Consider the following 127242-nt stretch of genomic DNA (forward strand, 5'->3'; position numbering starts at 1 on the left):
TAGGAGAGTGCTTCAAACGTTGAACGTTGAACGCGCCACTATTGAATCCTATTAAAAAAATTAGTGGTAACATTTGCGCAGAACAAACTGATTTAAAAGTAGATCTTATGTGTTTTAGGATTAAAATATCTCCAGCCGCGGACATGAAATCTTAGACGTCATTTTTCTGAAGTTTCAAAAAATTGAGTATTGGAAAAATTGGCGAAGGGTGCGACATCTATTGTCGTTCGTCTGAAACGCCGAAACGGTGAACAACAAAAACGGCCTGTCTTTGAAAAGTTTTTTGAACCGTTTTCGTTGTTGAATTTTGCAAATTAACACTTTGAAATACTTTTACTTTGTGTCTAGGCCCTTTTCTACGTATGACAAAAGTGATTTGTCGTTTTGTTTAGTATTTCAATTGTCAAATGTGTCATTGTTCAATAGTAAAATTGCAAGAAATGTTAACATAACTAAACAAATCAGGCTCATTGACGCTGTTAAATGTTGGAAGAAGTATTGTAGTAACAATTTGTTTCATGAGATATTGAAAATTGGCAGAAAACGCAGGCACTAAAAATATAAAATTGAAAAAAGCCAAATACAGCTACGTTGATGTTAGTTTATGGATTTTACTTGCAAAAAAATTGTTGGAAAACAATAAATTGCCATAGGTCTATCATTTCCGTGACCATTATATAAATATGTAACTTTCTTTTAAAACCAGAGCCGAATTACAGAATAAAATCGTCAATAACTATTAATCTGAACCAGCATAAGTCCACAACAACCTTGAACAACCTCATCTGCATCGTAGGGCATATTAAATAAACAAAAATGCAAATTTTTGTTGCTTGTTAGATACTGTTGTTCACCCTTAAAACCGCTATTTTGTAGTTTAGTAGCGCCATCTATTGACACCCGAATAGCCCCCAATAGTCTGGGCATTACTGTCATTACTGACATGATCTAAAACCCAGTTCCGTCAAACTCGAAAAACCACAAACTTAAAAAAAACAAAATGACCAAAAATCGTGACTGTCTGAAGGCGGATGTTCGTTAGATACAAAGCAGTGCATCGTCTTTTGGGAAGGGCGTACCAACGCAAAGAAATAAAAATACACTAGACAAGACAGAGTTTAAATTATTTAAATCAAATCTTAGGAATTTTGAATATTTTCAATTGAAAAGTACATGCATTTGAATAAGCGATTTGTTTATGCTCCAAAATATTTAACCATTTCAGTGTGAGTGGAAGTCACTTTCCAAATTGATGTTTCGGTAACCAATGGCATACACTGGAGAAGTTTAATTAAGTTTAACATTAAGTTGAAATTTATTAAAGAAAAGTTAAATAGATTGTTTAAAAAGGAAAAATGCAACTTTTAAGAAAAACAATGTTATTTGAAAATATTGGTGACTTATAACTCTTCTGAAATGGGATCCTGCTATTTAAAAAATCAAAACTTGTATCCATAGCTCTAATAAATTTAATAGTGGCGCTGCAGCCAGGCTTTCTCTAAAAATTTAAGTCCATCTGCAGTGGAGAAACTCAATGTCTAAAAAATGTTTAAAAAATTTCTAAAGTTTTTTTCGTTTCGCATTCAAAAAGTAAAAAAAAAGAACTATAGACTTTTTTTTAACAAAAAATACAAAAAAATTTGCTTATACAGGGTGCGTAAAGTAGTATGCAGTATATGTACAGAGTGTCAAAGAATATATAAAATGTATAAGATGCAGCTTCTGCCCAAATGGAACAAAAAATTCCGAATAATATTTTTACCAAAACCGAAAAATATAATTGAAATTTGGATTCAAAAACTTGTCACAGATAATCATAATTTTGGATTTTTTAAGCTGTCTGTTAATTATCAAGACGCAAAGAATGACCAATCAATGCTGTACAAAACAGTTTTCAAAGCGATTTTTTGAATAAACTAAGCAGTTAAGAAAAAGGCCATTTAAAATTTCGATTACATTTGTTGAGACTAATAAATTCTGAAAGTCATATATTCTTTTTAGCATATTGTATACACAGACAATGTTGTAGCATTTCAAGAATTTTCTTCGTGAGTCTAGTAGTACCTACACTTTCAGCAAATGCATGAAGCATTAGCATTTACTTCGACTTTATTTATATGAGCCATTGTGACGTCACCATGATTGGACCTTGTTTTTTTTGTTTGAGAACCCCTGGATTGGCGCCAGTTACGCTGTAGCGCTTGCTGCAACTAGTTGCCAGCTAACTTCACACAATAATTGAGAACAGCTGTTCGAGAAAACCACGCGCCACGAGGGACGCAGTTTTTAGAATTAGTGCAACATAAACGCTTTAAGAATATTTTGCACAGTAATTTTGTGTTTAGTGTTTCTGAACGGAACATTTTTATTGTTCTAAACTGACAAACTGGCGTGTAAAGTGTAAAATCCGAATAGAATAGTAAGAAATTTGCAGTTCTGTAATCGGTAAGTACCTATGTAATAGTTTTTTCGTTTTGTTTAGCTGTACCGGGACAACACGTCAAAAATACAGAAATGCGGGGATTCAATAAATGTCATACATAACTCACTGAATAAGTTTTTGTTATATGGACCTAGAGTGTGTTCAGAATGATCTGTCGGGTAAAGGGAAAAATTTCACCGGGAAATCTTTAATCTGAACTATTCTTGTCAGTCAACCTGTCAAATTCGCCATTTGACAGTTTGACATTTCGTTTGAATTGAAGCAATTTTACGTGTTTGTGTTTAACAAATAGTAAATGGGTCATTCTACGTTAAATGAGCATCTGATATTAAGAAAGATGGCGTGATGTAAATATTTAAAATAATGCCTTTTTCCGATATAAACCTATGTAAGCAGGTATTTTGTGTACCGTTTTAAGTTGGCCAGTTAATTAATCTATTTTTACAAAAGTTTTTATGGACCATAGTAGGGGAGCCCACGATGCTAAATCGGGATTTACTCGAGCGTCATAGAGCTTTCTGGGCTGCGAAGCTTGGATGATAAGAAAAAAAAAAAGTCATATAATATATACCTTTTGATCGGTGGGGGGAGCGGCTATAGATTTTCAAAAATGTAAAAAAAAACTGTTGCATGGACATACTCGAGCGCGTCAGATATTGATATCATCCAGTCCTACATATTTTTAAAAACGTATGTATGTTAATCTGATTGTTTCCATGATGGCGGTGATCGTCTGTAAGGGTTAAAAATGAAAAAAAAAAAAATTTGATCGAGCGCGTCAGATTTTCTAAGGAGATGTTAAGTGAACCTAAAAAAAAGCTCTTATATGATAATCTGACGATTTGTATGTGACGCAAACTCTCAGCCATTATTAGGATGTGCAAAAAAAAATCGCTACTTTGAAATACTCAAGCGCGTCAGATTAAGATATATATCGTTTATCTTTATACCCTAGACATGCTATTACATAATCTGACGATTATCTGAAGGGATTCGCCTAATCTGATAATTAAACAAATTTTTTTTTAATTTTTTTAAATCGTTGAACTTAATTAATTGAAAAGCACAAGAAATAGCATGCAAATAAAAAAGTGTAGGTTTTTTTAAATAGAATACTTGTATTTATAAGAAAATAATTATAAGAAATTAAATTTTTTGGAGTATTTTTTTTCAATTATCATCTTCATCGGTAGAGTCATCTTCCTCCTCTGACTCGATTTCATCCTCAGATTGCGTATCTGTAACAAAAATCATTAAAATATTTAATAATATTTTTTTTAATGAATAATGTGTTTTTTAATTATTGGAGAAAAAATATACCTAATTCTGGAGTATCCTCAAAAATATCAGGTGTTATGACTACATCTTCATATGCTTTCGGCAATTGATCACCTGCAAACCAGACCATTTCGTACTTTCCATCGACTTCTTTCCATCCATACTCCGTTGGTAAAAGATCAATAATGTTTGCATTATGGGCATTACTCCATAAGCATGCAATGAATCTTGTGCGTAACACTTGTTGGAGTAACTCTGATTGACAGGGTGGCAAGTTGCACGCGTCGTAATTCCGAATACTTAAGGAGAAGGGTTGAGATTTATCTTTTACCTTGTATGTCTTATTGAAAATGACAATCCTGGCTTGATTGACATCGTCTAATTTTTTTAGCCCATACAAGTGGCAAGTAAAAGACTGTATGATGTTAAAAGAATCCTGGACATTATGCTCCTTTGATCCTAAATCCAGGAATGCTGTCTGGAAAATTTCGGAATCCATCAGAAATTGCAAAGGTTTCTTTTTCCCTCGTCGGTACAAAGCTGGGTTAAAATCACAGCCAGTAAAGGCATGTAAAGCTGGAAGCGCCTTTGAAATTTTTGGGCCTAATTTTTTGTAGAGTGGATACGTCGATGTATCGACGCGCATTACCAACACCAAGATCTATCCAGACTTCTACTGTTGCTTGCAGATGTTCCATATTCGCCAACATGATAACTACAATATCGGTATCAGAAGTTCTGATAGTAATAGTTGAGTTTTCTTTTTGTTGACAAGCAAAATATATTATCTTTGTATCTGCTTCTTCGTGATCAGAGCATGACAACTCATAATTGATGTTGCGTGTTATTTTATTATCAGTAACAGAATATTCATAACACAAATCATGTATTATGTAAATTACCTTATTACCAATAATCGCTGCCATCTCCTGCTTCGCCCAATGATCGATCAAAAACTTGACAATAGCTTCCTTAAACTTTATATTTTTCAAATCTTTTGTAAAATCTGCTGTTCTCATTTGTTGAGGACCGGAGATGTGGAATTCTTTATCATTTAGACTGCCTCGAAGAGAATGCTCATAATCTTTGATGGAGGGTGTGAAGTAGCGATCAAATACAATGGCAATTCTACTTGCAGCGTTATTTATAAGGCATTGCAATATTTTCTTTGAAAACTACCTCCAAAACTACGGGGTATTTCTTTAAAGGTATTTAAAAAAAAGAAGCCATCAACAATTACAAGGCCAACTTGGGAGGGCGGTTGCTCCACATCTTCAACTTGTTTCTCTAACTCATGAATTAGTGTTGATTTATCAGTCTTGTTTATAGACCCATCTATATGGCACAGTGATAACGGCATCGGAGTTATAGGAAAACAAAGTATTTTTTCCAGATCTATACTCGTGTCAAGAGATAAAGCTAATAATCGACCAAATAAATCCCTCTGCAATTTTACTTCGTGCACTTTACCACCGATTTTCACTTTTCTTTTCTTCTTAAGGCTTGCAAAAGTCAGCACCGTATTTTTTTTTAGTGGCTGGTGAAACCTGTCTGAATTTAAATTGCATTCTATTATAAATTGATCTCGCTGAAATGTTCCGCCAGACATTGTCTTTAGCAAATAGTTGGTAATTTCTAAAGGGGCAGCTTGCCCTGTTGAAATGTTAAACAACTGATCTTTATCCATTGAAGAAGAAAATGGATTAATAGTCTGCAGGACACTGTTCGAAAAAGCTTCAGTTTGGATGTGTTGTTTTTTCATTCTATCTGGATGTAGATCAGCAGCAATATCATGGTAGTCTTTGTCAAGTCCTGCACGCGTAAGTACATGGGATATGATTCTTGTTCGCGCCCCATGATTTTTAGCCCAACGTTGTCTAGCAGCAATGGAATTTGTAAGGTTAACTATTCCAGTAAGACGACGAGCAGCATCACCATTTATCGTTTGCTCTAACGTTAAATCCACACGAATTCGTGAAAAAGGCTTGACAGTTCTTCTGATTCCAAACGAACCCTTAGCCATTTCAGTTCGGAGACCTGGGTGAGTGTTATCTACGTGTTGCAGCAAATTAATGTAGTACACTAGCCATCGACTATAGTTGGGTTGATTGAAATAGAAAAATAAGCTGACGATTTTTGCCATGGTATATAAGTACAAATCTATATCTCCAATTCTAATACTTTTAATGAATAAGTGGTAAAGATTTACGAAATCGATGTACATAGCGTAAAATTGTGCTGTTTTACCGTGTTTGCCATCTAATGTGTCTTCTGTATATTCCTCATAAGATTGAATGAGAAGTTGTGTTTCTGCATGCTGAACTTGTGGAGAGACATCTTTATGAGCCAAAAATGTGGTGAGATATTCTAACACTGATTCCTCAACTGCCAATTGTTTGTTTTCCAAAAATGCCTCGAAATGTAATTGTTGTAATGCTAATGCCACGAGAGAATGTAACCGTTTACATCTGTTGTAATTTTTTCCGCTAATAAAACCTGAAACTGAACCACTAGCGATTAATTCACATTCAGTCATGATATTGCTCAGTCCACAGTCTTCAATAAAAGTGCCAACTGCCTTGAAAAAAGCCATTTCAATATGGAAGGCCCCTAAATGAATAAAAATGTTGTTAAATCTTGGAGATTCTTGAGCTTGAATACAATAACTAGCGCGAGCAATAGCGAGATCATAGGTGATCTGAATGTAGGGAGCTTGACATTCATTTGCGATATCCTGGCTCAATTCTAAAGTTTTCAAGACAGTTGAATTGTTGGTGGGAGATTCATTTATGGGAGTAAGATATGACACTTTTTGAACTCGTGAATCGTCTATCAAAATCTTGCTGTGAAATCCGACCCACATTGGAACATCCGATATTTTATACTTATGTAATAACATCCACGTAACGTCTAGCTGTTTCGACATACTCAAACTGTCTGGAGCTTTATTAAGCTCAGAGAGTTCTAGCTGACTCCAGGTGGTAATTTTTAATTTCTTGGTGAATGGATGCATTTCAAAAGTTACTTCTTCAAAAGCCCTGCGTTTCCGGCTTTTTGTTTTAGCGATGGTAACAGACGATTCAGAAAAACTACCACGCACAATTCCATCGATTGTTGAATTTTCATGTTCACTAGGGCTAGAAGATTCTACAGACACCGGATCCGGATTTTGCACGAGATCCTGAAAAATTATTCCCACCGTATCATGCAGAGTATCTTTGCCATTAAGGGTTTCAACGAAGCGGTCAAAATTGTCGAATGCGACACCAGTATTTAAGTCCGGGCGACGCAGAATATCTTCAGGACATACGTGAGCACTATTTACCGTTGAAAATGTCAGCTCAGTCTCCAGCTCTTCTAAAGTTGTGTACGAACAACAGTGTCCATATTTTGAAAGTATGTTCACAACTTTCTTACTGTTACATAAGCTTTTTACAGCCAGACCTAGGGTAACGTGCTTAGATGTTTTAATTTTGTGACCAAAAGCTGCGTAAATCAGATCTTGTCCAATGGAAAAAATAGAAAGATCGTTCTTGTTTTTTCTGTTTTCACGTGCTTTTTCTGATATATGAGAAACATCACCCCAAATGAATGATTCCAAAATACAAGTAAGGGGAGCTCTGGCACGTAATCGCATTCTCCCATTATTAAATCTTCAGCCGTACAATTCTCAGACAGTTCTCTTCTGGTTGAGTTAAGGATTTCTTCGCGAAGTTGTGTTGCGACTGAACGAATTGTTTCTTTTTCTGCCATCGTTTTAAATAAATCCTTGTAGGTCAAAAGAGTGGCGGAAAATGGAGCAAGAAATTTTTTCTTCTCGGCGTAAATTATCTTAATCTTCTTGTCAAAAGTTTCCATTAATTTTCTTTCCAAGTGACGGTCCGAGAACGAAGAAATAGTAATAGAATCGGACAATGAACTGCATTGCTGTTCTAGCAATTTTTGATATTCATTTTTTATGTAATCAAAAAACATGCATTCATTATTTTTAACCACTCTTTCTTCAAGCATATCACAAAGAATAGTATACGCAGTATTGCAAATCTTTTTTTTCCTTAGGAATTCGCTATTTTCATTTTTATAAATGTCTCGTAAGTATTGATCCTTGCAACATTTATGATAAGGAATTTTGGAATTATCAGAGAAAGAACTAAGCTTTTCCAACATCGATATATCATTTTGTTCCGTGGCCGCGTCTTTTAAACTCTCTATAGTTTTTAATCTATTGATAGCTAAGCGAACTTCACGACCATGATGCCGCTTACGCTGTTTTTCGCAAATGAAGCACGTTTGGGATGCTGAATCGTTATGAGCGACAGGCTCATCTGTGTTGTATGAATCATTGACATTCTCAAAGTCTTCTTGAATGTATTTTCCCACTCTGCAAATTTTTTAATAATATAAGAAAGGTGATGATTATAACATGATATTAAAATAATAGATCCTTTAATATCTAATAATAATTTATATCTAATATCATAAGTTTTATGAATGCAAGAAATCATCAATATTGTTTTTTTAAAATAATTTTTTTTTGTCTACAAATTTAATAAATAAATGTTTTAAAAAAAAAAATTTATTGAAATATTTACTACATTAAATCATATTAGCACTTACTCGTCTGTCGATGTACCAACGGTCTCAGTAGATGTGGATGAATCAACAGTAGCATGTGATTTAGAGCACTCTCCAGAAACAGAAGCATGTGAGTCGGAGCTATTTCCGGTAACTTCCGATGCCTTGGCATTTTCTACCACACTTTGCGTTTTTTGTAAATACTGAAAGTCAGGCGGTATTTTTATTGCTGAAAATAATTTATAACACTGTGCGTGATAAACTTTATCTAATGAAGATTCAATGAAAAGTTCATGATTATCGTATGTTGTTCGGGATTTTCGGAGAACCGGTTTGCTCCGACGATATTCTAAAATCTTTATACATTTTTGTAATGTTTCTAATGTAAATTTAATTGTTTTTTGTAAAGTAGTTTCACCACAAAATACACACTTTATATTAATATCACTCATAGTGAATATTTATCAACTTTAATTCACATAACTTTGATAAAAATCACAAAATCAGCAAAAATGTTGGAAATACGTTGTAAACAATAACATGCCACGAACGAGTCTGCGTGATCAGCTGTCATGGCGTCATGGCAACAGAAACCAGAGTGGGGACAGAGTGAAAGAGTAAGTGATAGAGAAAGAGTGAGAGAGGAATAGAAATACGGAGAGGGGAATATAGGCATCACGTATCTGCACGCATTAAACTTTATCGGTGAATTTTTATTACTTCGGCTTGTGGAAATCGTCAGATTATATGTTTTTCGTAATCCTTGAATTATTCCCTTCAAAATAAAAAAAAGTTCAGCCACGCTCGAGAATGTCACGATGACGTTTTTTTTTTACAACTTTGTAGCTCTCCCCCTTTTTTATGTCACTCTCAAATTGTCAGATTAGTGGAATATATGCATTTTATTATGTAACTAACTCGTCCTACCTTAATCTGTCGAGCTCGAGAATTTTAGATGATCAATTTTTTTTTACTAATCTGATCCTTTATCCTTGACGAGCGGCTATATATATGGAGCTCATGTTTGGTGGAAGTACTTAACCGGGTACAAGGATTCTCCCTGTATATTAATCTGCCACGCTTTAGTAAATCCCGAAATCCCCGCTTGGGCTCCCCTACTACCAGGAGAGATACAGGGTCCAGTGTAGAGACATGAAGGCCAGGGTAGGATACTTTACCTGACAGGGGAAATATACATTGAAAAAGAAAACAATATTATTCACAAAAAACAACTTTACTTATTAAAGTTTTTGTCATACTTTACAAGTATCAGTTCAGACTTTAATTAACAGTCAATTAACTTTTTGATTTAAGTGAAAGTCTTTAAAAAAACACTTTTATTGAGTTAATAACAATAATTTCACAAACACAAGGCTAAGTTTATAGAATTATAAATTATTAACTGAGTTTACACTTAAGATGAATACATTAGATCAACTAAGATCAATTAAGAGCAACTAGGAGCAAACTGAAATCTTATTGGAAGGGGTTCCTATTTATAATCTAAAATATTGCAAGAGATTGCGAAATAATAATTAATAATAAAAATAATAAAAAGAATAATGATGAATAATACAATTCTGGGTAAACAAGTGGGTAAACAAGTTATAAATAGAATACAAGGGGTCTATTGTCTTAGGGTGCATAACTCCTCCCTGCCGAAGTCGAAGAAACGGGGTTTCGGAGTTAGATGTCTTCGTCGGGGTTGTAATTTAGAGAATAATAGACTTCTTACGTCTTGAATTCTGACTCCAAATTGAATAGGTGTTTCGGATTTTTGTCGTTTTAGGGAAATTAGATCTTGGACAATGCAATCAATACTTCTTTGATCTGAGAAGGTGTTAATTAGAGCTTCGTTTATTAAGTCAAAAGTATTTAGTTCTGATCGTGAGGCGATGAGATCTGCTGCTCTTCCAGAAAGTTTTGAAAGTATTGTGTCAATTAGTCATACATTGATGGCTGCTTGTGGATTTTGAACATCTCTAAATGCTGTGTAGAAGTTTCTACATGAATTCAGAAATCTTTGTAGTTGACGAGGATTTCCATCAAAATTAGGAATGTTATCAGGTTGGTATTTAAGTAATTGAATGTTTTGCGCCATTTCAATATTATTTCGGAATTGTTCGTTATCACTATCGCTAGAGCTAAAACTATCACTATCGTTTGAATCTTGAAGATTAAAATTTTCTAAATTATTAACTAAATCGTCAATATCATTCATGAATTTTAATTGTCGAAATTACTGTTTGCTTATGACTAAAAGGTTGAAAAGGACTTACATTAAGGAAGGTTTCATTTCTTTGAATTGATTTCTTTGTTTCTTGGTTTCTTTGATTCTTGATTCTTGATTTGATTTCTTAAAAACTAGGTTGCCAATAGGTGATTTCGGACCCTGGACTTGATTTTCCAATAGGTAGTTGAAGACCCTGGAGTTGTTGGATGATGTTTTCTCGATGTTTGAAGAGACACTTCCAAGCGAGTTTTTGGATTCTTTTGTCGATTAATCGTTGAAACGAAAAGAGAACACTTTCGATGCTTGAAAGACAAAGCGATTTTTGCAAAGTTCACTTTCGACGGATCCTACCGACTGCGCCAATTAACTTTTTGATTTAAGTGAAAGTCTTTAAAAAAACACTTTTATTGAGTTAATAACAATAATTTCACAAACACAAGGCTAAGTTTATAGAATTATAAATTATTAACTGAGTTTACATTTAAGATGAATACATTAGATCAACTAAGATCAATTAAGATCAACTAATATCAATTAAGAGCAACTAGGAGCAAACTGAAATCTTATTGGAAGGGGTTCCTATTTATAATCTAAAATATTGCAAGAGATTGCGAAATAATAATTAATAATAAAAATAATAAAAAGAATAATGATGAATAATACAATTCTGGGTAAACAAGTGGGTAAACAAGTTATAAATAGAATACAAGGGGTCTATTGTCTTAGGGTGCATAACTCCTCCCTGCCGAAGTCGAAGAAACGGGGTTTCGGAGTTAGATGTCTTCGTCGGGGTTGTAATTTAGAGAATAATAGACTTCTTACGTCTTGAATTCTGACTCCAAATTGAATAGGTGTTTCGGATTTTTGTCGTTTTAGGGAAATTAGATCTTGGACAATGCAATCAATACTTCTTTGATCTGAGAAGGTGTTAATTAGAGCTTCGTTTATTAAGTCAAAAGTATTTAGTTCTGATCGTGAGGCGATGAGATCTGCTGCTCTTCCAGAAAGTTTTGAAAGTATTGTGTCAATTAGTCATACATTGATGGCTGCTTGTGGATTTTGAACATCTCTAAATGCTGTGTAGAAGTTTCTACATGAATTCAGAAATCTTTGTAGTTGACGAGGATTTCCATCAAAATTAGGAATGTTATCAGGTTGGTATTTAAGTAATTGAATGTTTTGCGCCATTTCAATATTATTTCGGAATTGTTCGTTATCACTATCGCTAGAGCTAAAACTATCACTATCGTTTGAATCTTGAAGATTAAAATTTTCTAAATTATTAACTAAATCGTCAATATCATTCATGAATTTTAATTGTCGAAATTACTGTTTGCTTATGACTAAAAGGTTGAAAAGGACTTACATTAAGGAAGGTTTCATTTCTTTGAATTGATTTCTTTGTTTCTTGGTTTCTTTGATTCTTGATTCTTGATTTGATTTCTTAAAAACTAGGTTGCCAATAGGTGATTTCGGACCCTGGACTTGATTTTCCAATAGGTAGTTGAAGACCCTGGAGTTGTTGGATGATGTTTTCTCGATGTTTGAAGAGACACTTCCAAGCGAGTTTTTGGATTCTTTTGTCGATTAATCGTTGAAACGAAAAGAGAACACTTTCGATGCTTGAAAGACAAAGCGATTTTTGCAAAGTTCACTTTCGACGGATCCTACCGACTGCGCCAATTAACTTTTTGATTTAAGTGAAAGTCTTTAAAAAAACACTTTTATTGAGTTAATAACAATAATTTCACAAACACAAGGCTAAGTTTATAGAATTATAAATTATTAACTGAGTTTACATTTAAGATGAATACATTAGATCAACTAAGATCAATTAAGAGCAACTAGGAGCAAACTGAAATCTTATTGGAAGGGGTTCCTATTTATAATCTAAAATATTGCAAGAGATTGCGAAATAATAATTAATAATAAAAATAATAAAAAGAATAATGATGAATAATACAATTCTGGGTAAACAAGTGGGTAAACAAGTTATAAATAGAATACAAGGGGTCTATTGTCTTAGGGTGCATAACTAGTCTTTCAACATAACTCCAATTTATTATAATATAAACAAAATTACTTAGTATCTATTCAGAAAAATCACAATATTTTTTCCTATTGACAAGTAGTTATATAAAAATATAGAGCATGAATGCTCTGTTAAAACATAAGAAATAATTAACATAAATTAGAACTTCCATTTAAAGAAATAAAATATTTTAAAAAGGAACAAATGAGATCACGCCCGTTCAAAGACGTTAATTCTTTGGTCAAATGCATAATAAATACGCTGCTCTTTCATTTTTGAGTTGGGGGATGGTATGTCTTATATGATCTGATCCCATGCGACGAAAGAAATGTCGTTGCCATTAATCCTAAAATTTTTACCAGTGTTGTCCGAGATTTTGCAGAAAATTACTTGAACTTCATTATCTTCTTCAATCCCTGTGCACATAGCTACGTAACGATATTCTGTGGCTTTATGCATAAGTCTCACCAAGACAAAATCGCCATTGTTAAATTTATTTTTTAACCCAGATGTTGAAGGTTGTTGTGTGTCTTCAAGTGTGCGTGTCTTTTCGCAAACTTCGGCAAAAGGTAGAGATGATGTTAGTAGCTGGTTTGAGTTTTTATAGTTTATTAGTGGTTCATCGTCAGTTTCAGTTTCAGACCCCATACACATTATCAACATGAAGGCGCGGTCATTTTAATAAATAATCAAATATATATAATAATTTATAATTGAAGTAGATACATGTAAAGAAATATTTAGATTTTAAAATAGAAAACAAAAAATTGTCTCGTGATTTTTATTAATTTTTGATTTTTATATGAGTTAAAAGTTTGTTAATGAAAGTTGCTTTAATGTTCAAAATATTTTTAATATTACCTTTATTCATAAAAACCAATGCATGATCTGCAAACGCTGCCCTTCTATTTCCACCACCAAAGTCTACAAATCCCAGAACAGAATTTGTTTTGCTGTCATACGATAATCCTTCCTGCAGTTTCATTTCATCAAACATAAGTACACAATGTTTGTCCATGTCCTTCATTTTTTCCACCGACAATTTCAATTGCTAAAAATATGAGAATTAATTCCACAGGAAAACGGCAATCGGTTCAAAACTCTTTGGAGAGTTCTTCGTGAAGGCAAACTAAACACTTTAGCTAAATACCGGTAAGCTTTGCCACTGTGTTTCATAATAGACACAGCAAATACTTTATCTTCATCAGAAAATCTTCTTCCTCTAGATCTCAGAGGTTGGTTTCTGACTTGGCTCTCTATAAAATTTAGAGTAGTGGAATTGAGTCTACTCAGTCCTTTCAAGAGTTGAGGATTATCGTTGAGATTACGAAGAGTGCTTTGCAACTTCTTCTTGCCAGCCTTTAATCTTTGAACACGTTTTTTGGCAGCTCTTATTGTTTGTAACAATGTTTTCTCCCTTGCCGATACCCTCACTTTCGATTTCCAGATGACTTCTAAAATAAAAAATAAATATTTCATTAAATATGTTTTAAATTTCACTTGTAACGCAATTTTGACTTTTGTTGTTTAAACATTCGGCATTTATGAAATAAAGAAGCTTACTTTTTGGTGATGAGGCAAATGGGACCTGCTCATCTGTGGGAATTGTTGATGAAAATCTGGAGGACTCATCAAAAGTCGACGTTGAAGGCATTGGCATTGTTACTTCTTCACTTGAAAATAGCTGAACTTCGTATCGTCGATATACTCTTTTTGTAGGTTCCCTTACAAGTTTGTATTTTGTTGGACTTTCAGCTAATGTCAATTGTGGCTGTTGCACATTTTTAATTGCTTCTGAAATAAAATTATTTACAATATGAAATAATTCAATAGGGTATGTGTAATGCAAATTTACCACGCAATTTTTCAGGAGTGATGAAAGTTGGCGCATCTTCTCTAGGACGAGAAAAGCAAGTCTCATCTGTAGACTCCAATGTAAATTCTAAAAACAAGACATATAAACTCTCATTGAAGAATTCTGATTTAATTTACCGGGAAGGTGCAGGGTTGGTAATGAAAACCGCTTGAGTTTGTTATTATCAAAACACAACTCATAAAAATGTCGAGCACAAACTCGATAACTGTTCACTAAGTCGTCGTCCATCTTTTCCAACTTTTGGTTTTTAATGCGATGCAGCCAAATTTTTCGAATATTCTCATTTGTGGGAATACTAAATCTAAAAACAATATAAGTAATTAACACAATGAAATTGATATTAACATGTTTTTCTATTTTTATTCGTGTCCCGCGCGCCGCCATTATAAAAACGACCACGAAGGTTCGTTTCAATTAAACAACATTAAATAAATACACACCTACGTTTAATAATATGGAGACAGTAAATTATCGACAGTCAAGTTTACACAATAAATTAATTATACATACCTTGGAAGATCCTTATTATCACAATCAGGAACACAACATGGTCGTAATCGTTGTCTTGAATTCATTTTTCAATTGTGTAATTCGACCAAAAAAACAATATATCTTAATAACTATATCAAGCAATGACCTAGAATTAGTACAAATTTTATACCAAAGCACTAAAATAGCAAAGAATTGACTAAAGCACTGTTATTTTGTAGCAGACAAGAAATTGCGCAACTAAAAGAACTTTGCGAAACACGCTTTAAATTTTCTGCTGACTATTGCAAATATTTTCCTGGAATATAGCGTGATTGGACGCGGAAAAGGCGCTTTATTAGAAGAGCATTACTGACTTTGAGTACCACTTTTAATTAATTATGATGATTTTAGATTTTTAATTTAATTTAATTTAATTTTTATAAATTTAAAGTTTGTTTCAGCCAATATTGATAAGAATTTATTATTACAAAAATCATGGTTTAATTTTTAAAAGGTTATAGAAACTGATACAGAAAAGTTTTGTAGACAGGGTTTTTAGGTATAAGTTTAATCAATTCAAAAATACATCAATTTAAGCTTAGTCGTAAACTTACATTTAATTTTGAAGTTTAGCATGCTGATTTATTGTTGAATCTGAACAAAATCATTTTTTTATTTGTTTTATTCATCAATCAATGTGATTACAAATATTTCAAAATGCAAAAAATAAGATTTCCTTACCTACAGCATAAAACTGTAGAGTTCCTATTTTTTTCACATGGTAGTTGATTAAAAATAGTTGACGATTAAAGGGGCATTAAAAGAATTATTATATTTTATTAATTTATTAAAAAATACCAGAAAATACATAAAAAAATAAACCTAAAAATACTCAAAAGAAACAAAACAAAAAACTAAAACTAAAAACAAAAATATAATTTATTCTAGTCCTAATATATTTACATATATCAAAAATACAAATGGAGTGTGCCGCCACCGTGAATCACAACTTGGCTGCGGCCACCCCCTCCGCTGCCACCACCGTGACGGTCGTCACCGCCTTCATGACCGCCATTTTCTTCGCTGCCTTCGCGGCCTCCACGGCCCCCACGACCGCCACGGTCGCCTCGGCCCCCACGGTCCCCGCGACCGCCACGAGCCCCACGGCCTCCACGGCCTCCGCGGCCGCCACGACTGCTACCACGGTGTTGGTATAAAAGTCGTCTGTAAAATAAAAATGTGTAACAAAAAAAATATCATTTATTTTTTCAATAATTACATTAACGGTGACTTTTTTATTCATTCTTTCAAAATTATGTTTATGTACTGTATACTAACCTTTACATATTATTTGAAACTTCGTACCACCATAGCAGATTTATGGCGTTCGTGTCTCGGGCTGCCTGCAAATGAGAAAAAAAAATATTTAAATTTTTATGAATTACTTATTCTTCAATTCATGAATACATATAGTATATAAAACTATTGTTGTTTTTGTTTTTTGAATAGCAATTTTTTACCCTTTTTATTATGATTCAAAAATTCTTAATTAAAATTACTCACTATTTCTCTTCTTCCTGCTTCTTCTTCGTCTTCGCTCTGCTGCCGCAGACGAAGACGTTCGCGTTCTTCTTCGCTGTCCGGTGGCGGTCTTTCGGCATCGGATTCGCTGTAACATATTCTATGAATTATAAAAAAACATATTATATGAATTATAAAATATTTTTTCCTAATACATATTTACTTACCTTTCTTCGTGTATGCTTGGATTTGACATGCTGCCAAAAAAATATAAATATAAGAATTTAAACATACTTGCAAAAATAATTTGTACTTACACTTCTTTCTCTGCGGTCAGACAAGTTGAAACTGAAAATTAAAACGACAAAAGAGGCAAAAGAGTCGGATGGTAACGAGAGTTCTTAGAATACGAGATGATCACAAAAAATGGGTACCGCTGAAAACTAAAGTTAGAAACACTTGAGAGTGATATAAAATTGAATGGACAGTCCCTTTGTTGTGACACTGCTTGATGAGGGTCCAGCTTAGGCTGGAGCACTAAATATTAGGGATGTAGAAAATATTGACAAAAAATGTATACCTACTTACCACTTCGTTGGAAAAGTGCCTTTTTTTAAATTCTTAGTATGCGAAAAGAATGAACTCTTTTTCCGTAATGCTTGTTAAACTGAAAGACATCAATGATTCTGCGAGTGAGATAAAAATTCCAAATCTCAATTATATATACAGTATGTCCCCGGATTGAGTTCACAAGAGGGAAAAAAAGTTTATTTGGCTGTGGCTTCACAAAATCAAGTGCGTTAAAGATTAAAGAAAAATTTACCTCTAATAATGTGTAAATATTAAAAAATTGGAAAAAAATGCAATTGCATCCTTAACAATAATTGAGAAAATTCGAAACAGTCGAAAGAATTACGTTAGAATTGAACTAGGTGCTAAAACAGGTAATGGGTCAATCAAATAGTAGAAATTGGTTTGAGTTAAGGAACAAATTTCATTCCTTTGACATTTTTTGCTAAATTAAAATAAAAAAAGTTCTTCGTTATTTTTTGTTTTTTTTCGATTTCCAGAACACAGCTTGATAATATTAAAGTTTTAATTAAAGATTTATTTATTTTAAATTAAGCAAAAAATATTATTCCTTTGTCATTTTTCTGTAAAATGAAAAATAACGTTTTTTTTCCTCTTGTGAACTCAATCCGGGGACATACAGTAGATATACAGGATGGCCCATCTAAGACTTTCGGGCTCAATATCTTTGTCATTTATGTACGGATTTTTCCAAAATTTAAAATTAATTTCTTGAATAGGTAAGGATGATGTGACATTACCAGCGTCACTCTCGTCTTAAAAATGTTAATTTTACTTGTCTTATTTTAATTTTTAATTAGTTAAGAATTATGTCATTTTATAAAACATCAATAATTATTCGAGTGTGCCAAAACTCAACCGTCTAGCTAGTCAAGTTGCCGAGAAAAAGAGAAAAAAGTCCCTCAACATTTCCAAAAGATGCAAAATCATAGTCGGCTATGAAAAAAATAATTTCCCACGCCCAATTTTGGACATCCTGTGTTCGGTCTGGCCATAATCGCTGACGTCAGTGACGTTCTTGACATTTGTAATATTTCTCATTTGAGGTTATGTTTACTTTTGAGCATGATAATGAAAATCATTGATTTAAACTTGCGCAGAACGATTTTTCATGATCTTTTGAAATTGGAAACTAATCACAATGCATCAGGCAGCGTTTTGGTGCAAAAAATTCGTAGGCACAAGGAAATGTGAGTAAAAAACTTGTTGAAAGTTGGTTCTTACCAGAAAAATTATTGCAGAATGGTTCGCTATGAGGTGCATCTAGAATTCACGACTTCTTTAGAAATGTCACTGGTTTCTTGGAAATGGAAATTCAGTGACACGTATGCAGTGAAGCGATTTGACTCATTTATGATTGCATTTGCGTTAAAACAGTAATCTCACTTATGATAAAGACAGAATTAGATGATCACAAGATTTAATCCTTTTTCAGGAAACTGCTTTACTTTGATTGACAAATAATATGTCACAAAGTATTTTATTGTAGGGTACAAAGTTTTAACAGTGAATAAACTATACCAGTGACAATTATAGCACTGTAACACCATATTTTCTGCAATAGTAATGAACGAATGTACAAAAATTTACAAATGTATCAAATATTTACACTGTTACAACATGTCTCTGTACTTTGAAGATTTATAACAAGTGCAAATGATGTTGGAATATTCCGTTTGGTCAAAGTTGGTCAAGTTTAATTAATCGTCTATTGAATTGGACTTCGCGTTTCATAGAAAGGGTTTGTTCATATAAGGTACTACTGAACTCTAAGTCTGTTGAAGATCAAGAATTAAAGTGGCTACTTTGATCCGGTTAAAATTGCATGCACGTTGCTAATTGTTAACAACAATAGTAGTATTTCTTTATGTTATTAAACATTCGGTTAATTCCTGCATGTCCTCCAGAAGGAAGCATGTGAAAATCATTTAAGATTAATTGTCTTGTCGGTAAATCGTCAATTATTTGAATATTTCGCAAAATTGATACTTTAATATTTGGTTTCTTAAAATCTTTGGAAAGTTTAATTATTTCTTTGATAGCTATCACATTTTCATTATTTCTTATAATTACTAAATGAAAAATATTATGTTGTGCACAAAACTTATTGAGATCTTTCAACGACGACCTAAGTTCTGACGTTGAACAAGAATTTCTCAATTTCAAATAAATCATTTGCAGTACTGCATCATAAATAATAAAGTTTTTATATATTTCAAATTTCTTTCCATCTTTATTTGTTTTAGTAAATTGTTCATAGTCGACTATTTTAAGTTCAATTGCATTTTTTGGTTTTTTTCAGTAATTCAACGATCCAAGGTTGATCAGTCCTTTTCTCGTCACCCGAAATATTGTTATTACCGTTTTTTGACGTATTATTATTTTCTTTAATTTTCCTAGAACGACTTCTAGTAATTACATGTATTGTTTCGTCTTTGTTTTTTACCATTTCGCGTAAATCTGATACTGGAATTTCAATACGAGATAAAGCATCAGCTGTTACATTAGTTTTTCCTTTTATGTACTGAATTGTAAAGTCATATTCCTCTAATACAAGTCTAAATTTCGTTAAACGACTTGACGGATTTGTCATGCCAAATAAATAAATTAAAGGACGGTGATCTGTTTGAATGATAAATTTTCGCCCGTACAGATAGGGTCTGAAATGTTTAACACCCCAAACTATTCCTAATAACTCTTTTTCTATAATACAATAGTTGATTTAAGCTTTGTTTAAAGTGCGAGATGCATATGCTATAGGTTTATCATCATTATTACACAAAACAACTCCGATTGCTTTTCCTGAAGCGTCAGTTTTCAAAATAAAAGTATTAGTTTCAGAAAAATCTGGTTGTTTTAAAATCGGTGGCTTCGATAAATGTGATTTTAGATCTTCAAATGCTTTTTGACATTCTAGTATCCAGTTAAACGAGATATTTTTTCTAGTTAATTGATTCAAAGGATTAGCAATATGTGCAAAATTTTTGATAAATGAACGATAGTAGTTGGCAAATGCCACAAATCTTTTTACAGATTGTGCATCATGTGGTACTGGAAATTGTTGAATAGCACGCGTTTTTTCTGGATCGGGAAGAACTCCTTCTCCTGCTACTATCTAATGTCCTAAATATAAGATTTCTTTTCTTAAAAAGTTACATTTACTCTTACTTACTCTTACTTACATTTACAATAATTGAACTCTACGTAATCTTTCAAATACTTTTATTAAATTTCGATTGTGATTAATTAAATTATTTCCAAATACGATCAAGTCATCTAAATAGACAAAACAACTTTCATTATTTAATCCCGACATTGCTATTGTCATAGCTCTTGAAAAAGCACTGGGACTGACTTATAATCCCATTGGGAGTCTAGTCATTTGAAATTGACCTTGATTTGTCGTAAAAGCTGTGAATGGTCTACTGTTTGGATCTAAATCTATTTGGTAATATCCTTGAGATAAATCTAGATGTGAGAAATACATTGCCCCCGATAATGAATCTAATATTTCCTGAATGTTTGGCAAAGGAAATTTGTCATCTTTAATTTTTTGATTTAGCAACCTATAGTCAATTACAACTCTCCACTTTCGAACACCGTCTTTGTCTGGTTTCTTCGGAACTATTAACAATGGTGCTGACCATGCTGACTGAGCTGGTTCTATGATCTTATTTTTCAGCATTTTTTGAATTTCGTTTTGAATTTCTTTTTTCTGTGCTTCTGGTAAGCGATATGGTTTTGTATATGAAGGTGTAACGTTATCTTCCAGCTGGATTGTATGTTTATAAACATTAGTGACCGTAAAGGGTCATCGCTCAAATGAAACACATCAGCATATTTAGCACAAATGTGTTCCATTGACACAATTTCTTCTTCATTTAACCCGTCAAAGTTTATTAATTTAAGCACTTCTTCAACTCTATTAACTGATGATGTATTTGAATCTCTAAAAGAAATGATTTGATAATTATTTGCATTTGAAAGTTTTGGTTCAAAATTTCTAAGTTTTACGTTTCGATCTAAAGTATTTAAAAATTGAACTGGAATTAAATTATTTGAATTAGAACGAGTAAGACTTCCTGCAATGAAAACTCCATTTTGTAATTCTTCTGGTAAAATTACGTAGTCATTTGGTTTACTTACACTGAAATATTTAATTACTTCACACCGTGGAGGTAAAGTTATACTTTTATCAAATTTTGATTTCATAGGCAAGGTAATGCGAGTATTATCAATTTAAATTGAAAGCGAAAAATTTTCATAATCAATGAAAGCTAAATATTCTTCGAAAAAATCTGCACCTAATATTCCATTTATTTCATCGTCAAAAGAGTTTATTATTACAAAGTTATGAGAAAAATTTAATGTGTCAACATTTAAAGAAATATCTGCTGATCCATGTGATTCGGTCGCACCTGAGATACCATTTATTTTAATCTTATTGGAATAATCTATGTTTTGTAAAGCTGTATTTATACTGTTTAAAAATATTGCCGAAATTGATGCTCCAGTATCTAATAATAATCGAATATTTTTGTTGCCATATCTTAATTCAATATAATTTAGACTGTCTATATTAAAAATAGAAGATTTTGAATTTGTTACATTTTTATTTTTATTGTGAGACTCTAAAAAACTGTTGTCTCATATGATTGTTTGACGTTGCTCCTTGAGATTGATTCTGTTGCGGTTGTTCAACTGCCGTATTTATTCTTTGCTGTCTTTGTTGTGAGTTAAAATTTTGATTTGGTTTAAAATTTGAATTGTGATTGTTATAATGATTTCCTCTATAAGATCCCCGCTTACTCTCATTTTTGAAATTTTGATGAAAATTATTATTTGGATTGTTATTTCTTGTGTTGTAATGAAACCAATTGTGCTGACAGGGTCTACTACTATTACTGTGGTAATGACCTCTGTTTGCACTGCGATTAAAGTGTGAATTTCTTTGATTATTATTGTAAGAATTTTTCGCGTGAAATAAATTTTGATCTTGTACATTTTCTTCTTTTGCTCCAACAATTGCTTCCGCTAAGGATTTATACTGCCTAGATTTAATAATAGTTCTAAGCTCACCATTACGAATTCCCCTTGTAAAAACGTCAATCGCAATTTTCTCATTCTCACTACGAAATACATCCATATTCTCCGGTTTATCCCTACATTGAGACAAAGTCAAATCAGCCATCAAAGACTCTATAGATCTTCCATACTCCTCGATGGATTTTCCACTTTGTTTTGAATTTTGAAGTTGCGCTGCTAAAGCCGCGGACGAATGTTTAGGTAAAAATTTAATTTTTAAATCTTTGATTAAAGTTTTGGTGTCATTATAAGTTTGGGCTAGACGAATTTTATGATGACGCGAGATACAAGCTTTTAGTACATAATTAATCAATGCCGGTTTAGCTTCTGCATTTAATGTAGGCTTATACAATTCGATTCCTTCGATTAAATTATGTACTGAGTTTTCGTCATCAGTAACTTTTCCAAGCAAATTTGCTGCAATTTTGAAATCAAAATCCTTTCCCATATTGGTAAGTGTATTGTTGACCAAAATAACCTCTATAGCCTCTAAACGCGATTTTACGATACTTTCGGATTCTCTTAATGTATCCTTAATTAAAACTAAAGATTTTTCTAACTTTTCTACTTGTTCTTTCTTTATCTTTCCGCTCTCTACGCTTTTCTTTAATTCGTTACAAAATTTATCATAATATTTTTTCAATGTCTCTAAATCTACCCACTTACGTTTATTAACTTCCTTATCACTTCTTCTCTGAAGATTGTCTTTCGTTAAATTTTCTCTAAAGTTCTGTACCTTGTTGTAGAGATCCAACAACGTTTCCTCTTCGGTCATTGCACATTTTTCAACACTTTGAACCCTTTTGTTACTCTAAAAACCTCACTGCACACACTTCACTTCAAGATTTCTTCTTCCTTTGGCCGTTGATCCGCTCCTAAGCGTCTTGAATACCATCGTCCCTTGATCCGTTGATCCGCTGATCCGTCGATCTTCTCAGTGCCGCCATTTCCATTGTTAGTCGGATTCTCTTGCTCTCTGACCTCTTCCAGTTTTTCACCAGATACCACAGCCCACAAACTAGTACCAAGCAGAACAGCCCGACCATCATCCATTCGCTTCTGTTTAGTGATGAACTTTGGGAGGCATCATTTCTCCCCATGCCTGCAGCTTCCACTATTATTTCTTCTTGTTTCGACTGCCGATTTCCACACATTTTTCTTACTTTTCTTGGCCTCCTTGACTAGAGGTTTCTTGCAAGAATCTTCTTTAACAGGATCTTGTTTAGCAGGATCGCCATGTGATGTTGGGAGAAGGGAAAACTCACTCTTTCTGTCACCATTAATTTATTGAGTAGAACTTAATAAAAATCACATGATGCACGTACGTTCATTACATTGGACTCTTAATAATAATTAGGCCCCTCTCTACAATCGTCAGCTTATATTTATAACCTTTCAATAGTGCTATAACATCAAAATACTTATTACCATAAATGGGCATAGAATCGAACGATGGGCTTTGCGGAATAAGCAATTGATTACATCATATCCGACCACATCGTTCGATCTACGTTAACATAAAATAGTGCGTTGACACTTTTGCAATAATAGTTCAACGACTTAATTTATTACATTACTACACTTCGACTGGGGTGGCGTTTTCGCAAATCCGCGGTTCGCGACACGCTAACGACTTTCGGTGTTCAGTTGGTACCCGTAGTTGATTATTTCGCGAATTAGAAGCGTTAACGTGACGATTAATTCCGTTTCTCCGAATTACATAACTGTGACGACCAGCGACGCGGTCCCCACATCTGGAACCCATTGGCCGCGCTCCGGGTGAGCCATCAAGCCCGTTCCGCTTGTCACAGTATCGATGACTTAATCGAGAAAAATCTACTTACTCGACAGCTTCCTCAATAAACTAGTCAAGTTTATCGCTAATAGACCAACTAACGGAGTTCCGATTTGAAAAGAAATGTCCACCCCGTCGAAGTAATGTCTTCCTGTATTTAGGGAAAGTCGAACCATCACAATAAGAACAATAAACATCAACACTGAAAAAAAACTTAATGCATTACGTAATTGAGAGTTAATAAAGTCTTTTGTAATATCATTTAAATCCTCATCAATTAATTCAAATTTGCCATTATCGTAAAGTTTACATAATCTTTTTGCCTTATTCCTTTCTTTTTCTTAAAATGTCGTGACTTTACATAATTTTGCCTGAATATTTCTATGAATTCTGTACATCCTGGTCTTTCTTAATTAGATCCTTAGAAGCAATTATGCCACGCTTTCCTGTTTTCTTATTTAAAAAATTGAAATTACTGAAGTTCATTCTGAGAAAAATCAGCATAATTATGATCCTGAAAAATCACATCAAAGTTAGAATTACTTGGAATATCATCAACAAAGTGATCTTTGCTTGGTACGATATTGACAAAATCATAATTATTATCATCTACTTCTTCACTGTTATTTTGCAAACAAGAGAAATGCGATTGACAAACGTGAGAAGACGTTAATGGATGGTTGCAAGTGCAAACTACCCTCTCAGTTGGAATTGGCATTGCGTTGTAGTTCAAGTGCTCTTTTCTCTCATTTGCATAATCAGTGTCAACAAAATGATCCTGACAAATGTAGCAGTTCTTGGTGTCCCGTTCTAAATCTATTTGGCAAGCCTTTTTCCAACTTTGGAGGCGCTGATTTCTCGTAAATTGAAAGAAATGTTTGTTTGGAGCAGAAGGATTGGTGTAATAGATACCAATTGTTGCATCCTGGATACTTGCAACAATATTTCTTTCGATCCAAGACTAACCATTTAAAAACTTGGTTAATAAATAAAGCTGTAGTTTTATTTTTTTTTTCGAATTCATTAGTTATGCATTGGCAGTTTCTAAATTCATCTTTTGGAAATGGTTGGGCTATAACTTATAGTATCTTAGTGCCACTTTCTGTTCCCTATTGTGGTCCTTGTTCTACACATTTTATGGCTTGTCTGTAAATGCAATTTGAGGGCAACTTTTACATTCCACAAGTGGCTTGTGAATGTAAATTGTCCTAAGCTTCAATAAACTTCCTACTAAATACATACCGAATCGATATGATTTGGACACCTAATATTTGTCCTTCATACATACTAGTGGTTCAGTATGTATGAAGGACCGAAGGCACTCTTAAATTGCGATCAGGCGAAGCGAGAGAAAAATTAAGCAAAGGCTATTTCTTTGCGATACAGACTTTCCGAAGAAACTGTTAACATAACTAGCTTGAATATATTTTAAACTAAAAACAAAATAATAATTCGATAATGCTGCAACATGAAAACCTTTCCGGTTGTTCTCCGTCCGAGCCATAAGGCTAGCAATGCACTATTTGCATTGTTACAAGGACCTTGCTCTTTATGTGTTTCAGTTCCAGATTTGCCAAAAGCCTTTTAAATGCTGCTGTGAATTGTGTTGTTAAATGCCCAGCGACTTCTTACTGATAAAAAAAATAGCTCCACATGGTCTTGACTTTGCTTATATGTCAAAGGATGACTAAAAGAAATAAATCAATCTTAAAAATGATTTCGAGTATATTGCAGTCTATACTTTCTAAAATCCGTATTCCTGCTTCCTTCTGCTTCCTCTGAAAGCTGACCTATAGGTAGTACAGCTGAGGCAATGATAACCACCATGAATCAAAATTCGGTGGACACTCAGGGGCATGTAATACCAGTCATACTCTTGCACAAAGAGCTTAGCAGTGTTGACTGAATATGTATGGAGAGCCTTATTGTCAATTCTTTGCATTACAAAAAAGTGTTTTCAAAATTACAGTAAAACGAAATATTAGGTCTTCAGAGATGCTTGTGATTTCGGGTGATATTTTGGGATTACTAAAAATTATTCGTGTTGTATTGCCATCATTAGATCACATTTAACATTTAACATGATGTGTTTAAAGCGCGATTAAATCAGAATTTCTTGATTGTCAGACGTTTTGTATGTAGTAGGCATTAGGACGTCTATTTGTTGTTGAGTATAGTTTTTATCTAGCACGGTAAGTTTAGTAGTTTCTTTGGCCAACTGGATCCTTATTGGGCGACAATATCTTGTTGATGAAGGGTTCGGATTTTGCCAAATAATTTGCTTGTTATCAGCAGTATCTTCTGTTGGGCAGAATAATGCACAGGTTAATGTTTGATTGAGTACAATTGCATTACATTGATTGATTGCAATTTGGCTAATTCGTTCAATTCCTCCATTTTCTTGTTTTATGCACAGGAGTATGTTAATCTTAGTCGAAGTCACTCACGCACTTACACAATTTCGATTCACGACGTCGCGCGTCGGCGTTTCGTCGGTACCACGCGATGCGTCGCGGGTGATAGAGATGCAAAGATTCGCGATTTTGTTACCGATTTTTGGCAAACAAATTGCGGTACGATCGGCGTCGTCGTCTCTTGATCCGGCGCGTTTGATCGGTACCATTTGCTGAGATGCTAGATTTGCGAGCTTACTTCCGTCGCGAGTTTATTACCGATTTTGGTAACGAATTACGCTATTATGTGGATTAGGATTAAGATTAGGATGTGTCGCCGGAGTGCAGCCTCACACTCCAAAAAAATGGCTTGGAAAACGACACAGGATTGTGCTACCGGGATGCAGCCTCACACCCCAAAAAAATGGCTTGGTCCGTAGCACTGGTTAAAAGGTTCGAAGGACCATGTTCAGATGGGGAATGGGTAGGTGGTGGGGCAGAGTGACAGCGTAACGACTTGATTATTAATACTGTCTATTTTTCTAAATTTACACAAATATATACATAATAATAATTAATAACTAACCAGTGACTCTAAAAATTGGTGAACCTAAAGCTAAAGCTAACGCGCTATTGACGATTGCTGACGGTTTTATGGTTTGGTTGTCGCTGACGGCTTTGGAGAATTTGCCGATTATTTTCCTGTTGACGCCTTTGATTCTTGATAACTTGCAATTTCATTGAGTGATTGAACTTCTTAACAGGAAATGTCGTAATAGAATCTTTTTACATTGTCTTATTTCAGATAAAAAATAAATTTACGTTAACATTGACTTTCAGAAAAAATTTAATTATTGAAAAAATATAAATTATACTATTGTTCATCGAAGATTGAACACAGGTGTTCCAGAACTCTCAAAGGGTTTTTCACCTCCTCGCGGGGAATCAGTCACTCCGCGCGGAACCACCCTGTCCCTGTGAGGAACAGTTTTGAACAGAACCATCCTGTGTGGAACTGGATGGTTCCACAACTATTATGGAACATGCATTTGCGTGCCATTCCTGGTACTTAGCAGAAAACGTTTTTTTATTTCTACCCGCCTCATGCCAACTTCTACGAAAGTGTGGTAAAAATGTTTTGCTCAAATACCTTTTTGTTTCATCAGTTTGGTTCGAGTTGAATTGCGGATGACAAAATCAAAAATTTTCACAATGCATTTTTCAACATCTCTCTGTGCGAACACGTGAAACTCATCACTGCTGTTAGCTTTAACCAACTGACAGAAGTACCTACTAAATTGATTGTTTTTTTGTAAATTTTCATTTTTGTAGCCTCGCAAAATGATCGATAAATTATTCTAGCAAAAACAACTTTTGGTCGTCTAGCAATTTTGGCGTTTTCTCGGTGTGTTTTTGTTTTCTTGTTTCTTTGTTTAAATCTTAATTTCCAAGTCTCTACGTTCGCCAGCCTCTCTTATCGCGACTGCCGAAAACAGTAATATAAAAATAAATCAAAAATATGCGTTTTTGCATATCACCACTAAAGCCGCAGTTACCGCAGTTAATTTTTGCTTTTGTCGTTAATAGAAGGTTTTAAGAACATTTTAGTGATAAAATGTAAAGATAAAAGTAAAGTAGTAAAATGTAAAGATAAAAGTAAAGTAGTAAAATGTAAAATAATAAATAATTAAATAAATAAAAACACAAAACATTTCATTAAAATTTAACTTTTCCCTAGCTTTAGTTCTAATAAAACCTTGGCGCACGTTGGCGCAAAGAAGTTAAATGCTTTTGCCCCATTTGAATTCAACATTTCAGAATAAAAAAAATAACTTGTTTGAAAACTTTCAATTAAGTACTGAAAAATGTATGAACAATGCCGACTTTCGATGGTTACAGACGCAGACAAATATTCCGGTTTTCAAATTGCAAGTAAATTGCTTCAAATTCAAGTGAAAAAGATTTAAAAAATAAAAATTCAAGATTTCATTAACTTTTTTATTCAACTTACATATACTAGAACTTGTGGTGTTTATTTTTATATAAAGTTTGCATATATTTCTTATACTATATACAAATAGTGCAAGCAGAGCCTTGTTCAGTGGTCTCGCCTAGACATTTTGGACATTTATATTGGATAGATATAGGCATGTTGACTCTAACAATACTTAACAAGTTATGGTTATAAAATTAACACGTTGACTGCCGTGTGTATTAATTTGTATACACGTTAGGTGGGGCTGGTGCGCCGTGTGTATGATTTCTTATACACACCCAACAATTCAGTTTCCGTTTAGTGTATCAGAATAGAGCACACTTTAAAATCCACGCTAACTGACCTAGCTTAGAACTACAAGTTTGCCAGCATAACCAAACTTTTTAAGAAAATGTAAAGTAGTAGTAAAAAAAAAAATTATAATAAAAGTATTAAAATGTAAAAGGAGGATTTTACAATTTTTTTTTCAAATGAAACAACCAAAAAATGTAGTTCTTAGACATGTAAAAAAATTGAAAACAGTCAAAGTTTATTTTATAGATGTTACATGATGGGTTTTAGAAAAACATTCCAAACAAAGCAAAGGTGTTCCAGGGCATTCTGGACATCTTGACAAAATTTGCTCTTTTATTTATTGCGTATTCGCGACCATTACGTTCTTTATTTTTTTGATAGCATATTTTGCAACGTCCTTTTTTCCCTGCTGGAAGGTATGTATGTTCACTAAATATGGTTCTTCCACCTCAGTTTTATTACCCATATTCAGTAATTGCAGGCAAAGGTTCTCTTTGAAACTTGTAATACTCTTGCTCTCTTCTTCATTTTTTTATATCAATAATGTGCATTGACTACGCTTGCACCTATGATAAGCTCTACGGCAATTTTTCTGTACCATTTAATTATTCTTCGTAGAGAATTCGTCTGTGTGTTTCGTTCAGGGCATTAAAACGTCTCTCTTGTCTTTCCATTTGAGTATAACAACTCCGTTTTTCTCTTTGGCAATTATTTCTCCCTTCTTGATCTTGGCTTCGACAACTTCTTTTGGAAGATCTTTTGTATATTTTTTAAGTGTCCCCACCAGGTGAGTTTTTCTGTGTTTTAATTTTTCGGCCAACTCTAAACTCGTGTACCTAAACTCTGAAATTAATGGGTTTAGGAAAATTATCAGTGTAGACTGTAACACCCTTGTCAAGATTTTCCTCCATCAGTTCTAGAACTACTTTAGTACCAACATTCATTCCTTCTACTTTCTCTTTGCCACAGTATATTTTTGCATGATACAAGTATCCACCAGAAATACATAGTGTTACGAGAAGATTCTGGAAGCTTCTAGCACCAGCTAGCGGTGGGCTTCTAGAGTCGTTATTTGATATTAAGTTAAAAAAGTGGTTGTCAAAGTTGGGGTCATTTGGAACTTGGTGATTTTCTTCGAGAAGGTTCGCGAAGCAATTTGCTTTGTCTTGGGAAGAGTGGTAGACGTTTGCTACGTCAATTGGATTATGGTTCGGTCGAGAACGTTGGCCAGAATTTGCTTTGAATTTTGACCAATACTCTTTCCCGTTCCGATAATCCAAAGACTCGCAAGTTTCCTCTTTGTAGCTGTTAATGTCGCGTCTGATTTTGGCGTTAAATTTGTTGATAAGCGTTTTTAGAAAGGGGTTGCGGCTGCGGACGTAATCGCGGTAGATTTTGCGTTTTTCTTTAATGAGTCTGAGGATGCGGTTTGGCAGTGGGGTTTTGTCCTTTAATGACTTTAAGTTTACAGTAATCGATTGCTGAAGTTAATGAGTCTATTTGTCGGTCTATTTCTACCTGGGAATTTACTGGGATAATGACTGGTAGGGCTTGGTCTAATTCTTCGCGGAAAAGGTTCCAATTAGCGTTTTTGTAATTGAAGATTTGAATAAGTGGTGGTTGTGGCTGATGGCCGTCGATAAAAAATTTTGCAATTAAGAGAAAGTGATCTGACGTTACTGTGGTGCCTATTGCTGTTTCATTGTCAAAGTTCGAGCGAAGTTAGGTTGAGAGGCAAGTTATGTTGAGTTGACTGAAAGTCAGTAGAAACTAGAAGCGCGGTTCCGTAGGAGATGTTTGAGGGCGTGTTGTGATAACAAGAAAAGTTTTTGACTTTAATCGCGAGACTTGAGCGCGTTTCGGTAATTGATAAAATTTTTATCGCGTCGGTTTCGATGAAGTTACGGAGGGCATTCAATTTACGCTTGATTCCTGCAATATTGACCATGGCGATATTCACATTAGGGGACAGGAGGCCCCCGCCGGGAGTGGCGGGGGCGGCCACCGTGGTAGCCATGGCGAAAGAGAGTTGGACGAGTTAGGGCTGTCGAATCTACTCAAAAGGGAAGTAGATTCTTTGACCCGCATGATTGATGTGGGTCTTTGTCTTAAGGACAGATTTGGAAGCGCTCTCGACGAGCTCGCTGACCTTTGCTCGTTGGTGAGGGAAAAGATCGTACAGAAGTTTCGTGACGAAGGTGATTGTCTGACGAATAGACACGGGTTGGGGATCGGGGTCTGCAAATTCGGGAGGGGGCTCCAGAATCAGAGTTGGGGCATTGGGGGGTTTCGGACGTGACAACTACGTCCTTGATTTTGGGGCACTGGCGGGGCCAGGCCGGGTGGGTGCCGTTGCACAGAAGGCAGGTGACGTGATTTGATTCACATTTGAAAGCTGGGTGATTTTCTGAGCATTTGGGGCACGCAATTTTGTTGGGGCATTCGGTGGCTGGGTGCCCAAGTTGGAAATACTTGGAACACTGAAGGGGGGTAGGTTTGACGGGGGCTTTGGACAGCTCGCACTGATGGCGCTTGCCGAACTTGATGACGCCTTCCTTGAGGAGGAAGTCGACGGTCTCTGTGCTGTCAGTGATGACACGCATCAGTTTAGTGAAATTTCCTGATTTCATTGAACGGATTCGCCAGACTCTGATGACTGATTTGAGGGCATCGCGAATTACGACTGAGAGATGGGGTTTAGAAGTGGCAGTGGTTGGTTTAGCTGAGATTTTCTTGTGGGTTTCCACAATTGAAATAGATTGATTTAAGGTGGCAACTTGAAGTTTTTTTTTGAAAGTCGTTTGGAAGGGGGTTTTGCGTTACCAGAAGAGCAGTCTTGTTCCAGTTGACAACAAGCTGCTTAATGTTTTTGACCAGAAGAGTGGTCGTTAGAAGGGAGTAGAATTTCTTTTGTGCAGCTCTGTCTGCAGGGATGTTTCTGATTGTGTCCTTGTGGTACACGTTAGGGGTATTTTGGTTGGAATTAGATGAGACGGAATTTCCTCTGGCACGAGGAGGCGAGAGGGCGTGTTGCGACGAAGTCGCAGAGAAAATGGGTGTTAGAGCCCTTGCGGGCGAAGTAGAGCGTGTGATCAACTCACCGATGCCGACTGGCGATCGGAAGTGGAGAAATGCTCCATGTCACTGGCACTTGAGGCCCTTGCACTAGCACCACTGACACTGGAACTTGCACTTTTCACTTTGGAACTCTTTGGAGCACTTGCATATACATTTCCAAAGCAATTTTATGATGCGTGTTTATTTTTGGTATTATCCACGCGCAAGTAAATTCAAAAAGTAAGGTTGGTTTAGACAATGTGACAGCTTTTCAATTTTCAGTTTAATATGTACTCCATTGATGTATGTAAGCGTGTTCATTTATGCTGTATTTGTGTTGTAAACAACTATTTATTTTGAGAGTTGTTTTATTTTAACAATGGAAAAAATTTAATATCGAGCTATTATAAAATTCCTTGCAAGAGAAGAACTAACACGACTGAATTTCAATTCATGGTTTTTAAAAGTTTCCGGGGATTCTTCTCTCTCCTTCATTTTCCACTAAAAAGAAATGGGCTGCTGAATTTAAACGTGGTTGTACCAAAAACGATGAGGATCCGCGTGAAGGACGGCTAAAAACTGCAACAACTCCAGAAATTATTCGTAAAGTACATGACACCATATGTCATCATTTAAAATTTACAATCTGTATTGCAGTCGGCATCCTCTCTTGTTCTCTGGGTGAGTTCCAAGACAGCCTGTATACGCTGTATAAATATGTATTTAAGTTTTATTCTGTGTAAACAGTTTTTTTTTCCCTAAAATCACCGTAATTTTTAGGTCTTTACCAACTTGTTGGTCAAACTTTTATAGAAGACGAATTACTACGGTAATCAGTTACGTTAAATTTATTATTAAAATTACTTTCTAGATCTATGACCTTTTGAAGACGACGCAATTACGATAGGATTTATTAAATGTTTGTCACAAAAAAAGGCATCCATTAAATCGAAAGGTTCAAATTCTATTATGGAGTCCCCCGTACCCTTGTTATACAGAGTGTCCCAGAACTCATGACCCAGAGAGCAAGGGAGGGTGCCGACAGCAATACAGATGGTAAATTTCAAAACAAAAATTGTTAAAGTTTAATAGTATTGGAGTAAGGATAAAAAATTAATAACCAATCCCGGAAACTTATTCTAGAGATGGAGTAAAATTTCCTAGGCAACGAAAGTGTAATGTTTATCTGACCAATGACCGATAGTATGTGTCCATAGTTACCGATTTTCACATTCTGTTCAACCTCCGGATTGGCTACCGTTTTTTCGTCTTAACTCGATTATTTTTTGAGCTAGGAAATTTTGGTTTACAAATTTTGGTTCAGAATTGTTGCCTCTATAAGCCTTTTTTCTCTGGGTCATGAGTTCTGGGACATTCTGTATATTATCTTTTTTTTATATATCGCAGTTTTAGATATTTGTATTTATCATTGCACTGGCTTTCTGTGACATCGAACCTCCGCCTTCCGGGGATTCTATATCGAAACCTCTCTTTCGCTCGATTGCGGCTTGCGTCAATCCGTCGTTTCGTTGGGCCTCGCGGACCCGATCAGCCAACGTTTCGACTTCCGCTGGTTGGATTGTTGGTTCGATTCTAGACGTGGGAGGTAACATTCGGTGGAGGTCTTCGTCTCCGGCTTCGTCGTCACCTGGTGCATCTAATGGATCTCGCGAGAGGTGATCTGGTAGCTCGTTCTGGGTGCCTGGTCAGTGCTGCGAGCCAGGTGAGCGCTTTGCTGTCTGTCCTTACCGTGAAGCCACAAGGCACTCCTGTTCGTTAACATGGTATCGTTGTTCTCGGGCATTAAACTCTTATTTTTTTAGGGTGAGGTATTTGATGATTGCTGGAAGGTTTGTCATGATGTCGGATACTTGCGATAGTGTTTCTATTTCAATTGCGCTTATTGCGTAATTGTACTTTGTTGCATCATTGGTAGCTCTAGCTAGCTCGAATTGCGCTTCGATTTGTATGAACTATAATTGTGGGTCTAGTCGGAAAGATGGGGACAATTTGATTGTTACCCTATCGACTTGTGGTGGTGGATTATCGTCCGGCATTTTGAATTTAGCACGTGGTAGAGTTGGAAATTGAACTATATTAGCTCTATAGCTATATTTTGTCTCATCGACGGTGATGCGACCCAACACGAATTAGCTTTCTAGCTGGGCGAACCATGGTTTGGGATTTTCTGTCCAAAATGGCGGTGGTTTTACTGAAATTGCGGTTATGGCGTCGTTCCGGTCTTCGTCAGCCATCCTAGTGGGTATTATTCGCACTTCGGCGTCACCAATGTCGTAGTCTTAATAATAATAATATTTATTCACTAATTATGTACAAAAACTTTTAGATAACTAAAATGACAACGACCGGTACGTACATACTGTGTACATACTGTACGTATGTATTTTGCCTTAAATATAAATATAACAAAAATGTGAGACATATAGTGATACTAAACTGAAAATGTATAATTTTTCCAACAACAAATCGAAAATGTCGAAATAAAATGATGTAAGTATATACATATTGTCACGTTGGCCGAAAAATCAAAAGTCTCGCTTGTAACAATAACAATTTTATTGTGCACTATGAACACTCTCGTACTTCACAATTATTCACTTTACAGGACTTCCAAATACTAGACTATCTACAATCCTATCACTACTCCCCTATATACAGATATTCCCCTACCACTAGCCTAATGCTGGAGCGCTGCGAGAATATTCGGGAGTTCCGCGTATGAATAAGAATTATTCCACGAACCGCTCGCCCTAGAGCAGAGCGGAACGTTCCAGCGCTGGCGCTCGAAGCTTCCAGAATCTTCTCGTAACACTGCCCCCCTCTTAGTTCTGATCGTCCCGATCAGACCAAACACCTGATTCTCCGTGATATTTACAAAGTCTATTTAGATGAACCACTTTCATCTTTGAACGGGCGCTGCGTTGGATCCGATACACCACGTCGTTGATCCTCTTGATCACCTTATACGGTCCCTCCCATGTAGGTGTCAACTTCGGAGATAGGCCCTTCTTTCGCCGAGGGTTGAATAACCACACCAAGTCTCCTTCGTTAAATCCTTCATGATTAGCCGTCACATTATATCTGGACCGCATTCTGTCACTAGCCATTTTGATCCTCTGCCTCACAAGGTGGTGTGTATCCAGTAGGGTCTCTCTCAGGTTGTCGACGAACTCCGGTACTTCCTTTCGTTCCGCCCCAGGCGAACCAAGCAGAAGATCACAAGGGAGACGCAGCTCTCTTCCAAAGATAATCTTCGCTGGTGTTTCTCCCGTGGTTTCATGAATGGCAGCTCTGTAGGCCATCATAAACAAGGGCAGTCGACGATCCCAATTCCTCTGGTGCTCTTCCACTACCTTGGACAGATGTTCCTCCATCGTCTGATTGAATCTCTCGACCATGCCGTCGGATTGCGGGTGCAAGGGTGTGGTTCGAGTCTTCCTAATTCCCAGCAGCTTACACATCTCTTGAAAAACGCCAGACTCAAAATTCCTGCCTTGATCGGAATGCATTTCGAGTGGAACTCCAAACCTGCTGAAGAAATTATCCTGTAGGACTCGAGCTACTGTTGTGGCTTCTTGGTTGGGAAGGGCATACGCTTCCGGCCATTTACTGAAATAATCCTGCACAACCAAGATGTACTTGTTGCCGTCATCAGTTTTTGGAAATGGCCCGGCCACATCTAGAGCGATTCTCTCGAACGGGGCTCCCACGTTGTATTGTTTCATGCCTCCTTTAGTTCGCGTTCGAGGTCCCTTGCTCGCCCCACAAACTGAACATCTCCTACACCATCGTTCGACATCCTCCCGGCAGCCAACCCAGTAATACCGCTGCCTAATCTTACTTAAGGTTTTGTTCACTCCGAAGTGAGCGCCTGATGTTCCGTCATGGACCTCCTTGAGTACTTGGGGGACTCTATTCTTGGGCACTAGTAACTGGGAGGTTACTTTCTTCCCGTCTGCGCTTTCCCCAGCCCTTTTCAGTACCCCATTTTCTACTCGCAGTGAGTCCCACTGCGCCCACATCGCCTTCAACCCTGGACTCTTTTCCGAGACATCTTCCCAACGCGGCCTTCCATTATCCGTTTCTTTCCACTCCAGCAGTGGTCCAATTTCCTGGTCTGCTTGTTGATCCTTCCGAAGATTCTCCGTAGTCCAGTCATCATCACAACCGATAACCATCCTGTTTATCGGCAATGGCCCTTCAATCTTCGCGCACTGCTTGCAATCCTTGCAAGGTCTTCTAGAGAGAGCGTCAGCGTTATTGTGTTGCTTTCCTGGTCGATGTTTGATTTTGAAGTGGTATTGCTGCAGCCGCTCAATCCACCTAGCCACTTGTCCTTCGGCGTCTTTCGTCTGTAGTAACCACGTGAGGGCAGCATGATCAGTCCTTATCAAGAACTCGTGGCCAAACAAGTATTTGTGGAAATGCTCTACAGATTTTACAACGGCCAGCAATTCCTTTCTTGTAGCGCAGTAATTTCTCTCTTGCTTGCTCAACACTTTGCTGTAGTACTCGATCACTCTCTCTTCTCCATCCTGCACCTGCGATAACACCGCTCCAATGCCGATGTTACTGGCATCTGTGTCCAAGACGAACTTTCCATGAGTCCTGGGGTAGCTCAAAATCGGGCTAGTGCACAAAGCTAACTTCAGTCGCTTGAAACTGCTTTCGCAGTCTGATGTCCAGTTGAATGATGCCTTTGCTTCCGTTAGTTTGTGCAGAGGTGCAGCAATGTTGGCGAAACCTTCTACAAACCGCCGATAATACGTGCAAAGTCCAATAAAACTTCTCACATCGTGCTTGTCCTTAGGTCTGGGCCATTCCTTAATCGCCTGAATCTTATCTTCGCAGGTCTTGATTCCTTCAAATGACACCGTATGCCCCAGAAACTCCACTTTCTTCCGAAATAGATGGCACTTTTTCGGATTAAGTTTCAAATTGGCACCCCTAAACCGGTCTACCACTTCTTGAAGGTTCTTCAGGTGTTCATCGAAGTTTTACCCATGACCATAACGTCGTCTAAATAAACCAGACAAGTTTTCCACGTCAATCCACGCAACACACATTCCATTAGTCTTTCGAATGTAGCGGGTGCGTTGCAAAGCCCAAAAGGCATAACCGTAAAGTGGTACAGGCCACTTCCCGTGGAAAACGCTGTCTTCTCCTTGTCTTCGGGATGAAGTCCCACTTGCCAATATCCACTCTTCAGGTCTAAGGTTGAGAACCACGTCGACCCTGACAGAGTTGTGAGAGTGTCGTCAATCCGGGGTAATGGAAAACTGTCTTTCTTGGTAACATCGTTGAGTTTTCGGTAATCCACACAGAATCTTGTACTACCGTCTTTCTTGGTTACGAGCACAACCGGCGAAGACCAAGGACTGTTGGATTCTTCAATAATCCCTTCTTCTTGCATGGATTTTACCAACTGTTCGGCCTGCTCTTGCTTCGCCCATGGTAACCTTCTCGGTGCCTGTCTGATGGGTTGATGGTCGCCCGTATTGATTCTGTGCTGAACGATGTTCGTTCTTCCTAGTGGCTCCTTCTCAACGGCGAACACATCCTTATTCTTCTTGATGAAAGCCTGTGCTTTAAGAGCCTCTTCTTCAGAAAGGTCACTCGTGTCTACCTCCAGCTTTAACTTTTTCACGGTCTTCACGTTTCTCTTTGATGGCTGTGCGTTACTTATTCTGGAGATCGGAACACACACAGCAACTAGATCGCCCTTCTTGATCGTGACTGGAGTAGGGTTGATATTCGCCACCCGCACAGGTATTTCTTTCGTCACTTTTACTAGTGTCTTTCCAACAAGAATTGGTTTTGTCATGTCTCTGGTCGGTTCAATCATTCCAACGCAGCTCCCAAAGTTACTTCCTAAACGCACACTTATCACTTTCTCGCTGTTCCCATCCACACAAGTTTTTGCACAGGCGAACGCTTTCACTCCATCTTCTTTTACTTCTGGGGTCGATAACACGAAGCTTTCGGTTCCAATCTTGAGGATCTTTTCGTTGTGATTAAAGGAAATCCCATGTCGTCCAATAACATCCATTCCCAGGATCATCTCATCCTCAATTCCTGCCACCAGCACCCGATGCCGAAACTTCATACCTCCCAACTGGACCGTGACCTCTGCCTCGGCACTTACTGTGGCGACATCTCCCGTGACTGTTTTTAAAATAGCACTCGTTGTTTCCAGAGATGACCTGTTGTCCAACATGTCCTTTCTCACAAGGGAAACCATGGCTCCGGTGTCGACCGTCATCTTCACTTTTCTCCCATTCACACTTCCTTCAATTATCAAACTCTCAAAATTTCTCTTCAAACGCATAACGGAAATAACTTTGGGGCTTGTGCTCTCCCCAGCCAGTGTGTGCCCCTTGACACTGCTGGGCTTTAGTTTTCCGACTGCTGAGGACGTGACTGGGGACCGTTCTGGTCGTTCCTAAGAACAACCCTACAGTCACGTTTAAAATGGCCTGGTTTTCCGCAACGATAGCAGGTCTGGCTAGTTCGCTGCTTCAGTGTCATCCGTAGCTCCCTGTTTTCCTTGAGGATGTCGTTTAGCTCGGCTTTCGTGACGAAAGCGGTAGGTGTTGCCTCTTCTTCGTCAATGCCCACACCTCGAATTCGTCGGTAATCGGGGACGTTCACAGAGCTCTTGAAAACGGCTTCCACCTCTAGAGCGCGCACCAGAGCTTCTTTTGCGGAGTGATAGCTGCCCAGTCGGACGGTTCTTTGTATTTCTGGATCTCGAATCCCTTGCAGGAACGTATCCACAGCTAGTTGTTCCACAAAATTCGCCGGAGCCGAAGGGTAGGCGAGCAAAACAAGGCGCTTGACACTTGCCTCAAATTCCTGCAGAGACTCTCCAATTCTCTGCCGCCGCGTCTTGAGCTCTGAGACGTAACACTTCGGTCAAAAAGTCCCGGGACTAACCCACAATTGGTTTCACAATTAAAATTTATAAGTATGCGATGGATAGTTTTAACCTTCAAAAGGCACGTGTCAAAATTTCATGACATTTTGACTATTAATTTTCAAGATATTGAAGTTTTTGTGAAGCTACTTTTGATATTTTCAAAATAATGGAAAAAAGCGAATTTAGAGTGCTTATTAAACATTGTTTTTTGATAGGAAAAAATACCGTTGAAGCTCAGCAATGGGTTGAAAAGTGTTAGGGGGAATCTTCTCCATCGAAAACAACAATTTGTTGGTGGTTTGCTGAGTTCCAACAGGCCCCTACAGACACTGATGACGCTCAACGCGCTGAACGTCCAAAAGAGGTCACAATACCAGAAAACAACGAAAAAATCCTTAAAATTGTTTTGGACAACCGGAAGGTAAAGTTGCAGGAGATAGCTGACACCGTAAAGATTTCGAAAGGCAGTGTCTACAATATTTTGCATAATTATTTAGACATGAAAAAAATATTTTCCAAATGGGTGCCGCGCTTCCTTACCGACGAACAAAAACAACAACGTGTTACTGAATCCGAGCGTGGTTTGGATTTGTTTACCCGAAATAAACGGGAATTTTTGCGTCGGTATGTGACAATGGACGATGCATGGATACACCACTACACTTCAGAATCAAAACGGCAATCAGCTGAGTGGAGAGCAGAAGGTGAAAGTCGTCCAAAACGACCAAAAACGCAACAGTCGGCCGGAAAGGTTATGGCTTCCGGATTTTTGGATGCACATGGTGTAATTTTCATTGATTATCTTGAGAAAGGAAAAACCATTAATGTGAATATTACTCAATGCTATTAAACCGATTAAAAAACAAAATCAAGAAGAAACGGCCCCATATGACGAAAAAGAAGGTGCTGTTTCACCCAGGTAATGCGCTGTGTCACAAGTCAATGGTGACAATGGCGAAACTACAAGAACTGGGCTTCGAACTGCTGCCGCACCCCCCATATTCTCTTGACTTGGCCTCCAGCGACAATTACCTATTCGCAAATTTGAAAAAGATGCTAAAGGGAAAAAAATTTGGAACAAATTGTGAAGTTATATCTCAAACAGAAATTTTTTTTGAAGACCTTGACCAATCATTCTACAAAAAAGGGATCGAAATGTTAGAAACGCGTTGGACGGAATGTATAACTCTCAAAGGAAGCTATGTTGATAAATAAAGTTAAATTTTTCAAAAATTGTACTTTTTTACTAGTTAGTCCCGGGACTAATTGACCGAAGTGTTATACTTGCTGCAGGTGTTGGTTTCCAAATCTGGCCTCTAACGCTGCCATCAGCTGGTCGTACCGCTCTTTGTCTCGACCTGAAATTGTCTCTAGCAGGTCCAGAGCCGCCCCTCTCAAGGAAACTATCAGAAATGACGATTTTTCTTCTTCCGACCATCCATTTTGTTTAGCCGCCACTTCAAATTGCAGCTTGTAATTGTCCAGTGAAGTCGACCCATCGTAAGTCGGGGGTTTCATTTCTTTCGTTGTGGTCAGGCCGGTCCTATTTGGAACTTGACGCCTTACGCGTAGCAACTCATTTTCCACGTGCTGTTTAAATCGCTCCAGATCTTTGACATGTACTTGCACTTCGTCTTTGACGCTTTGCAGTTCTTCTTTAACGCCTCCTATGCACTCTTCCACTTCCTCTCTGACGCCTAGTAGTTCCTCCTTAACGCCTCCTAGGCACTCTTCTACCTCTTTTTGAATTTCATCGACCTTAACCATAATGGTTACGTTCATGTTTTGTTCCATGTCTTTAAGCTGGTTCAGGATTGCTGCATTCTCTGTTTGTCTTCTTTCTTCTTCCTCTAATTTTTCTTTTTGTCTTCTTTCTTCTTCCTCTAATTTTTCTTTTTGTCTTCTTTCTTCTTCCTCTAATTTTTCTTTTTGTCTTCTTTCTTCTTCCTCTAATTTTTCTTTTTGTCTTCTTTCTTCTTCTTTTTGTCTTCTTTCTTCTGCTTCATGTTTTTCATTTTGTCTTCTTTCTTCTTCTTCCAGTTTTTCTCTTTGTCTTCTTTCTTCTAAATTTGTCTCCAATTTTGCCATCATAGTGGTCATCAATTCTTGTAGCCCCTCCATTTCTGCGGCTTGCTGTCTGGTTTGAACAGGCATAAAAATTGTCCACAATCAAGTAACAATGTCACAGTCCGGTAATGTCACGAATTTTCCGATCGAAAATTCCAGAATTTTCTCGATCACAAGACTGGGCGGGATCCCACTTTCTGACACCAGTTGTCACGTTGGCCGAAAAATCAAAAGTCTCGCTTGTAACAATAACAATTTTATTGTGCACTATGAACACTCTCGTACTTCACAATTATTCACTTTACAGGACTTCCAAATACTAGACTATCTACAATCCTATCACTACTCCCCTATATACAGATATTCCCCTACCACTAGCCTAATGCTGGAGCGCTGCGAGAATATTCGGGAGTTCCGCGTATGAATAAGAATTATTCCACGAACCGCTCGCTCTAGAGCAGAGCGGAACGTTCCAGCGCTGGCGCTCGAAGCTTCCAGAATCTTCTCGTAACAATATGTAAATGAAGACTACACAGGTAATCTGTACAAATTTAAGCAAGTATCCAAACTCAACAAATATAATACTATGTAATAAAAAATTAATAAATACTATGTACTATGCCGGCCGAAAAATTTCAAACACCTTCAAAATTTATTGACGTTAAAGTGGAAACTTGGCTTTATGAAAAACTAACCTTACTTTGACATGCCATGCCATGTCATGATAGATAGGTAAGTACAGTTTGTCAAAAATTCAAATAAAATTGATTCGTTTAACCAAAATCTTATTCCATTTACGTTAATTGGCAAAAATCATCATTTGTAATTTGCACATTATGGTTTTGTACCACTGACCTTGTGAAATAATTGTTCACAAAACTTAAAAAAAAGGCGAAAGAGCACCTAGATATCTGATGGGACTGAAGCATATTCAAGGATGAATAGTAATAATAAGGAAATGTTATAGATTAAAGTTTTGCAATTCATATAGTTAGTTCTTACATTCAGTTGGTGTTCTTCACATCTAGATGCTGCTTTCAAAGTTGGAGTTTGGATTTTTTTGTTAAAGAAGTTTTTGTTAAATTTATTTAATAAACGATTATAAAAAGAAGTTTGAAACGGATTAAATTTAAAAAATATTAATATTTTGTCATTGCATCATTTGAGTCAATAACTTGTCCTAGTCTTTTCGACATGGAGAGACATAGATTGCGATAGTAGTTTGCTGGTAATGATTGCCACGCTTCCGTAATACCAGCCAAAAGTTGTTGCCTGCTTTCAAAAATTCTTCTTTGCGCGTTTATGCGTTTAACCATCAAACCCCACATATTTTCTATGGGATTTAAATCGGGACTTCGGCTGGGCCAATCAAGGACGTTTATATTGTGGTCTTGAAACCATGCTGTTACTCTGTGAGCTGTGTGAATGGGACAATTATCTTGTTGAAACACATAGGAATTATCAGGAAAGTGCGGTTTCACCGAAGGCAGCATGACATTGTCGAGAATTCTAAGATAAACGTTACTGTTTAGCCTTTCCTCGACATGAACAATTACTCCAGGACTGTCCACCGAAATCCAGGCCCACATATTTACAGAAAATCGCCCCGTACGTTCTGACAAATCAAGATACCGTTCTTGATAACGGCTATTTCTTGGTCTATAGACCCTGACACGACCATTGGAACACGATTGAAATACCTTTTCATCAGAAAATACTATGCGATTCCAGAATGCATTATCTCGACAAAGGTGTTGTAAAGCAAAACCAACTCGCGCTTCCTTATGATGAGGTCTAAGTCTCGTTTTTTTAGCTGCTGCAAAATTTTTTAAGCCACTGTCCTTTATTCTTTTACGGGCAGTTCTGACAGAACCGGGAAAATTTGTAATTTAGTGGCTTCAACAGCTGTAGTAAAAGGACGATTTGCAATTATATTACTGAGGGCTTCGTCTTGTTCACGACAAGATATTCGGGGCCTCCCAGATCCTGGGAGCCGATCTACGGATCCAGTCAGTGTCCTTTTGCGCACAACTGAATAAATAGTATCTTTTGAGATACCCAATTCTGCCGAAATTTGTCTATAAGACATACCCATTTCGCGAAGGGTCACAATTTTTGCCTTATTAAAATGCGACACAGCTGGCATTTTTGACAATAAAATAAATTGAAATGCCAAAATTTGAAATAATTTATTATCGAAGGCCATCGTCAGTTAGAATGACAATAAAGGGTGATTTATCATTGATAGTTTTTAAAATGACAGAAGCTTGGTGTTTGAAATTTTTCGGTCGGCATAGGACAAACAAAATTATATAAATTTACATGATATTTATTATTGCTATTTTTTTTCTTTCTCCAACATTAATAATCACTTAATGGGTCATGAGTTCTAGGACATTCTGTACGTAGGGCTGGTTTACAGAAGCAAAGTTAAATCTTTGCTCTTTAATTTCGATTAAATACTTAACATCATGTTAAACTGACATGTGATCGTTTATCCGTCAATCAAATTTCAGCAATCGTCAAATTGTCAAATCGTCAAATAGTTGCGAGATTAACTTAATTTTAATTAAATTAATGTGTAAATCGGCTCTATGTTAATAATATAAATATTTCATAAATAATTATTTGCGTTTTTTAGATTTCTCATACTTAACTGCTAATTTTGTGAGGGGGTCGTCGTTCACCCGTCTCAAGTCTTGCTCTTTTAAAATCCTATTTATAACCAATAAATAATAATAAATAATTACATTAAGAACAATATTCATAAATGTGGGAACATTATCTGCATGAGAAGGACAAAACAATGCCAAAGGACGGTATTTCGTCTAAATTCAGCAGTTGTTCCTTTAATTTATACTTTACGACCATATGCGGTAAACGATTCAAAAGAATCCTCGCCGTGTCTCTAACAAATTGAGTAAATTGAGTGCTAGGTTGCACTAGTGTTTTTAAGCCATAATTTCTCAATGCAATTAAAGTATTCTGTGGCAGTTTCTCTTTTGTTTCATGAATTTTAAGGCAATCATGACATTTTGGCAACTGCTTGCGAATTTATTTGCCTATTGCACCTGCGACATAAGCTGTCGCAAAGTCCAAGTCTCTTGCCTCATCCGCTATAGAAGCATGAGAGGCGAAAATGGGAGTAGGCACACGAGGAGCCTCCGCCAAATCGTTTTCTACTTCGACAAAGCTTATTAAAGTGTCTAAGTAGCCAACAGTTTCGTCTGCCTCGCAGTTAGCTGCAACAGAACGAGAAGAAACAAGATTGGTTATGAGAAGAGATTTGACAGTAGAAATGAAAGAAGAACAAGTTGGTTTAGAATTTGGCCCTGCGTAGCCTCCTACGCATGAAAAGAAGCTTTTCAATGGATCTTGGTTGAAAGCTCTTGGCATCATGTAATGGAAACCGCGAGCTTTCAACCGAGACCATAAGTACGAGAAGCCACGTAGGGTAAAAACCCAGTTAGATAAAGAAGGAATTTTAGTTTTCTGTGTAGAAGAAGGTGGAGTAAAGTACATAGACTCAAGAATAGGAATAGGAGAACGCCAGAAAGAAAGGTGCGAAGAACTAGAGCTAACAGCGCACCTCAAAATTTTACCCTTTTGAGGCCTCAATTGGCTACCATTGACACTATCAAAAAGCTTGTCAAAGAATAAAAGAAGGTCCCCCGTTTCTGAAGCTTTAGGATCGATGTAAAATTGCGAATTTGGCGGAAGTTCTGCACTATGCAACGCCCTTACCTTTATTGCGCTTGCTACTCTTTGGCTAAAAACTTGTGTGCAGTGTCTAACACTCATGTTTTTTACTCGGTTAGGAACGACGTGTTCATCGGTCAATTTTAAAAAAGAACTAAAACGACCTAACTTACTATCTACAAGATAAGCATTCAAAATGTGCGACCAGGATGCCACCTTCCCCTGACCGTCTTGGGTGAAATGAAGGTCTTTATTTAACAAGGAATTGCGAACACCTCTCATAAGGTGCGATACATCGTACAAATGCACAACTTCTTCATTGTCAATGATGTACCCCTGAAAAGTGTTCACAATTCCTCGTCGAAGACAATCGGCCTCAGTGCTCCTGAGGAGGTTGTTCACGGCGGCAACGTTTGTGGTGCCCTGGTCGCATATTGATGCCACCACTTCAAGGCCGGTGCGGCGCACATTACGGACCACACTGGTGAGATCCGCTGAAGAAACAGTTCCTTTCGTGAAATAAAATGAAACTGGCTGCTTCCACTTTCGGCGGATACCTTTTAACATGAAAACAAGAGCGTGATCCGCAAATGCAGCCGCCTTATGTTTGCCTCCCACGTCTACAAAACCTAGAACTGAATCCGTACGTCGATCGTACGTCAAAATCCAGGTTGAATGGCAACTTCGTCAAACATCATGACACAAAATTTGTCTAAGGCATCCAGCTTAGCTACAGTTACCTTCAAATGATCAAAAACTCTCGAATTGATTCCACAACTCAGCGGCATCCCCTGCAAAACACTTCGTAAAGTTCTTGCAGAGGGCAAACTAAACATTCGTTGAAGGTATCTGTAACCTCTGCCGCTTTGTTTCATTAGAGATAAGGCAAAAACCTTATCTTCTAAAGAAAATTGCCTGCCCCTGGCCTGAGGTGGCTGATTTCTAATTTGCGACTTAATAAATAATTGCGTCGCAGCGCTCAAATTTTTAAAGCAGCCAAGCAATTCGGGATTTTTGTTGATTAATCACATCTTTAATCTCTGTGAATGCTGGCTGCTTTTACATAGTTTAAGTTGTCGCCGAAGTTTCGACAACTGTTTTCTCAAAACACGTTCCTCTTCTCCCACACGAGTTCCTGAAAAAAAGTCCCATTAGAACATTATAATGAATGAAAATGAATAAAGCCAAGACGTTAATAATAACGAATGTACACAAAAGACAAAGTTAATATAATATCGATAAAACTAGTTTTTCATTTTGATTTATTTTGCGAGTTTGCATTTCGTAGTTTGTAGTTTGAAGGGATGGTGAGTCAGGTAAAGAAAGTTCGAGGAGGGTTTGCCTGATGTTGGGAGCTTTGGGAAGACCGGATGAGATTTATGGGATGACGTAAACGGTTGAGAAGGAAAACTGTGTTGGTAATTATAGGGTAATAAATAACACGGGGGCTGAAGATAAGGAAACAACTCATTGTTCACAGATTTACAGCCCAAGGACTGCTTAGCCGGCTACCTGATCGCAGGACCGAACTCGGCCTAGCATGTGTTTTCTGCATTGTGGGTTGAGTTTCTCCTACTTTACTGGAGCCGTACCGATCTTAAGGGCCCCACAAACCTCGTTCTTGCACGACGGTATCGACGGTTGGAACGAAACGGTCGGAAAAACCGAGGTCTGTGGGTAAAATCGTCGGTTCAACACGTCGTGCAAGAACGAGGTTTCGACTGTTGGAACGAAACGGTCGGAAAAACCGAGGTCTGTGGGCAAAAACCGTCGTGTTGAACCGACGATTTTACCCACAGACCTCGCCTGGTGGGCTTTCGACCGTGGGTGTTTTTTTTGGCTCGCTGTGGCGCGCAGTTTTAAAAGCTGCGCAGTAGCTACCGCGCAGCGGCCCATCAGCTCGCGACGTTTTTTGCCACCAAACTCTGATTCAAGCTCGTTTGATAGATGGAGTCGCCATAAGAACTATTGCAAATGAAGTTGGTGTCAACAAGAATACGATTATACGTGCAAAACGTGAGTTTCGAGAGACGGGAACCATCCGAAGAAGGCAAAGAACTGGTTGAAGAAAAATATCAACGAAGACTTGGCATTAGACAATTTCCTTCACGAAAACCCCTTTTCAACTGCAGTCCGAGCCCAGGCTCAACAAGGACAGCTCGCAAAAGGATTAGACAATCTGAGCTGAGAAATAGGCCAGCTGCCAATAAAATTTTCTTAAGCGACGCCAATAAAGAAGAAAGGCTTCGTTTTTGTCGGGAGTTTATTAACAGTGGTAAGTTAACCACCGATTCCGGGCGGGTAAATCAGTGGCCGGGCTATCACAGATTTTTACGGTGTTACTAACGGTTTTGACAATTTTTTTGACTACCTTCATATTAGGTTCCGATACTACCAACGCATCCACTTCCGTTTCCTGAGCCAACTTCGGGAGTAGGTCATGTGCCCTAGTCATACGGAAGCTATTGGAGACCGGCTACCGGAGTGTTACAGCCCGGTCTGCCAGTTCCTCCTCTACTTTTTCATAAGAGGTGTGTCCCCAATATGGGTCACACCCTTTGTGTCGTTTTTTGCTACGACAGGTGGAAAGTCTATTGTCGTCATTCTCAAGTCTCGCGCCTGTTCGGATTGCCATGTTAATGTGTCATTTCCCCGCTACGTTTTCCTTGTATCGTTGTGTCTTCCCCTGCTATCCTTCAAGCTTTCTCGATGGCTAGGGCTAGCCTAAAAGCTGGACACGCTGTGCTATCTGCCTTATGTCCTTTTGTCTTGCACGCATACCCTTCAGGCTCATTTTTGCATTCCATAGTGCTGTGTCCTTGATTTGTGCATTTTCGACATCTGTCTCTATCATATTCTTTGTTTGTGCATTCCTTTGACAGATGCCCATATTGTTGGCGTCTGTAACACTTTGTAGGGCTAATCATTTCCTCTAAAATGCAGTCACTCCATCCTACCCTAAGAGTGTAAGGAATGCCATCCTTCTTCTTTTCCTTTGTCCACCATCAGATATCCTTCCCTGGACGCATTCTCTGCCAGCTTGGTCAGCAACTGTCTCTTTCAGTTCATCCCAGGTGATCGTACAGTCTACATTCTTGACCAATGTTTTCGTTTTTTGAATCTGTTTGATTTTGGCTGTGTTTTCAAGAGTTTTTTTACCGCTTTGGCGAAGATTTCTCGGTTCTGGCTAGTTCCTGCCACATAAATTTTAATATTTCCCTTTCTAGTCTTTTCTACTCTTCGTATTTGGATACCCAGCTTTTCGACGTCTACAGCTTTTTTGAGTTTCTGCATCGTGGTTTCAAAGCATTTGCTTTCATCATTGTTTATTTTTATTTCTACACTTTCGCTTATTTGGTTCTTTTTGTTTCTCTGCTGTTTATCGTCAATTTCCAGAGGTTGCAATTTCTGCTTGGTGGTGTATATGCTCACCTTCGTCCTTGTTCCATGAAATAATACTTCTACTAGTTTTCTAAAGCTCAAAAGCTCCATTCCCTTGATGTATAACTGGAAAACGTGGAAACTAACAGTGGTCATGTATTTCAAAATCTCGGCATCGTTGTTGTATCCATCCGCCCCGAAAGGACCAGCAGCTTCTAGAATATAACCAGACGTTGTTACCAACATCATTGGTTTTATCAAATGCTTTTTCTTCTGGCCCGAGTAAAAAATCTATTGTGTAGAAAAGTCTGTCGGTTTTTCGATGAAAATGTATGTCCCATCTAAAATTAATTGTGTTATTCTCTAAGCAAAAACAGTGCACTGTAGCTTTGTTACTCTGTACGCTACAGTATGCAAGTGAAAATGATATTCCTTAACAAACATTTTCTCTTTTACGTACATTCTGTAGCTTACAGCTCTGTAAAATTATGGTGAGAGAAATCGCGTCTCTGCAACTGACTGATTTTGTAATAATCTAGTCGTTATTTAAAACTAGACAGGACCAAACGTCAAATATTCATTTTGATTGTTTTATTTATCACAGCAGCAAGTATGGATAACAGAAATCAAATTGTCCCAATCATTCTGTACCTTCTTTTGGATGAAGATGACAGAAGGTAGGACTAGACTGATAGTTCTAGCAGACCTATTTACGTTTTTTTTTTGTTGGGCTGACCTTTTTGTATTGTAGAAATCATATGAGAATTAAACGACGACGTCTTCGTGACCAGATGAATTCAGAAACAATTTCAGGCTATCTAAAGAGCTAACGCAAAATTAATCCAGTGGTTAAATCCTCATTTTCCGGAACGCCTGAGATCTACTGGGTTACCACTTCATTTGCGAGTTCTAGCTACTTTGCACTTTCTGGCTAAAGGTTCTTACCAACAGGCAGTAGGTAACTCTTTTTGGATTTCAGTTAGTCAGTCATCAATAAGTAGATCAGTTAACGAAATTTGTCGTTTGATTGTCGAAGTGCTAATGCCTGACTGGATAAAATTTCCTACAGAAGTCGCAGAAAAGGCGGAAGTCAAACAAAAATTTTACGAGAAGATCGGTTTTAGGGGTGTTTTGAGATGCATTGACGGGTCGTATGTTGCAATAGTTACCCCACGGGTTACTGACGAGGATCACCCCCCACATGTTTACATTAATAGAAACGGCTTTCACAGCATTAATGTAATGGTGATAGGCGATTCTACTGGTCGCATTTTAGCATGTGATGCACGATTTCTTGGCTTTTTACCCCTTTTGCGGTAGCTGCAAATGGCACTCCAGAAGCCCGCTTTAATGAATTTTTAAAATCCACAAGAAACGTGATTGAAAGAATTTTTGGAATATTAAAAGGCCGTTGGCGAGCTTTGCTACAGCACAGGGTTTTGCATTATAGTCCTCCCAATGCAGCATATATTATCTATGCTGCCTGCATTCTGCACAACATTGCCATTCGGGGAAAACTTCCACTTGACGAAAACGATATTGCTTATGATGATAATAATGATGTTGACCATGAAATCTACAATGGCGGAAACGACCAACATTTATTGCATTTAGGAAGAATGTGTAGAGCTAATTATATAAGAAGAAATTTGTAAAAAAAACACTATGTATTTTTGAACCTATAAAAACTATAATTATAACAATGAGTTGTCAAATTCAAACAAAGGATTTTCGTATTTGTATTTAGAGCTACGTCAAGTCAGAATTTTTCCACTTCCAATCTCCATTGTTTTTCTTTTAGTTCTAGCTCCTTGCATTGGATAGTACGGTCTTTGTATTCATTTAATAGTTCTTCTCCAATTGACTTTATACTTCGTTTTTCCAATTTTTTGTTTGGTTTGATCACTTTGTCTAAATTAGGTTTCTTTTTGTTTTTGGGGGGCTCTAAGGCCGATGTACTGTTATTATTTATGTTATCATTTCTGCACTCCTCATCAAAAATTGCTAGTGTTTCGTTAATTTCAGATTGCAAATTATACTCTTTCATCACTGCAGCTAGGACGTGGTGAGGATAAATCTGACGTACTAGCTTGGGTATGTAACTGCAAATCTGCAACGACAGGTACTTTTGGGGAACCTGTCACCACAACTTTTCCCCAAGCGGCAAGGCCCCTATCTTCTAAGGGCGTCAAATAGATTTCTTGCTCTTCACCACCCCCTGTTCGTATTCTACTTTCTGCAATTTTCCAGTATTTCGCACGTACCGTGTTTTTCCAGTCATTGAAGCGCTACGAATTTCATGTATTAGATATGTAAAAATTGTATATAATTAAACTATGTCTTTTTTACCTTTGACCATTCTTTGGGAGATAATACTGGACCAGTATCAAACGCATTTAATTTATGTTTCCCAGCATCTGGTTAAATAATACGGGGAAACCGTGGGATTTAACTTTCGGAATATCTCATCGCAATTCCATTAACCTCAAATACTCCTCATACTGCTGAGAAGTAGTATTTGACGATCTCTTCCATTTTTGATTTAAAAACGACCACACTTCGCGTCGGTATTCCGTTTGTCAAGCAAAAACTTTTAAACGTCATTGCGATCAAAGCCTACTCCACAAAGTTGGAGCACTGTAATTGAAACAATTACAGAAGTATTTAGAGAATATGAATTTCATTCATCTCTGTAAATATTTTTTTATAATGCTCTGTAAGCCACATACTGTAACAATTTACAGACTATAGTAGAATTTTAGAGAATAACACTATAAATCTTACTGCATCATAACTATGAAACTCGAACAAAAATTGTAAAACTTTATGACTTAAGTTTAGTCAAAGCTTGGCCAGGAATAAACCCAACGCTTTTTGCAAAGAAGACTTACATATATTAAGAACATATTCAAAAATTTTCTTCGTAAACCCGGTCTAAAGCTGATAATCGTCATGAGACAATTTGTCAAAATTTTAACCAGTGGTCACTTCAGTGGCTGTCATAATGCTGTGGGTTTTATGGACTAAAAATTAAAATTTCCAACTCGCTGTTTTTCAGGAGTTTGCCATCTAAATCGATTGCCTGGCGGTATTCTAATTTCTCTTTGTCGCCAAACCTGGTACAGTAGAACTTGGTTATAACGACCTCGGTTGTAACGCCAACTCGTCTATAACGTTACAATTTCGAAAGTCCGGACAAATCTCCATAAGAGTTGATGTTTTTAAATTCGGCTATAACGACCTCGCGTACAGCGACAACCCTGCTAAAACAACCGAATTTCTGTATCGATTTGTCGGTTATAACGACAACACAATCTTGCAGTGTAAGCCTCCACTACTAGGAAATGTTTTTTAGTCGACTTACCAGGAATAATTTTATGGGAATAGGATGTAACGACCTGTTTTAGCGCCAATTGCATCAGTTACTGTTTGCTTTTCTGTAGTCATGGCAGCAAAACGAAAACAGTTCACGATTGAAGAAAAAATAAAAGTTATCAATGAAATTGAAGGTGGAATTAAAAAATCCGAAATTTGCCGCAAATTTAACATCCCAAATTCTACTTTGCAAACAATCTGGAAAAATAGGGATGCTATCAAATCTGCTTTCGACAATAATGAGCTAAAGTCGAAACGATTGCATAAACCTCAACACTCGGAGATTGACCAAGCTCTTATTGAATGGTTTAGGCAACAGCGAATTCAAAATGTCCCCATCAGCGGGCCAATATTGAAGACAAAAGCGGAGCAATTTGCGGTACGTTTTGAAATGCAAGATTTTGTTTGTTCCAATGGCTGGATAGATCGTTTTAAAAACCGTCATGGGATAAACGGGGCAAAATGACCGGAGAAGCAAATTCCGCTGATGTCCAAGGAGCTGAAACCTGGATGACAACCATATGGCCAGAGATTCGCAAAGGATATTTGCCTAAAGACATTTTTAATGCCGACGAAACAGGCCTATTTTACAAATTATTGCCCAGTCGAACCCTAAAATTTAGAGGAGAAAAATGTGTGGGCGGAAAATTATCGAAAGAGCGATTGACAGTTCTGTGCTGTGCAAATTTGGATGGCTCTGAAAAAAGAAGACCTTTAGTAATCGGTAAATCTCAGAACCCTCGTTGCTTCAAGAATGTGAGACATTTTACAATGTTCGTTATTGTGCAAATAAGAAGGCATGGATGACAGCCAAACTTTTTGAAGATGAAATTCTCAAATGGGATCGAGAATTAGCGAAACAGAAAAGGAAAATTCTTCTACTAGTCGATAACTGCACTGCCCATTCCCGCCCAAACAACATCAAAAATATTAAGATCGAATATTTACCACCCAATACCACCAGCGTGATTCAGCCTCTAGACCAAGGCATTATCAGTAATTTTAAGACGCACTATCGTCATTCAACTTTGTTGAGATTTTTGGAATGCTTGGAGAAAAAGGACGATTTTGGCATTAATGTGCTAGACGCTATTAAAAATATAGAATTGGCTTGGGACAAAGTAAAATCTACAACTATTCAGAACTGTTTTAGACATGGAGGTTTTAAAATAGTGGATGACGAGTTGAACCAAATCGAAACAGATAGTGAAAATAATGATACGGAATTCGATGAAAGTGACGACATACCTTTGTCAAACTTAAAGCAGTTGTTACAGTTAACTTCCAACTTGTAACCAGTGAATTACTAAGTGACGGCGAGATTGTTGAAAACATTATTCAGAATTCGGATAATGCCGAGGACAATGCCAATAATGAAGATCAAGACGATGACAACGACGACGAGGAAGAAGAACAGTACGTTGCACCACCTAATCTTAAAGAAGCTGTTGTAGCTGCAAAGATTCTGTGAAACATCTAGTACAGACAAGGACTTATTTAACAATGTTTCTCGCATAAAATGTCAGATTGAAGATCTTTATCATGATCGTTTATTGCACCAAACGAAACTCACCTATTTTTTCAATTGAATAACATTTTTTATACAGGGCTAGTCACGAGAAGATTACTTCTGAAAATTATATTTCCGCAACCCAAAATACTAAAATCCTGTACTGCTCGATACTCCCAGAATTAGAAATAAAATGCTGAATCCACGATTGCTTTGGGGTGGTGAATGTCACTTTGACATTGTTAATTTAAATTTCGTCTTTGTTATTAATTTTGCTTCCTTAGAGCCCTATTACTTCAAAGTACCTCTATTAATCTGTCCTATACCGAAGCTGTAATTGTTAGGTTGAGTTGAGAAACCCGTCACAATGTCTTATACAAATGATGAGAAAACTGACATGATTCTCATCTACGGAGAATGCCAAAAAATGCTGTGGCTGCTACGGACCTTTATCGTAAAGATATCCACATCGAAACTGAACTGGGTTGTCCATGGACACTCACGTAACCTTCTTTTCCGTAATTGTCAAAGTGGCACTGTCAAAGCCTAAGCAATCGTGGATTCAGCATTTCATTTCTGATTCGAGTTGTATCAAGTGACTTAAGGGTCTACGCTACGCTATACCCGATATATGGCTTACGATTTTTCGTTTTTGAAGCGCATTTTGGACTTTGAAAAATCGCTCGACCTCTGTATGTATGCGTCTCAGGTAGAGCTATGGAGGTGACATCTTCGAATTTTGAAAAAATGAAAAATTTGACTTTAATTAATTAAAAACTGAAATTCCCATTTTTCGTTTTTAAGGAATATAAAGCAACCTACGAAGTTAAAAAAAATACCAACATGTGGAGAATTAAAACCTCTATGGAGGTGACATTTTTGTTTTTGTCATTATGCTATAATTTTGAAGTTATTAATAAAAAAACAAATCAAAAATAGGCAACCAACAGTACAACTAACGCAAATTATCTTATTCAAATCTCATGATTTACGACCGCTCACTAGGGGGTCACTGACGTTCCGCCCAATTGTAATAAACTGCTGTCGGGTAAAAGTAGGTAAAGACCCAACTAATCGCTCTCGGCAACAAACATCGAAGGTTCTTGTAGCAAGTGTATTGAGAAATAATATTTTTAAACTGTAATATAATTCACTGTTTTCCACATCACCCTTGGTGTACACAGAGACGGCGCGTTTTTTTTTTAAGTGCTCTCCCCAATAGGCCTACTGCACTATTTTGACTCTAACTATAAAACTACTTTATTTTAGAAATGACAATCCGGACATTTGAACGAACATAATTTATAACTCTTTCTTTAAAATTGTTTTTTAAAAATTTATATACAAAAGTATGATCACTATTAAAATTCAATGCTGCCGCATAACATCTCCCTTGGTAAGACCCGGCAAGAGAAAAGTTAATTCGTTTCCCACCTACAAATTTATTAACGACAGAATTGAAACATTCCACTATGTTATTAGCCACGTCGTAATGTAAACTAACTGACAAATTCGCGACTCTATTTAATGCAGGTAAAAATATATCGTAGAGAGAACTATTTTTAAAATTATTATACTCAATCAAATTTGTGGTATTTCCAACTTTATTACAAAAATAAGTTGCGCATTTACTGTGATCACCGAATATATGAGCAGGTCCATTGTGAATGTCTCGTTTTAAATTTTCGATTTTTTCTGAGAATGGCAAATTTTCATTTTTTCTGTATCTAATCGCACTTACTACAGCTGTTCTAAATTTAAGTATATTTGTTCGCAAAAATTTTCTAACTTGAAGGTCTGTTCTGGGAATTTTTGAAATTTTGCGCAATTTTGTACAATAATTTCTTAAAACATGATTTCTACACTCAATTTTTTGAATAAAATATGTTGGTCCATATGGTCCATATGCTTGAATTTTCTTATACACACTACTGTCTCCATCACCGATAATAAATTTAAATCTTAAATTATGCATCTGAACAGACTTTTTAAAAGCCTCTAAAATAACACCTGCCTCCATTGATGTGGATGATTTTTTCCAATTTGCAAAACATTTATGGCGGGGCACTGATTTCTTATCAGTCTTGAATCGTTTACAAAACTTGCATAATTTATTTTTAACAGCCACAAATAAAATTTTTTTGGTTCTCGCACCTATTACACATCCAGCTCCCGATAAAGCATTATAATTAGACTTATAAGAACGCTTGGACCATGCTCCATCAACAATTACAGTAATAAAAGGTACCCCATCAGCATCAGTATCACCTAATTCCACCGCTAATTTACTTTCTTCTTGTCCAGCAGATAGCATTTCATCAATAGCCAATGTTTGCGTTTTTTCAAAAACTTTTCTTTCCGTGTTAACGTATTTTTTAGAACTCATTTGTGGAATATCTAAAGCGGCACAAAATTCAGTTAATTGCGCATGACCCCCACCTACAGCAACATTTCCGCAAACAATAGATTCATTAATTTCACATCTAGCATTTTCTGGTTCTGAACTGAAAGTCTACAATTCTACACATGTTACACTTATACGTAAATATACTTTTTAAACCTATTCGTTTTTCCGCAATTATATCAAAGTTCTGAAAATTGCAATTAAATTGATCGCGTTTTAAATTTTTTATAGTATTAAACAAATGATTTATATCTACAATTCTACGACCACTGAGAGAAAAATTTGTATTATTGGAAACATTTTCTATTTCAAAGACATCGTCCGATAACTCTGACTCAAAACCGCTATTTACATTTTCACTTTTGGAACTCTTTCTAACATTTTTCCATAACCGCTTCGCAATTTGCTTTCTACTTTTTCGTTTAACTGATGTGCTTACATGATTTATTGAACCGTTCGCCATTGTAAAATAAAATAATTAAAAGCAAATAATAATCTAATCTAAAGAACAAAAATTTGCCAGTAACGATAAACACTCTCTATATCTGTAATAAACAGCAATTCTGATACAAGCAACTCACCCACTTTGAACAAAAAAACTCACTAAAGAGATTTAGAAAAGTAAATTGATTCAGAAGTCGAGCACAGTCAAAAACACAAGTGTTCACAGACTGAAAGAATTTAAATATTTTTTTTCAAGATATTTATACATAGGGCTTTCATCCCTTTATTTGTTGTTGTAGTAGGATAAAGAAGTGGGGCTTATCACCCTCTAAATGTCTTTTTCTAAGTAGGTAAGCTAAGAAACTCAAATTCGTTTTTAATTGCTTTTGGATGATTGGAGTTTAGGGATTTGCAATATTTTCTTGAAATGGAAATTATGGTGTTAATCTCGGGATTTTTTAAAGCAAAACATTTTTGAAAGCAAATTGTCTTATTGGTTAAGTGTAAAATCCACCGGTAGCAGGTAGCTTATTAGAGATGAGGATTTTTATGTAAAATTCGTACAATTAAAGACACAAGTGGATACAGGTTTTTAAAAAATAGTTTTTTGCATAATAACAATAAACGACAATTTTGCTTTTCCTGTGTGGTTCTGACTTAAAAAATATTAACCAATATAGAAACTATGATAATTTAAAATGTTAAAATTGTTAAAAATGAATTAGGGAACTATTTTTATTGATTATCGGGATGTATTATTATGAAGAGTTAATTTTTAAATCACAGAAAACAACAAAGTAAAAAAGGCCCAAAAACTCATGTGTCAGGTAAAAGGTTTGGTTAAAAAAAATTAAATGCGTTTTTCTCAAATAAAAATAATAAAATAATAAGTAATTTTAAACTTTCCCCGGCGACCAGTGAGGAAAAATTTCGGTCTACATTTACGAAAATTACATTTTTCAATTAAAAAACATTTTGCCATTACGTACTATGGAAACTGGAAATTTGCGGATTTTATACATACATTTTCCATTAATTGAAAAAAAAAATTACGCCCGTAAAATTTTTACCTACTAGAACCAGAAATTTCACGGGCTCAAAACGCAGAGAAACTCAAATCCTGATATTTAAACTCATCTTTGGTCCAACACGAATTTATTGTTCCAACCGCTGGGTTTCTTAGGAAATGTGCAGGTCAAGCGACCGTTTCCATAAAGTTTATGATCCCCTCATTACCAAATCCTCGGTAATCCCTTTTGGCAGCTGTCAATCAAAGGTGTTGTTAAAGTTGCATACTTTTCAAACAGAAATTTTCGGGCAGGCTCGTAGACCCTTAAGAAATTAGTATTTTGGGTTGCGAAAAAATCATTTTCAGAAGTAATCTTCTCGTGACTAGCCCTGTATATGTATTACAATATGTTATTATTATTATTGTTAATAAAAGTTAAGAAAATGCCCACATTTAATTGAGTTAATAATTTCTATATGTATGTAATAAAATTATCAAAGTTGCGTGAATTTGGTTATAACGTCACCTCGGTTAAAGCGACAGTGTGACAGTGGTCCCTTCGATGTCGTTATAACCGAGTTCTACTGTAAATGCCTTGCTGAGAGACGCGATGGCGCGATTTTTCGTGGCAGATAAAGCAACAAGATTCTATGGATTTGTCAAAATTAACACTTGGTTATGGCACAGCAAGGACGAGGACATTCGACGAATTCTATTTCACAAACCTCAAAATCATCTTCAGTGGAAGAGTCTGAACTTTGATTTGGTCCTACAACTCCATTAAATCACAATTCTACACTTTGGAGAATTATAGTTACGTAAAAATTGCCTTGACTCGGCTAGATTTTCAATTCAATCAGCTTTTGCCAAATCTATTCTGGAATCAGAAAACTGAGAAGAACTTGCAGCTAATTGTATAGGAGTATTTAGCACTATTTATGCAAACGTCTCAGCGTACTATATTAAAGCAACTATTACTACCATTTTTAATAGGCCGCTTATACTCTATCTCGAGTTATACCTAAACTTCTCTCTTGGGAAGCGAAAACTTCCAAAATATGAAATTGTTAAAAAGAAGGAATGACAGCTTTTTGTTTATATACAGGGGTTGTCCGGAAAGTCGCACACCACCGTGACACTGTATCAACGGACAATGCCATAGATTGCCATAGAAACAATTGCCCAAAGTATGCAATATGAGTCAGGATTTTGAACATTGATGACTGCTCGTTTGTTTTGAATAAAATTTGGCATTTTAACAAAAGTAGAATAACCAAATTTATAGTATTATTCTCTAAAATTCTACTATAGGCTGTAAATTGTTACAGTATGTAGCTTACAGAGCATTATAAAATAGTATATTACGCAACGTGTGGGGTAAGAAGCCAATTACCCACGAGGGGAAAAATTGTGCGCGAGGCGGAGCCGAGCGCAATAATTCCACGAGAGGGTAATTGGCCTTACCCCCGAGTCGCGTACTATACTTTTTCTACGACTCCCTTTGCCGCAACCTTCTAATTTTTGTTTCGATAAATTACAACTAAAGTTGAATTTTACATGATTTTTATTAAATAATGGAATAATGGAAATTTTTATTTATTAAAATTAATAGTAAAGTTAGAACAATTTTTGATTATAAATGGTGCAAGAGATTTGGTTAGCTGAGTATTCAACGCGAAACAATTTGTGGAAGTTTCTGCTTCATCCGTGGCAGTTTCTATTTCGCTGAAATTCACAAATGTAGTGCAAGTAGCCATGGATGTAGAAGATAACCCGTCTTGAACTTGCGCCAGTCCTACGGATTCCAGTATTTTTTTGGAAGTTGATGTCTTATTTGCCATTGAATCATCGACGTATCCTTCTGCAACCGCAGAGGATTTCCATCCTCCGTGTCTTTTCAATGCAAACAAGTCACCTCCAGCGTCAACCAAAATTGTAGCAGAAGTTCTTCTAAGGCAGTGGCCAGTATAGAGTTCAGGTGTTAGCAAACCTAAGTATTGGGCTATTTTCTTCGGGACATCAGCCAATTTATTTATTCCTACCACTTGCCTACTCATTGTTCCTTTTTGATAATTTAAGAAGAATTGAGAAATATTATGATCCTGTATTTGTTTCCGAAGATTTATATACTTATTATTTTATATTTTAGTTTTGCTATCAGGTATTTTTACTATAAGGTTTGATTCTGAATCTTCTGTATTTGCGAGTCTCATTTTTTTCAGTTCTTGTGTCCTGCAAGCCCCAGTAATTCCAATAATCAGGACTGTTTTTGTAAACAGGTGTTCTAAATCAGGAGCATCCTTTAGAAAAGTATTAATTTCTTGAGCCGTTAGAATTTTTGATTTTTTACTCTTGAATCCATCTGATTGTCTCTTTAAGAAAGCCCGTAATTTCTGGTAGTTTGCAATATTTACGTTTGATGCTTAACATTCTTAACATTGAATAAAAAAAGCCCACAGGGACGAAGGTTTGAAATCTTGTTTCAACTTGCCAAAATACGCGAGTAAAATATTCTCGGAGAAAGATGCCACTCCGTTGTCCGCACGCCAGGCGATGAATTTGCTGTACACCGACTCGTACCGCTCTTTTGACTTTTTCGGAATCAGATCATCAGTTGCACTACCTGCTTGTGCTGCAATTTCGGGGGGCGTAGCTTGCAATTCACACTCGGAGTCACTCATCATGATGAAATATACAAACACAAATTGCAAATGTCAATTTTGACAAATTTTTATGACATCCACAGCAACTACTATTCCTCTGTACTATTATGTAATTATATATATTACCCACTGGTCATTACATTGCAGTGTGTGTAACCATGGATTTACTTAGAAGGACAATCGTTTGTAATTCATAGATTACTATAACAGGAGTAGAAAAAATATTTACAGAGATATATAAAACTCATATTCTCTAAATACTTCTGTAATTGTTTCAATTACAGTGCTCCAACTTTGTAGAGTAGACTTTGATCGCAATGACGTTTAAAAGTTTTTGCTTGACAAACGGAATACCGACGCGAAGTGTTGTCGTTCTTAAATCAAAAATGGACTCGAAAAAACGAAAGAGATCGTCAAATAGTACTTCTCAACAGTCTGAGGACTATTTGAGGTTAATGGAATGCGATGAGATATTAATTATTAATTTTAGCAGAAAATATCCAACCCATGTTGTTTGCGGTCTAAACGATCAAATGCGCAATCCGTGACTATTTATACTTTTGAAAAAATATCTAAAAAACGTACTATTTGATTATTTTTCAATCTAAACTGTCTTAACGGATGTACTTCTGTTGGAGAAGATATTGACGGTTACTACGCCCAAACTTCAGATTTTAAAATTGGGGTAATATGATTTCTCTGTTGTGAATATTATTGTTAATTATTATAACAATTAATAAATTTCAAACGCGTTAAAAACGTTTTTATTAATTTTGCACAAAAGTCAGGTCAGGTCAAGAAATTCATGTAAAGTGTTAAAAATATCCTTGAAAATAACATAAAGATTTGTTTAGAAAAGTGTCTCAAAGGCAGAGAGAACATTACAGTAAACTTCACTTGTTCATTACTCTTTTATTAAACTTAAAAAATATTTTCAATTCTTTAAGGTCGATTATCTCAAAACTATGTCAATGTGAGTTGGATGTTTTCTGCATAACTCGCTCAAATAAGACACTCAAAATGAATATTTGAAGTTTGGTCCTATCTGGTTTTAAATAACAAGATTATTACAAAATCAGTCAGTTGCAGAGACTTTATGATCTTATAGCGCCGATTTCTTCAGCAAATTCTTCAAGTTTGTTTATAATTTTGTTAACAACATTTGTTTGATACCATTTTTGTAAATTAGTTGATTTGTCAATTAATTCGTTTTTTGTTGGAAACGATTTCATATCAATGTCATCATTTTGCGGCTTAATAAAATTCGCTGAAAATATGACATTTACTTTTAAAAGATGTTTTATTAATTCTTTTTTAACTCTTATAGAGAAACATTTAAAACACTTATTTAAAAAAATTAAAGCATCTTTACATCCATGATTTGATATAAACCCTGTCTGAATTCTGCTGTTAAAAGATGAATCAACATCTTTGTAACGGTACGAATTTGTGCAAGGGATTTTTAGCGTCATTTTAAGTTTAGGGTGGTTAAGCTCTGTTGGCGGGGCTGGAGAATGCGCCGACGCTAAACTCTGGCGGGAGTAGAAGTCTCCCAAAGTAACACTATTTTAGAGGTCCAGCATCATCCAGGAATCCTCCAGCGCTGAAACAATGCGTTTAGTTTGGCTTAGTTGGGGAAGTTGTTTGTTGGGGCCAAGCAACCACCACATTCCTCTTTTACCCGCTCCAGGGGTGGCTGCTTGGACACCAGTCACCTCAGTTTTAGTGTCCATGTTTTGGATGTGTTCTTTTGGTTTCGTTTAGTGTTTATTTCCGGTTATCCCTTAGTTGTGTAGTGTTTTCGCGTTGTAAACAAACCCTATAACCTCACTTTTGACTACTGTCATCTGAGTCAACTAGTTCTTTTGGCTAGAAAAGGTTGGTAGTACCGTCCGTCGTGACGTACTTCCCCTTTTTTATAGAGGTTTTCGGAGGGCGCGAAATGAGTACCGGATCGGCAGTCATCTTGGTTTTGTTACTCTAACAAGTGAGACGGTGGTGATTGTGGGTGGAGAAATCGGTGGTTATGTGAGCCATCCTCGTGGTTTTTGGTAATTGGTAGACGGAGGCTCACTTGCGGCACAAGCCGGTTGTGATTTCTGCGGCCCAATTTTGGGTTTTGTGATTTTGGAAACACCACTTTGAAGCCGCCCTCCATCAAAGGTGAATATTTCTAACTAAAGGAACACAGCGCTTATCGCACTTTTGGTTATCCAGGCTTCTTCTTCTTTTCTTTTCTTCTTGTTCTCCGTCATCGTGGGCGTCCTTGGTGGTTCGTCGCTAGCCTAGGAACAACCGGGACTCCGCCGTCCTAGGAGCGTCATTGCCAGGGACTTCGACACCATTCACTAACTTAACCGATAAGTAGATAGTCGTATGCCCGCACTTTTCGGTCGTAAATTATTTCCTTGTAAGCGTGATCTCGGGAGCGGTACTCCATCTGCTCGGGAATATCTGTTGCGTCCGTTGACAGCTGTCCGCGTGTGTCGCATTCGCCGTAAGTTCGCCCAACGAGATTAGGTCCTTGTGTCTGACTTGTTAGTAGCGTTAATCGCTTGGATATTATTGTTATTTCCCATCACCACCCGCCTACATTTAATACACGTTGTGCGGAGAATAAGTCATTTTATTTTGTTTCCTCGTGTCGTACTACCTTCGGGTTTGGGTAGTTCCCTGGACTCGTGGTCACGCATCAAACTCGTGGCGCTCACCCTTCCAGCTAATCGTACCCCCCCCTTCTTCACTGGGGTAGTCGTGGCCGGGACCGCGAGGGAAGTTCGGGGAAGGTAAGGCTCGAGGAGCGAAGTGGGTTACATCTTCCCATGAAATAGCACAATCTTTTATATTAGATGGCGTTGGTAAACCGTTTCCACGTCTAACATTAAACTGCTTTTTCATGTGTTTCAATTTAAAACGATAACATTTGAGATGAGCTAAGCTTGCTTCTAAAGAACTTGGTTGTTCTAATGGATTGTTTTGAAAGATTTTGTTTAAGATTGCTTTTTTAACTATTCTGATTGTGGTGTTAATATGAGTAATCATACGTTGAGTCTCATTCACAATGTTAACTTTACTAATGTACTGTCGTATAAGTCGTAATGATCGCTTGCACAGAGAAGTCACAGTTTCCATGTTTTTTGATGTTTTTATAGCACCATACATTCACATACAAGCACAAAAACACAGTTTTGTCAAAGCAAAATTCTTGCATCTATAAGTACTAGAGAAATCAACAAGTTTCAACTTGTAAATCAAGGACACTAGCAATTTGAGACATGTCAGTCAGCAAATTGTTCAAATAGTGCTGAATTCGAAATTTTTAATTGCGCTTGCGTATGAATGAAAGAATATTTATATAAATCTACAAAATGTAGTCTTAAAATCAGATTGATTATAATTTATAACTTCATCTTTTAAAAGAAAATGTCTGCAATTATTAAAGAATTAAACGATAATTTGAGAGTTGACGAATTTGTAAGTTCGCGCTCACTGCAACTACATAAACCATATAACGTGTTGAATTTTAGTTTTGCTGATACGTGCTATGGCGAAAAGGTGTGTGTAAAGTGTCCTGGCTTCAAAACGATTCTTCCTCATCGTTTTACAAATAGATTGAAGAAAAACAACAATTTTGAAACTTTAAACGAAGAAATTAAATTTGGAAAAGAAATATTTTTTATCAGCGGAGGAACGGTGTATTTATCCACGGACATAGAATTTGTAGAAAAAGACAATTATGCCAAATTCCTAAACAAGAAGTTTTATGACCATAAGAAGACGCTTGCTATAAAAACTTATCAGATAAAAATTGAACGACATATTCAATCTTTGATTCATTTAAAACAACAAATTGAATTGTTTCAACTACAAAGAAAAATGTATCGATTACAATTAATTGAAAATGTTATTTCAAAATAATAAAATGAAATATGGTATATATCAATCAAAATTTTTTCTGTTATCCTTGTTTTATTTTATGATGGTTCTAATATGTAAAAATTTGAAAAAAAGACAAAACTTGAAGAATTTGGAATAAAAATCAAATGAATTTCAATCTTACAAAATTTAATAGAATAAGTTTAATTAAATGAAATATTCAACGCAGTAAATAGTAGATTTTTTTGTTTATATATAATTTATTAGCTTTAATGAAATAACTGGAATGTAAATAAATTACCAACCAATATTAGTACAAACATGTTTGTTAAATTTGTGGTCCAGTCTACTCAAATGTTTTTAGTAAAAAATAAAATAAAACAATAAAACATATTATAATTATTTATTAGAGTAGCTTATAATTGTTTCGATATATGGTTGATCACGTCTTTACATTTATCAATTTGATTATTTAGGTTTATTGCCTCGTTTGTAAGTTTTCTTCTTTTTTTCTTGTATAACGAGAAGAAACTTATCTTCTTTTTTTTTGAGTTCCTGGAGGGCCCTCTCTATACCCTCCAGATGGTAAAGGTGCTTTTGCTTCTCTACTATCAATCGTTTTCGACAACCTCACAGGGTGGATGTTGTAGAGTTTTCTTCTTCTTCTTCCTCCGTGGAGTCCTGTGATGAACAAGGTGACTCCTCGTTCAACACTTTTTCTTCCAACAAACGTAAATTTTTTCCCCTGGATGGCGTTGGTTTTGGCGATTTTTTCGAATTTAATTTCCTCATCGGAGGTGGCACTGTAGGTACTTGTCCCGCCGTCTTTAAAAAACTATCCAGAGACTCACAACCCTGAAAATTGAACGAAAAGAATTAAAAATTTAAAAATTTTAAATAACCGAAAGTAAGATTGTTAGAGAATTATTTATAATACTCACAGAGAGCAATTCTCCTTCTACCTGGAGAACTTCTAAATCCACTCCACCTGCTTCCTGAAAGCCAAATAAATCATGTTATTTGTAATGTACTAAAAAATTATAAAATTTATTTACCTGCAGCAAAACATTTTGAAGAATTTTAACAGATTTTTCGTCTTTTTCTTCTGAACAGCTTATGACTGAAATCTAAAAAAAAATAGTATTCAAAATAAAATAAATCAATATTGAAATAATTTAACTAACAGCAGGCGATTTTTTCAGGCTTAAATTGAATTTTTTCGCGGGAGTCTTCATTGTTAACTTTGTCAACTGAATGATTTGCAATACAGAAGAGTTCATTTTTATAATAAAGAAAATTGTTGATTATGCAAAAGTGCCCCACTATAGATACGTATGCAGGAGGTGGAAAGTTCATTGATCATTCGGAAAAATCTGCTGAGCTTGCACATTTTGAAGGACAAGTCAATGCTCGAGAGAATTAGACATATATCAGCTTATTACATCAATGTTAAAGACAGGTCATTGTCGCAGTAACTTGTCAATGCATTTTGTAAGTGCAAGCTTGCATTTTTCATGACCGGGGTCATTCAAACAAGAAGCGTGCATTTGGGACATACATCTCCAATAAGACATTCAAAAGTCTAAGTCCGAGCTGGTGTGGGAAAGCTGTAACCAATGAAACGCAATGTCACAATAGCAACATCAGCAACGGTAAGTGTACTAAGTAGGGATTGGTTGAAAAATAGTGTGTGGAGATAAACAAGGCGTAAAACGTATTTTGTCAAGTAGGCGGTGATAAATGACTTTAATATAAATCAAATTGTAACACTTTAGAGCAACAGAAATCAAGAAATCTTGAAGCAACATGAGCGACGGTAAGACATTGCTCTTCTGTTTTTAATTATATACAATAATTTTTTTCAGAATTAGTGCAATGCCCGTTCGTTAAAGACCACTGGGTCAAGCCAACGAGAATGGCGATCCACAAGTTCAAGTGGAGTCGCCGATTTCAACCTGGACTAACTGCATGGGCGCAACCACCCACATCAGCATCTTACCAACCCCAGCAGAATTCTGCAAGCAGTGGTGGAGTAGGAACAGCAGCAACACCTTTAAATAACATTAAAAAAGAAGAATTGTGGGATGATGATGATGATGATGATAGTGATGATTATCTGGGATATCGGCCAGTGTTAAACAGCGACATTATAAGACAGGTCCCACCTTGTCTATCAAGGAGGGAGCGAAAAGAATTCCGCAGACAGGAACGGTTGCGGATGAGTGCATATTCGTGATATCCCGTAAGTAAAGACTTTTGGAGTAAAACAAAAATATTAATTTTAATGCACTTACAGGGATGATCGAAAAATGGTGCAGTCACACCCCTCCCCCGCATTACTACATAATTTAACTTTGTAGCAAACACAATAAAAATTATTGAATATATTTTTAGTTTTTTTTTTAAATAGGGGTAGTTTCTCGAGATAAAGCAAATCTTTGAAAATTTACGTAAGAGAGTTTAGTACAAATAGTATTTCATTGATCAATTCTTATTTAAGCAATAGATCCCAAAAGGTTAAATTTGATGATCAAATTTCAGACACGCTGAAACTGAGCCATGGTGTCCCACAAGGGTCAATATTAGGCCCAATACTATTTCTAATTTACATTAACGATTTTCCAAACTATATTCCGGAAGCCGACTTTCTCCTTTATGAGGATGATACTAACATAGGAAGCTCAGAAAAATCCCTAGAAAAATTAGACTCTAACATTAAGCAATTCTACTCTAAAGCTCAACAATGGCTGGTAACAAATAAATTACACCTAAATACAGATAAAACAGTTAGTATGGTTTTCACCTTAAATAGATCGCAGCGAACAAACAATAACTCCGAATTTGTCAAATTTTTAGGTGTTTGTGTGGAACCATCTTTAAGGTGGCACAAGCATGTTGAGATGATCGCAAACAAACTGTGTAAAACAATATACATGCTACGCCATCTCTCTAAGGTTGTTTCTATACAAACCCTAAAAACAACAGCTTACTTTGCCCTTTTTCAATCACACATTCAATATTGTATCATTATATGGGGACACTCACCGGATGCCAAAAGGATATTCAAATTACAACGCCGAGCGTTAAGAGTTATAGGAAAAATACAATATCGAGCAGACTGTGAAAAACTCTTCCAAGAACTACAAATTTTAACAGTACCATGCATATTTATACTAGAAACATTAAAATATTTTTTTCACAATAAAGAACAATTTAAAAAATTAAAATCCTTTCATAGTTGCAATACAAGGCGAAGTGACGTGAATTTTGAAAATTTGAGACTTACTAGATCCAGATGTGGAAATAACTATTATTGCATAAAATTCTATAACGCTTTGCCACATGCATTTAGATGTCAACAGTATCAAACTGTTTTAAAACAACTAAAAAAATACTTGATTAGCAAATCATTCTACTCAATTGAGGAATTTATTAAAAATAAGTTCGACGATATCTGTAATTAAATAGAAACCCAAATTGACGTGTGTAAAAATACAATGTATTTATAACACCAATAAACATTATTAATATCACTATTATTATTAATTATAATTAAATAATAGATAAGATTAGGTTAATAAATAAAAGTCCCCAAGTTTGACCAATTATTTACACCCTGTAAATGAAGCCACTCAGATGTTTATTATGCTGCAGATTCGAACATGGCACATAAATCCTCGTGACTGAAGATTTACGCTAAATGAAAAACTTTTAGCCCTTTCTCTGCTAACTGAGGACGACTGAGTGTCAAAATTCATTTGATAAAGTGAAAGAAATAATAAAATCGCCTGTAGTATTTAGTAGGGTAACGCAGAGCACGTGCCATGTGGAGATAGGGAAGGAGACCCTATCCGGATTGGCAAAGGGGCAGAGTGCCAGTATTACACTCTACCCACCGAGGAATTTTAGCGAAGGAGAAAAGATATTAAATTAAGGTGAGCAGACAGACACAAAAAAAGGGGGATGAACGAGAAACTTTTTTTTGACAAAAAATAAATGAAGGAACTTTTAAATTTTATTTGGGTTGGAAGATATGGGTAACGCGCTTAATGAAACACCTGATTGAAAGGTGAAGGTCGGCTAGATAACAACAATGTCATGTTCGCATTCTTGTTGTCAGTTTTAGAGTAAGATAATCCATGTAAACGTCAGAGTAATTTGTAATTAGCTTGGAAGGTTAGATTAGTAGTTAAATCTATTAGTTTGTAATTGCTGTCTTTTGTTCGTCCCCATCACCGATGGACCGTCACGACAAGACCTGACTGTCCTAGTGGTAGGCTAGAGGGAACATCAGACTTCCAGGAGTACCACGGAGTACCACCAAAGAACCGGAAGGCAAAGTGGAGGCAGAGTGACCACTCACCGGAACCGACAAGAAACTGCGTCATTTGGAAGGGACGGCTTCAGGTTATTTCTACTTAAGTTCACACATATGGTGCCGAAGGAACGGCGAGAACAACGAGATCGACCATTCTCTTTCCCTGTTTACTTAACCTCACCCTTATTGAGAATCCTGTAACAACGCAACTGAAAACCTAAGCAAGATCCTCCAGAGTAAGAGTTCCTAAATGGTCAAGGAGAACGTACAACCCAAGAGAAACCCAAGAGGCGCAGTTTGCCATCGGGAAGATTACGAAGGAGGATACAAAATTCAACCACCTACTGACCGTTCTTCCCCCTGAAGTCGCTTGTGAGGTGTGTGATGTCATTACGACACCAAATGAGACCACTCCCTATACCACTTTAAAAAAGGCAATCATCCAGAGAATTTCGTTATCAGAAACAACTGTTGCGACAAATGCAAAATCTAGGGCATGACAGTGGCTGTGTGAGCCAAACGGGTCTACGAGAACTATTTTTGCAGCAGATGCTAGCGAATATTCAACCTGTATTAATTTCTCTGGCCGACAACAGTCTTGAAAAGATTGCCGAGGTAGCTGACAAGATTTTGGAATCGACGCCGCCAATGGGGATAGCTGCCGTCAAAGAAGAAAGTGCAAGTTCCGGAAGACAATAGTTGGTTGTATAACTATTTTTTAACTATTAACTTCCTTAACTACAAAATAACAAAAAGAATTTTTTTGAAAATAAACAAAATAAAAGAGCTAAAGAACATTTAATACAGTCCACTTCATCAAATCAACAAAAACGCTTTTGCGCAAAATGTCCTTTAGGTAACAAATTATTGCACAGAAATCGTTAATTTTGGCATTAAACTTTTCCTCTTCAGTCCATCATATCTCGAAAAATTGAATTGACCTATGGCATTGTCCGATGATACAGTTTCACGATGGTGCGCGACTTTCCGAACATACTGTACATATCGTCGCTGTTAAAACATAGGATCGCATCTATATTTTTCATATTTTCGAGGAGAACACCATGTTAGAATCTCTGATCGGGTTGTACCCCCTCCCACACTAGTGCGGGTAGTCACCATCCCCTTGACGGCAGTGGAAAGATTTCAAACAAACAAAACCCTCGTATCTGCGCAGAAAAACTACGCAGAGAGCCTCAGCATGGGTTTAAAGTTGTTACTTCTCAAAAGTTCTGTTAGAACTATTCGTCAAAATAATCTAAAAGACAATAAAATAGTATTTCAAATAGATTTCGCCAAAAATTACTCGTTGGTGTCTCACGACGAAAAACTGTACCCTGTAAAGCTTCATTTGCCATAATTAGCGACGATTTATCGCATAATAAATACTTGGTGTATGCTTTTTTAAAAACAATATGGGACATTGGAATGGGACATTTTTATATTTGTTCGGATGGATGCGCTGCACAGTTTAAAAATAAAGATACGTTGGCCAATTTATGTTTCTTTCAAAAAGATTTCGGAATAACATCCAGTGAATGGAACTTTTTTGCCAGTTTTCATGGTAAAGGAGCCGTGGATGCTATTGGAGGCTTAGTTAAGCGATGAGTTTGGGTTAAAAGCCGATGAGCCTTCATCAGTGGTGAGGAAGTTAAGAAGTATAATCCTACTCTTGACGATAGATGGAAAAATGTGTTACAAATTGAAAAAATTCGACAAAAACATCATTTTCACCATTCACACCTAAATAACACAGAAATATTGACTAAACGTGTTACAGAAAGTGTTAATTTTAATATTTGTCGTGTTTTTAAATAGATCGTTGAAATAAATAAGATAGATTTTTTGTCCCGTCCGTTATAAACATAAGCGTTGAAAAAACGATCCCTTAACAAATATTAAATAAAACATTGTGTTAAATTATTACTCAATCTTGGTTCAATCCAACTATATCACGTTCGTAGGTAATGTTCACAATACTTCGCAGAAAATTTTGTTTAAAATTGTTACAACTTTCAAAGTAGACCTACTACCCTGTCCCGTCCGTTATCATTTTTCAAAAATTTTTTACTCTTGACAGCTGTAGCATGATAATCATTTATAGGTCAATTATGAAAGTGTTGAGGGTCAATTAACATGTGCGTATTTTCTTTTCTTTATTATAAAAATAATACTCCTAAGATGGACAAAATTAACAAATAATTTTTGTCCGAATGTCCCGTCCGTTAACATGGAATGGCTGACGTTGTAAATTGAAGCGTGCACCGGAACAACGATCTATGTTACAATTTTGGCTATGTTGGGCTAACAGTGGAACAACGATATATGGAACGTTCTGCATGCGCAGCTACGACAAATATCATCAAATTTCAAGAGGTGGGGCCATACATTGTTTTTTAAATTGCACTGTTAGGGAACAACGATCTATGTTCTCAATAATGGGGTCAGAGTCAAACGTGATTTTCTCACCTTCTTCGTTAAAAACGGTCAACAAACTGCGCAAAAGAAAAGTTAACGTTCCTGAGTGGCAATGTGTGAAACGAAAAACTCTGAGAGATGCAGGTAAAGAATACATTTCGAAAAGAAAACATATTATCTCAGCAAAACGGCTTCCAACAAAGGTGAGTGGAACAACGATCTATGTTTCATATGTTTTGAAAAAGAGTAGTTCAGCATATACCTAACGCAAATCCATGTATTGTATTTTTATAACTAATATATTACTAATGTTGAGTTTCTTTCAGGATCGTGTATGTAATCCTCAGTCATGCTCCAAAGTTGGATGTCGCAATTTAAACGCTAATAAAAAAATTAGACTGTTTCACGAGTACCATAAATTGAATTATGATGAACAGTCAATTTACTTGCAAAAATGTTTGTCAATAAAAGAACCTGTCAGGAGGCGAAGTGGAAAGAATGATGCCAATTCCAAAAAGCTTGCATCGTTCACTTATCAAATAGAAGGGGAAGACGTGTGCAAGAAAACTTTACTTGACGTTTTCTCCATCACATTTCGTCGTATCCAGACTCTTCAATCGAAACTCAAGAATGGTATTACTATTCCTAGGGACCAAAGGGGAAGACATAGCACCAGACCTCATGCTCTTAAGGACACCGACCGAGAGATGGTGAGGCAACACATCAGGAGTTTTCCAAAACAACCAAGTCATTATTCACGAGCAAAAACTGAAAAAGAATGTCTTAGTCCAGATTTAAATCTATGTAAAATGTATCGCCTCGTTAAAGTACAACATCCAAACGTATTAATAAGTCGTACACTCTATCAGCAAATTTTTAATGACGATTTCCAGCTACGATTTGGTGTTCCAAGGTCAGATACATGCAAGTATTGTGATATGACTTATGTGAAGTTGGTCAACGCAACAACAGAAGAGGAGTGTAACAAGATATCCGCAGAAAGAGAGCTGCACCATCGTAAGGCAGAAGCTGGTTATAAAAATCTAAATGAAGACAAGAACACTGCCATCCAGAATCAGAATATTGTTGTCGTATGTGTTGATTTGCAGCAAGTATTGTTCTGTCCAACACTTATTCATTCCTCCATGTTTTACCAAAGACAGCTTTCTTGTTATAACTTCAACATTCACAATCTTGGAGCAAATAGAGCCACTATGCACTTATGGGATGAAACCATCGCGAAAAGAGGCTCTGCAGATATTGCTTCATGTATTTTCAAATACATAACAAGCAACTACGAGAAGCTCCAAAGAGGTGAACAACGCACCCTCATTGTTTGGTCGGATAGATGTGTAGGCCAAAATAATAATTGGAAGAAGATTGCTTTGTATTTTTACCTAATCCAACTAGGCTATTTCTCAGAAGTCCATCAGAAATTTTTGTGTTCCGGACATAGTTTCCTACCCTGTGACCGTGACTTCGCCCAGATTGAAAGAGTTAAAAAAACAGCAAAAGTAATGGTCCCTCTAGAATGGAAAGATGTGATAGCAGAAGCCTGTATCAATTCTCCCTTTTCAATAGTGTTTATGAAACAAGAGGACTTCAAAAACTTGGATGGGTTGGAAAAACTCATGAATAAAACGATCACCAAAATCACTGATGCCATGTGGATAAAGCTTTCTTGGGATAATCCAACGACGGTAAATATTCGAAAGTCACATAATATCATGCGCCCATGGGAACAATATGATATTATAAGAAAGAAACGTGGACACCAACCTACTAGAATCGCTGTTCCTCCCATCCAGGCTTTGGAGATTTTGTATGATGAGCCCTTGAAAATCAGCAAAGAGAAGAAGGACAATCTCATTGATATGACGCAGTATTTGGACGAAAAATATAGAAATTTTTACCATAACATTGCTTGCGAAGATGCTTAGTAATACAGTTCAATAATATGTTTGTTTAATAAAGTTACAATGACGTTAATGGCATTTCTTTTTCATTAAAAATAAATATATATATATATTTAAATTATATTGCTCTATACTTTAATTTTTTAATGCAACATAGATCATTGTTCCACTGTAAAACAAAACAATTTCGTTTTTGTCACGAATCAGGTCATATTATAATGTAAACGTAACTGAATTTGTGATGTCCAAGCATACTATGATGTGTTGTGACATATCTGAACGTAAAACTGCTAAACATATCATGCTGAAACGTTTTTCGCAGTTTCTGACAAAAAACTGAAATGTAACATAGATCATTGTTCCGGTGCACGCTTCAATTTTGTAATTTTTTACATTTATATGCATTGTAAATATGTAGATTATTATGAGATTCACAATCAGACTAGATTTTCAAGAAAAGACTTGAAAATTTTATGGACTCAATTTACCAAAAATCTTTAATGAGAGAAACGCTCAATTAAATAATTCCCTGACTTCCCAAGTCCCAAGCATACATGAAAATTAAAATTCATGTCGGGTGACTCCGCCCACTCAACACAAATAAATTTTCAAACACGTTGAGACTCGCAAGAAATTTCGCCTATCTTATACACGTGTACTTGTACTACACAATTTTGTTATTTTTTTCTATTTCAGTATGTCTCGACGAAAACGGACTTCAGATCGAAGTCTCTGGTCCATTACCGATCTTGAAAACGCAAGACAGCGTGTTAATGGAGGCGAATCAATAAGGAGCGTAGCCCGTTCGCTAGAATTTAATGAAGCCACTCTTCGTAAGAGACTTAAAAGAGCTACACCAGCTACGTCTCTTGGGAGATATCATCGGAGATGCAGAAAAAACTATGTGACTATATAAAAAATTTGATGAAATGTTTTATGGGCTAACTCCAAAAGGACTTAGGGAACTAGCATTTCAATTTGCAGAAAAAAACAACATACCGCATCGTTTTAATGCAGAGAAAAAAATGTCTGGTAAAGAGTGGCTACAAGGTTTTCGTAAAAGACATCCAGATTTGTCTTCGAGGCAACCTACCTCAACGAGTATTGCTCGAGCCATAAGCCTATTAGCTTATGCTTTAACAAGCCTCAATGCGACCGTTTCTTTAAAAATCAGTCTCACCTCATGGATGTCTACAATTTCCCGCCCCATGCTATATTTAATATGGACGAAACAGGGATATTTACAGTTCCTAATAAACCACCGAAAGTAATATCTACCAAAGGGAAACGATGTGTGAATAAAATTTCAAGCGCTGAAAGAGGAACCAACGTTACTGTAGTGTGTGCGATGAGCGCTAGTGGATATTATGAAAGAATGAAAGCTGAACTTTCGGATGGCGCTCCACCTTCTGCCAGAATTCCAGTTTCATTAACAGTGACATCTTTCCGGACTGGCCCTTCCATTTTAAAGATCATGTAAAACCATCTGCCGAAAACCCTGATCTACTCATTTTGGATAATCATACGTCACATTGCTCTTTAAAGGCTGTGAACTTTTTCCGTGACAATCACATATATGCATGTTTCAATAGCTTAAAAAAATTCTACGCCAGCGAATGTGAAATATGGCACAAAAATCACCCAGGTCTCGCCATTACACCTTATCAACTAGCCTCCACACTTACACCTGACTATTTTAAGGCTGCTGTATTTAGGAAGAAAATTTTTTATGCAATGAAGTGACTGATCGACCACAACCTGACATGGCTTCTACTGCACCACCCACGCCTTTGCCAGCTCCAAATCCTAATGGTGTTACAATCAATGATACAAATGTAGCTGAAAACATCGAAGACGCATCGACAACGTTGCCTCCTATACCAGCTATGCATACTTCGATGAAAAATTTATTTTTTTTTTATTTTTGGCCATAAATTGTAAACTATTTGTCCGATAGATCTCAAATTTAGTCAGTAGCTAGACTTCGAGCTCTTCTTTCGACTGATGTAAATTCAAAGCTATTAAACGTCGCTTTCATTTTGAAAACATTGATTAAAAATCACCCTAAAATGACGTTTCCAAAACAGTTTTTGGTCAATACATCGTTTATTTATTAAGCATACTCAACAAATTTGGGTCTCATTTTACGCTGATTTCAAAAACATGATAATTTTTTAATATTTGTCAATAAGTAACCGAGGCCAAATTTTTGAAGGTTCAAAACAATTCGTGCTCGATATCTCGAAAAACTATTACAGATATTAAGATGCGGTTTGCGCCATCGTTTTTTTTTGCGATTTTTTACCTAAAAAAATGGTTTTTAGATTTTCCAAAAGTCGAAAGTTGCATTTTTTTGCGCAAAAGTTTTGACTAAAACTATGGCCAAACTTCTGATATCGATATCTCGGTTAATTTTTTGAGTAAACTTGAGTTATTATACATCAGTGTACGCAGAATTTTACACAAATCTGGGATTTAAATTCAGATCCGACAACAGATAACATAACCTTTCATATAACATAATAAAAATTAAAGATGTAATAAATGAGGATTTAAAAAGAAAATATGTATTGAAAAAAGAGATCTCAGAAAAGTCTCTTTATCAAAAAATGTTACACCAAAAATGTTTATTGTCTTGTACTCCGCAAGTAAATCAGTGTTAGCGAGAAATAAGAGGAAAAAAAGTCGATTTACAAGATGGTTGCGGAGACAACTGCTATAACTGCTATGATTTATGCGTTTGTTATGTTGTTATGTCAAATGTTATGATTATTTATTAAAATGTATTCTGTGTTTATTACGAAAATATTGTATAAAAAATGTAAATGATATTTATTTATTATTTTAAGCAGAACAAAAATAATAAATGTGGGGAAGTAACTTAAATTTCGCGCCTAATCGATTCAGTCAATGCACGACTGTCGTGAGGAATTCATCATAAAAACCAAACCCCAAAATATTTGGTCCTTACGGATTATCGTTTTTACCAAATACTGGGCCCAAAGCAAGTGTGTGTGAAAAATTACAATTAGCGGTTAGCTGTGGGCCCCCATGTTCCTAGCGTTATTGACTTACCGGTTACAGAACAGGAAATTTCTTGCATCTGCACATAATCTCATTGCACACGACGATAACCGAAACGACTATTTAGGTAATTTGAAATCATAAAAACTAAAACACTAGGAACAAATTAGGTTTGTTCCAACCAACGTGTGAACGGTCCTATGTACGGTCATGCTCATGCGCACTAAAGAAAATACGTTCCAACCGAACGTGGACGATACATGGACGATCGAAAAAACGTTCCAACTTAAATTTGAATTGTTCTGGGACGATTCGTAAACCGTCAATTCGGTGCTTGCTCTGAACCGTGAACTGCTTGAACCGTTCAAGCGGGCATGCGCATTTACACTACTTTCAAATACTGACAATTGTTTCATAACCTAAAACAACAAAATTCAAAATGCTCGATGACGAAGGAGTAATGAGTGATTTTGATAGTGGCATTAGTGACGACGACGACAACGAGCTGCAAGTTGAATACCGAACGAAAAATGAAAATTATTTAGGTAATTTTGATGGGCCATTTTGTATTTTTTTAATTTTTGATACATTTTAGAGGAAACAATCCCACAATATACTGAAAAGGTGTTTTTTGAACATTTTCGAGTATCTCGAGAAGTTGTTAATAGTATATGTGAAAAACATGAAAACAGTCAGTATTTTCACAACCACTCAGGACAATTTGGAATGATACCTGCAACTGATCAAGTAAATACATAATTTTTAGGTTGTATCACCAGTTTTCCAAATTATTTTTAGTTACTCATTTACTTGTGGTACATGGGACACCAGACTGCTAGTTTTCGTGACGTTGCTGATCGTTTTAACATAACTATAAGTTCAGTAAATCGGGTTATTCAACGTCTGACTTATTTTTTGAATAATTTATCACCTGAGATTATAAAGTGGCCCAATGATGTGGAAAAACGCACAATAGAAGAACATTTTAGGGAGAATGGCTTTCCAAATATAATTGGCACAATTGATGGAATTCATTTTAAAATTGACAAAGCAGAAAATGACCCAGAATCTTATATTAATCGTAAGGGATACTACTCCATCCAGGTATACTAAAATATTGAAATCTTAAAAATACTAAAATTTTCAATTCTTCTCAGATGCAAGCTGTTTGCGATCACCAAAGAAAAAATTTGGATGTATTTATTTGTTATCCAGGCTCGGTACACGACAGTCGAGTCTTTAGAATTTCACCTTTGGGAAACAATTTAGAAGAAAAATGCAATCGATATTTTATTTTAGGAGATAGTGGATATCCGCTTCAAAATCATTTGCTGGTACGTTTTAAGGATAGAGGAAATCTCACCCGAAGACAACAAAATTATAATAATAAACTTAGAAAGAACCGATATGTCATAGAACATTGCTTTAGTATATTAAAACAAAAATTTCGGCAAATGTATCATATCAAGTTAAGAAGTATAAGATTTATTGTACATTTTATTAGAGCAGCCTGTGTATTGCATAATATAGCATTGAATGATCATTTTGATGTAGGTGAAGTTCACGTAGTGAACATTCCGGAAGCCAATTATGACGACAATGAAGATGATGAAGTAGAAGACAACATGGAAGCTCGTGAAGTCAGAGAAAGAGTTGTAAATGTTTTACAAATCTGATTTTCTATAAATCGCGTTATTTGCTGAATAAACGTTTTATATAAAAAGACTTTTAAAGAAAAACAATGGTTTTATAAAAAAAAATAATGGGTTAATGGTAATTACATATTAACTTAAAACATATTAAATAAAATCTACAAAAAAAAAAACAAAACTTCTACGAGATCATCTGAACTCACAAAACGTTCACAACTATCACAAAAACTGATAAAAAAAGCATAACAGAAAAAAATATTCTAAAAATATATAATAATATGTAATACTAAATCATAAAAGAAAAAAATACTCTAAAAACATAATATGTAATACTAAATAAAAATAAAACAACTTTAAACTATATCGTTTGAAGTACAATTACAAGCTCGTTTTTCCTTCAATATATCATTGCGTTCCTGGATTAAATTGTTACGTCTTTTCATTTCTACTATTTTTTGCCTTTCAATTTCTAGTCTTTGGTTAAAATACTCCGCTCTCTGTGTGAGCATCCTGTCGTTTAAGGATTTCTTTTCTTTTAAAATTCTACTTTTTCGCCTTTTCTCTATACCTTTGCTGCCCTCTACTTGTTTGTTCTCTTCGCTACAGCTAGCTTTTGCGATAACCTCGTTTTCATTAGTAATTGCTATGGCGGCACCCATATCGTGGTCCACTGTTTCACTTGATAGTAACATTTCCGGATGGAGGTTTTTTTTCTTTCCAAAAATGTCATTCATTTCCGTTTCGTATTCAAAATATTTGCGTCCCTTTCCTAAAATATTAGAATTATTTATAAAAGTTTTTACTTTGAGTGAGAATTTTCAACTTTCCTGTTTTTTTGTTATTGTCCTGAAATTTTTTATAGTTCCTTTCTAAGACCCTCCATCGGTTTGAACAGTTATTTGCTGTAACTTCTATTTGTACTTCTACTAACTTTTGTGCAATTTTTTCAAAAAGCATTTTTGTATTTCTAATCTCCAATGTGCCCATTTTTTTTATATATTGTTTGTAGAAATCCAATAAAAGCTTAGATTCGTTTTCTGTCCACTTATGTTCTGGGACTTTGATATTATTAATGTTTGACTGAGCTGTCAATTGTCTAGGTATTCCATTACTAACACGTATTAGTTCTTGTACTCCTAAAATGGAAATTAAATAAATTAGTAACAAAAGAAACGTTAGTTAAAACATGTATAACAACTTACCAGTGGATGGATCCTCTTCGCTAATTTCATATAAAACATTCATGTTTCCTGATGTATGCAACTAATAATCTACCCACTAGGTGTACCACTCTGTTTACTAGATTTAAACAAAAATAACAACGAACTAACCAAACTTACCAAACTACCCAACTGAATTATTTTTTGGCGCTTGCACGACCGCGTGATACCGTTCCAACACGTGTCCACTTGTGTATGGTTACCAAACCGTGCGCACTAAACGCAGGCGCACTGAGCAATCCACGTACCGTTTTGTGGCGGTACAAAAACATAGAGTTGGAACAAACCTATTGTTTAAACTACACGCTTCTAATAACGTGCGACACGCGTGGTTTTCTTGAACAGCTATGTCAAATGTGTGAAGTTAGCTAGCTTGTAGTTCATGCGGTAAGCGCTGTGGCGCTAGCTGTCAAATTGGTTTAAGGTCACTAGATGAGCAAATTTATTTCTTTGGTTAGCAATTGGTTTGACATAATGAACTCATACACACCAAAACAAACATTGCAAACCAAAAAGCCGTATGGCTTGGATATTGTCATGCAAAACGGAATTTTAAACGAAACATACAAAGTACCCATCAATGAAATGTGTGGGAAAAACATGTTTGTAAATTTTTCAAAAGGGGATATTAATGTCTACAAGATCACTTCAATTACTTTTTAAGGACCTTCAAAACAGTTACGAGATTTCTTATCTCATAACAAGCAGATTAAACCGGGACGCTTTAGAAAATCTTTTTTCACAAGTTCGACAGACTGGAGGGCTACATGATCACCCATCTCTCCTTAATGCAATTCATCGAATTAAATCGATTGTTGTAGGGCGAAACCCAGGAATTTTGAAAGAAGGGACAAACATTGCCTTAACAGAAGACCTATGTCACGAAGAATATCTTCTAGCAAATGTCAAAAAATCGGCGTCAATATTAATATCCCTGCATTTGAAGATACTTCATATTCATTTTTAGAAAATGAATTATCTTTAAGTAGCAGCAGCCTTAGCGATGTTTCCGCAACTAAAGAAGATCCCGAGAAAGACGGATTTGCTTATTTATGTGGGTGGATAGGAAAAAAATGTCGTAATAAATATCCATTTTCATTCTTATGCGGTGCCCACGAGTTGGTTGCAGCATTTATCGTGTGGGGGTCTTACTGAACCAAGTAAGTCTTGGTTTGAGACTGCAAATCATTTTGCAAAATATTTTAAATATTTTCACGGTAAAGCTGTAAACAAAAATAAAAATATTGTTAAATCTATTACTAATAAAATAAAAAGAAAATTAAAGAATTTCCAGAGGAAATTATTGCTACATATATTCCTCATTTCCCCCTAATTTCTTCGGCGTACCTTTGGCTCGAGCCATTTTTTGTTAAATAAAACGATTATTCTCAATAATTCAACAAATGTGAACGTTACTTTTTGTTGATGTTTCTTCTCGAATTTAAACTACTATGCTAGGGAAATGTAGAGACTTGTGTTGGTAGTCTTGCAGACAAAGAGAGACGCAGTTCTGAACAATAATATGGAAGAAAAAGATGGAGATAATGCTGTGAGTCTAGTCTATAAGGCTGTGAGAGAAGGGAATATGGTTATGTTATGTCGCCCTTGCAATGATCTAATAATTTACTACTAGATGCACCCTAAGCCCGTGTTGCTAGCGTTGAAGCGTCCTCAACACTAGAGAGAGAAAGTCTATTTAGGAATTTCATAAGTGAGACAAAGATAGGTAGAGAAAATGTCACGTGATATCAGGAGACGTCATTTTTCTTAGAAACCATAAACAAAAGTGCACACAAGCCTGTCTTTGGTGACGACTGGCAACTGATTGGCTCTAGCGTTTTAAGGTTATGTGTCAAATTCAAATTCGATTTGTAGTAGTTTTATTAAATATAATTTAGAAGATATTAATTTTCTTGATTCAGAAATGTGTAATATGTTCTACTTTTACAAAAAATATTAAAAAAAAAATATCAAAAATGAAAAAAATTAAGCAATAAAAGTTAATAAAATATAGGTGCGTGGTGTCAAATAACACAATATCGTTATTGTAATGTCAAAAAGCAGCAAATAACAGAAAGAACAAGTTTTCTTTCAACAAGATGGGGCTACACCTTACAATGCACAATGCATTTCTCGTAGGTGTCAATTGTGTAATAAAAAAAAACGGGATGGCGTTTCAACAGTATTTTAATGAAATTAGGTAGTAGTTTTTTCTGATTTGTAATTATTATTGTCTTTTGTTATTAATAATTTCAAAAAAAATGCCGATCTTTTCTGTTATTTGCTGCTTTTTGACATTACATTAACGGTATTCTTTTATTTGACACCATGTACCTAGATTTTATTAACTTTTATTGCTTTTTTTTCAATTTTGATAATTTTTTAAAAAATATTTTTGGTAAAAGTAGAACATATTACACATTTCTGAATCAAGAAAATTAATATCTTCCAAATGATGAAAAAAAAATATGGGTGCCAATTTAAAATAAAAAAGTTGAGTATCGCCCAAAAGAAACTAAGACATTTAGAAAATTTTTAAATTTTTGAAATCGGTTCATAAATAAAAATTCTACAACGCCTGCCGTTTTAAAAAAATTACCCTGTAGAAAAGAGGTTGTTTTTGCAGGTTTTATTATATTAACGTATTAAGTCTATTGTAATAAATATTTAAACTATATCAAGAAAAACGAAAATTTTAAAACAATTAAATAAAAGAAATTATGCAGATCATAAATCATAAATTATCTGACCGCCAACTTTGATGCAAACTTTTGCGCTTACAAAAATTCGTTCTTTTTACATTAGTTTTGAGTTAATTGGATTTAAGCAGTGTAAAGTATTTCGTTTGGAATACAAAAAAGTTTAATACTTATAAAGTCATAAGCTACTGGATTTAAAAATTGGTAGCAAAACAAATAAATCGCAACAATTATGATGATACACAGGTCTTCTTAAATTACAAAAAAAAAAAAAAATTTTTTGTATATTGTTTAATTTGTACATGCTGTAGACCAAAACTTTGCATAAAATTTGAACCGCTCTCAATAGAAAGAATAAAAGTGATATCAAATTGATTGAATTTATTATTACTGGTGTTTAAATAAATCAATTTTGGGTAATTTTTGTCTAAAACTTTTCCCAGACAATTTAAAATTAAACTGTCTATTGATGTGGTTGAGCCGTATCTTTAAAAACATGGAAATAAATTGTTTAATCAGTACATTGAACCAAATTTGGTTGCATACATTTCAAAAAAGACTATTTCCAACATGGCGCCCTTGTTAAAACATCCCCACCACCACCTTTTCACCCTCTAGTAATAATAGTCTCAACTCTCTGACGACAACGCAGATGGAAACAAGTGGAAGTGGCACAAGTGTCGCGACCGGCAACATTGATTTGGCTTCATATGTGCCTGAGTAAAAAATTTTGACATATAAGTTGGCAGCATATTATGCAACAAAAAACACTAAAAACTCTACATTCCTACTAAAGCTTGATTGATAGTAACTGGGCTACTACAATTGGTACTTTTATAAAATGGAGCCAAAGAGTTCCACAGAAAATTTTCCATTGTCACTTAGCTTTTTATCTATAAATAGTTGTCGATAAACTTGTATGTATGAATCTTACAACGTTTTGTTAATCATTTACCTACATTTACATAAATAAATAAGTACCTACAATAATTATTAAATATTTAGACAATTATTATATTCATGTCTGAACAGATACAGTCTGGGACACAGAATTTCAAACGACCTGTCATTTTTTCACTCTAATACAGTCTTTATTCACTCATAAACTCATAACCAAACTTTTAATTTTTGACATATTTATCAAAGTGACATAACTAATAAGACGAGCTAGGTGTAAAATTTTTCTCATTTCAGATTGAAGTAATTGCGGTTTAAACCTTGCTTTGTTGATTCCAGACTGCCGGCATTTTAATAATTGCTTGAAATTTTACGGTGACAGCTTTGAAAGTTTTAAGTATAGACTACAATTAATTTTTTTAAACGTCAGAAAATTATCGTTTAAAATTCTGTGTCCAAAACTGTACATGGATGTGACTGCAATATATCAAGATGGCATAAATCTTTGTTCTTTTGGGTGGTTCTGTGGAAGAGATGGGCAGCCAGGTAGGAACCGACAGAATGCCAATAGTGAAGCGTTAAAGTTATATGAGCATGTAAAGTGGTACCGACGCGAGACCAGCAAAATGCACGTTGTCTTGTTTGCAACGTTTCATTTAACCGATATCCTCCTGTTGTTGCTATGGGGACGGTAACAGACAATGCAAGAAAGGCATGATGCTTCTGTTGTCCCAATGGCTACAAACGCTCACGGTTTTGTGGTACCTTCCTCGAGCGTGCTTGACTCAACGATGTGGGGAATCCAGGATTCTTAACATAATATTATGCTTGTTGCAAGATATTATGTTAGCTATGTCATATTTAATAACATCTAAAACTAAGGATGTGTTCCGAAACTAACTAACGTTGCGGTTAAGTTATGGTTACCCGTTTCGAAATTATCGGTAACTAACCAAACTCCTAAAAAAATTGGTGATTTTTGGAAGTCTGGTGTCAACCAAGTCACCGGCACAAAATGGTCGGTAACTAGTGGTAATTTGGCAAGTGCGTGAAAACCTTCGGCGGGAAAGCATCATAACCTACTAGTTTGCTACTTCAGGAATGTAAAAATGTGTAAACATTTAAAAAAGTGTTATAAAACTTGAATTATTCATTGTAGGAAGTACAAAATGACCCTATGATACGCTGTGGGCATTGAAAGCTTGAACTGGGATTGCTTTCGGGTATTAACGAGGGCTGTATTTTAGCTGAACATGCCTGCTTTGAAAAGTATGAAGAGTTAAGCATCGATGAAGAAAATTATGTGAGGGACGATATAATAAAAAAAAATGAACATGAAACTTGGACTGATTACCACATAAAAAGTTAATCGACGAATATCTTACACAAAAGGAAAAGGTTATGTCGCCCATGTATAACAAGAAACAAGTGTGGGACATCATAAGCAAGAAGTTGAAAATGAAAGGAATAAATAAACCTGCATCCAAATGTGATGAAAAATGGCGCAATTTGAAAAAACATATGATAAAGTTTTGACTTCGAGAAACACCACAGGCAACAGTAATGTAAGCTGGAAGTGGTTTGAATTATTCCACAACATTAACTTCAAGGATCCCCATTTCAAACCGTTATTTACGTCATGCAGTACCTCTTTGAAGCGATCCATTGAGGGAGAAACATCAAATCCGTCCAAAGATGACAGTGAAGACTCTGAAGAAACTCCAAAGAAGAAGAAGAATCGTTTCATGGCTGCAGATCTGGAAATGAATCGTCAAAAGCGTCATGACGAAAAAATGGCCCAAAAAGACAAAATGTTTAAGTTAGTTTAGAATTTCTAATTTCGTTTAAGGGTTAAAATGTTGGATTCTTTACTAGTTTTTGAGTTAGTTTTTAATAGAATAGTTTTTTTACGTCCGTTGAGGTGTGATTACTATGAAGCATTTGCAATAATAAATATTTTGATTTATAATTATACAAAATTTTTATTACTACATATACAGGGTCTATCAGAACTGGCGGACCAAAATCATCCCATGGATAAATGATCTTCTGCAGATAAAGAGAAAATTGTTTAAAAAAATCCATTCTTGTTGGCTTTTAAAATAAGAACGGTTTTAATTGACCAATCGTGTTGTAGATGTAAAATTACCTTAAAACATATATTTTTTACCATAGAAACCTATTTAATTGTTGCAAAAAATAATTGACTGTTATGTCATAACAAAGTATTTCTGACAATTAGACAGTCATTCCAAACGTTGATTTGTGGTTTCATTGTATTTAATAATTAATTATGTTTACCCCGGAAGAATATTTTGATATGGTCTTGTTGTATGGAGAGTGTAATCGCAGTGCAACAGCTACTATCCAGCAATACGCACTTCGTTTTCCAAATAGGGAACAGCCTAGCCGAAATGTTATTTTAAGATTAGTACAGAGAGGAAGAGAATCTGGTAATTTAAAAGTATGCAGAAGGGAGGTTGGGGGCGCCCCAAGAACTGCGAGAACCGTGGACAACGAGGAAGCGGTTATTGAGATTTTTGAAGAGGAACCTGAAACGAGCATTAGTATTGTGGCCAGAAATCTTGAAATGTCCACCTCTTCTGTTCAACGTATTCTTAAAGACGAACGAATGCACCCATTTCATTATACTAAAGTGCAATGTCTTATGCCGGAAGATTATCCTCTAAGAGTGGAGTTTTGTACTTGGCTTCTGCGGGAACATGAAGCAAATGAGAACTTCGTCAAAAGCATATTGTTTACAGACGAATCTTGCTTTCAAAAAGATGGATTTTTCAATCAAAGAAATTTTCATGTTTGGGGGCGAGATAATCCGCACGTCTTCAGGCAAAGTAATCCCCAGCAAAGATTTTCTGTCAATCTTTGGGCTGGAATTTTTGGGAACGCCATAGTAAATTGTTTTGAGAACAAGTTATACGCAATTATAAAACATCACATTCTTTCAGGTTGGCCCGTACGAATTTCCCGCCAGACTCAACGGCCAAATTTATACAAATTTTTTAGTTGATGATTTGGACATGCTGCTAGACAATATTCCTCTACAAAGATTAAGAAATGTTGACATTAACAATATTTGGTTCCAACATGATGGATGCCCAGCACATTTTGCAAATGTAACTAGGAACCATTTAGATGTTAGATTTCCTAATGCATGGATAGGCCGCGGAGGCCCAAGACGTTGGCCCCCCAGGTCGCCAGACCTTACGCCCTTAGATTTTTTCCTTTGGGGACACGTCAAGAATTTGGTGTACCGAAATATGCCTGAAAATATTAACGTGTTAAGAAACCGCATTCAAGAAGTATTTGCTTCAATAACAGCTGAAATGGTCAGTAATGCTAGGGCAAGTCTACTGAGAAGAGCTGCTCTGTGCATTCAAGTGGAAGGAAGAAAATTTGAACATTTACTTTAAAAACTATTTACCTATTTTTTCAAATTTATACCGCTAATTCATTCATTTTTGTTATTTCTGTATTCATTTACTAATCTGTTTTTCGGATTCTGTTAATTTTAAAGTTTATTATTTCATTTTGTTGGTCTTAAAATAAACTTGTCAATTTTTATGAGAAGACGTCACCTAAAAAATTACGTCAGTGTAACAACAATGCAAAAATATTTAAGATGCATCCATAGTTACAAATAAAGCAGGAAAAGCTAATTTTCAGGTAACTTAACATCAGCAACACGATTGGTTAGTTTAAATTGTTCATTTTCTGATCACTATTAAAGATGGATTTTTTTAAACATTTTTCCAATTATTCCCAGAAGATTGTGAATACATCGTTTCATTTTGGTCCGCTAGTTCTGATAGACCCTGTATAACAATACAATTGTCTGCCAACACCACGTTCTGGAATGATCCTGTCATCCCTTGCATTTTTGCTCCCAAAAGTGGAAGTACCAAAAATTAAAAACAGGTACCAAAAACTTATTATTCCAACACTACATATATGTAAAAAATATTACACTTAAGTATACTTAGCACTACCTGAACTATCGAAACTCAAACCGAATTTTCAAAATTCCCGGTTGATTATACGAACATTAACACCAAACTCTCTATTTTTAGTAAAGTTTAGAATGTTATTTTCACTAAAGACGCTTTTAGTTAAAAATTCGTCTGTCACTGTTGATGAAACAGCGGGCCGCTTTATAGGAGCCGTTAGCGTAAAGGTGCCTTTTGTTGAAGGCGCTTTTAAGGCCCGATTATGATGTAGTATTGTAATAAATTAAGTCGTTGAACTATTATTGCAAAAGTGTCAACGCATTATTTTATGTTAACGTAGATCGAAACGATGTGGTCGGATATGATGTAATCAATTGCTTATTCCGCAAAGCCCATCGTTTGATTCTATGCCCATTTATGGTAATAAGTATTTTGACGTTATAGCACTATTGAAAGGTTATAAATATAAGCTGACGATTGTAGAGAAAATCCTAATTATTATTAAGAGTCCAATGTAATGAACGTACGTGCATCATGTAATTTTTATTAAGTTCTACTCAATAAATTAATGGTGACAGAAAGAGTAACCTGCTAAAGAAGATTCTTGCAAGAAACATCTAATCAAGGAGGCCAAGAAAAGTAAGAAAAATGTGTGGAAATCGGCAGTCGAAACAAGAAGAAATAATAGTGGAAGCTGCAGGCATGGGGAGAAATGATGCCTCCCAAAGTTCATCACTAAACAGAAGCGAATGGATGATGGTCGGGCTGTTCTGCTTGGTACTAGTTTGTGGGCTGTGGTATCTGGTGAAAAACTGGAAGAGGTCAGAGAGCAAGAGAATCCGACTAACAATGGAAATGGCGGCACTGAGAAGATCGACGGATCAGCGGATCAACGGATCAAGGGACGATGGTATTCAAGACGCTTAGGAGCGGATCAACGGCCAAAGGAAGAAGAAATCTTGAAGTGAAGTGTGTGCAGTGAGGTTTTTAGAGTAACAAAAGGGTTCAAAGTGTTGAAAAATGTGCAATGACCGAAGAGGAAACGTTGTTGGATCTCTACAACAAAGTACAGAACTTTAGAGAAAATTTAACGAAAGACAATCTTCAGAGAAGAAGTGATAAGGAAGTTAATAAACGTAAGTGGGTAGACTTAGAGACATTGAAAAAATATTATGATAAATTTTGTAACGAATTAAAGAAAAGCGTAGAGAGCGGAAAGATAAAGAAAGAACAAGTAGAAAAATTAGAAAAATCTTTAGTTTTAATTAAGAATACATTAAGAGAATCCGAAAGTATCGTAAAATCGCGTTTAGAGGCTATAGAGGTTATTTTGGTCAACAATACACTTACCAATATGGGAAAGGATTTTGATTTCAAAATTGCAGCAAATTTGCTTGGAAAAGTTACTGATGACGAAAACTCAGTACATAATTTAATCGAAGGAATCGAATTGTATAAGCCTACATTAAATGCAGAAGCTAAACCGGCATTGATTAATTATGTACTAAAAGCTTGTATCTCGCGTCATCATAAAATTCGTCTAGCCCAAACTTATAATGACACCAAAACTTTAATCAAAGATTTAAAAATTAAATTTTTACCTAAACATTCGTCCGCGGCTTTAGCAGCGCAACTTCAAAATTCAAAACAAAGTGGAAAATCCATCGAGGAGTATGGAAGATCTATAGAGTCTTTGATGGCTGATTTGACTTTGTCTCAATGTAGGGATAAACCGGAGAATATGGATGTATTTCGTAGTGAGAATGAGAAAATTGCGATTGACGTTTTTACAAGGGGAATTCGTAATGGTGAGCTTAGAACTATTATTAAATCTAGGCAGTATAAATCCTTAGCGGAAGCAATTGTTGGAGCAAAAGAAGAAAATGTACAAGATCAAAATTTATTTCACGCGAAAAATTCTTACAATAATAATCAAAGAAATTCACACTTTAATCGCAGTGCAAACAGAGGTCATTACCACAGTAATAGTAGTAGACCCTGTCCACGGTGAATCGAGTATATACGGTGGCCGCATCTCTCTAGCCGAACAGAATGATGACGTCACAGTCGCCCTGAAGAGAGGCGCTTGCATGAACATTTTACGATTATTTCAATTAAATTTCGCAGAAATAATGTTTAAACTTTTATTAACATATCAGAAAATTAAACAACGATTCTTTTCACTTTAGGAAAAAGCATTTTCTAACCATTTCTTAGCTATAATTTAGCATAAATATTATTTAAACTGTTATTATAATTTTTAATTCTGTAGCATGTTCTATCTGTTTTTTAATTAAAAATAACAAAAAAACACATAATAATAAAAATTAAATGTATGTATCTAATACTAGTGTTGGTACCCATGAATTAAAAGGATTATACAAGACATAAATATAAGACCTAAAACTAGAATACACAGAGAAATACACAAAACATTATAATTGTGGGGTTCAGAGAAAAAGTGGACCAAAACCTTAAATAAAAAATGTTTCTGTTAATTAATGTATTCATCAAACAAAAGTTTATTTAGTATTTAAACCAAAAATGTCAGCTTTGACAAGAAAACAAAAAAGTTTTGATAATATATTAGGTTATAATTTTTTCATTTTTTTTTTAGCATTTTTAGATTTTATGTGTGTACGTGACTTTCTTTTTGCCCCCGCGGATTCTTCTTGACTCGTATTTAATCTTTCAACTCTTATATACAGGCTGATTTTTTAAAAACGGCAGGCGTTGTAGAATTCTTATTTATGAACCGATTTCAAAAATTTAAAAATTGATTTAAATGGCTTTTAATTTACTATAACCTGATGATTTTAGAATGCTTCTAAATGTCTTACGGGTCGATTTCAAGTCACTGCGTTAACGCAAATTTGCAACCGTTGCCAAGCTATGAGCAATGTGATTGGCGTTGCTATGTTGCAAATGGGATTTGCAGTAACGCAAGTCACACTTGAAATCGACCCTTTAGTATATTTTGGGCAATATTCAACTTTTTAATTTTAAATTGGGAGTCATTTTTTTTTCATAATTTGGAAGATATTAATTTTCATGTTCTATTTTTACAAAAATATTTTTAAAAAAATTATCAAAAACGAAAAAATTAGGCAATTAAAGTTAATAAAGTCTAAAAAATCTAAAAAAAAAATATGCGTGCCAATTTAAAATAAGAAAGTTGAGTATCGCCCAAAAGATACTAAGACATTTAGAAAAATTCTAAAATCGGCAGTTTATAGTAAATTAAAATCCATTTAATTTCTTTTTTAAATTTTTGAAATTGGTTCATAAATAAAAATTTTACAACGCCTGCCGTTTTTTAAAAATCACCCTGTATGTGCGTTGAAGAATATATATAGCAATAATTTCCCCTGGAAATTCTTTAAAAAATTTTTATTTCATTAGTAATAGATTTAACAATATTTTTATTTTTGTTTACGGCTTTACTGTGAAAAGATTTAAAATTATTTGCAGTCTCAAGCCAAGACACTCGGCACTTTTTGATGTCGGTGTCTGATCAAACGCCACCTTGCATTTTTTTATCAACGCGTAATAAAATAATAAACACAATAGAGTTCAGAACGGTTGGTTATTTAAAACGTACTCATTGTATTTTACAAAACTATCAAGTTAGAAAATGCATTTTGGCCTCATTTTCGTACGACGTATTGTTAATAATTTTTGTAACAAAATATTGTACTGTACGCCGTAAATTATTCACTGCTGTAAGCTGTAAAGCATTATTGTCACATATCGTCGGTTTAAGTTGTTAAGTTGCTAAGTCCATTTTTGAACAAAATGCGTTTTCAATTTTATAAAAAGAATAACAGCATTGGATCATTCTATTTTCGTTCCCCAAAAAAAAAAAGATATCTCGACCTCGGTTAAAAAAATTTGAAATGGACTTAGCAACTTAACGACTTAATAAGCTGACAATAAATTTTTAACGCACATATATGAAGGTAAAAAGATTAAATACGAGTCAAGAAGAATATGCGAGGGGAAAAAGAAAGTCACAAACACACATAAAATCTAAAAATGCTAAAAAAATGAAAAAACCAACACTAGTATTATATACATACTTTTCTTTTTTATAATTACGTGTTTTTTTGTTATATTTAATTCAAAAAACAGATAAAACATGTTACAGAAACAAAAAATGTAACAGTTAAAAAACTAGGAATAATATTTCTGCTAAATTATAGCTAAGATATGGTTAAAAATGTATTTCCCCAAAGTGAAAGGAATCGCTGTATAATTTTCTGATATGCTAATAAAAGTTTAAACATTATTTCTGCGAAATTTTATTGAAATAATCGTAAAATGTTCATGCAAGCGCCTCTCTTCAGGGCGACTGTGACGTCATCATTCTGCTCGGCTAGAGAGATGCGGCCACCGTATCTACTCGATTCACCGTGATGGGTACCAACACTAGTATTAGATACATACTTTTCATTTTTATTATTATGTGTTTTTTTGTTATTTTTAATTAAAAACCAGATAGAACATGCTACAGAATTAAAAATTATAATAACAGTTTAAATAATATTTCTGCTAAATTATAGCTAAGAAATGGTTAGAAAATGCTTTTCCCTAAAGTGAAAAGAATCGTTGTTTAATTTTCTGATATGTTAATAAAAGTTTAAACATTATTTCTGCGAAATTTAATTGAAATAATCGTAATAATGCAAGCGCTCTCTACAGGGCGACTGTGACGTCATCATTCTGTTCGGCTAGAGAGATGCGGCCACCGTATATACTCGATTCACCGTGGACCCTGTCAGCACAATTGGAGGAGTATGGAAGATCTATAGAGTCTTTGATGACTGATTTGACTTTGTCTCAATATAGGAATGTCAAATGTAGCAATAAATGAAAATGACAACACAATTACTGTACATAAAAATAGGATTAAACCATATTATTCTTAGAAATATTGTATAGATAGTTTTGTACATAATGTAAAGTAAAATCAATTTTAGTTAAGTAACTATGTAGTTTTATAAATTTAAGTAGTATAAGATTACAGTAGAGCCTCGGTAATCCGGACTCCTGCTGGTTCGGTGATCGCTGTAATCCGGCCGGGCAATGGGCTTTGCGGGGGGACAGGCGAGGGCGGGTGTAGGTGCGGGCTGCCATGAGCCAATGCGTCGTCAGTCTTTTGTTTATGTAAAGTCTAATGTTTTATGTAATTTAACTTACTGTTTTTCTACATGAACATGTACATTTTTGTCTTTATGCTTTCATTTAAAAATTGATTAAAGAAACTAAAGTTAAACATATGTTTTAGTACCGTCAAATGTGGCATACTATAATCCGGATGCCTCGATAATCCGGAAAGGGTCTTGTTTTTGCCTCTCCGGATTAACGAGGCCCTACTGTAGTTAGCTATAAGAGGGTCACTAAAGAAAAAAAAAAATTAGTAAAATACAATTTTTTTTTCTGCCACCCCGAAGGTGTAGTAATGTAATAAATTAAGTCGTTAAACTATTTTTGCAAAAGTATCAACGCACTATTTTATCTTAACGTAGATCGAACGATGTGGACGGATATGATGTAATCAATTGCTTATTCCGCAAAGCCCATCGTTCGATTCTATGCCCATTTATGGTAATAAGTATTTTGATGTTATAGCACTATTGAAAGGTTATAAATATAAGCTGACGATTGTAGAGAAAATCCTAATTATTATTAAGGGTCCAATGTAATGAACGTACGTGCATCAGGTGATTTTTATTAAGTTGTACTCAATAAATTAATGGTGACAGAAAGAGTGAGTTTTCCCTTCTCCCAACATCACAATGAAACGGCCCTTAGTCAGTGCTGAGTTTATCAAGTCGGTGTAATTCTGTGACGCGTCACAGAAAGTTACCATCTCATCATTCGACGAAAGAAGAACCCAAACCCAAATACGCTATAACATAAAAAGTATCGTTAATCTAACAAATTTCTTAACCCCAAATCTTACGGAAATGACAACACCAAACATTGATAACGAATTAATCGACATGGAAGAAGATGATACCTATAAATATCCCCCAAGAAAAAAAACTCTCCTAACAACTTAAGAAGACCCCCGAAAAACTCATAATTAGCACCAATAAATTTGAACCGCCAAGAAGCAAGAAGCCATCAGATGAATCCGAGGACATCCCACCTCCAAAGAAAACTTCACCTAAGCCACCACTGCTAATAATACTGCATATGCAACCAGTTAATTGCACTGCTCTAAATGACCAAATTAAAACCAACACCACGAACGGGTTTACAAATTAAGTATACTCGAAACAAAACAACCATCCAAACCTCGAAGAAAGAAAGAAAAACCCCATTAACCGAAAACCTCAAAATAAACCAACTCCGAAACTCCCAATGTACTCCGTCGTCATCAGGAATGTGGAACAGGACATCACATCTGATGACATCGTATCCGAATTGTCCACACAAACCTCGGAATTTCAAAAAAATTCTCTCTGTAGAATTAAATCCTGAAAAACCATTGAGCCGTCAAGTCCTCCAGCTCCAACTCCCATCATTTGTCAAAAATGTTTTTAACCCGGACACAGCTTGCCTAAATGCCCCAATTCCCAAATCTGCCCCAAACACGCATGTCCTAATCAGAACCATCCAACATGCCCTTTCAGCAAAGGGAGACATCCAGCATGGTCCCAAAAATGCCCCAAACTTCGTGACTTCTGTAGAAATGAAGTCACCAAAAAAAATCCTAATGATGCCAATCCAAATAACAAACAAACCGGAAACTCTTCGCGACCCCGAAACCGCAGAGAACGACGAAGAACCCATCGTCCGGCCAGTCACTTCCAGACAAATCATCTCCTTCATCACCAAAGTTCTCTTTGATCTTTTCCCTCTGCACCGCCCAAAAATCCTACAGTGCATAGAAGTAACCTCCCTCAAAGTCTTTGACACCTTGACCAAAATTTTCCACTAGGGAAATAAGGTCTACTTTACTTTCTCATACTACCAACACAATCAATATAATAACAATAATAAGTTACTAAAAAACATAGTTACAAGAACGAATAAAGAGAAAAAAGCCCCTCCAATAATCATTCATGAAAGATGCAAAATCGAAAACATATTTGCAATTATTAACCGAGTCACCGAACATGAAGCTGAAATCAAATTTACACTAAAAAGCACAATAATAATGGCGAAATACCCAACGTATAATAACAGATAACCAAACTAACAACCGTTAGCGAGATCCAGACGAAAGACCGCACCATCTCTCGGATTTTCGCCGGATGGGAAAAATTGCGGTCAAAATCGGCAATAATACAGTGTCACAAATGTCAAGGCTAAGGACACTCCACAACTCACTGCCAATCAAGACCACGGTGCCTAAAATGCGGTGAATCGTACAACACTAGCAAATGTTTAATGCAAAAACCCAAAACAAAATCATATGCGCAAACTGCCAAGAAAGGTACCTTTCCAATGATATTACCCGCCCAGCAGTATACGAACAAAGGAAAAAGTACATTGAACTAGGACGACAAAAACACAAAGCAAACCAAATTTGTCGAAGCGTTGTTGACCAAAACCCCACCATCACTCCAATGAAGAAGCCAAACCCCAGAACCACCACAGAAAATAACGGTAACGATTTTTTCATTCAAATGAAAAAAATGCATTCCTTATGCAATACAGTTAATGTAACACGATTAATATGGTAAAAACTCTGAAAGAGCTTAAGCACCAATAAAAATCAATTTGAAGTTTTCCAAACTGTTTTCGATGTGTTTCGCAATAAACCGTAAATTAATATTAACAACGTGGAACGCTAACGGCGTTCAAAACAAAACAGATGAATTAAAAATGTATCTAGAACAGCAAAAACCGGATAATACTAAACATAACTAAGACAAAACTAATTAAATCTGACAAACTTAAACTACCAAATTACACAATAACAAGGCAAGATAGAAACATAACAGCACAAACGAGAGTCGGAGCATACAACAGACCAATTCATCGTTTAAATTCCAAGAACCAAACAAAATCTTTACCATCAATGACAAAATTATTCTTGGATACGACTTAAACGCAAAGGGAATTAGGTGGAACTGCCCTGCAACGGGTATCAGCGCCTATATTATATTGCCCAAATGTCGATCTGCATTTTTTGGTACAGACGGACGCTAGTGACTTTGGATTAGGCGCGGTATTATCACAACGAGAAGGTGATTGCGTACATTAGTAGATCGTTAACGCCCAATGAACGGAAATTTTCTACAACCGAAAAGAGTGTCTGGCAGTGTTGTGTCATTGAGAAATTCCGACCCTGCCTGGAAGGGTACCATTTTAAGGTAATCACGGACCACTACGCGCTGAAAAGGTTGAATAACCTCAGAAACCCGTCGGGTCCATTAGCTCGTTGGAGTGTTCGACTGCAACAGTACGATTTCGAGGTTGAGCACCGACGTGGTAAAGACCACCAGGTGCCAGACGCATTGTCTCGATCAGTTCCGAAAATCAATGTGTTGAATGCACCTATTGTCGTGGAAAATCCGTGGATTACTCGTATGAAGAGAAGGGTACGAGAGAACCCGTTAAAGTACGCAAAGTGGAGAGTAAATGCGGAGGGTATGTTACACCGTCGGGTGAAGCTGAAATAACCACTGTGGGGAGACCCCGAAGATAGAGAATCGTTCCACCAAAATGCCAGCGCTAAGAGATAATCGCACAAAACCATGATCGACCGCTTTCAGGACATTGTAGTATTTCTTGCCGAAGATGCGGTGTGACGTTGGCGGCTTTGTGAGCTCCAGTCGCACCTGCCTAGCCACAAAGCCCGAGATGAAGGCTCCAGCCGGTCAAATTTGTGAGCGTCTTAATATCACCAGATTTTTGCAGACATTGTTGGCACTTTACCAAAATCCACAACCGGTAATACGTGCATTTTGAGCGTACAGGATTATTTCACTAAATTCATCTTGCTGTTTCCCCTTCGTCGTGCGTTAGCCGATAGACTAGTCAAGATTCTAGAGGATCAGGTTTTCTGTTAATTTAGAGCACCAGAAGTCTTGTTTACAGATAATGGGAAGCAATTTGTTGATAAAGCGCCTTACGTCGTGTTACCAGATAATATAACGTCAAGTTGGCTTTTACTCCATTCTACCATCCTCAGAGCAATGCTGTCGAACAGACTCACTGTTCCGTGAACACCATGCTGCGAGCTTTTGTTACGCATACCATCGCCTCTGGGAAAAGAACCTACAAAAAGTCGCATGCACCATCCGAACGTCAAAGCACGAATCAAAACGTGGTTCGTGATGAAGGTTATTGGAAAGACCGCACAACGGTTTTTCAGAAGATGTATATTGATGTTCGAAACCGACTGAATAAGGCTTTTCAGAGGAATCAGCACATCTACAATCTACGCCACCGTGATGTACGTTATAAAACCTTGGAGACTTGGTGCGGCGAAGAAACTTTGCGCTAGCCAATGCCCGGTGCTTATGTGTCGTCTACATTTCTGCCAAAGTTCGTGGGTCCGTTCAAAATCGCAAAGTGTGTGAATCCTTGGACATATGGTTTGGCAGATCATCACGGAAAAGATAGAGGTGTCTAGAAATGGCAAGGAGGTTGGGTGTATTCTGTTCAAGCATGCAGAAATGAGTATCTGGCTAAATTCCCGGGCAATGATATTGAGTATGAATTTTTAAATGCTTACAATCGAAGATTTGTGCAGAGATTTAAATTATAAATTATATAAAATAAATTATTATTATTAACAGTTAAGCGTGTCTAAAAGTAAATCATCTGGAAGACCCCAGGTTAGTGAAGAGGTGGAATATTTGAGAGAACGAATGGAACAAAACCCGAAGAAACTTTGCCCAAACTGTCTTTACAAATTGGCGTACGATTCACCACGTACATCCATAAAAAATTTCATTTGTCCCTCAACTTAGACCAGCTGATTATCCTCGTCGTATTGCTTCTTGTCAATGGTTACAAAAACACGACAAATTTCAGGATCGCACATTCTTTCTACTCGTTTATTTAATGTCTTAATCTACTTACATTGTTGCAGATATTATTGTATCTGACCTCTAGCCTCCTGGACACCCTCGTCACTTTCCACCCAACTCCGACACCAACCACCAACTGACTCCCGTCTTCCAAACTCCGTTGGTCAAGAAGCCGATGAATCGCATGAAGCATGAAAGAAAAGTTGGTGTGTGGTTAGCCGTTTCTTGAAGAAGTTCAAGTTCACTGTCACTCCAGGTCATCGAAAAGATGGGAATAAAAACGCTAATAAACAAGTAGAAAAAAATGCCTTTATCGGATTTCCCCTTAGTTTAGCAATAATCGTGAAAGAAAAATGTGAGTTTTACAGTGCCAAATTGTTCAAATTTGGATTTATTTGAGTTAGATGTGCTGAGGCAGAGCCAACTATAGCTTACGAGCCTACCCCTAGAGGCCGGAAACTCGATGTGACAGCAGAGTGGCCGAACGGTTAGCATTGCGGCTGATGGAGATATGAGATCGAGATCTCTTTATTCTTTATTTTAACAAACTTATATATTGCTAATTGCGTTTTGCATGCAATGGCAACTTTTGAGAGGTTTTCTGCATCTGATTATTAAATATTCTTCTCAAAATATTACTGAATTACGTCTTTTTTGTGACTTTTAGTGGAGTGAACACGAGTAAAGGTGCTTTATTTTTGTGAGAACTTTATACATCGATAAATAAATAATAAAAATTCACATTTTATGGTAGTCTAACCATTCTTTCTTTAAGGAAGAATAAGCGGGGACACCAGACGCCCGTATTTTATAGATTTTACCCTTTCATTTATTGAATGCAGAGTCGATTGTATTTTTGTTAAAAAGATATTAACCATCGACTCAAAGCTTTTTTTATAACTTTTTAAGAATTGTATTTCCTAGTCCCCATACATACAATGCAAAAAATGGACAACATTTTTCTCTATTTCTGGAAACGTATTCAGCATTAATAAATTAGCCATTAATGTTATGTCAAATATTATATTAAATAATGATAGCCAAATTAAAACATATAAATAATGTACTTATGAAACTAGTAAAAACTAAAGACAAATTAATTAACCAAAATTCATGTGGCAATAATAATTTCATATTAATATTTTAATTTTATCTGTTATAAAGATATCTCTACCCACATAGTAATGTAATATATTATAATGTGTATATTATAAATACCTACATCCTAACATAAATGAACATATCGTCGTCTAAGTGGCAACTGCCTCTATCTCAATTTTGACAATTTTTCGTTTTTGCTTGTTTTCGAATTGTTTCTTTGTGGGGAATGTCGTGACGGAGTCTGTTTTTTGAATTTCGCTAGATTTTATGCTCTACGCGAAAATTTGACAACATCTGCTATCTCAATACGTAAGACAACATACGCTATTTCATTCTCAATTCAAAATAGGGTAGAATAAAAGTGTATGTCGGATTGAGTTGAAAGTGTGTTAAGCGAGAAGAAAAATGTTTGATGGTGCTTCCAACATAGATCGTCCTATGTTCCTTCATATTAAGCAAAAATCGTAAGTTAACAATACCTCCTATAAAAAAATATTAATTCGATTTAAAATAATCCACTCATAGCATCAATAACCATAAGATTAAACTATTTTAAAGTAATAAATCTACAGATCATTAAATAATAATAAAAAAAATCAATTTTTTTAAAGCAATGTAATTAATTCGAAAAAAAGGTCAGCGCAAGGGTTAGAACACGCATGAAAAAAGTGTCTACGTTTTTTATTATTACAACAATATCAACATAGCATGGTAAATGTCATAATTTTTAACATACGGCGAGTTTGTAAAATTATGCCTAATCTATTTGCCTAATTGAACATCCAAAAAAATGAAAGTTAGCGATGGCTCTTTATAATATGTTCCAACTGAACTAATGCGTTCTTTTTCACTCATTTTAATTTAATCAGGATCTACAAAAGACACAGTGAAAAAAAGGGCCAACCAATTAACGCTTATACCTTTTTCTGTCACAAAGAATTGGATGTACTTTGAGCTTTATTGTGATTATGACTGATGTTTAAAATAATTCGGAATAAGTTGTCTATTTATGTTATGCTCTCCATCGATGGCAGAAGGTTGTCGATGTCGGCGGTGGTCCGTTCATAAATTACAGCAATACCCAAAATTCCATGCTCGGAACTGTATTCACAATTGCAATGGTTAAAAGGATAAGATTTGTCATTGAACACAAAAAAAGTTGTTTGTTGTTTGTATAGTATTGAAAACGTAAACTGCAACTTGCTCTATTGTTAGGTTAAGGCTGTAGAGGGCGTTTGCCGCACTTAATATTTGTCCATCACTCTTTAGAGTGCGCTTACGCACCTCCTACTCAACCACCCCAGTTTACTTGGGAGGGTTGCTTTCATTGTACAAAGGGTCGGTTCACAACCCTCAGAAAGAAACCAAGAACCTATGTCAGTTTCCAAATAAACGGTGAATACACATTTCCGAATTAGCGCATTATTTCCCGCACGACGCTAACTACGTGGTTACGTGCACCAGTCGCGTAGCTCAAACATCTATCTCAGGCAAAAATTAAGGCAACACCCTCTATCTCAAGCATTTCTTCAGACAATTGTTTTATTTTATTGAAACTTTTAATAATCGTTTGAAACGCAATAAAAAACAAATGTAGAGGATTACTATTCCAAAAATGTATTTAATCTAAAAAAAACATTTTTTTTATTGTCCTGTAAAGTTGCAAAAATTGAGATTGCCTAAGTTGCCACTTAGACGACGATACATGCTTATTAGGTAAGTCAGAAAGATCTGTTAAAATATGATTTGGGGCCCGTTTCATAAATCTAGTTTTTTATTAAGATATAATATGGACTTAAATAATAAATCACTATTATTATAAATTATATTATTTAACCCATTACCGCCCAGTGTCCTATATACAGGGTCCGGCAACACTTGTGTCCACCCTCAAAATCGTCTTTAATTTTAAAGAGAAAAATTTGAAAATTTGCATACGCTCACAGTTGACAAAGCTCTAGAAGCTGACGTAAAAATTTGTTTTTTAACACTGATAGTTTTGGCGTCGCGACGCCTTAAAAATGTAATTTTTAGGTAATTGTGATTGTTTGTGATATCAACCCCAAATTTAATTTTATTTCAATATAAATATGTTAAAAATATCTGAGTTGTTATTTTAGATTCAATGCAAATTGTCTTCAAAATTTGAGAAAAAAATGCTGTTTTATCAAGTTAGTTTCCAATTTCATTACGTCAAAATTGGGAACTACGTTTACACCCATCTGTCAACATCTTGTGTCACAAATGACATCTATCCTTTGGCTCGCTTCAGATTGTAACAAAAGAAGGCTGACTTGGTGAAATTGTCGCTTTTTTTTTTTTTTTCTTTCCGAGGAGACCCTTTAAGAGCCGCACGCTGAGGTCTATTGACCCATTGTGTGCAATCCTCGTTGCAAATTTGGACAGAGGCATAATATGTGTAGTGGAGTTTCCGTGTCCTCCATACACGCTCTACACATGTCGTCAGTCTTGAGACCGATTGTGTGCATGTGTTTGTTAAGGGGACAGTGTCCTGTGAACAGACCCACTAATATTCTGAGGTCTTTTCTACAGAGTTTCAATAGTTCTTCACTGCGTTTTAAGTCTGGTCCATCAATAAAATAGCCCAGACTGTCGCAGTTCAAGCTTTTGCCATTCCTCCCTGTGGAGTGATTCAATCCACTCTTTCAGGAGGTTTTTCTGGAGGGTTTTCGGAATTGGAAGAGCCGGCTCCGGTCCAAAGAAGCCCTTTGCAGAGCCTCTTTTGGCCAATTGGTTAGCCCTTTCATTCCCTTCGACCCCTGTGTGTCCTGGTATCCAGCAAAGCACAACTTGTTTGTTGCGCCTTGCCAGATTTTGCAGTGCTGTAAATTGTCGCTTTGTCGATGTTAATTAACGATTTCTGGTGTCCATAAACTGCAACATGCCCGTGTTAATCAAAATTAACCTTTATAAGAGTGAATGAAGTGACTTGTGAAATTTTGGTGTAAACGTGGTTTGCCGCTGCGCTGTCATAATTTTGAAAACTAACTTGATAAAACAACATTTTTTTCGCAAATTTTAAACACAATTTCCATAAGATTTAAAATAAAAACTCAGATATTTGTATCACAGTTATGTTAAAAAACAATTGAATTCGCGAATATTTCCGCAAAAACTCAAAAATCGCTAAAAGTTGTACTTCTTAGGCGTCGCGACGCCAACCAAACTGTGATAAAAAACAAATTTTTGCATCAGCTTCTAGAGCTTTGTCAACGATGAGCGTATGCAAATTTTCAAAATTGTAACTTTAAAATTAAAGACGATTTTGGGGGTGGACACAAGTGTTGCCGGACCCTGTATAGGACAGCCAGTTTACAATTTTTTTAAAGTACTTTAGAATTGTTTTTTCGGTATGTTTTAATTTTTACCATAAACTACTGTCTCTTGACTTTCCATTAACATTTTTTTTCAAGCAAATGGTTGTTTCAGTTTTTAGCAAAAAAAAATTAAAAAACCTCGGTTTTCAGTGCATTTGTCACTTCACCGTATTTAATTTTTTTGCTGTAAAATGATAAACTGAATATATAATTTGACATATGGATTATTACATGGAAGGATCATTCTTAACAAAACCACATATTTTGTACATATTTTCTGCTTTTTACATAGTGATAATAAGTCGTTAATTATGCTGTCCTATATATAGTACACCGGGCGGATTCGTTAAGTTTACAGAAGTATGTCTGCGCATATTTTTCTTGTCGAATTTTTGCATATTGCTTTACCAATGCAAACAATTTTATTCTTAACCATAAAGGGGATGATAGTCTTCATAGGGGAGGGGGGATGATTATATAATATACTTGGAAACCTAGAAATTGACATACATGGGTAAGATTTGGACTTAAAAATAAAGCAAAAATTAACTCTGGTCGATCAAAAAGACTTCTAAATGTCTAATATAACTCGTAGCATTTTTTAAAAAACTTTATGAGTCGCAAAAGGTTAAAATTTATTACACTTAGAACCATTAGGTGTTGAAAAGAGGTACTTATGATCACCGATTTAATGAAATGAGCAGGTTTTCAATTTCAAATTTTTCCAAATAAGCCTTTATGGCTAGAATTAGTAGAAAAAAAAGCCGGACACCCCCAATCATGTATTAAAAAAATTCTTAGCAATTATGAGAGGGATTGAACAATACGACTGGTTACCAGATAAATATTCCATTCAAATTAGAAAATGAAAAATGGTCCAGGGCGGTTATCACAATAATGATAACAATTATCTATACACTAATTTTATCTAATCTACCCCCACAAAATTTTTGTCGCTTTTGATTTTCGAAGAATTGTTGCGAAACTTGTTTGTTGCGAAAAGCTCAGATTCTAGGGGTTGCACTTAACATAAGGGGGAGGGTAAAATTTATGAATTTTTTTTTTTTTATAAATATAATATACAACCCAGCATAGAAGGTTTTGAGTCATGTTATATTGGTCAGTAAAATATATTACCTCTATTTATTTAATGAACATTTCTACATGAATCTGCCCAGTGTCCTATATAACACTTCGGTCAAAAAGTCCCGGGACTAACCCAAAATTGGTTTCACAATTAAAATTTATAAGTATACGATGGATAGTTTTAACCTTCAAAAGACACGTGTCAAAATTTCATGACATTTTGACTATTAATTTTCAAGATATTGAAGTTTTTGTGAAGCTACTTTTGATATTTTCAAAATAATGGAAAAAAGCGAATTTAGAGTGCTTATTAAACATTGTTTTTTGATGGGAAAAAATACCGTTGAAGCTCAGCAATGGGTTGAAAAGTGTTAGAGGGAATCTTCTCCACCGAAAACAACAATTTGTTGGTGGTTTGCTGAGTTCCAACAGGGCCCTACAGACACTGATGACGCTCAACGCGCTGAACGTCCAAAAGAGGTCACAATACCAGAAAACAGCGAAAAAATCCTTAAAATTGTTTTGGACAACCGGAAGGTAAAGTTGCAGGAGATAGCTGACACCGTAAAGATTTCGAAAGGCAGTGTCTACAATATTTTGCATAATTATTTAGACATGAAAAAAATATTTTCCAAATGGGTGCCGCGCTTCCTTACCGACGAACAAAAACAACAACGTGTTACTGAATCCGAGCGTGGTTTGGATTTGTTTACCCGAAATAAACGGGAATTTTTGCGTCGGTATGTGACAATGGACGATGTATGGATACACCACTACACTCCAGAATCAAAACGGCAATCAGCTGAGTGGAGAGCAGAAGGTGAAAGTCGTCCAAAACGACCAAAAACGCAACAGTCGGCCGGAAAGGTTATGGCTTCCGGATTTTGGGATGCACATGGTGTAATTTTCATTGATTATCTTGAGAAAGAAAAAACCATTAATGTGAATATTACTCAATGCTATTAAACCGATTAAAAAACAAAATCAAGAAGAAACGGCCCCATATGACGAAAAAGAAGGTGCTGTTTCACCCAGGTAATGCGCCGTGTCACAAGTCAATGGTGACGATGGCAAAACTACAAGAACTGGGCTTCGAACTGCTGCCGCACCCCCATATTCTCTTGACTTGGCCCCCAGCAACAATTACCTATTCGCAAATTTAGAAAGATGCTAAAGGTAAAAAAATTTGGAACAAATTGTGAAGTTATATCTCAAACAGAAATGTTTTTTGAAGACCTTGACCAATCGTTCTACAAAAAAGGGATCGAAATGTTAGAAACGCGTTAGACGGAATGTATAACTCTCAAAGGAGGCTATGTTGATAAATAAAGTTAAATTTTTCAAAAATTGTACTTTTTTACTAGTTAGTCCCGGGACTAATTGACCGAAGTGTTATAGGACAGCTTAGAAAAAATAGAAGACAAACATTTTTTTTCACAATTTTTATGTAGGATCACTCAGGTATCTAAACTAAACACCATATGTAAAATTTATGAAAAAACAATTATTATTTCTGGTAGCGGGCGTTAATGGGTTAATAAATGATTGTTTTCTTAAAATTTGCTGTTGTCATTATAAATCACATTATAATTTATAAAATTTGTATATAGGGATGAAATTAAAACGTATGGGAGTGACCACGACCAAATAAAACTAAATCTGTATGAAGAGGTCAACAAGCCGGATAAATTATTAATTTTTAAAAACAATGCACAACGCGTTCAGTTTCAAACGGCATTAAGGCATTTTATAGAGTACAGGTAAAAAACCTGTAAATAAATATACCACACCCTGTATTTTTTCTTCAATTTTGTTGGCAACTATTCGATTATTTATTCTCTTGCCTACTCACATTCTCAGTTCAATTTCAAACCTCGCTAGTTCTACTGGTTTCATAAACAGAAAATAGAATTTTTGTTCTGAAAATACTATCTATTCTCTAATCAATTGCTAAAATCAATGAGTACAATTCGGATTATTTTCTTCGATTTTCGCATGACTTCAATGAAACACTAGATAACAAACTTAAAATTTTCGAAATCTGTATTGAAATAAAGACAGTGGCATGAGAATAAAGGAAGTTCTTCTCTGCTAACTCAAAAAGAATCCAGTTCTTGCTTGCACAAAATCGGCATATGAAACTGTTCAAAGTTGTTGGTTTTTACTACTAGACTAAGCCACTACGGCTTCTTAATATTTTGGTTTTAAAAGGACTTGGGCGGACTTACTCATTTACTTCATAGTGCCCTTAGACAACATCAATTCGAACCATTTACCATGTTTTCTAAAATAATTTTGAACGGTGGAAAACAAGTGTGAATTTATCGTCATATCGAAAAATATGTGGCAACAGCGCTTTAATTTTTACGCTTGGTGAAAATCCAAAAATCACTAACAAAACCAAAACAGAAACAATAACAATAGCGAGTTTCTCGCGAGGAGAATCAAAATCGCACCCAATATCTTTGTTAAGACGTCATTTTGCCATATTAACAATAATTTTAATTGTCTAACTGCTTAATCAGCAATAAGTAGTTCAATGATGTAGTAATAATTGTAAATAGGTTAATTTATTGTTAAATAGTTAAAATAAAAACTAGTGTTAAAATAACATACATCGAGAGCGGTTGATTGTCTCATTCATCTACCCTCTACTCCTATACTTCCTCAAACATGGTACTTCGAGCCTAAAAATTTACCACAGTCCACAAGTCGACGACCTTTTTCCTTTGCATTCTTTGCAAATTTGTGTTCAATTTTTCCGTGTCGCGTCTTATTAACTTTCGCGTCTTCAGTACCGAAAGTGTATACTCCAACAGTGTATCAGTTGTTAACTTGAGTAACTAAACGCTTAAGAAATTTCACGTGTCGGACTGTTTGTCGTCCGTCACCGTCGCGCATCCTTTAAATTATCTTCGCGCCCAAGTGCCAAAAATAACCAATGTGTGGACAAGCCAAACCACAAGAATTTCAACAATTTAACGATTACTTTCAAATTGTGAAGTGCAAGAGCCGTCATGGATAAATGCAACGAATTCGTCAAGGCCCAAGACAAGCTGCACGAATCAATAAAAAAAGTCCTCACCAACATGAGAAAGGACTCCAGTGCACGTAAGACCACAGAATATCTGGACTAACGTCAAGATAAAATAGAAAAACTCTGGGACAAAGTGAGTCGTAACAAGGATAAATTGGAACTTCTTATAACAGTGCTCAAGCCAACTGTGAGCCAGGATTACTTTAAAAAAACGTGCACGAAACGATAGAAGACATAGAGGTAACTCAATACATTGCCCAAAAACGAAGCAAAGTGCTCAATCAAAAACAACAGCAAACTGCAACTCCATTGAATCAAGAATTAAAGCTAATGAAGGAACAAAAAATCAGAACAAGAAATTTGTTGAAAACTTTCTCTTTACGCATTTTATGAGGTTTCACCGTAAGGGTTTCACCCCCACCCTCTTCAAGGGCTGGCGTCCAGGCCATTCTCTTAGTACAGTCAAAAGAGTCTTACAGCAACAGTGAGACGAATAAGACCACTCTTAGTACAGTAGAGTGAGTCATGTACAAACCGTAAGAATTATAATATACACTAACAAACAAAATAGTGCATTTTTATTCTCTGGGAAATCATCCTGGGCCAACCCATTATCGCCCCAGCAGTACCGGAAAGGCGCGACAACGAATCGCGGTGATCACAAAACATTTGGTCCTTCGAGCCGGATCGTATCCGGATTACGTAATAAACTAGTCGACGACTCCAATCATCGAGGCTTAGTCAAGTCCAGGTGCGCCTCCAGGTCCAGACCCAAGAAGTTCAGCTTCAGGTCCCGGTCCATTGGTCGCATTCCGGCAAGTCCTCTGTAGTGTAGACACATTGCATCCCATACTCAAAAGTCAGCAAAATGATTGAAGAGGAAGTAAAAGAATTAACAATACGCCGCGGTCAGATTAAGACAAAGGTTACCCGCATTAAAACGTTTGTAGAAAGGTTCGAAGATAGGGACGATTCGTTCCAGATAAAATCGCGGTTAAACTTTTTGTGTCAGGCCTTCAGCGACTTCGATAAAATTCAAAATAAAATCGAACTGTTGGATACCTCCGATAAACAAGTCAAAGAGCGCGGTGACTTTGAAGAGATCAATTTAGAGGCGAAGATCCAGCGATTAATTCAATCGCAACTGCCAACTCCGGGTCGCAATAACCCGACGACGAATACATACCGCAGGTAATACGGAACCTCGCGTGGTAAACTCCGTAAGATTGCCCACATTGGAGTTACCCAAGTTCTACGGTAGCTACTTGCAATGGACGTCGTTTTATGATACCTTTAATTCGTTAATTCCTCAAAGACATTATACACGACAATCGAGAAGTTTCATTACCTAAAATCGTGCTTAAAGAGAGACGCGCACAAGACGATCGAAATGCTCAAGTCACAGCGGAAAATTATAAAATTGCATGAGGCCTTTTGAAAAAAAGGTTTAACAATAACAGGCTTATCAAACAAGAACACGTTTTAGGCATCCTAAATTCGCCGATCTTGGTTAACAATTCCGCAAAGTATTGGACGATGTAATTGTAAATATAGAGACCTTAAAGGTACTTTAACCAGAAAGTCAGGGAACCGATATTTTCCTCGTGCCGATAATTACGGGAAAGCTTTACTTAATCACGAAACGTGATTGGGAATCAACCCTGACAAAGTCCCCTCGCTAACCCAATTGTTTCACTTTTTTGAACGAAAAACTTTGCTACTGGAGGCCCTTAATGCTTCACATGAGACGCCGACCAAGATTAAAGGTAACGAGAGTGAAAAACAAAACATAAAGCCAAAAATTAATTTTTTCACTACCAGGGCGCCAAGGCGAGTCCGCCACATTTTGCGTGTTTTCTGTGCAACGGAACGCATGCTTTGTACTGTTGCACGCAGTTTTTAGCGTTGCCTATTCCGCAACGCTTTAGCAAAATTCGGACATTGAAGTTTTGTCAAAATTGCTTCAAAAGAGGTCACACACTGGACCAATGTCGATCGACAAAGTGGATTGTGTTTTCGTAGAAAATTATGTAATGCACAAGCCGCTAGAATAACATAATCAATGTTTTCTGGTTTCAAATAAATTTCGGTATGAAAGATTCTAAATCTTGCAACTAATATTCCAAAAGTATTTTCAACAATTCTCCATCCGATATTCTACCGTTTGCTCCTACATCTACGCAGATAAATTCGTAGTTTGCATTTACAATGGCTATTAATACAACGCTGAAGTCCCCTTTGTAGTTATAATAATAAGATCCACTGTTGGCTGATTTAACTATCCGTATGTGTTTTCCGTCAATCGCTCCTCCGCAATTAGGAAAATTCCACAAATTTTCAAACTCACTGGCAACTTACTGCCATTTTTCTTCAGAATTTGGTAACTAAAACAGCAATATATTAATGGCTAGTTTAATATTACAGGACGAAACGCAGAGTACGTCAGCAGGTCAAAGTGATATTTTAGTAGAAGAAGTAGAAGAACGAGAACTTAAAACTGAGCTTACAAATAAGAGACCCAAGACGAACAAAAATTCTAAAAAAATATGACCGCGGAAAACTCCGAAATATATCGAAAAGCTTTAAAAACATAAGTAAAGAAGAGGATGAATATGACCATTTGGGGCCACCATTGCTGCAAAATTGCGCAAGATGGAAGAAACAGCTTGTTATAAAGTATTAGAGGAAGCGAACGAAGGCTGTGTTTGCATCAACTGTGCATTATTCTAATCAATATACAGTCGACTTTCGCTAATTCGAAGTTGGCGGGACCAGTAAAAAAAAAACCAAAAGAACCAAAAGGTTCGAGTTCGAATTAGCGAAAGAAAAAAGAAAAAGTTCGAATTACCAAGAGTTGTGATTATATGTTATGTATTTATTTGTATGAAAAATATATTTCAACGTCATTTAGCCTACATACATCAACGTAGTATAGTATGTTCATATACATATTAAACACTTGTATTCTTTTGAAATCATGATGCTCGTGTCAAACTCAGACTCGATATCTTATTACAATTACAATTTATTCACAAACACCAAATTTGGACAAAAAATGCTGACGCGCATTTCGATAGCAATGCTATCATCATCAGAGCGATGATTAAACTCTCTCTGATGATGATAGCATTGCAATCGAAACGCGCGTCAGCATTTTTTGTCCAAATTTGGTGTTTGTGAATAAATTGTAATTTTGATAATCTGGAAGCAACTATACACGAGTAACTCTTGGTTGTTTATCTTGCCCGAAGTGGCTACAATTGCAATTATTTGCAATGGTAATCGCCAGGACGAGTATTTAAACAAAGCTGGGATCCTGACAATCTCACAAAACTGCATCGTTTTCAATAATTTTTGCAATGTTCATTTTCGCTCTTGGGTCCCTTGTCACCAGCTCATTTCCCCCCACTGACACATAATATGCTTTGTTCGAATTTGTCGCTTTAATAGGTCCATTAGAGTACTCAATTTGGAGTCGTTTATAGGTATTCATAAGAGAACTCAAAGTAGGAAATTTAGTTTTTTAGAATTGGCAGAACTAATTAGTCTGGCTGTCACTTGTTTCCTGTCAAGTTCTTGGTCAATTTCACCATTACGGATTTTACGATTCGTGTTTAATAAATTGAATAAAACATGTCCTTGGCGGCCAACAATATATGTACCTAAATATAACAGATGTGAATACAGGTTGTGAGGTTAGGTTAAAATTCAGTGATAGTAAACCTCAATAAATGTCAAATTTTAAATTGAATTGAAAATCAAGTGGCAAATCGTGGTTACAAAACCATTACCAATCGTGTAACACGAAAACTTTTAGACTTAGAAAATTTCAATTTTTTTATTAAAAAAAGGGTGCAAATTCGGAAAAATAGTATAAAGGACTTGTTTGATAATGGCATTGGTGCACTCGTCCCATACAAAACTCGCCTATGGCTCGTTTTGTACACCGGGAACTTGTGCACCAAATTGGCCATTATAAAACAAGTCCTTTAATATACTATTTATTCTCACCAAGTCCAACCCCCACTAGAAATAGTACCAAAGTTGTAAGCTGAATCTAGACTGAGCTGGATATTCATTTGTGCTGTGAACTTTGGAAGTGAACAACAGTGCTATCATGACTAGTTCTGAATTTTACGATTATCAAAGCAGGGTACGTATAATTACAGTAGGGCCTCGTTAATCCGGAGAGGCAAAAACAAGACCCTTTCCGGATTATCGAGGCGTCCGGATTATAGTATGCCATATTTGACGGTACTAAAACACATGTTTAACTTTAGTTTCTTTAATCAATTTTTAAATGAAAGCATAAAGTCAAAAATGTACATGTTCATGTAGAAAAACAGGAAGTTAAATTAGATAAAACAATAGACTTTACATAAACAAAAGACTGACGACGCATTGGCTCATGGCAGCCCGCACCAACACCCGCCCCCGCCCGTCCCCCCGCAAAGCTCATTGCCCGGCCGGATTACAGCGATCACCGAACTAGCAGAGGTCCGGATTACCGAGGCTCTACTGTACTTAAATTATTTTGAACTATTATAGTTAATAATAAATTACCTTTTATTTTGTCTTCTTAGGGCCCAATTTCATGTTGACTTGCGGAATTGCAAATCAGAGTTGCGCCTTAGCAACCCCAATCAAACTGAAGCTACCTTAGCAACTGCGTCAACGCAATTTTGCGTCACTGACTTGAAATCGGGCCCATTGTTTACTAGCCTTATGTTATTTTACATTGTACTGACATACAATTATTTAGATTTTTAGAATGTTTGGGCTAACTTTAAAGAGGTAGAGACCGAATTCTTGCACTTCGGAGTACAGGACATATGTAAATCCAAACATAGAAGAAGTCCGGCAAGACATTTTCGTGATGCCTGAGTTCTTCTCCCTGGCGCATGGCGGTATTGCTGTGAACTTCCGGTAAAACGATAATTATAATTAATCATCTTCATCATTATAACATCAACGTTTTAGGCTAAAATTCGGCAGAATTGACTCTCTAAAACGGCAAGGCCAACGAACGGGAGGTGTTGCTGTGTTGCGGTTTCCTATACGTAATATTTTTTACCTCATTACTAAAAAATTTTCACATAGGAACCCAACTTGCTTTACACTTTTCCGTTCGTTGGTCCAATTGAGGGATTTAGTAATGTGAGAGCGCGGCTCTCATTTTTCCATCCCGCTAATCGGATGCGGACTCGACGGCCTTGAGAGACCGAAAGTGAAGTTCATGTTAAACTTTCTGTTTCTATCAACCAATCTGCACATTGTGGTGTGCAGCTGTACCGTAAATTGATTTTTAAATGTTTTCAATTTTTATTTTTTTTCAGAATCGTCCATGCCATAAATGAGCAGACATTATGATGTTGTGTCCAAGCCGAGGCTAGGCTACGTAATTAATGCGTGGTCACGGCGGCAAAACATTGTCATACACATTTTTCGTTATGTAGAAAACTAGTTAAAAAAAAAACAGAAAAAGACTTGCATTTGCAGGTTTATTTAAGATATTAACGAAGTTATGGTCATAAAGATTTAAAATATATCAAAAAAAAAAAGATTTTACAAAAAATGATAAAAATCAATGCAAATCATAACTGGTTTAGACCGCCAACTTTGATGCGCATTTTTACACTCACAAAAATTCGTGCTTTGTATACAAATTTTGAATGAATTGTATTTGAACACTGTAATGATTTTTATTTTAAAAACAAAAAAGTTTAATCTACTATACCAATTGATAGTGAAGTCCAAATGTCAAACGTGTGTGAAGGCATTTGTCTGACAGCACTTTGACAGAAACGTTATCATCTGTAAACATTGACAATTGCCTTCCGTATTTACGAAAATTTGAAGTTATTTCAAAATCGGAATGTCTTTTGAACTGAAATATTTAAGTTGGTAACTTATTGGATGTACTGTTTAGAAGTGAAACACATGGAGAATTTAGCAAAGCTTTTAATGTTTACATAGTCAACTATAAAGTGTTCCATTCGTATTTAAGTAAATTCTACCTCAACCATCGAGGACTTTGAGTTGCTGGATTTGAATACGTCTATACCTCATATATCAAATATTTGATATTGTTTTAGTGTAGGACATAAAATGTCTTTTTTCAAATTATGACCAATTTTCATGGGATTCATTCTGAGGTACCGTTGTCAGCACAGAACTTCCCATTGGAAAGAATAATGGTGCATTTTTAAAATTTGTAGCAATTCGACGGTTTCAAAAGTGTTTCCCTTTACAAAAGTGATCACTTTTTTAACGCTATCGCAAATGTACACCAAACAGACTTTGCAATAACCAAACTATTAAATAGAAAGAAATTGAATGTGGCCTAAAATACACCAATCATTAGGTCTACCTTTCTTGAACGGTGAAATTTACGAAACAGTGAAGCTCATGATAGCCAGACAATATTCCTTTGTAACCATTGAACTCTCGTCTATAGTTTATGCTGTAAAATTTTAAACAAAATAATGACCCTCATGTGAAACTTTAAATGTCAACTTACACATTGGTACAGAGCAAATAAACACCGAAATTGCTTTTCTTACGTGACTTGTTGCAACCAGAATGGTGCGGCAAGGCTCAGGGAGACGGGCTGGATTCAGCAGACGCAAGTGGCAACTACAATGGGCGCCACCAGTTTCTACAACAGCAGTAAAGAGAGAAACTGGAAGCTCTTTACTTTAAGCGTTAAATGACAAAAGAAAAAAAAGTTACAAATGTGAAGTTAGAGTTGACTTGAAATTAAAGTGAAATTAATATTAAATTCTTCAAAAGATACGACACTAAATTTGCAAAAGATAAAATATTAAAGTGATACTAAATTACGCAAAGATATAAAACTAAATGATACTAAATGGTGCAAGATTACGATAATGAATTTATACTAATGAGGTCTTGCTGCTTTAGTTCCTGGCGACGATCTTCGATTCATAAGCTGGTGGAACTCTGCTGAAGTTTTGGTTCCTTAGAACTGGACCTGGAGCCTGGAGCCGATGGTCAAAAAGTCACGAAGGTGTCGGCGAGGGCAAAAGGCGTCGATCACAGCAAGGCTGGTTCAATAACCGGGAAGAAAACCCTTTGTAAAAGATTTTCCGGCTTAAGACGACGAGGGTGTCGCAAGCAAGGTGGCGCACACAAGGGTTTCTGTCCCCAACCTTTGAAATGGGCTAACGATGGGGCAGAACAACGAAGGCCACGTTGGATGGTGAACGATTTGATTTATCTGTCAGACACCGCACTCGTCATGGGCACAGCTGCTAAATGACTAAGATGGCTCCCGGAAGACGACGAAATTACGAAAATCTAAGAAAACCAATAGAAAGAATGCGCGAAGAAAATTTATGATGAAAAACCTAACCGTTTGAATTTCGCGCGCATAGTACCAACTACTAGCGAAATGTTCAGCACGATGGTATGAGAAACAGACACCACTGCGACTAAAAAAGCCAAATGCAATTAAAATTATTGAGAATTGCGTCTCGCACCACTAACACCACTAACGTGGTGGGCGGTACTATCATCAGATCCCTACCATTTTTCTACCCCTACTTGGGGTACTTCGCACCAAACAATCTTTTTGTTGTATCAGTTGAATCATGTATTTCTTACTAGTAACGCAAATATATTTATTAATACACAAATTTGTGAGTTTTATTCAATCTAAACAACCCACCATTCAGCATGGATAAGTTTACCATAAATAGCAATAACTGCGTTGAATGGAAAATATTGAAATTGATCACGCTTATATCGGATGGGACACAAAGTGGAGAAGTGCCAAAACTACCGCGTACTTTTGAGAGAATAAAATTACACATCGAACTGACAAAAGTTAAGATAAATAGTTAAAAAAATGGTACGCAAGATTAGAAATGGCAAAAGCCAGAGCCAGAGCCAGAACCGGAGCCAGAGCCGGAGTCGGAGCCAGAGCCATCAAAGGAGCTGACAAAAATTGAAGAAATAACAGTAGAGAGAATATCATGCCCTAAAAAAACGTCTACGTCAAGTCATTAATGTCATTTTGTAAATTTTCATAGAGTAAACCCATAGCAACTATAGATTTTTTATTTTAGGTAGATTATAAAAATATGCCTCCAAAGCCAAAGAACATAGATTCTCTCTTCAAAATTTTGAAAAAGCATAAAGAACAAATTTTCAATGAGAATGGAAAACCTGTTGGAACGAGCCATCCAAAATGGCACACTACCACCTTACAAACTGAAAATATGTCCCCAAAATGTCTGTACACGTTAATTAAGTTAAATCAATATAACTTTAGAGACAGATTAAAACCAAACAAACACGATGATTCTTCGGATAGTCATTCATGTGAATCTGCATCTCATCCTCATCCAATCTTCTTCTTGTGAAGATATGATATGATATTACTCTATCGGCTCAAGAGTGGTTATATAAAAAAAACTAAAATTTTTTAGCTCAAAAAATAACCCAGATAAGACGAAAAAGCAATAGCCAGTTCCGAAGCTGAACAGAATTTGAAAATCGATAACTATGGACACATACTAACATCCATTGGTCAGATGAACATTGAACACTTTCGTTGCCTAGAAAATTGGAATGGCCTTTTCCTCCACTTCTAGAATAAGCTTTCGGGATTGGTTCCGTCCATATGAGAACACATGTCAAAATAAACAAAAATATAATAAAATCCATTTTATGTTCGTAAAGATTTCGACTCTCAGTTGAAAATTAAAAACAAGATGTCGATGCACAATGGGTGCACAACGCAACCTACATTCAGCGTCTAATTCGACGTCAAGTTGGCCCTTGACAAGTGTTTTTTTAAATGTTCTTAAGATGTGGAATGAAGCACAATGAAGTACAATGCATTCTGCGTCTAATTCACTGGTCATTTGGTAATTTTAAAGATTTTTATGGGGAGCTGGACGTCAAGTTGCCCCCCCCCAAGAATTTTTCAAATATCTCGTAAACCAAAAAGGCACAATAAATTTGAGCGGAAGCACAATAAAGCACAATAAAAGCACAATAGAATAAAACTGTTTAAATTAATTTATAAGCCAATGGAGGGCCAACTTGACGTGGGTAAAAAAACAGCAGAGATGCAAACAGGGGGTCAGGCTGGCCTCAACTTAAACTCGTTGGAAGAGCAACTAACAGGTTTAACGGAAAAAAATGCTGCGGAAGGAATTGATAATATTTCTGAACTAGGACAAACAAAATTCCACACATTCCAACTGATGCTAATAATACAAGTTGTTTATAAATGTTTCTAGCATCAAGGGTGGCTCTGGAATTCCTGTCGTACACTATTTTGCCGCTTTGTTTTCATAGTGAATATAACTGTCTTGAAAATTGTTTATAATGTTATTTACGTCAATGACGTTTCAGTTACAGTTTTGTGTCCAAGTTTTTGATTTTCAGGTTTTAAACCACAACTAGAACAGTTTATTTTTTTAAACTTAATTTGCTTCATGTTTGAGATTAACTGCAAATGTCAGTTGAAAAATCGAAACCCACATTTGTAATAAGCGGTAAATTTCTTTGACATTTCATAGCCACCCTTGATGCTAGAAACATTTATAAACACCTTGTATTTGTTAAAATAAAATTTTGCGGAAAACTGTAGAAATATGTTACAGATACTACGACTGATGAATCAATTCATTTTCAAATTGTCCAGCAAGGAAATCGTCCACACGATACAAAAATGTGAGAAGAAAAAAATCAAGATAAAGGAGAAACCCAAACTAGCAAATTCGGTGAAACAATTAATTACCAATAAAGAAGAAGAAAGAAATATTTTAGTTGCTATTCGGAATAATTTAGAAAGTTAGTTAATCTTAAAAAGAAAGAAATTTATTTGATGGAAGAAAAAATAAATAAAAGTACAACACCAAATTAACAGACAAGTTAGATTAGTTAGGTAGTTAATGATAATGTTGTATATTATATTTGTAATGAAAATTTAAATATACATATTAAACAAAATGACGAAGTATAAAATTATTTCTAACAGCTTCTGCTTATTGTAAAAGATTTGCATCTCTTTCAACATTATCATAATTTTCTATGGGACCATCATATTCAATGACATCTTGGTCCAATAGTTATCTTTCTCTCAAAATGTTGTAAAAGATGGCGCATGAGTAAATAATTTTTTGACCTCATGAATTGTAAACATTCAATTGACATCTTCGGAAACATTATATTTACAACCGCCGTGGACGTTTACACACGCCATGCGGTAAAAACTGCCTAAATCGTCTGCTCATCAGATGCGTTTATAAATTAAAATCAATTTACCATAATCAAGATTGATCAGCAAAGTGGTATCTACCAAAATTATTATCTCAATTCTATTTTTAAAGTCATATTAAAACTTGTTTCAGACAGCGCCATCTTGTGTACTTTTTGTGCACCATCTACAAAATTGACAAAATTGACAGATGATGAAATTTATAAATGTCAGATGTGAGAGATCCCATGAATTTTGGAAAATCCAATTATTTGAATTAAAGTGTTTCGGTCAAAAAGTTTAACACAACTGTCGTGCGTTAACCATTTTACAGCGCTCAATCATTAAAGCACTCCGGCTACGCCGTCGTGCTTCAAACTGATTTCGCCTGTAAAATGTAAGTTCCCACACGCGACTGTAAATAACTATTTGCTGCAAAAGGTGAAACATAATGTAATACCCGATGCTTTGATCGGCACCTACATTATTACATCGGTACCTCAGAAGCATAAGGGTTTATCTCCATAAATCATAGTTTCGAGAAAATCAACAAATCAGGTATTCATAAGTAATATAACGAGAAAGGTCGAAATTGTCGGAAATTTTTCCTCCAGTACTCGTAGTACAAATCAGAGCTGCGCCTTAGCAACCCCAATCAAACTGATGCTACCTTAGCAACTGCGTCAACGCAATTTTGCGTCACTGACTTGAAATCGGGCCCATATATTACTAGCCTTATGGTATTCTACATTGTACTGATACACAATTATTTAGATTTTTAGAATGTTTGGACTAACTTCAAAGAGCTAGAGACCGAATTCTTGCACTTCGGAGTACAGGACGTATGTATATCCAAACATAGAAGAAGTCCGGCAAGACATTTTCTTGATGCCTGAGTACTTCTCCCTGGCGCATTGCGTTGCGGAGAACCTCAGGATGGAGCGCGGTATTGCTGTGAACTTCCGGTAAAACGATAATTATAATTCTTCATCTTCATCATTATAATATCAACGTATTAGGCTAAAATTCGGCAGAATTGACACTCTAAAACGGCAAGGCCAACGAACGGGAGGTGTTGCTGTGTTGCGGTTTCCTGTGCGTAATATTTTTTACCTCATTACCAAAAAATTTTCGCATGGAAAACCAACTTGACTTTCACTTTTCCGTTCGTTGGTCCAATTGAGGGATATAGTAATGTGAGAGCGCGACTCCCACATGGCCATCCCACTAATCGGATGCGGACTCGAAGGCCTTGAGTGACCGAAAGTGAAGTTCATGTTAAATTTTCTATTTCGGTCAACCAATCTGTACATTGTGGTGTGCAGCTGTAATACCGTAAGTTGATTTTTAAATGTTTTCAATTTTTATTTTTTTTCAGATTCGTCCATGTCATAAATGAGCAGATATTATGATGTTGTGTCCAAGCTTCGAGGGTAGGCTACGTAATTAATGCGTGGTCACGGCGGCAAAACATTGTCATACACATTTTTCGTTATGTAGAAAATTAGTTAAAAAAAAGAAAAAGACTTGCTTTTGCAGCTTTATTTAAGATAATAACGAAGTTATGGTCATAAAGATTCAAAATATATCAGAAAAACAAGAATTTACAAAAAATGATAAAAATCAATGCAAATCATAACTGGTTTAGACCGCCAACTTTGATGCGCATTTTTACACTCACAAAAATTCGTGCTTTTCATACAAATTTTGAATGAATTGTATTTGAACTGTGTAAAGATTTTTAAAAACAAAAAAGTTTAATATACCTTATACCAATTGATAGTGAGGTCCAAATGTCAAACTTGATCCGAAATTTGGAACTATATAAAAAAAATGTCTGAATGAATATATTTCATAGGAACAATTTAATACACCAAAAGTTGACGACAGCACTTTGACAGAATCGTCATCATTTGTATTTAAGGAAATTTTAAGTTATTTCAAAATCGAAATGTCTTTAGACTGGTTTTCAAAGAAGTGGATTCCTTTTCTAGTTGTTGACAATGAAATTATAAAATTTTCGTGGCCTACAGTCGAATAACTGAAAGAATATCAAAATCTTGTCACCAAGTGTAATTAATAAATTAAAAAGAAAATTATACAACGTTGAAAAATATTTTAGGGCTAGTACAAGTTGCACCTTTAAATTCGCAGACGCTCACTGAGAAGTGTTTCTAAATTTTTTTTAATAAAATTTAGATTTGGCGACAGGGCGAATTTCCTCAGCCAACAGCAAGATTATTTGCAAGAAACCACTGGAAGGCACAGGTCTGTATTATTTTACAAAAATCTTGTTTGGTGTTATAAATTTTAGAATAAGTTGAGCAGTTATGGTTTGAGGGTTGTTGAAAGACTGCAAACCGCAAGTATCATAAAAAAGTGACTAAACAAGCAAGCTAGTCATGCCCCGACCCGGCGGGTGGCACTTTTATAGCAGCTTTTAAATGACCTGCTCGTATTTGATTTTAAGGGATTTTATGACGGTTTGTGGTTTAGTTATTGAAATTGTATGTAATGTTAGGCATATTAATGTATTGAATATTCGCAGAAGGACAATCGGCCACACCTGTAGAAACCACCACTGACACAATCTCAGCCAATTACATCTAAGATAACTACTTTGCCCGAAACACGGTTATTTAAAGAAATGCCGACAATTTCAAAAACTAAGGGTACTCCTAGAAACCTTCACTTGATGGATATGATTCTAAAGAGAAAAGAGTAAATAACAAAAATTAAGGCGCAATGTAAACAAAGAGCGTCTGATCTAAAAGCACTCTCGGACTTAACCAAATCAAATGTAGCCCGGAATTTATTTAAAGGGATGTCAAAGTAACTGCGGATTTTTTGACGTCCCAGGTGAGATGCGGCGTCGAAGATCCGCAAGCACGACGACGGACACTGGATGACAAGATTGTTTCGTTAGCAATTTTTAAGAGATGTCCGAAGTGCTACAATTTTCTTCGCAAGTTGTTGGCTTTGCCGTCGAGAACTACGATACTAGATCTCCTAAAAAACGTCCCTTTTGAAACTGAATTAAATATGCACATATTTAAGCATATCCAAAAGACGACCCAGCAAAAAACGACAAATTCTGCATCATAATGTTCGATGAAATCGACATAAAAGAAAATTTTCAAAATGATGCAGATAAGAATCGAATTGTAGGTTTTGAAGACTTCGGTCGACAAAATGATGGACGTCTAAACCCCGCAAATAAGGCTTTGGTCTTTATGCTGCAGGGAATTAATCGATCATGGAAGCAACCTGTGGCGTATTATTTTTGTAATATTGTAATAATGTCTGCTCGGCGGAAGATCTAGTGCAGTGCATCGCCGAAGTCGTCGAGACGGCGATGACTGTAGGCCAATTAGACGATGTGTGACATGGGCACCAACAATGTAAAAGCACTCAAATTGTTTGGCAGCAATTTAGACCGCCCATACATCGAATTAAATGACAAACGAATCTTTGCAGTATACGATCCCCCACATCTCTCAAAATCTACCGTTTTCCTGTTTAGGAAATATCGCGTGGAGATACAAGTCACTGTTGGAGATGACACTGTATAAATGACTGCTGACTTTGCGAATATGATCAAGGCTCATGAAATAAATTCCAAGTCTCCGTTGACATTAAGAGCTATGTATAAAAATTAAACAAATTCACTTGGCACCCATTTTAAATATGGCTATGAAAGTGTCAATAAATGCACAAGTGATGAGCAGAACTGTGGCTGCTTTTTTTATACACACTGCTTTCAATGCAAAAACTCATAATACTGTGGAATCGTGTTTTTAGGTGAACTTCCGCAAAGAGCCATTGCTACCGCAACGTAAGTTTCGACAGCTGACGAGCTGTTCGACAGCTTTAACGGTTCCAATGCAAGGCTAGGTGACAAACCTCTAAAAGCAGTTGACACAAACAATTCTGCTTATCATTCCTATTGAAAAGATGGCCACAGAATGGTGGACCAATGGAAGATTAGGTATATTTTATTGCTACTTTATGAGATAGGTTACTGCATCTTAACAACTGTTCTAGGCGCATTACCAAAAAGAGAAACATCAGAGCAGGAAAACCACCCTCACAGATAGGATGGTTGACCTCCATTACCAGCCTCCAAGAGATCTATGCATGTTTAAAAACCAATGATGTTTTTACTTTAAGAAGTGGATCAACCAATCAAGACTCATTGGAAAATCTGTTCGGTAGAGTGCGTGGTGGTTGTGGTAGCAACGATAATCCAAGTACTGGCCAATTTATGGGAAGTTTAAAGACACAAATTTTAAACGGCCTAGCAGGCTCTACTTCCACACGCCACAATTGCGAAAGTGATAAAAAATTACTCTTAAGCAATTTAAGAGGTTTTTTGACGGAAGTGACGGAAGAGGAACATCCGTCAAATATAATACCAGGGGTTGTTCCATTAACCGCAGATTTCATTGCTTCCACAGGAATTTTAAGTGTGGCATATGTCAGCGGCTTTATTCTGAACAGAATAAAAACGACAGTGTCTTGTCCCGACTGCCGACACCTTTTGGAGAAAAGCGAGGAAGAATTACAGAATTCGTTTATATCATTCAAGGAGTGGTCAGACGAAAAAATGCTAGAGTACCCTTCTGAGCATCTGAGCTTGAGTTCTGCTGTCTCCTTTCTAGAAAAATTCTTGACTTGTAAATTTTGCCATGAACCGATAATGTCTAGAGAGTACAATGACAACAAAGGCATAGAAGACAAGCTAATGAGATTGAAGAAACATTTAAGAAACTGTGAAATGAGTAATAATGGAAGTGAACTATGGAGTGTCATACTGTTGACTATGAAGGCTATAGCTATATTAAGAAAATCTGTAGCAATTTCAGTCTTAGTGTTCTTAATAAACATAATAGGATATTCAAAAGCTGAAAGGGAAATAGATGACTTCTTTTCATATGAACAGACTGAAGCTAAAAATAATAACTGCAACATTCTAGATCTCACCTTAATGTATTTTGCTTTAATTCTGTGATGTGTGTTCATTTTTTTGCTCAAGAAGATTTTAAAGAAAGCATTGAGTTATTGCATGATTTGCGAAACAAGAGGAACATTTAAATCTTTAAATCTTCTGATCTTCACAAAAACAGTTATCTAACTGTTTTTGTGAAGATCAGAAGATTCGAATTTCAGGGAACAAAATATATAAAGATCTAACAGAAAAAAAGTGCTGAATACTCAAACGAGAATAAACAAGCAACAACTTAATCAACATCTTAAAGTTACCCACATTGATCTTAATCTTCTCTTTAGTGTCACAGAGATGTGAAGCAGTAAGTCATAGATTAGAAATGAAAATGGTGGAAGATGATATGTCAAAACTTTATTAGAAAAATTCAAGATGTTTCTCTTTTCATCCTTTTAAAGCAAGATTTACTGAAGATTATATAGATAGGAAAGCAGACATAAGAGAGGAAAAGTTATTGAATGGTGACGAAACAGAGGTGAAATTAATCTTATCATCTGATTTCAAAGTAACGAGAGGGAAAGAATTCAGCTATGTTTATTCTCCAAAATACAATAAATCAGTCACTATAAGATTCAATGTCAAATTTGTAGAAACAGGCTTAATCTGCAGTTACAAAGAAATTTACAAGACATATAAACCAATACATAGATCAATGAGTGGTGATACTTGCACTGATGGCTGTGAAGAATGCTTGAAAAGTTTAGATTCTAAAAAAGTTGACCAAAAATACCCAGTTTTTAACATAAAAAAAGACAGTAAAAAGTTGGAGCTGTGATGCAGCAGAATGTATGTTTATAAACAATGGGTGCACATGTGCAAAGTGTTAGTGTGAAGAAATAAAAGGAACAAGAACAGAACTTCGAAGAGTTAACTTACTACCATTTTCAGCGACTATTCTCAGCCAGAAACAAAAAAGTGCACACATAGTTCAACACGCGCAACCAAATGATATAAAGATTTTTTACTCAGTTTATCAATTACGTTTTAAGTATGGCAGCGATAACCCCAAACACCCTGTCTACTACAAAAAAAATCGCAAATTAAATTCCTTTCATAAAATAGATTGACAGTTGCCATTTTCGTCACATAATTGCTTCTTCTCAACCAAGCGACTTTTCGTCTTTCTTGTGCATAAATGATTCTTTAACAAAGTTCATAGTTTATTGTTAAAATTTAATTAATTTAAAACCCTCTTAACCACGCTAACAACACGCAGCTAGCCTAATAGCTAGGGCTTTCAAACCTACACAAAATTCAAACCAGAAAATTGTTAATAGATATTAAATATTATTAAATAAATGATTTACCCCCTTATTCTTCATAACATGTGCATTACACACAATGTGGATATAGACGATCAAATCGAAGACAATGAAGAAGCTGAAGAAATTGCAAATCACGGACAACTTAATAATCTTTTAAATAAAGGAAGGTTAATTAGACAAAATCTTGTTCTGCAATATTTTACTAATTCAAAATTAAATTGTACTATATCGGTGTGTTTAAAAGTTGAAATTGAATTTTTGCATTTGCTCGATTCGAACCGAGTGTAAAAATTAGAATCAAAGGCCTCACATAACAGCATGTTTTCAGTATTAGGCTCGTGCAGCGTTTGACAGCGATTGGAGGTAAAATAACCTAACTGACAGCGATGGTGAATGTGTGTTTTTGTGTTTTAAGGTGGTGTGTAAAGTCATTATATTGACAATTTTTAGTTTTGTGTCTGTTTAAACATTATTTAGATTAGTTGGACAATATTTCTTTATGTACGACATTATTATTTATATGTAATGAGTATGATACTGTCGATTGTTCATCCTTGTAATTAAAGGATGGTTTAGATCTTTCGTGACGTGCAGGTGTGAATCTGTATTTAAGTGCTTATTACATATAATATCCGAAACTTTGATCGCTCATAACTCAGTTGTTTCCGGACCGATCTTTCTGTCCTGCCGGAAGGACGTGCGTTGGACATCCAAGGTTTTTAAATGGAAGTAGTGCTTCCAGCAGGACGTAACTTATACCAGCAGATTCCTTGAAAAATTCTGAGAAAATTGATACTTGTCTCGACTTGTTATCTTTAATGTGCACAAAGATATTGAAATGTACATTTTTCAGTCAGTTCGTTGCGAGTAGTCAGTGGCGCACACGAGTTTTGTTTTATAAAAATGGCTCATAATAATTGTGTATTGAGATTTAATGTATCCGATAGAGTTAAAACAAAAGCAACGAACTTTGACAAACCCGGAAAAAACAAATGGAGTGCGTTAGTTTTCGGTGAAAAGTATGGGAATACCATGTGCCATGGGACTATTTTAAAAATTGACGGTACCATTGCCAATGTTTTGTGGGATCTGGATAATAAAGAAATGGCTATCAATGTAGAACAATTGGAAAAGTTGGGTATGTTTTTTTAATTTTAATTTGAACGGTAGATGACATTTCGTTTTATTAATATTAGATAGGACCGAGAAGCTAAAATCTACGACTGCTAGCCTGCCTAAAAAGAGAAAAATAGAGTCCATGGATAATGCAGGCCCATCAACTTCGTCACGTATACAGTATACATTCAGTTCTTCTTCATCATCATCAGACGAAAGTAACGATAACGACGATGATATAGAAGAAAATATGATAGGAGATGAGGCAGCAGATGATGCAGCAGCGGAAATCGTAATAGGACAAGAAGAAGAAGAAGACGAAGTACTTGTTCATGAAACAACATGGAGATTTAACGTAAAAGTAAGAATCAACAATTTTGGAGAAACACAATACAAACCCAGACTACGAGCTCCAAATGTTCATAACATGAACGAACTTGATATGTGGTTATTATTTTTCCCGGCGGAAAATATTCACAATATTTTGCAAGCTTGTAATGCCAAGATTGATGAAGGCACAAAAAAAAATCAGCAAGAAAGACTTCTACAATGTCATCGGCTTTCTCTATGCTATGAGCACAAATATTTTACACAGTAGAAGAGAGTATTGGTGTACAAAAAATGAAAATACAGTTTTTCCTGCACCATCTTTTGGAAAAAGATTTGGGATGGGGTATCACCGATCGAATTATTTTACAAAATTTAGCATTCTCTGTGGAAGACACCAATGCAGCAAATGACAGATGAAAATGTGTTCAAGTGTTAATTGACATGCTTCATCAAAAATGGAACGATGTGATTTCGCCAGGCTATAAAATCTGCGTTGATGAGTCTATGTTTGCTTGGTATGGCCGCGGAAACCATGACCCTGATGGAATGCCATCTGTAATTAAAATTAAGAGAAAACCCAAAGGTGTAGGCTGCGAGGTGAAAACTTTATCTGACGTCCAAAGTAATATCATGTTACGCTTAGAAATTAATGAGGGCAAAAATATCATGAGTACAAAAAAATGGCAACGTGAATTGGGGGCTGGAACAGCCACGCTATTGCGATTGACAGAGCCCTGGCATGGGTCAGGCAGAATTATCATTGCAGATTCTTGGTTTGCTTCAGTAAAAGCTACCCAACAGTTGTATGAACAAGGGTTATATTTTATAGGCATTGTAAAAACTGCCACCAAACAATTCCCCATGAATGAATTAAAAAGACGATGTCCCGAAGAACGAGGTGGAATAGTAGCTGCTCAGACAACTATAGGAGCTACTAATAGAGATTTGAATATTATTAGCTGCGCTTGGCGCGATAAAAAAATACACACTTTCGTGGGATCATGCGGAACGACGTTACAGGGAGTCCCTGCGAAAAAAAATCGAGTAAATGACCAAGGGAATAAATACACTTACGAAGTCAAGAGAAATAAAATGGTAGAAGAATATTTTGATGGAGCCCCTTCTATTGATACTCACAATCATTTGCGCCAATCGGGATTAGCCTTAGAGGAAGTCTGGCATACACAGAACTGGAGACACAGAATGTTCGGTTCTATATTTGGAATAATAGAAACAAATGCTTATCTTGCTTTTAAATATTTCAATGAACGCAATAAAATAACTCATGCAAACTTTACAAAAAATTTAGCATATCAATTGCTAACACATGATTGGAATGCAGATGAACCTGCGACTCAAAACAACCGCCCTCAGAATCAGCAGCAACAGCAAAGCCAAGGACAGCAACAACAACAGCAACCACATGTTTTGGAAGCATTAAGTGCCAACTCAGAGAAACAAAGAGTTCAAAGAAAATGTGTAGTGTGTTCACGAATTAAAAAAATCCAAAGAAAATCAAGTTATTTTTGCAAGCGATGTAACTATGTTTTGTGTGCCCCAACCACAGGTCGAGATTGCTTTAGTTACCATATTGTCAACACTATACCAAATAAATAGTGAAACCCTTCCTATATAGGCATATTCACTTTATTTGTTGATTTTTCTTAATAAATGTTTTGTGTTGGCATGTATCTCATTTTTTCTCTGATAATTATTTTATGTTTATTATGAGTACCTCATATAAAACCGGGGTTCTACGCCTTTGGAAAATATGAGAGTACTGCCGGAAGCCTAATGCGTCCTGCCAGCAGGACCACGCGGTTTGAAAATAAACGTCCTTCCAGCAGGACAAAGCTGTGATGTCCAACGGTCCTTCCGGAAGAGGCTTCCAGCAGGACAAGTGACTGGACGTTCTATCATTAAACTTACTGCTCAACACCAAAACAGATATTTGTCTAAAATATCTATTACGACTGTTGACTATTGATGTAGATACTTGTGATACTGATTTGGCTGGTGGGAAGGGAAGGGAAGGTGCCGACATCAATACAGGCTGTGAATTACACCATCTGGAGAGAACCTAGCCAAGATGGTCATTGTCAATAATAAACCCCGATTCATGAATACTTAAGTCCTGACTTTTCTTTTAGTATGCCGCAATGGCGTTCATTAAAATTTTTTATTATAACTTATTGGAAAAAGATTTTGGCCAAAAATTCGAGATTTCTTTAGTGGTCCAAGTGTCTTTGGCGAAACTAAAAAGTGCATAAAAACAACGGGAATCGATAAAAAATTTATTGCACTACAATAGTGTCAATTGAATGGTGTTATGCAACAAGGAACCGTCGCAACTACTTTTAGAAATGCGTGCAGCCGCAGGAGAGCGCTTGAGCGATGAGGTGCTCAAAAGCCTATGGCTTCATCGGTTGTCCTAGACGGTCCAAGCCATATTATCAACTAACGCGTGTTACGCAACATAACAAAGAACCAACCCACAAAAAAATTTAATGTACCTCTTCGCGTTATTAAATCGATTAAAACTGTCACCGTCTGTTAAACCTCATATAGACCTAAAATTCTTAAAGATAATAGTCAAACTGAGGCACTACATCAGTGTCACTGTAATTTTGCACTGCAGAATCAGTAAAATTAAGACTTGAATAACTGACTTTTTTGTTCACTCATGCAGTTTATTTCTTGTTAAAGTGAATTCCTATTAAATATAAATGAGGAGGCAGCCACAAAACTGGAAGGCAATAAATATCGTGTTCTATAATTGAAATTAGCATTGTTTATTAACCAAATTTAGATCCAAATTATACAGCGAGATACCTAAAACCAGAGTGATTCTTATTAATATTAATCATAGACGGCTTTGCAAATTTTGACGTAGAGCGTAGTGCAATTCGCTACTAGTTGAACGTGTTACACATAAGCGTAGAATTGAGGGGGGTTAGGGTGCATGTATTATTTAATTATTTTTCGGCAATATGGAGCATTGAACTACTGGTACTTGTTACGCACTATTAATGCGAACTGAAATTATGCAAATCTAGTGTAGTCAAAGCACATTTTGGACATTTAAAATGAATTTGTTTTACCACGAAATGTTACCATATAATACGCCAGTAGGCTTCAACTTCGCTGTCACTGATCTGTCATCAGTCAAGTCAGGTATGAGTGTTAGATTTACGAATTGCGGTTGTTACAAAACACAAACACTTTTTATGAGCTTGTCTCTTTGTCATACCTGGTGACAAACAATAAAATAACCTCCACCGCTGCCGAGCACGCAGTTTTTTCTAACTTGAACAAAATCGAATAGTGTAAGAAAACACATGTCCAAAAATGTCAACGCACCATTGATTAATATTAATAAGAATCACCCTGTACAAAAGTGCGAAAAGTCCAACTCCCGAAGATCACGATGCCACGTTATCGTTATTGGCATTACGAAAACAATTCTACGATTAATTTAGAGACAGAAAAACCCCAAAAAATGATCTATAGAATCGGCTAGCAAAGGTTCTGAATGACTAAGATTATTTTGTGGGAGAAGATGTTGAAAGTCGTGAGAAAGTAAGACTAAAATTTGCAAACATTTACAGTTCATATTTAAAGTATTTTGACATGAAGAAATGCACAGGCGAAGGAAAACTCAAGATCCCCAAATATTATGAAGAAATTGACAACATTTTAGGGGACAAACATAAAGTTCACCTAGCTGTTATCATTAATTCCATCAGAGCCGTTACCAGAAGCATCAAACGCAGAAGTGGAGAATGAGGTACATCGTTTTAACGAAGTCAAAAAAAATAAATAAAATTTTTTGAGTAAAATTAAGTTATTATACATCAGTGTACGCAGAATTTCACGCAGATTTCAAATCTGGGATTTAAATTCGGGTCCCACAACAGATAACTGAGTTATAGCCGAACAAAGTTTCGGAAAGTTAATTTTCATTTTTCGTAATTTTTAAAGTTAAATATCTCGGAAACTATTCGAGATATTCAGATGCGGTTTGTGCCATTCCTTTTCTCGACTCATTTTACGTTAGAAAATGTTCTCAAAAGCCCAAATTTCGATGGTCGATTATTCGAAAAAAAAAAAATTTACGACTCAGACGATGAAAATATTTCTTTTTTTTAGATAGACTTCGAGCTCTTCTTTTGTCTGATGTAAATTCAAAGCTTTTAAACGTCGTTTTCATTTTGAAAACATTGATTAAAAATCACCCTAAAATGACGTTTCCAAAACAGTTTTTGGCCAATACCTCGTTTATTTATTAAGCAAACTCAACAAATTTGGGTCTCATTTTACGCCAGAGTGCCAAATTTTTGAAGGTTCAAAACAATTCGTGCTCAATATCTCGGAAACTCTCAGATATTGAGATGCGGTTTGCGCCATGGTTTTTCTCGCGAATTTTTGCATAAGAAATAGTTTATGACTAAAACTATGCCAAACTTCTGATATCGACATCTCGCTTATTTTTTAGAATTAACTTAATATATTATACATCAGTGTACGCAGATTGCAAATCTGGGATTTAAATTTAGTGTCTATATGATGTCATGGCTTTGGTAGTATCATAGAAGGATTAACACGTAAAACTGTTTGGTTTGTTTTAGGACGCGCCACTTGCGAAGGTTTGCCAAAGGACTAGCACCTCAGCTCTTGGATTGCCATCAAATGGAATTTACAAGTTATTGTAATCAGTTAGAATTAGAGCAATAATCAATTACCATTAATTAAGAATGGATAGTTTCGTCCATTTCAGATTGTTTGCCTCGTCTTTTTTAGGTAAGCTAACAAACATGTTCTTAATGAAACTTTGTCACACTTTTTGCAAGAAGGAGGAAGGTTCTTGCAGAACTTTGTTAAGAAAAACATTAAGAAACTGTTGCTTATAAACGTTGCATCATGTTTTTTAAAATCTAACTAATCGTCTTCTTTCAGAGAGAAAAACAGATAGACTGACTGCAAAAAGTTGTAGAAATTAAAGAAGGCCAGCGTAACCTGCACAAAGTCGAGTCAGTGTACCCAAGTGCCAAAGTCTGAAGGAAATGCGAGATGCCAATTCTTCCTATTTTAACAGGGTGAGTTTAAAGAATCATTTTAGGTTGTGTTGCAAAAAAAAATTCTTACTAATTAAAACTTATTTTCAGAGTACAACAAATGATTAACAACGATGCTGCTTGCACAAGAAACCACCAGAATTCTTTACTGTTTACTTTCTCGTTTTTCTCGGCATGGTACGAAAGAAATTACACAAGTTAAGAAGTTCATTTGAAGCTATTTAGAGTTGGAGTTGATTTGCAACAAATTTATGGGTCTTTATTGAAATTTTTAAACGCACGAACCGCGAAAGAAAATGCTTTTACCCCCCCCCCCCCCCCCTCACCTCAATCACTAAAAGTTCGTTCACCAACGAATCCGTAACTGAACGAACGATGCTCAACGAACGTTACTCATCAAAAATAATTCCATATGAAATTACGTCAAAAAAAGAGTGAAAGCAATTTTTTTGGAGAACTACTTCAAACGACAATCCAACACCGGTATATAAAAAACTCAAATTATGGGAATGGGGTAATTGAAGCCAAAGTGATTCGACAAAC

General features: G+C 35.9%; 7 protein-coding genes across 7 annotated transcripts; 4 read left to right on the forward strand and 3 right to left on the reverse strand.

Moving 5' to 3' along the window:
- The first annotated feature begins 2235 nt into the window (after positions 1 to 2235).
- On the forward strand, positions 2236 to 46759 carry LOC148170701 (uncharacterized). Its single transcript, XM_088041907.1, has 2 exons — positions 2236 to 2445; positions 46294 to 46759. The coding sequence occupies exon 2, from the start codon at positions 46321 to 46323 to the stop codon at positions 46690 to 46692; it is 372 nt and encodes a 123-aa protein (XP_087898033.1). The 5' UTR covers positions 2236 to 2445; positions 46294 to 46320; the 3' UTR covers positions 46693 to 46759.
- LOC148170702 (histone-lysine N-methyltransferase SETMAR-like) lies at positions 38747 to 39430 on the forward strand. Its single transcript, XM_088042236.1, has 2 exons — positions 38747 to 38834; positions 38907 to 39430. Exons 1-2 carry the CDS (start codon positions 38747 to 38749, stop codon positions 39428 to 39430), a joined length of 612 nt encoding a protein of 203 aa, XP_087898362.1.
- A 16805-nt stretch (positions 46760 to 63564) lies between the features above and the next one.
- On the reverse strand, positions 63565 to 82899 carry LOC148170703 (uncharacterized). The gene is made up of 4 exons (XM_088042238.1): positions 82801 to 82899; positions 64064 to 64135; positions 63950 to 64003; positions 63565 to 63863 (listed from the first exon to the last, which is right to left on the reverse strand). The coding sequence occupies exons 1-4, from the start codon at positions 82897 to 82899 to the stop codon at positions 63639 to 63641; spliced, it is 450 nt and encodes a 149-aa protein (XP_087898364.1). The 3' UTR covers positions 63565 to 63638.
- LOC148170704 (uncharacterized) lies at positions 64521 to 65395 on the forward strand. Its single transcript, XM_088041906.1, has 3 exons — positions 64521 to 64824; positions 64874 to 65250; positions 65305 to 65395. Exons 1-2 carry the CDS (start codon positions 64815 to 64817, stop codon positions 65242 to 65244), a joined length of 381 nt encoding a protein of 126 aa, XP_087898032.1. The 5' UTR covers positions 64521 to 64814; the 3' UTR covers positions 65245 to 65250; positions 65305 to 65395.
- LOC148170705 (uncharacterized) lies at positions 77120 to 77934 on the reverse strand. Its single transcript, XM_088041217.1, has 2 exons — positions 77539 to 77934; positions 77120 to 77472 (listed from the first exon to the last, which is right to left on the reverse strand). The coding sequence occupies exons 1-2, from the start codon at positions 77579 to 77581 to the stop codon at positions 77120 to 77122; spliced, it is 396 nt and encodes a 131-aa protein (XP_087897343.1). The 5' UTR covers positions 77582 to 77934.
- Positions 82900 to 98464: 15565 nt separating the features above from the next.
- On the reverse strand, positions 98465 to 99636 carry LOC148170706 (uncharacterized). The gene is made up of 4 exons (XM_088042239.1): positions 99603 to 99636; positions 98876 to 99056; positions 98585 to 98823; positions 98465 to 98553 (listed from the first exon to the last, which is right to left on the reverse strand). Exons 1-4 carry the CDS (start codon positions 99634 to 99636, stop codon positions 98465 to 98467), a joined length of 543 nt encoding a protein of 180 aa, XP_087898365.1.
- A 1172-nt stretch (positions 99637 to 100808) lies between these two features.
- On the forward strand, positions 100809 to 101800 carry LOC148170707 (histone-lysine N-methyltransferase SETMAR-like). The gene is made up of 4 exons (XM_088042241.1): positions 100809 to 100836; positions 100897 to 101007; positions 101080 to 101579; positions 101627 to 101800. The coding sequence occupies exons 1-4, from the start codon at positions 100809 to 100811 to the stop codon at positions 101798 to 101800; spliced, it is 813 nt and encodes a 270-aa protein (XP_087898367.1).
- Positions 101801 to 127242: the final 25442 nt, after the last annotated feature.

The sequence above is a fragment of the Gnatocerus cornutus genome, chromosome 7 (genome assembly GCF_029298725.1).
Source record: "Gnatocerus cornutus isolate USDA-ARS CGAHR chromosome 7, icGnaCorn1.1, whole genome shotgun sequence".
NCBI classification, from domain to species: domain Eukaryota; kingdom Metazoa; phylum Arthropoda; class Insecta; order Coleoptera; family Tenebrionidae; genus Gnatocerus; species Gnatocerus cornutus.

Bases quoted from the DNA above. Each gene is read 5' to 3' on its own strand.
- LOC148170702 (XM_088042236.1), top strand. From the start codon at position 38,747: ATGGAAAAAAGCGAATTTAGAGTGCTTATTAAACATTGTTTTTTGATA. The intron at 38,835-38,906 runs GTTAGGGGGAAT...AGGCCCCTACAG, and splicing joins TCAGCAATGGGTTGAAAAGT to ACACTGATGACGCTCAACGC.
- LOC148170701 (XM_088041907.1), top strand. From the start codon at position 46,321: ATGAAGTTGGTGTCAACAAGAATACGATTATACGTGCAAAACGTGAGT.
- LOC148170705 (XM_088041217.1), bottom strand. From the start codon at position 77,581: ATGAATGTTTTATATGAAATTAGCGAAGAGGATCCATCCACTG. The intron at 77,473-77,538 runs GTAAGTTGTTAT...TTTCCATTTTAG, and splicing joins CGAAGAGGATCCATCCACTG to GAGTACAAGAACTAATACGT.
- LOC148170703 (XM_088042238.1), bottom strand. From the start codon at position 82,899: ATGAAACGATTCTTCTTCTTCTTTGGAGTTTCTTCAGAGTCTTCACTG. The intron at 64,004-64,063 runs GTAAATAAATTT...TTTGGCTTTCAG, and splicing joins TTCAAAATGTTTTGCTGCAG to GAAGCAGGTGGAGTGGATTT. The intron at 63,864-63,949 runs GTGAGTATTATA...TTCAATTTTCAG, and splicing joins TAGAAGGAGAATTGCTCTCT to GGTTGTGAGTCTCTGGATAG.
- LOC148170706 (XM_088042239.1), bottom strand. From the start codon at position 99,636: ATGTTAATGGAAAGTCAAGAGACAGTAGTTTATG. The intron at 99,057-99,602 runs GTAAAAATTAAA...GACAATTTACAG, and splicing joins TCAAGAGACAGTAGTTTATG to CACTGCAAAATCTGGCAAGG. The intron at 98,554-98,584 runs GTCAATAGACCT...CGGCTCTTAAAG, and splicing joins ACGAGGATTGCACACAATGG to GGTCTCCTCGGAAAGAAAAA.
- LOC148170707 (XM_088042241.1), top strand. From the start codon at position 100,809: ATGGATAGTTTTAACCTTCAAAAGACAC. The intron at 101,008-101,079 runs GTTAGAGGGAAT...AGGGCCCTACAG, and splicing joins TCAGCAATGGGTTGAAAAGT to ACACTGATGACGCTCAACGC. The intron at 101,580-101,626 runs GTGAATATTACT...AACAAAATCAAG, and splicing joins AGAAAGAAAAAACCATTAAT to AAGAAACGGCCCCATATGAC.